General features: G+C 41.6%; 3 protein-coding genes across 22 annotated transcripts in view; 1 reads left to right on the top strand and 2 right to left on the bottom strand.

Annotated features, from left to right (window-relative positions):
* The window catches only part of LOC137620650 (toll-interacting protein-like), a 92,510-nt gene extending 69,637 nt beyond the window's left edge, over positions 1–22,873 (top strand). For all 6 annotated transcript variants that reach the window (XM_068350981.1, XM_068350985.1, XM_068350986.1 and 3 more), the window contains 5 exons: positions 1,022–1,170; positions 2,842–2,959; positions 5,903–5,989; positions 6,873–7,037; positions 20,315–22,873. In XM_068350981.1, coding sequence (XP_068207082.1) covers positions 1,022–1,170; positions 2,842–2,959; positions 5,903–5,989; positions 6,873–7,037; positions 20,315–20,428 — 633 coding nt within the window. In that variant the 3' untranslated portion in view covers positions 20,429–22,873. The remainder of the gene's footprint in view (positions 1–1,021; positions 1,171–2,841; positions 2,960–5,902; positions 5,990–6,872; positions 7,038–20,314) is intronic.
* A 12,909-nt stretch (positions 22,874–35,782) lies between these two features.
* On the bottom strand, positions 35,783–122,412 carry Set2 (SET domain containing 2). Of its 5 annotated transcripts, none has more exons than XM_068350975.1 (17): positions 122,113–122,412; positions 94,473–99,011; positions 92,938–93,066; positions 91,975–92,176; positions 90,111–90,208; positions 84,499–84,658; positions 83,025–83,267; positions 74,832–75,028; positions 74,040–74,483; positions 63,771–63,954; positions 63,152–63,326; positions 62,254–62,876; positions 61,906–62,058; positions 49,700–49,786; positions 40,170–40,418; positions 39,630–39,824; positions 35,783–37,884 (listed from the first exon to the last, which is right to left on the bottom strand). In XM_068350975.1, exons 2-17 carry the CDS (start codon positions 98,957–98,959, stop codon positions 37,720–37,722), a joined length of 7,791 nt encoding a protein of 2,596 aa, XP_068207076.1. In that variant the 5' UTR covers positions 98,960–99,011; positions 122,113–122,412; the 3' UTR covers positions 35,783–37,719. The 5 variants fall into 5 exon arrangements, with proteins under 5 accessions (XP_068207076.1, XP_068207078.1, XP_068207077.1 ...); XM_068350977.1 differs by having other exon boundaries at positions 63,771–63,936; XM_068350976.1 differs by having other exon boundaries at positions 39,630–39,809; positions 122,113–122,411.
* An 18,311-nt stretch (positions 122,413–140,723) lies between these two features.
* Positions 140,724–144,179, bottom strand: part of Chi (LIM domain-binding protein 2 Chi) — an 84,128-nt gene continuing 80,672 nt past the window's right edge. For 4 of the 11 annotated variants that reach the window (XM_068350962.1, XM_068350961.1, XM_068350966.1 and 1 more), the window contains 2 exons: positions 142,671–142,953; positions 140,724–142,369 (listed from right to left, as the gene is read on the bottom strand). In XM_068350962.1, the coding sequence (XP_068207063.1) occupies positions 142,344–142,369; positions 142,671–142,953 (309 nt within the window). In that variant the 3' untranslated portion in view covers positions 140,724–142,343. Of the gene's footprint in view, positions 142,954–144,179 lie in introns of all 11 variants that reach the window. The other 7 variants (XM_068350964.1, XM_068350965.1, XM_068350967.1 and 4 more) reach the window with 7 other exon arrangements.

The raw sequence follows: 144,179 nt of genomic DNA, 5'->3' as shown, positions 1-144,179 counted from the left end.
GGGCCAAATCCTGAAAGCGGGTTGATTCAGACAGTCCACATTCACGGAGCATTACCCGAAGGACTGTTCTAGGAAATCCTTGGGTAGGTTCGCCCTTGGCCCAGTCATTTTGGCCCTTCAAAAAATTTAAGGTCATAGCCCCAGGGAAACCGGGGGGCGGTAAGCCAAGAGACACACGTTCATCCTTTACCTTTCCCCTTATCATCCTTCCCCTGGCCCTTAATCCCCTGCGTGGGCGTGACTCAAGAGGCCCTGGCGGCCAGGGTACACGTCTTCAGCAAGAAATAAGTCTTCAGCAAGGAATACGTCTCAGAAGTGTTTGTACAGAGGTAAGCCACTAAGACACTAAGATAGTTTTTTGGGTAGTTTCCCCTATTTTCATCCAGTTTTCTAGTAGGGGTCGTCGGAACCTAGTCCCCTATCTAGGTTCCTTTTTGTCCCCCTCGTGCTTCCAACCTTCGGACCCTAGTCCCTGCAGGACACTCCCACCTCTTAAAGTTTAAGTCTCCTGAGAAAGTAGTTCTAGGTAAGTACTCTGTGTTGGAACAAATCACAAATTTTTAAGTAATTTGTATTTTTCCTAACATACTTACCTATAACTACTTTCGGGTTATGGCCCGCCCATCCTTCCCCGAGGGTCCTGCAGGATTGAGGAGAACCTTTTTCGACGAAACTTAGTGAGGAGCACGACCTGAGCTAGCACGCTCTCCGACCCCGGGTCGCCTCAGGGCGCGTATCACTCCGCCTGAGGTCACCCATAGAAAATGGGTATAGGGTAAACTACACAAAATTCTGGTCGGTTGGGAACAAGTTACCAGTAACTCCTAAGAAATTAGTTCTAGTGAAGTATGTTAGGAAAAATACAAATTACTTAATTTGTGATGTTTATTTGCAGATTTTATTGGTGGAATTATGTAATTCAGTTGGAATCTATTGCATATAAAACAAGATAATGTTTTTTCATACTGTATTTGTTTTAAGGTCAGGAGGAGGTAGTAAATTTTAATTTTGTTATTTGCAGGTCTCAATTGTGTCTGCAGTTCTGAACAAGAATTATGGAATGACTCGAATGGACCCATATGTTCGCATGAGGATAGGTCATAACATCTATGAAACTCAGACTGATGTTAACGGAGCCAAAAATCCTCGCTGGAATAAAACTTTTCAAGTGTAAGTGAAATGTGGAATTTTAGAAGTTTATAGTGTTCGTACTATACAGCTGGTTCTGTGTACTGTTGTATGGTAGGACCACATTTCATGACCAGTTGCTAATGGAGTATTGTAGATTTTGTTAGAAAAATAATATACTCTAGGTGAATGTAACCTACTGTACTTTTATAGTTGGCCCACCTCAAATTTTATTTTCCCATTCCTGAAATTTAATATGGTTCCATTTTATTTTTCATACATTACCAAACGAAACAAATTTGGATGTAATTTGTATTTTTTCCTAGCTATACAGACCTGAAGCTCTTCACTATCGAATATTTATTTCAGCTTCGCCGAAATAAATACACTCCATAATAAAGAGCGGAAGGTTTCTATGTTGTGCTTGAGCAAACAGACATTAGAGAGAATAGATTAGGAATATGTATACACTATATGAATTATAACATTCGATATTCACTAAAATTCATGTTCAATCCAGGCTAAAGTTATCATTTCCATGCCTCCTCCCTAATAGAATTCGATAAGGCTTTGTCACCATTGTTAATCATTTTGAACTGTTATGACACTGAGATGGGAGAAGAGTTATTGGGGTTTTTAGTACACCCAGAGTTAGGGAGGGACAGTATCTCTGTAATATGAAGACCGCTGAGCATGTTGTTATTGATTTTAATTTATTTGTAAAAATTTTTTTACATCAATTTTTGCCCCTCTAATTGGATTATTTCTGAGAGAAGAAAAGCTATGCATAAGTGGCACTATCTTGTCTGAGAATTATTTGATGACCATCTCTCATGACTCAGTTTCCATGGAATGAAATGTTCATGTTTTCAACCTGCATCTTTTTATAATATCAAGAATTACCACTGTGTAATGGAAATATATGCAAGCCCATTTGGTCACCTCTAACGTATATGAATATCTTAATTACAATTTTCAATGTTACTTTTAATATTTTTAGGATGCTAAAATGTCCAAGTGTGTGTTATTGCCATTGTAACAGAATATATAGAGGAATTGTGAACTGTTATGGTAGATGGGAAGATTCTAGATGAAATAAAGTATTTTTGTCACCATGAAGACATTTTGGGTTGTGAAGCTGGAGTAGAGAGAAGGAAAAAAAGTGGTGTCAGTATGGATGAAATGGAGAGATGTGGTCAGAATACATGTAGAATAAATGATGCGTTAGTTTGGAGAACAAAGATGAGGCATAAGGCAAAGCAAAACCATGGGGTCTGACAAAGAAAATAAAGAGAGATTTTAAGTAAGGTATGACCTGGGAATGTTAAAAGTAGTGATCATTTTGTGAATGAGGAGTTAGTAGTAGATGTGGTATCCAGAAGCTAAGAAAAAAAAAAAAATGGGTTGAGGACTCCAAGATTGTGTTCGAGAAACAGTCAATTAGTGTATACTACTGTAGGAAGGGCTAGTGAATCGAGGGAAAAGACCTCACCATGATGAGAGTTAAGGGAGAAATTGTTCTGAATAGAAAAGTTTGAGAACGTGTCTAAACCCATAAAAGGAAGAGCTGACTAAAAAATCGAATGATATATCCATTGCAGGTATGGTTAATAATTACAAGAAAGTTGACTTGCATTCATGTTTCAAAGGAAATCACCATCAAAACTTTCAACAACAGGTTTGTTTTCCATTTATGATAATTGATATTTCCAGGTATCAGATGCCAAAAGGGGCCAACACTGTACGAATTGAAATATATGATGAACGGACACTGACTGATGATGAATTGATTGCATGGACTACACTGCAGATTCCAGAAGTTATATATCAGGTACAGTAGATTTTATATATACAGAAGTGTTCAGTATTTTGTTTTTTCTTTGGAGTAAATTTTTCTGATAGGTAATTCATTTAGTCAGGAACAATAAAATTTTATAATGAATATGATGTGATTTTCTTTGGTATTCTTTTATTTATTGATTATTTTGGTGTTAGGATTAATTTTATAGTAATGTAGTAAATCAGCTAATCTTGGAAATTACATTATCTTAACAAAAAAATGCACTATTTTTACCTGGCTAGACCACTTTAAAATGTCTTTGATAGGGGTAGTATTTGTTAAGTTAGTCTGCCTCAAGACTTTTATCTTAGTTCCTCATCTTGGTTTATCTCCACTTTTCTGTCATCATGGAAAGAATGATACTGATTTTGAAAATATTTATGGCTGCTAATAAGCTTGAATAAATATTATTTACATATTGCTGCTACTACTGTACAGTATGATATACAGTACTCTTCTCATATGTCAATTTTACTAAATTAGTAGGTAGATTGGTAATGCAGCCTTTTCATAACTATTTCTTGATGGCGCATAGTTTCAATCAGCTCAGTAATGAAAAAAAATAATGAATTATATGTAGGTACATATGGATATGGCTTATAGTTGGAGGCACTAATCTAAATTGCTTAAAGGAAGGCTAGTGCCAGCTTATGTTCTTTCAAATTAAAAAATAAAGGTATTCATATCACCTTCTTACCCATTCATACCATTGTACAGTATTTCTTGTCAAAGTCCGAGTTCCTCGAGTGAGTGAATGACAATCTTGATATTTCTTGGGTCAGGTTTACCATTTTCATAAGTTGAATAGTGATGATGTACAGTAGGTAGTAGATAAGTCAAAGCACCAGTCTCTTATTAAGAATATAAATCCTCTAAGACAGGCCAGACTGTCGGGTGTTGAAGCCCCCTTACTAGATATAGCACCTTATAGATATTCTCTATAAATTCTATGCCTCCTGTTTTGCTGTGTATTTTTTTTACCTAATCCCAGAATGTCAAGTACGAAACAACCCTTACAATTAAACATATTGTAAGTAGATATCCACTCCACAACCAACAGTTAAAATCAACTACAGTATTGGAAAAAAATCCTTGAAAAAATTTTTGTCTATCATCTGAATTAAGTCTGCCATTTCCTTGCTAGAAGGACCAATTTAGTGTAAAATTGGTAGAGGGTAAGATAGTCCTTGGAGAGGTAAAACTGCAAAACTCCAGGAGCTACAGGAATTAATCATTGCCACTTATTAGAATACTATATATAAAAGTTTTGTAAGGAATAGAGTAAGATGAGTAAAAAAATATAAAATTGATGTGCATGGGAAAGAGGATGCACACAGTGTATGCTTAAATTATTGAGAAATAACTTTGATCCAATTTGATATGAAAACTTTAGATAAGGTGCTTGAAGAAATTACCTGAAAATTTGTAAAAATGTAATTATGTCACTGACATTGTGATTGAGAAATAGGCAACACAACTACAGTATCAAGTTCCATACAGATGATATGAGGTATTGCTCCTGCTTCATGATTTTAGGATAAGACATCATTTGATAGAGTATCAGGATATGCAATTAGATGGCTGTTGAAAAAGTAGAAGGAACTTGAAATCCTCATTGATCTAGTAATGTCACTGTACTATAACACAGGAGTTGTGCATCAAGGGTCAACCATGAATCCCAACCTGTATATCCTAGTAATGGAGGAGGAGGAGGTGACTATAGAATGTTGCAGAAGAGGGGAGCATGGGAGCTGCTATATGTTGCAAACCAAGTTTTAATAGTAGGATCAGAGAAAGAGGTCTAAATGATTAGAATAGGGAAAAGAGGACATATTAAAGGATCGTCGTCGTCGTCGGTGCTCACTCGTGTCCGAGTATTGGGTTCTGTCGCTAGCCATCCGCCTCCTATCAGAAGAAGGGTGGAGGAAACGATAGAATGCCAGTAGCTGGGTATATTGTTTTGGGTGGTCGTGGCTTTGCAACAGCCACGCACACACACTTGGCCCACACCGTTTTCACCGCGGCTCAAGACATATGAGACAGGCGGCTTCTCCGATGTTGGTTGCATCGGGCTGGCGGGTTCTTGTTATGTCAAGGCCCGCCTTGTTGCCTGCCCGACAGGCATTGCCCTCTTCCGCCGGCGCGGGAAGCTCCGCCGTTGGGGTCTTGTTTGGTTTGATTTTGGAGTTTTCCTTCTCCTAGCCTTTGCCTATCTTAAAGGATATAGAGACAGGAAATGAAGAAAGGCAAGGTTAGTCAGGAAAATCCCTTATGTTTGCTAAATGAAAGGTGGAGGGGGGGGGGGTATTAGTATTAAACAAAATAATTAGGAATCCAGAACATAAATGGAGTAATATTTTCATTATTTGAATAAGCATATTAGGAACAGTGAGAGGAGTATATTGTTGCAGGGAAAAGGCAAACAGAAGAAGTAGAAAGTGTCTGTTATGTTAGGATTCACTGGATTATGAAGCAGAAATTGGGACTTCTGGCAAATGAAATGGTCTCCTTATTAAATAATCTGTGTGCAACAGAGACAGGGTTTTTGGCAAAGAAAGTAAAATAAAGTGTACATACTTACAACATTCAGTGAAGTTGTTGGTGTTGAGTTTCCATTACATTTATTATTTATGTACAATATCTTTATTGGGGAAATACTGTATGTTATGTAACGGCACTTGTCCTTTGTGTTGTATAGTTTACAGAATTTGTTAAAAGAAATATACATATATGTATTTACTCTGGATACATGTACTGTACTGTAGGATATATGAGAGCCAGATGACTATTATTGATTATGTCAAATTTATATTTATGAATGTATATTAGCCAGGAGGTTGATAATTAAAGTGAACCATAAATGTATTTGTATGTTAAAGATTTATAAGTTTGGCTTATGGACCGTCAAGGTTAATTACTGCACTGTTGTTTCAGGGTGAAGTTGTTGATGAGTGGTTTAGTCTTAGTGGCAAGCTTGGTGAAGGACAGGAGGGAACAATCAACATTGTTTTATCATACTCGGTAAGTTTTTATTTCTTTTTTGATAATGGTTTTTGTTGGTTCAGTAATCTCTTGGCTATCAGAGTTTTCATATTCCAAGCGTGCTATATTTTTTCATTATTTCTATAATTTTTCATATTTATTTCTTTATAAATTCAGGTTTGTATAAGCCCATGTGAATGCTCAAAATTTTAGTCGCTTGCAAAAGACAGATATTAGAAAAAAGGAATTGTAGAAATTTTTGCGGTGCCAACATTTTTCATTCCATCCAGTTCAAAGTTCTGTCAGTACACTTGATGCTGTGTACTGTAGGCATTACTTTGGGTCTTTGCAGAATTCCATTGGTCCCAAGCTTCACTAGCTTTATATCCATCCACTCTACATCAGTTCCCACTTCCTTTCCTCCCCTCTTGCCTGTCAACTTCTAACTTTTCCATCATAGTGCAATCTGCAGGATTTTCCCCCGTCTGCTCTTGGGTGCTGAATAGCCTCTTAAGCTCCAACACTGGCTATATAGCCCAAATTCATAATCCAATAAATTCACTCAGTTCTAAAGTTTTATTAAGCTGTAATTTGTTAGGCAAGATGTGACTCGATAAAAGAATTTTATTATCTTTCATAAAATCAACTATTTGAGCTGTATGACAAGAATTTTAACTTCCTTGTCTCATTAAACTTGGTTTTATAACCAACTAAAAACATGCAATATCATAGTTTTGATTGATAAGTTTTTTTAATATAATCATAAGCAAATTGTTGTATAAATAACTCAACTGCTCATGATGATATTTATAACTTCAAGAAATGTGAACTTGTGTTTAGCTTCAAGGTACATTTTGAAACCCAAAGTAAAGTACTGTATTTATTTCCTATCCCAATTAATTGACTTAATCTTTTTCTTCAGACTGCTCCAGCTCCTGTAGCTCCTGTTGTAATGATGCATAACATGTACCCATGCTCAGGATTTTCTTCAGTGCCTGTATATACCATGCCACCAGCATCTCAGCCACCACCCAATACCTCACCTCAGCCTCAGCCTCAGCCTATATCAGAGGAGGATTTGAAACAAGTAAGATTTACAGTCTATTTATGAAATAATAGTTTAACGTTGCATTATTTTATGCCTATACAGTGAACCCTCATTTATCGCGGTAGATAGGTTCCAGACCCGGCCACGATAGGTGAAAATCCGCGAAGTAGTGACACCATATTTACCTATTTATTTAACATGTATATTCAGACTTTTAAAACCTTCCCTTGTACGTAGTACTGTTAACAAACTACCCTTTAATATACAGAACACTTAATGCATGTACTACAGTACCCTAAACTAAAACAGGCACAAATATTAAAGGCGATTTTATATCATGCGTTTCCTAAACACGCCAAAAAGCAAGATAAAAAATGGCAACCAATGTTTTGTTTACTTTTCTCTGATCATAATGAAGAAACAAACGCATTTACTGTACACATCTGTGTATAGGTTAGTTTTTGCATCGATTATATTGATTATTCAGTACAGTATGTTGATTTTGTTATTACCAATATGTATATATATATGGGTTATGAAAAAAATCCGCGAAGTGGTGAATCCGCGATGGTCGAACCGCGAAGTAGCGAGGGTTCACTGTACATCAAAACAAAATAGATTTTGATCTGGGAGCTAGGTTTAACAAGCATTTGGTGTAAAAGTTTTTTTCATTTGATCGACCATAGCTTGTATAGAAATTCCTCCAGGATTTTCTCTATTACTGCCAAGGGAGCTACAAATATGATTCTAACACAGGTAAAGCAGTAGCCTAGGCTAAACTAGGTAATGCTTTCCCAAAGCTGTAGCCTAACAATATCCAACAAAGTTAAACCAACTCGTAGAATCCAAAGAAATAAAAGTTAAAGTAATATAAATAAATTTTGCATTTAAAACAGAACACCTGGAAGCTACAGTAGGGTCCCGAATTATGCGAGAATTTGGTCGATGAAAGGCCTCGTGTAATTGGAAATTCGTATATTTCGAAACACATCATGGCGGCAAACAGCAACCTACCCGTCAATTTTTTTTTCACTCCATTTCTAGCTTTCTAGCTATATATATACTGTATATACACTGTGTGTGTGTATGTATGTGTATGTATGTATGTATATAAATATATATATATATATATATATATATATATATATATATATATATATATATATATATATATATATATATATATATATATATATATATATATACTGTAGCTTTTATCTTAACAATACTGTAAGAAATCCTTCTTATAGATTTTTTTTATAAAATACCGTACAAAATTTCTTTTATGGATAAATAAAACAATAAAAAGTTGTTAAAGTTTTGATAATTTTCTATGACTGTAGTATTTACTACTGTACTATGCATAACTTACTGTTTTCAGTATTTTCCGAATGATGTAGAATTATTTCCTATAGATACAAAAAACAAAAAAGGGTTTTCAAGGTTTGATACTGTACGTATCTAGCAATAGTTAAAAATTACAGTATAGTACTGTATATCCATGATGACACTCCCACACGTAAACACGGCCACTAGGCACAAGTGTGCAATAGGCTGCTGTACGATAATCACGGTTTTTTTGCCCTGAGCGGTCATTTCACTAATGATAATTTTTCAAAGTTAATATCATTTCTTTATGCTTATAATTCGTAATTATAGTTAAAAGTAGGGATATTAATTAAATGGTTGAGTAAAAAAAACAATTAATACTACTATTATTTCATTTCAAATGGCTACATAATACTGAATATTCTAATGGGTTCTTTTTATCTTCAATCGTAAATCTTACGCCTGGATAAGCAACAAAAGGAAAGGGATAGGTCTCTCTCTCTCTCTCTCTCTCTCTCTCTCTCTCTCTCTCTCTCTCTCTCTCTCTCTCTCTCTCTCTCTTCATATCGTTTCCTGTATAGTTTTCAAATATGTTCGTCATACATTTGTACATTATTTATCCACTTTATTCTCTCTCTCTCTCTCTCTCTCTCTCTCTCTCTCTCTCTCTCTCTCTCTCTCTCTCTCTCTCTCGGCGTTTCCTTTCCCTTTATAGTTTTGTGAAATTTCGTTGTCCAGTCATTCGGTAATGAGAAGTCATTTTCGCTTTCGACATCGAAAGGAAACTTTGTTTCTTCAATATACTCATCACTGGAGGATTCAGAACTAGTGCTCTCATTATCAAACAGGTTATCATTATCAAATTCCACAACAAGAATATCATTTATTTCATCTAAAGAAATAACCTTCCTCTTTAGACCTTTCATTACAAAAGGAACAACAAATAACCACTTATGCATGAACGCCCGATCGCACTGATAGGAAACCAGTTCAAACCAGAGTTTTGTAACATCAAGCAGCTACCTTCAGAAAAATAGTTGCCAGACATCATATAAGTTTCTATTCACAGTCCCCATATGCTGAGAGTGTTGCCAAGTGGTGATCCTATACTTACTATACGAGTAAAGTAACATCACGAGACTGACGGCTTGAAAAAGGCAATTAAAGTCATGAACGGAATATACAGTTGAAGGCGGTACCGAGTAGATCGTGGTGAACGGTTTATCACAGGTTAAAAAAACATTTTATATAGTTCGGTATTTTCTCTATCCATCCTCTCCCAGAAAACCTTCAAATGTGAATTATCGGAATGTGTGCAGATCTTGGCAGTGCGATAACTAGTTAGCGACTGAGAATAAAAAAAATAAAAAGCCCGATTGACGAATGACGATGCTGATGAAGAGGATATCGAATACCGATTTTTCCCTAATTGATTTTTTCTACGTTCTGTCTAATCCAATGTACAGTACATTCTTATGTAAAGGGCGAACCCCAACATTTCTTGATGCTGCTACACTTTAATTATAGATATTTTACCACCTATTTATAATTTTTATTTATAATAACATCTTTAGTAAAAGCTCTTCAATATCACTTTCAGGAGTAAATGCGTTTATGATCGACGATGAAACGTAAAAAAAAAAAAACGTTTTCCTATTAAGAAGGCGTTTTTTTAGGAAACAAAAAACAACACGAAACAAAATTGCTCATATTTCATATATTTTGATTTTCTAAGGATAAATAAAACATTACTTATAACATTATTATTACATAGTAGGCCTACCTGGTAAGATATCTTTTGCCGCAAAAGTTAACCTATAGACAGTTGTTAAAATTGGTTAGCGAGTTCGTTATGATCGGCGATGGAACGTACTAAACAAAGTAATGGGTTTGGTTGTGGTGACATGTTTGGCAGTAGCATGATATAAAATAGTCTTTATTTTGATGGTTTATAATTTAAAGTTTAATGAATAAGGATTTTTCACCATAATCACAACGTAAGTATAAACATTAATTAGTACAAATATGGAATATTATACATATAGGTGTTGGACAGTTAGGCTAGGCCTAGCGACAAGTTCACACAACAGATGGGCAAACCTTAACATTTTTCATCCAAAACTAGTCTTAAAATGTTTGAACAGAAATCTTTCTCTCACATTCCCCCCCCCCCCCTTCTCAGACATCGGGGAACCATCACCCCCCCCCCCCAATACAATTAAGAAAACAATAGATTTCCTATGCTTCGCGGTGCTTGACTCGCGGATTTAGAATGCTCCTCGCAAATACAGGAAATTTAATTTTTAAAAACTATCGATCGCGTAATTGAGGAATCGCGTAATTAGAACACGTGTAATTCGGGACCCTACTGTATTTGCTATCAAGTACTATAACTCTTTTCTGACTTTTTAGTGATCGATACTAGTATATGATGTGTATGAATTTGTGTCTGCAAGTATAAAGTGGATATTGTTTAAAGGTAATGACCAAAACTTGACAAAATTCTGTACCAAAGTGCTGTGTAAGTGTTATTTAGCAGTAAACTGCAATGGATGTTGAATTTAATAATGTTCTTATTATCCACGATCTCTCTTTCTCTCTCTCTCTCTCTCTCTCTCTCTCTCTCTCTCTCTCTCTCTCTCTCTCTCATGAAATTTCAGTTCCTTGCAAAATTTTTTAATCAATTATAGTAGATTCATTAATAGAACATATAGAGAAAAACATCTGATAGACAGCCAACACGGTTTAGAGAAGAGGTCATGTGTGACAAATATTTTGCAATTTTTCCATAACATATTTGGCATTTATGACAAAAGCAGGGCAATAGACATCATACACCTAGACTTTCAAAAGGCCTTTGATAAAGTTCCTCATAAGAAATTAATGGTCAAAATTAAAGCACTAGGCATCATTGATGAGCCAGCTGAATGGATCGAAGATTGGCTAACAAACGGAAAACAGAGTGGGACATGCAAAAAGACTGTTGAATAAAGCAACCAGCTATGCAAAGGCCTTAAAATCAAAGGTAAATTTACCACAGGAGACATCAACCCCACCTAGCACTGCCAGTAATCCTAAGAAAAGAAATACAACCTCTGATATTAAAGTACTGCATGACAAGGTAATCATATTGCCTTCTGAGGCTCTGCCACAGTGTATTAAAAATGGGTCATTGCCCATTTCTGTACAGCTTTCGTCCCCCATTACCAACAATAGTACTAACCTCTCTCAGGCCATGTCCTTGCCTGATTTGATGGAGATGCCGCCTGACACCAAGTTACCAGGTGCACCTGTATTGGGGAAGGTGCAAAAACCTGGTAGCTCACCACCTACTAATCGGAAAAGAGAGAGACCTCCATTTCTCTCGCCCCCTTCCATAAGAAATATCAAAATTACGACTCAAATAAATATGATGATTTGTCTGATATTTCTGATCTGGAAGTCAATTTAGATAAATCGTAAATTCAAGTGGAGGTCCACCAACCTCCTCAACAATCAGATAAAAAAGACAAAAAGAAAATCATAAATGCTAAACCCAATCTATCAAGACCCTCTTTAATAAAACCACCTAAAAATAGTGTTAGATCAAAACCTGCTAATGGGAAGACTCCATCCAAGGGGTCTACCAAATTATAAACCATAGTTTTTTCCTCCATTTTGCTATGGAATTGTCACGGTTTAAGGGCTAAATATGAAGAACTTAAGCTCCTTATTCATGAGCATTCCCCCATAATTATTTGTCTACAGGAGAGCAAACTTGATCATAATATCCCTTGTCCTCGCGAATATATTGGTTATAGGACACCATATGATCACCAAGTGGGGACCCATGGCTAAAGTCTCATATACGTTCGTCGAGATGTTCCCCAAGTTTCTCTGTCTATTCGTACACCTCTGCAGGCAGTGGTTGTACAGATTGACATAAGGCGAAAATATACAATTTTTTCTCTGTACTTACCTCCAAATGATAACATTTTGTATGATAACTTAGTGGAGGTGATTCAACAACTCCCTCAACCTTTTCTTTTACTTGGAGGTTTGAATTGTAGACATCCTTTGTGGGGTGATGTTTTAGCAAACACGAGGGGAAATATCATATCATTAATTGTGGAAAATGAAGATGTGGGACTCCTTGATACAGGAGAGCCCACACACTTTCATGTCCAGACAAGCACCTTGTCATGTATTGACCTATCAATCGTAAGCTCTAATTGCCTTCGCGACTTCGATTGGAGAACATTAGATGATTGGCATACTAGTGATCATGCACCAATCGTTATAAACACCAACAATGGTTCACCTTTACAGAGATCGCCATGATGGAATCTTGACAAGGTGGACTGGGATAGATTTTGTGAGCTAAGCGAAATTGAGGGGGATGCAGGACAAGTTGAAAATATCGATGATGCCATAGACTTACTGAATGGAACTCTCCATACAGCAGGAGTCAATTCAATTCCCAAAACAACAGGGTTATTCAAACGATGACCAGTCCCGTGGTGGTCTTCAGAACTAACTGCCCTCCTCAGAGCCACAAGAAGATCTCTTACCACGATTGCGTAGACGCAGAACTGATGAGAATTTAATTATGTACAAGAAATGTAGAGCACAGTTCCGTCGTGCCATGAAAGAAGCAAGGCGCCAGTCTAGGATGTCTTTTGTTTCCTCCATTAACAGTAGAACACCACCATCTGCTGTGTGGAGGAAAGTAAAAAAGATAGCTGGCAAATTCACCCCCATCCCACCACCAGTGTTGAAGGTGAATGGTCAGTATGTAACTGAAGCAAATGATGTTAGCAATGCCCTGGCTAATCATTTTTCAAATGTATCCAGCAAGTGTGAAGGAGCCCCTGGTCACTAGTATAGGAGCATTGAAGAAAAGAAAATTTTAAATTTTGCAACAAGAAGGGAAGAGTCTTATAATTCTCCTTTCACTGAAAGAGAATTTGATTCTGCACTTGCTCATTGCAATGATACAGCCCCTGGACCCAATGTATTTCCATATGCAATAATTAAACATGTACATTTTAATACAAAGCTATTCATTTTAAGCATTATTAATAGAATATGGCATGATCATAGTTACCCAAGTGTTTGGGAACTAGCCATTATTTTAGCCTTTTTAAAACCCGGTAAAGACAAGTTTTTAGCAGCAAACTATCGTCGTATTGCATTGACATCTTGTTTATGTAAAATCATGGAGAAGATGGTCAATGCAAGGCTGATATGGTACCTTGAAAAGAAAGGTATTTTATCATCGATTCAATGTGTATTCCGAAAAATGCACTGGACTGATGTGTTGATACGACTTGAGTCTTCTATTTGTGAAGCCTTTGCTTCCAAACAGCACCATGTTACAGTATTTTTTGACCTTGAAAAGGCATATGATACCACATGGAGATATGGTATACTTAAAACCATTCATGAATTGGGATTGAGAGGAGAGCTGCCACTATTTATTCAGGCATTTCTTTCACATAGAGTTTTTCAAGTGAGAGTTGGGGAAGCTCTATCAGAGAGTAAGTGCCAGGAAGAAGGAGTTCCTCAAGGGAGTGTGCTGAGTGTAACCCTTTTTGCACTAGCAATTAATGGGATATCCTCAGCCATTCCCCAGGATTTTCTCTCAACATTATTTGTGGATGATCTCTCCATATCATTTTCCGGAGCCAGAATGGCAATGGTTGAGAGAACACTACAGCTCTCAATTGACAAAATTATCCAGTGGGCCGATATGAATGGATTTAAGTTCTCGACAAGTAAAACTACTATTGTACATTTCTGTCATATCTGGGGAGCACATCCAGACCCGGATATATACATCAAAGGTCAACGGATCCCATGTGTATGGGAAGCCAAATTTTTAGGTTTGATATTTGATTGTAGACATACGTGGATTTCTCACCTAAAAGCGTTGAAAGCTAAATGTGTTGAAGCTCTGAATATTTTAAAAGTATTGTCCCATACATCATGGGGGGGGGACCATAATACTATTTTAAAATTATACAGGGCATGATTTTTACCAAAATTAGTTATGGATGCGAAATATACTCCTCAGCCACCCCTAGCCAGTTAAAAATATTAGATTCTATTCATCATGCAGGTATTAGATTGTCCACAGGAGCCTTTAGAATATCACCTATCACAAGTCTCCTTGTTAATGCTGGGGAGTTGCTTCTGGACATTTATCGAATATCCTCTATTATTCGGTATTGGTTTAGATTGCAAAGACTCCCTAATTCTTTAGCCTTTCAGACTGCAAGCCTTGTAAGGCACTCAACATACTTTGAGTTGCACCCAAAATCTCCTCAACCTTTTGGGTTTCGGGTGAAAAAATGATTAAACAATCTGGATATAATTAGAATTAAGGTGCTTCCATTCAAGGTATCATCAACGCCTCCATGGAAATTACCTGACGTATCTTTTTGTAAATACTTTATTGGAGTTAAGAAGAATATGACTGACTTAGAATCCAGGTCTCTTTTTATGGAACATGTTGCAGAACATAGGGGATGGCTCCAAATCTGATGCTGGCGTTGGATTTGGAGTACATAGTAATGATTTTAATTGTAGAGGTGCACTTCCTATAACAGCTTCCATATTTACTGCCGAACTGTATGGCACCAATGGGAGGAACCCCACCTCCAGGAAGAGAAACTTCTTGCGTGGAAGGTACCTTCCAGACCTCTTTGCTAGAGTCCTGTATCCCGCCCAGGAGGGAACCCAAGGACTCAAAGACGATTCCTAAGTCGTCTTCACGGATCCGTCCAGAGCCAACCAGACCCCGGGAGAACGTCCACGTGTCTCCCCAAGAAGAGCCTTTGGGGACGGGAGACTTAGCAGGTCTTGAATCTGATGAGGCAACTCAACAGGTTCAAGGACCCGGAGATCGCCCCTTGCGAAGGCAAGGATACGGTCCTAGACCAAGTCTATGGTACCCAGAAACCCCCAAGGGCCAGTGCAGCTTTGCCTTGGTCCCAGGGGGTGAAGAGTGCCAGAGACAAGGTCGAAGCTCAGCTCTCGGAACTCGCCTCCTCCAGCCGTTCTTCTGCCGGGAACAAACTCCTCCCACCTCCTCATTTACAGCAGAGGAGGTATTTTGAGATCATGGGGGAGTCCAGTATAGCTCTTCCCCTCCACCACTCGATGGAAGAGCTCACAAGGGGAACTCCTCTTTGAGAAGCTCTCCTCCCGGCAGGTGACATTCTCGGCATCGGAGATCCTTAGCCAGGAGAAGGTCGCGAAGTGTGCCATGCAGGCCACTTCGTGGCTGGACGTCTGGCTGGGTTCTCTGGGCATCCTATTGTGCTCCGACAACTTGTCTAAGGAGAGCAATAGGAAGGCCTTGGAGACCTTCCTCCTCTCGGGTACTCGCTCCATTGAGTTCTTGGCCCACCAGGTTACCAACCTGTGGACCAACTCGATCTTAAAGCGACGTGATGCGGTGACCGAGAAGTTTCATCCGAAGGTCCCCACCGTGGATGTCTGCAGGCTCAGACACTCCTCATCCTTGGAGGAAGCTTGTTTGAGCCCAAGGATGTAGAACGCACAGCTGAGAGGTGGAGGAAGTCGAATTATGATTCGCTCCTCCGAAGGGCCCTCACATCTCGGCCCTACAAGCCTCCAGCTGCACAACAGCATCAACAGCAGCCTTGCAGGACACCGAAGCATGCTCCGGCAGCTAAGACGAAGGTGTCTAAGCCACATCCCTTTCCTGTCAAGGACAAGAGGGGTGGAAAGTCCTCCAGGGGAGGCAGGAATCCTAGAGGGAGCGTCCGTGGCCGTAAACGCTAGGATTGGCAGTCCCCCTGCGTGTCCACCTGTGGGGGGATGCCTACAAAGTTGCGTGCACAGGTGGCAGCAACATGGGGCCGATTCCTGGACGGTCTCTGTGACCGGCCAAGGATATCGCGTCCCATTCACAACATCTCAACCTCCCCTGACAGTGAATCCAGTGTCGTTGAGTTCCTATGCCATGGGATCGGCAAAGGGGCTAGCCCTTCAGGCAGAAGTCGAGACCATGCTCAAGAAGGATGCTCTCCAAGAGGTCGTCGACGGCTCCCCAGGCTTCTTCAGTCGACTCTTTCTTGTAAAGAAGGCGTCTGGAGGCTGGAGACCCGTCATCGATCTCTCAGCTCTGAACAAGTTTGTCAAACAAACTCCGTTCAGCATGGAGTCAGCGGACACAGTTAGACTTGCAGTGAGACCACAAGACTTCATGTGCACAATGGATCTAAAGGACGCGTACTTCCAGATCCCAATCCATCCGTCTTCCAGGAAGTACTTGAGATTCAGCCTAGACAGCAAGACCTACCAGTTCAAGGTACTGTGCTTCGGTCTCTCCACAGCACCTCAGGTGTTCACCAGAGTGTTCACACTGATTTCGTCGTGGGCGCACAGGAACGGCATCCGTCTCCTCCGATATCTGAACGACTGGCTGATCCTGGCAGACTCGAAGTCGACCCTTCTTCGACACCGAGACAGGCTTCTGGGACTTTGCCAAGTTCTGGGGATCATGGTAAATCTCGAGAAGTCCTCTCTGCAGCTGACCCAACGACTGGTATATCTAGGCATGGTATTAGACACCAATCTCCACAAAGCCTTTCCATCAGACGACAGGATAGCAAGGCTGAGGAGTGTGGCAGAGCCCTTCCTCAGGTGGGAAGAGCTTCCAGCCTTATCATGGTTACGTCTTTTAGGTCACCTAGCCTCCCTGGCCCGTCTGGTCCCAAACGGCCGTCTCAGGATGAGATCCCTGCAATGGCGGCTCAAGTCCCTGTGGAATCAGGGCACCGATTCCCCGGACTCTCTAGTCCCTATGGGACCCACGGAACAGGCGGACCTGCGGTGGTGGGTGGCGGACGAGAATCTACGAAAGGGAGTGGATCTTCTCATCCTTCCCTCGGATTTGACACTGTTCTCGGACGCGTCAAAAGAAGGGTGGGGGCCCCACGTTCTGAACCAGTGGGTCTCAGGCCTTTGGTCAGAATCAGAAAAGTACCTACACATCAACCTGCTAGAGAATAAGGCTGTGTATCTGGCTCTTCAACAGTTCCAACGGACCCTGGCGGGCCACTCCGTGGTGGTGATGAGCGACAACACCACGGTAGTGGCTTATATCAACAAGCAGGGAGGTAGCTTTTCACAACAACTATCCTATCTTGCAGTAGAGATTCTGAGGTGGTTTGAAGTCCACTCGATAACACTTATCAGCTCGCTTCATTCCTGGCAAGAGGAATGTGCTCGCCGACAGTCTGAGCAGAGCTTCGCAGATAGTGAGTACCGAGTGGTCTTTGGATCCTCAGATAGCCAACTAAGTCCTGACTTTGTGGGGTTCCCCGACAGTGGATCTGTTCGCGACAGCCTTGAATTTCAAGCTGTGTCTGTACTGCTCCCCAGTCCTGGACCCCAAGGCTCTCTGGCAAGATGCCTTCCAACAACGGTGGGACAACAACGACGTGTACGCCTTCCCACCGTTTTGTCTGATGAGAAGGCCATCTGTCTCTTCCCAGTAGATGTAAAGTATACATAGGCAGTAGGAAGTAGGTTTCTTTGTTTTATATATTGGTTGCCAAGTTGATACTTCCACTTAATAGCTTGTTCTATTCTGAGTTATGGAAATAATACTTTTTAGTTTAAGATTCATATGTTTGTTTTGTTCTTGTTGAACATTGGAATGAAGGATGAGGCATAGCATCATATGAGAGTCTGGACTTACACAGTAGGGACTCATTTACTCCTTATTAAAACATTTAGAAGGAAGTGCTCCCTTTTATAGAAATAAGGCAACATATGGTTAATGGGTTTGTGATGAAATTTATTTTTATAAAATTTGTTTTTTCAGTAAAATGGTTTTTCTATACTCACCCTATGTTCATATGGCTTCACTCTGGAAGCTTGGAGTTATTGACATTTATTCCTAAAATATGAAATAATTCCCATTTTCTTTCCTTCCAATAGGCTCATGCCTCTAGTGAAGTTGTGAAATAATCTAGCAGTTAAAGGCAGGATGCAAATGTAAAAGATGGCAAGTGACAAAATCATCTTACATTCCCAAATCCAACCTTAGAAGATAGTGCTTGTAGTTCACTTAAGCGTCTAGCAGAGGCCGACTCCAAAAGGAAAAGTTTTAGGAGTGAGATGTTTAAAAAAAAAAAAAAAGGTTTCCTAAATGTCTAATTTTTTAACCTTTCAAGTACTGTAAAACAACATTCAAGAGATAGATATGACTATAGGAGAGTTTTTGATACTAAAAGCCCTAAATACATCTGATATAATATCTGAAATGGATAGATCTAATCCCAGTTGTTTGAGTACAGAGTTAAGCATGGATCTTTTTCCATGCATTATTAATACAGAAAGTTTCTTTGCATAAAAAAGAAAGTGTAAAATTTTGACAATGTATTCGAAACTTGTTCTGGTCATTGATACCTTGCTAGATTTGCACATTCCATTACCTTTGATACAGAATTTTCATAGGCTGGGAAAACCCTTTGCTTCTGAGAATACGATGAATAGTCTCCCTGTGGTAAGGTGTAGGATGGATGATTATGGGTAAATCATCTTTGAAATTTGTTGTTTAAGCAGATTGAGTTTGCACAGTAACCTTCTCGGAAACTCGACAACAGATGCTGGAGAACTGAGAATCACTCTATTTGGGACCAGAACAGGAAAACTAGAGCCATCTTGCAGTGTCGAGTTATCCTTATTATCTTGTCGAATTGTGGAAAATGGTGGAAATACATAAATATCCAGATGCGACCAATCTTGTAACAGTAACAGAGCATCTACCTATCAGGCTAAGGAATCCGGAACAATTGAACCAAATACCTCTATCTTTTTGTTCAGGGATATCATAAGCATGTCTACGTTCAGTCGACCCCACCATTTCCCAATTTCTTGACATGCTGGTGGATGTAAGGAAGAACCTGGTTTTTCTGCTTATTTGATAAGCCAAGATGTTCAATTTCCCCGGAATGAATTGCAGAAGGTTTATCCTTCTCAACTTCGTCCAAGTTAACAGCACCTCCACTATCTGTTATAGGAATTAAGCACTTATCTCTAGTTTGATCTGGATGTATGTAGATATGGAGAATCGACTTTTGTGATGTCTTATTTCCTGACAGATGTAATTGATTTAAAGTTGCTCCCCATCCTTCATTTGAAGCATCTGCGAACAGAAAAAGGTCTGGAATCTACATTTTAAAAGAGACTCCTTTTGATAACTGTTGTAGTTGGTTTTCCATCAATGGAATTGAACTCCTGTCTAGATCATCTTGTTCTATTTCAATGTAGATTTAGGCGAGATTGGAAAATCCTCATCATTAGACATTCCATCAGATTGGATTTCTATAAAGAAGTCATGGTCCCTAGCAGCCTCATCCTGAACTTTTGAAACAAAAGAAAAAAGGACTGAATCCTTTTCTTCAGCGGAGAAACCCCGAAAGTGATCATGATTGCCCAGAAACAATCCATGCTGTGGTTGCTAACAGATCCAGAGGAACCCATATTTAAAGTATTGAAATTTAAATGATTAAGAGCAGACTGAAAAAACGAGAGAGACTGGTGCCCCACTGATTCTCTTCTTACCTTCAACCACTTGATTGTCTCATTACTTTACTAGAGGCATGAGTCTGTTGGAAGGGAAGAAAACTGGATTTTTTAAATTTTATTTTAAGAGTGAATGTCAATAATTTCAAGTTAAAGAAAAGGAATGTGAACATCTGAGGAGAGTCATAGAAACATTTTTTTTTTTTTTTTGTAAAAGTATTTTTTGTTTGGATGCAAATTAAGAAGCAACTTATACAGTGCATCAAATTGATATTTTTTGTTTATAAAAAGTTACTAGTGCTAACAATTGTACCAAGGGTCCTGAATGTTACATGGGTACATGTACTCGAGTCAGGAAAGTTTTTTGCTCTCAACATTCTGTATAGAACCTTAAATCATTTCAATATGACTTACCCTTCTTTATATTTTAATATTTTCAGCTTGGCGAAATGTTCCCAGCTGTGGAGGCAGATGTTGTAAAATCAGTATTGGAAGCTTCATTTGGAAACAAAGAAGTTGCCATAAATAATCTCCTTCAAATGCAAGACACATGAATGTAATTGACTAAAAGGGTTTGATGGTGATATATTACATATATTGTGTTTAGGTAAGCTTAATATTCAAACTTTTAATTTATTATGTTACTGTTGTCTGTTTTTAATTGTTTTCACAATAGTATTGCAACTTGCAGTGGCATTGAAATTTTTTTTTGATCTCTCACTCTAGAATAATGATGATAATAAGCAGTTTATTGACACTTAAAACTTTAGAAAGTACATGTTGGCATTAATATTATCAAAGGGCAAGGTTGACGAAAATATTTTGATATTGGGGACCAGGTAATGACTTAGGCCTTCTCTGAACTACCTTTATAACAACCCATGGCCTTCTCTGAGCTACCACTATAACAACCCTTAGACCTAGAACTAAAGTAGCAGCCTCTACATGAATAGGTGTTTCAAGTGAGAGAAAGCAGTGGCAGTAAAGAATACAAGATAGATAAAAGGCTGTACAGTATGCAGTTAACGTTCCATCATCACAGCTGATTTTATAAAAACTCAGACTTATATGTGCATACCCAAGTGAGTAAATTATCATTATAAGGTTTGCATTGACTTATAAACAATTATCTCAGTAAATTTTGTTTTGCCTAAAGCACTATTGTTTTTCTCTTTAATGTGTGATGTGTATTAAAATGTCACCTTTCCTAATTTTCATTTTATACAGGAAAAATTATAAGTGTAGCCTTTATAATTTTTAGCTATTTTAGTTTTTTTTCCGATTTGTTAGGTTATATATTGTCTTGGTTGTGAAAATGTGTATTGTGCATTTAAATTTTTGGTTTTGTGGGCAACTATATTTTAAGTCTTGTGGTTCATTATCAAACATTCATATATGCTTTTAAATTTGATGTTACACTGCATAATCCTAAGTAACAGTAGATTTGAATATGTTAACTATTTAAAAAATATTTCAAGTATTTGTTATTTTTACTGACAAAGCTCCCCTTTTTTAAATTATAAGTCTATCCTATAGTAAACTGTTGAATTTTTACTTTGATTCAAAAGCATCATAGTCAATTCTTGTAAAATGTCTCAAAATGTGGATTAATTTTCCTTAGTTGTAGTCTTTATGCACATACGTAATTCATATTACTTGCAAAGTTTAACATCCTCCATAACAATATTTAGTATTCTTGTTTAGTATCACTAATATTGGACTGCTATAAAAAGTCATAAACAGAAGTAACTTGAATAAAAAGAAGATTATTTTAGCCTGAAAATATTCATGTGGTTCACTTCCATTTAACTAAAAGTACCCACCACAGTTTCATGAATCAAATTGTTGATACTGATGCTGTGCTTGGTGTTTGCCTTTGATTGGCATCTAGCACTGTAAAAAGTTTTCATACTTTTATTCTGTGTACTGTAAGTGGTAATTTGAGGCAATATCTAAAAAAAAAAGTTTGCTTTATTGTCAGATATACAGAGTATACATCATTTAGTAACTAGTTTTATTTAGACTTGATCATCGTATTTTTTAGTAAAGATCTTAATGTAAAAAAGGATGATATTTTTGCATCACCCATTTTGTAACTGAATTTTGACCTTCAGCATTTCTTGTGCATACAAAAATTGAAACGTTAATTTTTTATCTATTTAATGGTATCATTATGCTATTTCTCTTTCTAGTCAGTACTTGAAACATAATTTTGAATTTAGAAAAAACTTGAGTGATGTATTATTGAAGTTTACTAATCAGTGATATAAAGTTGCCATTTCAGTACAGTACAGTACAGTAGTATGGAATTTTAGCGCATTCCACATAAAATGTCTTAACAGGACTTGAGTTCTGGGAATTTTTAAAAGGTAAACCTGATTTTTCTACAGCTCTGAAAGTATTAGTGATATATATATATATATATATATATATATATATATATATATATATATATATATATATATATATATATATATATATATATATATATATATATATATTATATAATATGTAACATTACAAAGTTGTTTCACCCAAATTATGTAGCAGGAAATGATAAAATGTGCATATATATATATATAGTAGACTAAAAATTTTGTGCATATGCGATACAACACTTAATAGCTTTACGTTGTTTTGTTTAGTCTTTCAGAAGCTGAATTTGTATGAAAGGTATGTACAACAATAAATATTTTGCATTGCAAATGGTACCTTGTTTATACATAATTTGATAGCAATTGAAGTATCAGAGAACATTCATACTAAAAATGGAATAAGCGTGGCATGCTGCTAGGAAATTCTAAGCAAGAGTGTGTTTTGGAAACAAATATTCATAATACTCATAACATAAATGTCCTAAGTTTCCATTGTATTCTAGGTTTGCATGACAAAGAAGATTGCTTTTCATATCTGTGTTATTACTGAAAGGGGTGTACTGTATTGAGGTTGCTTTTTAATTACCATCTTGGTATGTCACTTCATTAAATCAGTAAAGAATTTGTGTCCAACTCTTCCTTCCAAGGCACAGTTCTTTGGTGGCAAGAGGTGTGCACTTGTGAAATGAAGAGCTGGAGTATTGCTTATGATTAGGGGCATAATTATAATTTGTTCCAACACGGAATACTTACCTCGAACTACTTTCTTAGGAGTATCTGGGATCTCCTCTCAACCGACCAGAGTTTTGTGTAGTTTACCCTACTCCCGTTTTCTATGAAGGGTAACCTCAGGTGGTGTGATACGCGCCCTGAGGCTAACCCCGGATCAGAGAGCATGCTTGGTCAGGTATCGATCTCCAGTAAGTTCTCTGGTCGCATCGCGATAACATCTCGACGCTCTCTCCTTACCCAGTGCGACACTTTGTGTCCCCGACCCCGTTTGTGTCTTACGCGGTCCCCACGTGGACCATTGTGTTCATTCTATACCCTTTCCTACCCTTCTCCTCTGTGTTCGTCGTGTAGGGGCAGCTTATGTTCTCCTACAGCCACGTGTCCGGAGTGCGAGTCCTGGAACGAGGTGCAGTGGGTGCGCTTCGGCACCAAGAAGAAGAAGACGTCCAAGATGTCACAAAGGAAGCCGAGCCTCTCCTCGTAGCTTACTTCTCCCGATGCCTCGTCGGATGGAGCTTCTCAGCCACCTTCCCTTATCCAGAGTAGGGGACCAGGTAAGTCAGTTGTGGGGAAGAGGCCCATTGCTCTTCCCCAGGAGTCTGAGTGGGTGCGGTATAGCACCAAGAAGAAGTGGGCGGAGGCAGCCGCTGGCTCGACCCGGCAGCATGGCATCCATACCTGGTACCACGACAGCTCCATTCAGGCTTCGTGGTCAACCACTGGTATACCAGGGTACTCACACCCCACGGATTCCCCTGGAGGGGGTAGACCCATGACGGATACCTCTGTCTCTGTGGCTCCATCCGTGATGGAGATAGCTGCTCCATCGAACCCGGCCAGCCCCATCCAAGCATTGGAGGTGGCCGCTGACACACCCATCATGGCTACCTCCGTCCCGGCAGCTCCATCCGTGATGGAGCGAGCCGTGCCATTGTCCCGGCCAGCCCCATCCAAGCATCGGAGGCGGCCGCTGACACACCCGTGACGTCTACCTCCGTCCCGACGGCTCCATCTGTGATGGAGCCAGCCATGCCATCGTCCCGGCCAGCCCCATCCAAGCATCGGAGGCGGCCACTGACATGGCAGGGTGTTTAAACCCCACGGATTTCCCCGGGAGGGGGTAGACCCATGACGGCTACCCCCGTTCCTGATGGCTCCATCCGTGACGAAGGCAAAGTGGTTTTCTCCCCTAGCGGATCAAACGAGGCTATTGCCTCTCCAGTGCCTGCCTCAGTGGCCGCTGGAGAGAGGCCCCCGCACCTTTGCCTAGTGCCTCTTCGGCTCCGTCCGCCCGTCGGATGTAGAAGTTGGCACACATAATCTTTCCCTTGCCTTGCCCCCCCTAGGGGAGCTTTTACTTGACAGTTAGCTTTCAGACCCTCCTACTCGGGCTCCAGGAGACGGCGTTCAGGCCGCGGCTCTTGAAGGAGTTAGGAGGGGAGACCCCCTACTCCTGCCGATGCCTCAGGTGGGGGGATGCCTCAAAAGATCTTGGCAAGCATAGCGGGACCACGGATCGGATCTGTGGACCGTAGCAGTACTAAAGGAGGGGTACAGGCTGCCCTTCCTAGCGGACCCCACCTTGGATCCCAGATCAACAGGTGGAGTGGTTGGCACCCAAGGACCCCTTGAGAGTAACAGTATTGCAGGAAGAAGGCTCGGCAATGCTGGCGAAAGGGGCAGTAGAACTAGTCAAGAAACTTAGTTCAGGGTTCTACAACAGGCTCTTCCTGGTGGAGAAGGCGACAGGGGTCTGGAGACTGGTCATAGACCTTTCAGCCCTCAACAAATTCGTGTGCTGTAACACCGACTCCAAGATGGACACTCCGAAGTTGGTTCTAGCAGCCTTGAAGGAGGAGGACTTCAATGAGGTCCATAGGCCTCAAAGAAGTCTACTTCCAGGTCCCTGTCCATCCCTCCAGCAGGAGGTTCCTAAGGGTAAAATGGAGTACCCCGACACAGCAGTTCAAAACCCTATGCTTCGGACTGTCGACAGCCCTCAGGGCTTCACGAGGGTCTTCGCAACAGTTTCAGACTGGGCGTCCGCCAGATTCGGTACCTAGATGACTGGTTGTTGCTTTCAGCCTCAGGGGAAGTACTGAGGGAGCAAGGCACGAAGTTCCTGCAGTTCTGCAACGTCTTGAGTATCATCATCAACCTGGAGAAGTCCCAGCTGATTCACTCCACCAGGATGACCTACCTAGGGTTGGTCCTAGACTCCCGGATGGAGAGGGCCTTCCCCTCCGTGGAGAGACTGGACAACCTGAAACAGATACTCAGGTCCTTCCTGTCGGGCCAGCGCAGGAGAGTCAAGGACTGGCAAAGACTGATAGGACTCCCTGCACAAGATAGTCCTGGTGTCCCCGGAGACGAAGGAAGTCCTAGAGTGGGGGCACGTCAGAACGAACACCCTCAAGGGATTGCCCTTTGCAACCGACCCTCCGGAGATGCTCCTGTTCACGGACGCATCCAAGGAGGGCTGGGGTGCCCGTCTTCTCGACAAAACGGCAAAAGGTAAATGGGAAGTCGAGGAGACGAACCTGCACATAAACGTGCTGGAGATGAGGACCGTACAAAGGGCGTGCCTAGAGTTCGTCCATCTACCCCGGGTGAAGCACCGTGGCTCCGGTGTACGGCAACGCCACGGTGGTGGTCTACATGAAAGAGCAAGGAGGACTGAAGTCGAAGGAACGGTGCAGTCTAACGGTGGAGTTCCTAGAATGGGCCGAAGTGGAACAAATCAATTTTTCAGCCAGGTTCTCTCCGGGGAAGAGGAACGTCCTGGCCGACGGCCTCAGCAGGATGGGTCAAGTGGTAGGGCCCAAGCGGTCAGCAGGATGGGTCAAGTGGTAGGGCCCAAGCGGTCCCTACCCAGAAGTGGTCAAAACCCTCTTCCTGAAGTGGGGCTCGCCGGGGATAGACCTCTTCGCCACGAGACTAAACGCACAGCTCCCTGTGTTTTGTTTTCCTGTGCCAGATCCAGCAGCAGCGTTCGAGGACGCCTTCCAACGAGATGGACGGCCAACCTGTAGGTGACTTTGGTAGCGCCCTGGTGGCCAGAGAGAGAGTGGTTCGCGGATCTAAAGGAACTGGCACGCCTTCCACCTAGGCCACTTCCAGACAGACCAGACCTTCTCCGGTAGCCTCATTTCAAGAGGTTCCACGAAAACCCTTGGTCCCTCCGCCTTCATGCGTGGAGGTTATCGAGCGTCTCCTGAGAAAGGAAGGATTTCAGTCATGGACGGCATCAAGGATGTCAGGGTACCTGAGGCGTTCATCAGTCAAGGTGTACCAGGCGTAGTGGGCTACCTTTTCTAAGGGATGCTCTTCGAAGAACATCAGGCCATTAGGGGCCTCCATTCACGAGATAGCAGACTTCCTGGTCTATCTCAGGGACGAAGTGGGCACGTCCATCCCAAGTCTTCCTCCTGAAGGACATAGACCTAGGTGCCTCCAGATATATCTCGACGCTCATCAAGAGCTTCGAGCAGTCTTGTTTCCCCCAAGCTGCTAGAGTGCCCCAGGGGTATGTGGCTAGGGTACTGAAAATGCTTTCGGAACCTCCCTTCGAGCCTCTAAAAGACATTCTAGACAAGGAGCTCACCCTCAAGGCAGTGTTTCATTTAGCTCTGGCATCAGCAAAGAGTAGGCGAGATTCATGGCCTGTCGTACGAGATCTCACACTCGAAGGGCTGGCGAAAAGCTACCTTCAGATTCTTACCCTCCTTCGTAGCCAAGACTCAGAATCCAGTTGTTTGGGACCCCAAAGTTGAAGGGTTCTCAGTGCCAGCTGTCCCTCGCTCGGACAATCCGAGGGACTTGCTTCTGTGCGCTGTCAGGGCAGTATGGCAGTATTTAGAGAGGACAGCTAGGCTTTGTCCCGAGATCAAGAGTCTGTTCATTTTCCTCGGGACTGTGAAGAAGCCAGTCTCCAAGAACACTATCTCCTTCTGGCTAAGGCAAGTGATCGTCAGGCCCTACAGTAGTGCAGGGGTCCCCTTTCCAGGAAAACCCAGACCCCACGACATTAGGGGGCTAAATACTTCATTGGCGTTTGAGAAAACATGGCAGTGGGCCAAATCCTGAGGGCAGGTACTTGGTCTAGCCAGTCGACCTTTACGGCTCACTACTTGAAGGACTACTCGAGAAAGTCCCTGGACGGGTTCTCACTCGGTCCCGTCATTTCCGCGCAGCCTCGTCTCGTCCTCCAAAGTAGCGCCTCAGCGACGGGAGAAGGAGAGACGGCTTCGTCCGTCGGGCAAGCCCACGGAAGCCTGGTCCTCCACGACGAAGGACAGACCTAGGACGGAGGCCCTCGCTGCCATGGCAATGCTTGTCCTGCGTCTGGAACCTTACACGGAGGACCCCGTCGGTGGAGTTCCGTCTAGAGAGGCAAGCCGCCAGACGGAGGACGCGGACGACAACGTAGATGGCGCAGCAGCGGAGGACTCGGCATACAGGAGGGTGATAGGGCTCATTAGGAGACACCACAGAATAGAAGAGCCCGAACCCTCCGCCGAAGATGCCTGGCGCTCTAGCTCAATAGACTAATGTAGGCCCCCGTCCAGCAAAGACCTTCGTTAGCTCTTCCAGTGGCCAGGGACGTGAGGCTCGGTAGAGGTCACGCCAACAAGATCGTGGCTAACAATGCAGAGGCCCCCAAATCCCAGAGTTCCTCAAAGTTGCTCCTGGGCCTGAGGTCCCAGAGCAAATTTTACCTACCAGAGGGACAGCGGCCAGGGGCCTGCAAGATGGAAGCCTCCCTCAAAGTATTAGGCCAAGGAGCACCAGAAGACAGAGCCTCAACAGCCCCAGTCAGAGGCGACGATGATGGAGGAGATGGCTAAGGACCTAGCTAACGGCGCCTCCTGGCTGGACTGGTGGGAGTCCGCCCTCGTAGGAATCCAGTCCTCCTACGACCTCTCAGTTCCGGGGAACCAGGCTCTACTGAAGGAGCTGATTATCTCAGGAGGTAGAGCTCTAAAGTTCCTATCCTACCAGTCCCTAGCTCAATCAGCCGACTGGGTTCTTCGAAGGAGGGACAGTGTCCTGAATAAGCTGACCAGACAGATTCCGGACAGGGAAGCGAGGGCCCTGAGGAACCTGCCCCTATGGGACGATGCTCTCTTCCCCTAGAAGGCAGCAGAGGAAATTATGGAAAAGGTCCAAAAACGTAAGGACGTGGGTGAACCCAGACCCCAGTCACTGCGGAGACCCATCCACAGAAGACTTTCGTCCGATGTTCCTCCTCCTCCTTGGGCCTCGCCTTGCCAGCCCAGGACAGACGCCCCAACAGCCTCTTGGTCACAGCCTTACCGTAGGGGAGCAGCTTCAGCCCCGACCTCCTGTAGGACTTCTTACGTGGCCGCCAGGAGAGGACGTACAGGTCGATCCTCCAGAAGGAAATAGGGAAAGAGGCCCCCTACTTCTGGCCAAGCCTCAGGGGGGGGATGCCTCAGACGTTTTTGGCAAGCATGGAAGAACCACGGGGTAAACCCGTGGACAGTAAGTGTTAAAGGAAGGGTACAGGTTACCATTCCTAGCAGAACCCCCGCCCCTAATTCCAGATCTTCGGGCGGAGTGGTTAGCTCCCAAGGACAGCCTTGCAAGAGGAAGTCTCAGCGATGCTGGCGAAGGGAGCGAAGGGAGCGATGGAAACGGTAGAGGAACCAAGCCCGGGCTTCTACAGTTGGCTCTTCCTAGTGGAGAAGGCAACGGGAGGCTGGAGGCCGGTCAAAGACCTCTCAGCCCTTAACAAGTTTGTGTGCAAGACCGACTTCAAGATGGACACCCCGAAGTCGGTCCTGGAGTCCTTGAGGGAAGGGGACTTCATGATGTCCATAGACCTCAAGGATGCATATTTCCAGATTCCAATTCACCCCTCCAGCAGAAAGTACCTTCGGGTGAAATGGGGTGCCCAGAAATTGCAGTTCAAGTCCCTCTGCTTCGGACTGTCCACAGCATCTCAGGTCTTCACGAGGGTCTTCGCAACAGTCTCAGTTTGGGCGCACGAACGGGGCATCCGCCTGATTCGTTATCTAGAAGACTGGTTGCTGCTTTCATCCTCAGAGGAAGTACTGAGGGAACAAGGCGCGGAGCTACTGCAATTCTGCAAGATTCTGGGCATCACCATCAACCTAGAGAAGTCTCATCTGTCGCCCTCCACCAGGATGACCTACCTCTTGATGGTCCTAGATTCCCGTTTGGTGAGAGCCTTTCCCTCAGGGGAGAGGCTGGACAACTTAGACCAGATCCTCCGCCCCTTCATATCGGGACAGCCCAGGAGGGCAAAGGACTGGCAAAGGTTAATAGGCCACCTCGTATCTTTGGAGGCTCAAACTCAGAAATATCCAGTGGAATCTGAAGGAACTCTGGAATCAGAAAGAATCCCCTCACAAGGTGGTTCCCGATCTCCCGGAAACGAAGGAAGCCCTGGAATGGTGGAAAGACCGAACGAACACCCTCAAGGGGATGCCCTTCGCAGCCGAGCCCCCCGAAATGCTCCTGTTCACAGACGTGTCCAAGGAGGGGTGGGGTGCCCATCTCCTCGGTAGATCAGCAAGAGGCAGTTGGACGGACGTAGAAAAGGCCCAACGCACAAACGTCCTAGAGATGAGGGCAGTTCGAAGGGCGTGCCTGCAGTTCGTCAATCTGCTCCGGGGAAACACCGTGGCACTGATGTGCGAAAGTGCCACAACGCCACGGTGGTGACATACATAAAGAAGCAGGGAGGACTGAAATCGAGGGAGTTGTGTGATCTCACGTTGGAACTTCTGGATTGGGCCGAGTCAGAGCAGATCACAATCACAGTAAGGTCCATTCCAGGAAAGAGGAACGTCCTGGCCGACGGCCTCAGCATGATGGGACAAGTGGTAGGAACAGAGTGGTCCCTGCACCCAGAGGTAGCCAAGCTCATCATCCAGAAATGGGGCTCGCCAGTGATGGATCTCTTCACAAGAAGACTGAATGCACAACTCCACGTATTCTGTTCTCCTGTCCCAGACCCAAAATCGGCGTTAGAGGACGCCTTCCAACATCCCTGGGACAATCTAGACGTATACGCCTTCCCCCCTTTCGCGATGCTCAGACAAGTGCTCAACAGGGTAAGGAGGGCCCACAACCTGAGGATGACTTTGGTAGCGCCCTGGTGGCCGGAGAGAGTGGTTCGCGGACCTAAAAGAACTAGCGTGCCTTCCGCCGTGACCTCTCCCGGACAGACCAGACCTTCTCCGGTAGCCCCACTTCCAAAGGTTCCACGAGAACCCTCGGTCCCTCCGCCTTCACGCGTGGAGGTTATCGAGCGTCTCCTGAGGAAGGAAGGCTATTTAGCAGGAACGGCAGAAAGGATGTCTGGATATCTGAGGTGTTCATCGGCAGCGGTATACCAAGCTAAGTGGGCCACTTTCATGAAGTGGTGCTCCTCTAGGAACATCAAGCCTCTGAGGGCTTCCATTCTGGAGATTGCGGACTTCCTGGTATACCTCAGGGACGTGGTCGGTATGTCTGTTCCAGCCATCAAGGGAGTCCGTGCGGCCTTAGGCCAAGTCTTCCTCCTGAAAGACATCGACCTGGGGTCCTCGAGGCATATCTTGATGCTCATCAAGTTTCGAGCAAGCGTGCCCCCCTCAAGCTGTGAGAGTGCCGCAGTGGGATGTGGCGAGGGTCCTGAAGATGTTAAGTGACCCCTCGTAAGACATCGTGGACAGAGATCTCACCCTCAAGACTGTTTTTCTGCTGGCGTTGGATTCAGCAAAAAGGGTGGGCGAGATTCACGGATTGTCTTAAGAGGTCTCACACTCGAAGGGCTGGCGTGAGGTTCCCTTCAAGTTCGTCCTGACTTTTGTAGCTAATACCCAGAATTCAGCAGTTTGGGATCCCAGGTTTGAGGGCTTCTTTATACTAGCAATTCCTCGTTTAGACAACCCGAAGGACTTAAAGTTGTGGCCTGTCAGAGTCGTAAGGAAATACCTGGAGAGGACTGCTAGACTCCGCCCTGGTATCAAGAGCCTTTTCGTCTCCACAGGTCCAGTGAAAAAGCCGGTCTCGAAGAACACTATCTCCTTCTGGCTGAGACAGGTGATTATCAGGGCCTATAGTAGTGCGGGCGTTCCTCTGCCGGGTAAACCCAGGCCCCACGACATTAGGGGTCTAAGTACCTCCTTAGCTTTTGAAAAGAACATGGCAGTGGGTCAGATCCTAAAAGCTGGCCCCTGGGCTAACCAGTCTACCTTCACGGCTCACTTATCTGAAGGAATGCTCTAGGAAGTCCCTAGATGGGTTTTCAATAGGAACAGTCATCTCCGCGCTCCAAGCGATTTAACGGCATAGCCCCAGGTACAATCCCGGGTAGCAAGACCAAGAGAGACGGGTTCGTTTCCCCAAACCCCCTTGCTCTTCCACTCGAAGATAGATTCAGGTAGCCCCTGAGCCAGCTCTCAAGACACGTGATCATCGAAAGGACATGTATCCGAGGAATTTTTGCACAGGCGAGTTACTTAGACACTAACATGAGTTCTTTGTGTAGTTTCTCCTGTTTCGTTTTCTGATCAGCTCTGAACCTAGCCCCCTATCTAGGTTCCACTCATCCTGCTTAGCTAGGTCTATGGGTCGAGAAGGACACTCCCATCTCCTAAAGTGTAAGTCTCCTAAAAGTAGTTAGAGGTAAGTACTTAATGTTGGAACAAATCACAAATTTTAAGTAATTTGTATTTTTCCTAACAGTACTTACCTCGAACTACTTTTGGGTAATGGCTCGTCCTTCCTTCCCCGAGTGCCTTACTGACCCTTTAGGTAACTAAGCTACCAAGAACTTACTGAGGGTCGAGACCCAAGCTAGCACGCTCCCTGGCCCGGGCTTAACCTCAGGGCACGTATCAATCCGCCTGAGGTTAGCCCTCACAGAAAACGGAAGTACTGTAGGGTAAACTACACAAAACTCTGGTCGGATGGGAGGAGATCCCAGGTACTCCTAAGAAAGTAGTTTGAGGTAAGTACTGTTAGGAAAAATACAAATTACTTAAAATTTGTGATTTTTCTTAACTATACAAACTTTAGCTATTTAATCAAACTTGCCCGCCAGTCCTATCCCCCTTGAAGTCCTACCTCCAAGCAAAGCGAGCTCAAGCGGTGTGGGTAGTAAACCCTCGTTAAATTTTAATGGCTCGTCATTTCAGCTACGCCGAAAATAATACCCCTATTAAATAGCTAAGGTTTGTATAGTTAGGGAAAATACAAATTATCTACGAATTTGTCATGTTTTGGTGAATCGCAAGTCTATTCACTACATGATAATGTTCACTCTTTTGTAGGGTATGTTTTAGGAAACCATTTTGTCTTTTATAATGATAGGAACCAAGACCCAATTTCATTGCCATAAAAGAAATAAAAAATCAGTATGTGGTCATCAAGATATTCAGATATCTGTGAAGATCTTAGAGAAAACTCTTACACTCTTTGGAGTGGATGATCTCCAGTTGTGAAGCTCAAACGAATTCTCAAACAAGTGGAACTTATAAGTATGGCCTTGAAATCTGAGAATTCACATACACAGTTTTAACACTGAAGGAGTACTTAACCAATGCTCCAGGGCTGAAATCTGGTAAGAGAATAGCACATGAGTTCCTCAAACTCTATACACTTTGACCCCTGAGGAACAAAGGCCCTTCCAGAGTTGCTTTGTTCACAACATGGCTTAAACCTGCTTCAGAATGGAGTGGGGGATTAATAAGTTTCATATGAGAACTTATAATTGGGCTACAGGATGGAACCCAGAGCGTAAATCTTAACAGAGAATGATAAAGGTTATGAATGCTTGAGCACTCCTAAGGATAATTTTCGGCTGGGCCCTTGGCCTCTAATGTACAGAGAAAGTACAAGGTACAGTGTGGATGCACTCATTAGGATAATTTTCCTTTGGGCTCTTTGCCTCTAAAGCTGCAGAAATACAGAGTTTCGCTGACAAACATGACCTGCGCAGCTTCTATGCAGCAACAAAGGAAATATTCGGTCCCACATGATCATCAGTGGGCAGCCTGAAGGACGCGGATGGGGCCACAACCATCACCGACAGCGAGGGCATCCTGGCCAGGTGGAGTTCTCACTTTAAGAACATCCTCAATGACCAAGCAGACACCCCAGACGATCTCCTGCGAATGACCCCGCAGCATCCCGTCCGTCACTGGATGGCACTACCACCCTCCATCCATGACTTCAACAAGGTCCTGCAGCGCATGAAGCCCGGCAAAGCCCCAGGGCCAGAAAACATCCCGTTGGAGCTCCTCACTCACGGTGGCCCCGGTTTGAGGAACTGTTTGATGCTCCTTATACTGAAAATATGGGAGACCAAGACCCTCCCCAGTGACTTCCGCGATGCAAACATCATTACCATCTTCAAGAAGGGAGACGGGGAGAACTGTAACAACTACCGGGGAATATCACTACTAAGCATCGCGAGTAAGATTTTTGCTTGGATTCTCCTTGACTGCCTCCTTATTCTCGCAGAAGATGTCCTGCCAAAGTCCCAGTGCGGCTTTCGACCTTCCCACGGGACCATAGACATGATCTTCTGTGCACGACAACTACAAGAGAAGAGCCTCGAACAACAACAGCCCATAATATTCATCTTCTGGGATTTGAAAAAGGCCTTCGACAAAGCACCTCGACCTGCCATGTGGGCTGTCCTCAAAAGATATTTCTGCCCACCCGATTTTGTCAAGCTGGTGCGTGCCCTCCATGACGGAATGGTTGGGAGAGTCTGCCACCAGAACTCTCTTTCAGACCCATTCCCCATCAACGGCAGCCTGAAGCAAGCTGTGTTCTGGCCCAACGTGTTTCTCGCTATACACCGCAGCAATGCTCAACGAGATTCCCCCAGACACACCCTCAGTCGACCTACGTTTTCGCATGGATGGAGGCGTTTTCAACCTCGCTAGACTCCACGCCAGAACCAAGACCACCTTGTGTGCAGTGCTAGAACTGCAGTATGCTGACGACAATGCTACCGCAGGTCAGACGGCAGAGGACCTGCAGTCGTTAGCTGATGCATACAACTCTGCCTACGAATGTTTTGGGACGCAAGTCAACACAGACAAAACCAAGACCCTCGTCCAACATCCACCAGGACTGATGCTCCCAAACTTCAATACCACAGTGAATGACCAACCATTAGAACAGTTGGACCAGTTTTCCTATCTAGGGAGCATCCTAACATCAGCTCCCATAAGCAAAAAGGACGTGGAGAACAGGATCAGGGCAGCCCACTCCGCCTTTGGCCGACTCAACTGCCGCGTATTTAACAACCACGCACTGACAATGACCACCAAAATAATGGTGTTCAGGGCAGTAGTCCTCTCCACGCTCCTGTATGCATGTGAAACAGGCATCGCTATATAGAAACGATATAGAACGCTTCCAACAAATGAAACTGAGGCAGATCTTGAAAATCCCCTGGGAGAGCCGCACCACCAACATTGAAGTCTTAGAACGTGCCTTGCTGACCAGCGTGGAGGCAACCATCATCCACCACCGCCCTCCGCTGGATAGGACATGTGCATAGGATGGATCCATCTAGGCTCCCAAAGAAAATATTCTACGGAGAACTGACCCAGGGCACCAGACCACGAGGAGCCCCGAAAATGCGCTATAAAGATCAACTAAAGCGCACCATGGCTCTAACTGACATCAATCCTTCCTCATGGGAAGAAACAGCCAGGGACAGGAAAACCTGGAGGAGTATAGTAAACCATGGCACCGTGGACTTTGAGGAGACAAAATGAGGAGGCTAGGAGGAGAAGGAGAGAGCGATTAGAACAGCCCCACCCACCACCTACCCTCCCTTGTGAACACTGTCCGCGACTCTTCAACCACAGACTAGGACTTAACAGCCACATCAAACATGAGCACCCACCCCATTGATAGGAGGCTGATGGCTAACGACAGAACCCAATACTCGGACACGAGTGGGCGACGACGACGACGAGAGGAAGTACAAGGTAGTCTTTAAAACGAGAGTAAGCAAAACTGATGTTTCGCCCTAGATTCAATACACTCTCTGGAGAGGGGAAATGTGGATTAATATCTGGACACAGGGGAAGGTGGTTTAGGGTTCTTTCTATGAGAGCCAGTGTTAGTCTAGAATCCTTTAAGCCCATATGTGGATTAGGCAGGCCGATTCTACGGCTTCTGTCGTTTTTGGAGTGAATGGCAAATACTCTGACCTCAAACAATATTCAAGGCTGGAAAGGGGTATTGCATCCCATTAAGTCTGCAGTTCTTTGGCTGTAGTAGTAGCACCACCCCACCCACATAGAGGAATCCTTCTCTCAAGCATAGTGGGACTTTTGGGTAGACAACAGCAGCCAACGCCTCAAATAATTCAACGTAATCTATTAAGTGTGTCGCCTATTCCTTCCGTCGCTCAAACCTGCTATGTTAAGATTTTCTTGTGTTGTTAAATTTGAAGCTACGACAATCTACCGTTAGAAACCATTACTGTACTTCACTACGGGGAAAGTGTCACCTAAGGGCACTATCGCTGCTTCCCTAACACAAGAATGTAATGCCTCTGCAGGTGGTCACCAGTCATAGCCCAAGGGTTAGACTGGAATAAAAGTACATTTTCATTTCATCCAGAGGATTAAGGGTTTTCAAGTTTCTGAATAAATATATTTGTAAAGTATTACTCTGTAAAGGCTGTATTAAAGCAAATTTGGTATTAGGGTTCAACATTTTTGTTAGAATCACATGGTAGTACATAAACACTGTACGAAAGTAACGTATACTATGAGAATGAAAAATAAAGGGTGAAAGATATACTTTTAATTGCTTGTGGCGAGACATTTCTTTAATATATCAAGTATACTTCCTCAACTGTCAATGTTAAAGCTCTGTTTCATTTATGCATCTATTTCACCCATGCTAACATTCCATCAATTGCAACAAAATACCAACTGGTATTTATAAATATATACTTTCATCAGCAGCAAGAACCAGTGGTGGTCGCAGTTAGTTGTACTGATTTTTGTAATTCCTTTTTTTTTATGGTGCATTTTATCATTCTCCTGTTGTATTTCAATTATCTGAATGGAAGATACACTTACTAGGGTAGCAGGACATTTATATTAAGGCTTTGATAGCTTTCTGCCTTGCCATGGATAACATTCCTGCTGCACTGGCTAAAACTAACACTTCCAATACTGTACAATAGATTTAAAAAAACATTAAACATTTCTCTCCAATATTTTTCAACTTTTAAGATTATTTGAAATTTCCAGCAGTTCTGTAATTTCCACAAGCACTGAGTAAACTTAATAACAACAACTTAGGGAAAAAAAAGGACAAAGATCTTATCATATTTAAACTTCACTATGGGGATCTTTGTACATTTAGTCCTATGGTTAACCTAAAAGCTAATATCATCACAGGGCATGTGTATTCCAGGAATCCAGGAATACAATAAAAAACACAATTAACTGATTATTAGCTAGAAACATAACAATAACCTGTGTGGTAAGATCTACATACAAAACTTGAATTTTAACATCTATAAAATGCAATAAAAAACTAAAACACTTAATGCCTTCAAAATACAACTGTCTGCATTATTGAAATAGCCTGTACAACTGCATATGTACATGAGGTATCAATTAGATATAATTTAATATGCTGATGGAAAATATACATGTCGATAAAACACCTCTTTAGATAAGTCTTGTATTTGTCTGGAACCTAAAAGTATTACAATAAAGGAAAGACTGAAATGGCTGAGCCTACATATATGATGTATAATAAAATTACCAAATAATAATTTTCAGAATAATGAATGAATGTCTAGCACTACAAAACTATTACACTTATTCAAGAACTATATGTTCAGCGTTAACATTACACGTGCATCTTTGGCAGTGTCCCATAATTTATTTACTGTCCTATACTAAATTACTGTATCTATGTCTCGATAAATCCCAAGTCCCCTCAGAGATCAAACAGCTGGCACAGTTCAAAGATAAATAAATCAGTCCAATTACTGCTCTTATATATAATGTGCCAAGAAATATTGAGTCAAATGTTATATAACATACCAAATTTTAATAACCTAAAAATGGAAAAAGCAAATTTCCACGATATGTAACAATAACTTTTTCCATAACTTAAAACCCCTTCTCAAGTAACAAATATACACAGTTTCAAAACTGGTTTAACAATACAATATGAAATGGTTGTACTTTTCAGAGCTACAAATTTGGGGTATATTAAAAAATTCCCTCTAATTTTACACATATATTACCCTTACAATCAAGAGTTAGTCTACAAAGCAAAATCTGTTGCCAATATCTATTCAATACTGTATTGCATTTAAATAGACACGATATATATTTTTGATGAAAAGCATAACACACTTATCAACTGCAAACTGCTAGATGGGTGCAAATGAAACTTTTTCCCCATAACTTCACTATACACATATAATATATTTACAAAAACCTTTCCATACTTCTGTCTTCCTACTTGCAAACAATTGCCATCTCAATGCCCAAGTTCAATTCAAAACTTCGGCAATTCCCATTCATTTCTAATAATTTCTATTTAACTGAGCATTTTAAAAAATATGAAATTTTTAGCCTTTTGTATAAAGTACCTAAATATCGAAAATCCTAAATCAATACCAAACACACCAGTTTCAGGTAACTTGGCAGAAGCATTTTGACACTTCATGGCATTCCCATTCACATCAATACAAATTAATACTCCTTTGTATCAGTTGGATCTCTCTTGAATTCATGGCCATACTTGCTCATGTATTTTCGGACAAAATCTTTGGTCTTGTACTTGACACTGTCATTGCATTCAAGATCTTCAACACTATGTAACTGCTTCAGCTCTTTGATCATAACAAAGTGTGTTAGCTGTAAAAAGAAAATAATTAATGCTATGAATTTCATTCTAATAACTACACATATATCCTGATTATGGTATTATGAATAAAAAAAAACCTTAAAAATATCATGGTTATAATGTCATCTTATCTGAAATATGAACACAACAGAAAAGGACTTGCGCAACTTAGTTCTAGACTCAATTACATGATTAGGATGATCATCCCACAGTTTGGTCATACCAGCAATAAATTAAGTTACCGTGAAATTTAATTTCATATCTGGAAATTCATCAGAATGACTGCATATTTAGTGTTATATGTTGGGCAGTACACTGTGCTAAGTCCTGCATGTAAAGAATTATTACAATTATTAACTATCTAATAATTATTTGAATTATACTACCACAGATTAACAGAGTAGCTTTCACTGATCCAGCACAAAATGGAAAGTCATGTAGTTAGGTCCAATTGCTACTTTGATAATTTAAGATAAGATACAAAAATACTATAACATAGGATGACTTCAAATTATTTTAATGATACAAACCTAGTGTGCAAGGATATTAAAACCTACTTTTATAGCAAAATAAAAAGAACTTGCACCTTTACTTTAAAAGAAAAGAAAAACAAAATCATGGAGATGTTGCTCAGCTATTATCAGTCCATTATATTATCCACACTGCAGTACATCACCTTTACCTTCATAAATAGTTTGTTTAAAGATTCTTTCCTATTCTTCTAGCCTTATCAATTCCTTTATTAGGTTTAACTGCAAGGATAATTGTATATCCCAGTTTTTATTACATCGCAGGTCTTCTATTTTTCATCTTCAAGGCCCTTTACTTCTCCTGCTATTTATCATTAACAAGGAAGGGACCAACCATACATTTTATAGTGTAACCTAGTTCGTCTTTCCATATCAGTTAGAAATACTTCTTAAAGAATAAAATATCATAAAGGTAGCCACTTTAGTTTACCATCGATAGCATCATTATTAACAACATTCCAATGACTAATGTGCTTTGAACCACTGGTCAACATGATTTTATGGAAAGCACCTTGTTCCAAAAATTGTGGAGCATTCTTCATATATGATTTTGGGTATAGGGGATTTCACATACAATCTAGGAAGGGATATAAGAATATAGGCCCTTGCAATCTCAAAATTTAAGGGACTAAAACTAAATTTAAAAAAAACAATGTATTTTTCCTAGCTACACACACAAATCTGAGTCATTTAAATGGGTTACTCCTAGTCTCATTTTCTATGAACAGATAATGAAAAAAAAAAAGGCTTTGATTGTATCATAACATGTTGCTGGGCAACTCCACTGCATGGCGGTGCTATGCACTGCTGGATGGCTTATGTCATTATCCTCTGGTCAAAGACTTGTGGGGTTCCTGAGGTGGGACCTTTGCTTAAAGGATTCATTTTTGTTTTGCTAGGAAAAGTACTGTTTTAAAAATTTGTAGCTTATTCCTGCACACAAATTTCTCTCAGGTGACACTTTTATGTTTCCTTATTTTTGTTACTGAGCTATTTTCCCTATTGGAGCCCTTGGGCTTGTAGCATCATACTTTTCCAACTAGGGTGTAGCTTGGCTAGTAATAATGATGATAGGTTTTCCTGTATGTCCTTTTTTAATGACTGCTTACCTTACAACTGAGTTTGTCGTATTACTTGCATTTCAATAATTTTTCAGCGAATGGGCATTGTTTACATATAAAATATCAAAACCAAAATGCATGTACAAAATCAGTATGATCACTTACCTTTCGCGCCAAATACTTGAAATCTTCATTGCACGTAATTCTTCCAATTTTGCAGTCGTCTCTCCTATAAGGATTTAACACAGACACTATATACGTAGCCATCTTTGCCCGGAAGTTTTCTTTACATTTCCGAGCTGAATCGCTGTTATCTGCAATTGCTGTTGCAGCCCGCTCCTTGCTCTGCAAGCACAAATACTGTAGGTCATTATTTACAGATAAACAACGAATGCAAGAACAATATACTGTAGTGCTTAAATAATTTTCCCATCTGCACTTTAGCTTTTCAAACTATTGTAGAATGTTAATGTAATACTTCCACTCAATGACTAAATGAAAATCTACATTTCCTATCTCATTAAGGTGAACTAGCACCCAAACATTTTTAATAACGGGCCAGTGAAATATAGAGTATTTCAGTGCCATGTACATCTTCCATTAAAGATGTATTGCATTGCAGTATACATGGACAGGTCACAATAGATTTCTAATTCCACCTGGTTGAAAATAAAGGGGGCAGGTAGGGAGATAAATAAAACATACCTTGGTTTTTTCACGTATCTTGACCTTCTCACGATACTCGTGTCTATCCTTTTCCATAGCAGCTTCTGATCTTTCCAATCTTTGTATTTTCTCACTTAAAGGTTCTATTTCCTCATTTGGATCTAGAACGTCAACGCCAGAGTCAAGAAGTCTATCATCTTGGCGTTCTTGACGAACTTCTTTCTGTGCTCTTTCCTTTGCTTCCCGTCGCTCGCGTCTTGCTGCTTCCTTATCCATCTCCAAAACCGGCTGCATATTCAATATTAAAAATAGAAAGTATATTTTTTTTAAAAACTACCTAATTCAGAGACAAATAAAATATATTGTTATAAAATATTTCTTTGTTTAAACACGTCAAACAGTCCATGGAATAGAATGTAGATTCTTTTGGTAAAATAGTATACTGTACAATTATACACATTATGGAGGTTTCAGTTTAGTGGTGAGCAACTAGGATCACTTGCTGTAAAGCTTTTACCCATGGGATACATATCTAATCAACAATTGTATTTACAAATCATAAGGAGCTAATCTAATAGTCAAGGACAAATACAGGCTACTTAGCCTTTTGCTTCAAGTTATCAATAAATTTACTATGGACAACTACAGGCTACTTAGCCTTTTGCTTCAAGTTCTCAATAAATTTACTATGGACAACTACAGGCTACTTAGCCTTTTGCTTCAAGTTCTCAATAAATTTACTATGGACAACTACAGGCTACTTAGCCTTTTGCTTCAAGTTCTCTATAAATTTACAAGAGTAAATTGTTAACCTGGAAAACTGTGATTATCTTGAGGGTATTGTAGAGTGTATTTACCAACTAATTACTCTCTAGTAATTAAGATTTTAAAATTAACTAATGTTTACTGAAATACTACACAGGCTGTTCCTGGGGTAGAAAGATTGAAATGTACATGAACTAACATCAAACTGAAAAAAAAGGGATATGAGAAAATTATATTGTTGAAAGTAACCAATTGATTAATAGCTTTCATGAGATTCAAAGCCTACTCCAAAGACATTACGTTGCAAGATCCTACTCCAAAGACATTACTTTGCAAAATCCTACTAGAAACAAAATAAAGGTAAAGAATAGCTGTGACGACAATAACATTATAAGAATTGCTAAGCTACTCAGTAAATGGGGAACTTTGTGGCATAAGGGGTGGTTGCTACGCTGGCTGTCGGGGAAGCAAGCTACTCTCCTGAAGCAAAACACAAACATGGTTGATACCATCGAGGAAAAAGTCTAAAGCAGTTAAAAAGATGGCTAAGATTGCATAAGACACTGACACCAATGAAATGCTCTCCCGAAGACAAGTGCCAAGTAATTTAAACATCTCACAAGTTGATAGATAAAAGTGGTTCAAATTTTTTTCAAGTAGATACAGCATAAGAACAGGCAGAAATTACTGCAAGATCACCTTGGTAGCACTGAATCAGATCTTTTTAACATATATGAAGGTTTATTTCTATTAAACTCCCCTAATGTTCACATTGCAAACTTTGACAATCTGATATAGGTGGATTCGTGAAGGAAAGATAGGAAAGTACCTGTCTACATTGATAAATTTTATAAACAACCTGAGACTTATTTCAAAGGTAACCTCATAATCACTCGAATTTGCAGTTTGGATTCTAAACATTCTCACAATCAAACTTTTAAATATAAATACTTTTATAACTAAAAAGTAGAACTTTCTCACTGGAAAAAATAAACGTATAGCTCAAATTAATTTGAAATAAATAAAGGAAGTTCATTTAGATTGGATTCTAATCATTCTCACAATCAAATTTTAAACCTCAATATTTTTATAATTATAAACCTGTACTTTCTCACTGAAAAAAATAAAGGTAAAGTTCAAACTAATTTTAAGTAAATAAATTGAGTACATTCTTATTCACACCATATCCTCCCCAGTTACCACAGCACTCAATAACCAGTACATATAAAATAAAATCATGTTTCTTTTAGATAAATCATTGCAAAACTAGGAATGCCACTGGACTGAGGTGAAAAATCCTTTCCATAATTAAAATGTTAACAGAAATAGATTCCGTACATTACATTAACTCTTATGATTTCAACCTTTAAACTTTTCCTATGATTCAAATCTAATTCACTGAATGACTCCATTACTAAACCCTTCACTAGAAAGAGCACAGCATTTTACAAAGTAGTTCTCTGAAAACCTTAATTCAGAAACCGATAAGGAACTTTTACTCTAATATTTCTGTCTTTAAATAAAACCTTATAGCTCTTACTAGATAAAGAAACCCTTTCCCTGACATATCACTGCCTTTCATTTTTCAATAATAATACATACATACATATATATACCAAGGTATTTCCCACAATTTTTGGGGGGAAGCCGACATCAAACAAATGAAACAAAAAAGGAGACCTCTACTCTCTACGTTCCTCCCAGCCTCACAAGGGACTCAACCGAGTTAGGCTGATACTGCTAGGGTGCCACAGCCCACCCTCCCCCATTTTCCACCACAGATGAAGCTTCATAACGCTAAATCCCCTACTGCTGCTACCTCCGCGATCAACCAAGGCACAGGAGGAAGCAACAGGGTATACCGGAACTGCGTCACTATCGCTCGCCATTCATTCCTACTTCTAGCACGCTCTCTTGCCTCTCTCACATCTATCCTCCGATCACCCAGAGCTTCCTTCACTCCATCCATCCACCCAAACCTTGGCCTTCCTCTTGTACTTCTCCCATCCACTCTTGCATTCATCACCTTCTTTAGCAGACAGCCATTTTCCATTCTCTCAACATGGCCAAACCACCTCAACACATTCACATCCACTTTAGCTGGTATCTCATTTCTTACACCCGTTCTCACCCTCACTACTTCGTTCCTAACCCTATCTACTCGAGATACACCAGCCATACTCCTTAGACACTTCATCTCAAACACATTCAATTTCTGTTTCTCCGTCACTTTCATTTCCCACAACTACGATCCATACATCATACAGTTGGAACAATCACTTTCTCATATAGAACTCTCTTTACATTCATGCCCAACCCTCTACTGTTTACTACTCCCTTGACTGACCCCAACACTTTGCATCCTTCATTCACTCTCTGATGTATATCTGCTCCCACTCCACCATTTGCTGCAACAACAGACCCCAAGTACTTAAACTGATCCACCTTCTCAAGTAACTCTCCATTCAACATGACATTCAACCTTGCACCACCTTCCCTTCTCGTAGATCTCATAACCTTACTCTTACCCACATTAACTCTCAACTTCCTTCTCTCACACATCCTTCCAAATTCTATCACTATTCGGCCAAGCTTCTCCAGCATCAGCAACCAGCACAGTATCATCCGCAAACAACAACTGATTTACCTCCCATTCTTGGTCATTCTCGTCTACCAGTTTCAATCCTCGTCTCAGCACTCGCGCATTCACCTCTCTCACCATTCCATCAACATACAAGTTAAACAACCACGGCGACATCACACATCCCTGTCTCAGCCCCACTCTCACCAGAAACCAATTGCTCACTTCATTTCCTATACTAACACATGCTTTCCTACCTTTGTAGAAACTTTTCACTGCTTGCAACAACCTTGCGCCAACTCCATATAACCTCATCACATTCCACATTGCTTCCCTATCAACTCTATCATACGCTTTCTCCAGATCCATAAACGCAACATATATCTCCTTACCTTTTGCTAAATATTTCTCGCATATCTGCCTGACTGTAAAAATCTGATTCATACAACCCCTACCTCTTCTAAAACCACCCTGTACTTCTAAGATTGCATTCTCTGTTTTATCCTTAATCCTATTAATCAGTACTCTACCATACACTTTTCCAACTACACTCAACAAACTAATACCCCTTGAATTACAACACTCATGCACATCTACCTTACCCTCATATAGTGGTACAATACACACACAAAACCAATATACTGGTACCATTAACAACACAAAACACATATTAAACAATCTCACCAACTATTCAAGTACAGTCACACCCCCTTCCTTCAACATCTCTGTGACATCCATACCAGAATAATAATAATATTAATAATAATAAAAAAAAAAAGTTATTGGAAAACAGAGATCAAGATCTACTGAAGTCTAAAAATAATTAGTTTTGAAAGCAGATAAAGAGAAAACTTCGTCTTCCCACCACTTACATTATGGGAGGGAAAAAAAAAAAAAACTGCTTAATGTGTTGATCTGATACTAATGCTATAAGAAAATTGCCTAACATTAAAATGACAACGATTTTACCTGTAACTTCCAAACGTTTAAACAGAGAACCTTCAACTAAGGTAACATTACTTATTAGATTACTGTACACTAATAGATTCTAACTGTTAAGACATACTGGATAATATTTAAAGAGGATAAGTTTATGCTTAGATACTTCATTACAGTATTATAGCCTTCACTGACAATTTCCTACCCTAAAAAGAAATGACATTTCAACAAACTATCCATACAAATTCTAATCGAAAAATGATTTGATTAGCACCATCCTAATAAAGTCTTCGATACCAATATTATTGGACTACAAAAACTTGCAAAAAGTGTCACTTTAAAAACACTGTGGATAGAATCAATCCAGATAAAGAAGTGAGTAAAATGACCCCAAGCTGGTTGTCATAAAAAGAAAAACTACAAATCTTGAAAATAATTTGTATTTTTTCCTAGCTATACAAAACTAGGTCTTCTATTTGGGTAAGATCTGGCACACCTTTTGTTATGACTAGATTGAAGAATTCTTGCGGGTCTGGCAGCACTATATGGTTGCGCCATGGACCCTCCAGCGCTTCGATGAGATGATACTAGCGAATGCGCTGCCATACTGTGTTTTGGTCAGTTGTTGTGAGGTAATATATGTAAAGGATTCAGGTTTGTATAGCTAGGAGAAATACAAATTATTCTAAAAATTTGTACTGTAGTTTGTTCCTACATGGATAAAAACCATCATTTATTTGGGGTGTCTTCCTTAGGCCAGAGGAAATCCCCAGGCGATAAAATAGGTCATCTACCTCAGCCTTAATGCCAAAAAAGTCATGCCAAGCTATGATAAGAGGCAAGGGCATGCCTATAATGCCACACGAGTGCCCGACAAAAAATATATAATTGAAGAATAAATTTCATAACCCTCAAAACTTGTGAACTTTTATATAAAAAAAGTATATTTCCCCTTTATTTTCCTATATTCAAAAAATTTCTTTCGTTAACACCACTATTACCTCTAAATATAATGCAAACAAAATCTTGCATATGACAGTAAACCCTGTATAAATTTCAATACTGTACTGGTAGTCTTTTAAACATCATAAAACTAGAAAAGCAGACCTCCACCACGGCAGTCTATTTCTCAAAACCAGCTTGCCTTTCCCAGAATCAATTTAAACCGTAAGCGTATTTGAAGTGTGTAACAACCATGTGTGAACTTTTGGATAAGGTTAGGGTTAATTCGGTCAACCTTTTCTTCAACCTTGACCTCTGACCTAGGACTTTCAAAATTGAATCGGTTCCACATCGTCTCAACATAATAATTAATCCCTGAAAGTTTCATTATTCTATAAGTAAAATTGTGGACAAACAAACGGACAAACGGGTGAGCCTCCCAACTTCATTGACAGAGATAAAAAATTAACTAAACAGAATACAAAATAGTATACAGTGTCATATTTGTACTGAAAAAGCCCAACATTCCCTCCTCCTGATTTCTAAACTTATCCTTAATCTGTACATAAGAGTAGATTTTCCTTATCTATAATTAATAACTATACAATAACAATAAAGCCTTATATAACAGTATCAATAATGGAAATAATAAAAATCTTGTCCAGTCAAACACACTAGAGCAATGTAAACTAAATTCTCCTGTAATTGAGAGCTATTCAATTTTTGTCATTGGACCAACTTTAAGTAGGCAGTTTTTACCGTTGTAATTTTAAGAAAACTTTTTCTATGAAGCCTTCCACACCATGTCTGTAACAGTCTGGACATTAGCCAATTACCTCTTAAACATTGGAACACAAAGACAAAAATTGTTTCAAGTGAGAAGACGGCATTCTCCCTTCTTAGTGAACAAAGATGGATGGCTGGTTATCTAAATCATTTACAAGAGTAAACATGACAAAATGAATATTTGGTTCCAAAAGGATAGTGTTTCCTCCACTGCAATTTATCTCTAGAAACAAAGTAGTAATTAGAAAATCATCATATTGTAGTTATATTTCAAATATCTCCCAACAATGATACTGTCTCCTTTTCCTTGGAAGTCTCCTTCATCCTACCAGATGTGCACCGTCTTCCATTCACAACACGAGAAGTTTCATGAATTGCAACAAAGGAAGGAGAAATCAATGACTGTGAAGCAAACAATCAAGGTGGTATACAGTATGCTCCCAAGCTTCTACAAATGCCTATCCATAATCTTGAATGCAACAGGTTTGAGATTGGTCCCTGATCTGAGCCTCCTTACTAAGCTTCCACACCTAACTTCTTTCAAGATTAAGACTTTAGAGTCAAGAAAGGTCTCTCAGAAAGGTGAGCTTCATAGCCTTCTTAAGACACACTGAACGAGGAGTTCCACAAACCAATTCTCCCTGTCTTGATATAGAATTTTTAATTTGTCTGAAAAACATGGTGTACTTGCTTTGCTTTTAGGTTTTGGCAACCATATTTAAATTTTTTACTTGGACAATTGCCAAAGTAACAGTTTGGGTTTAGAGTTTTTGGATCCAACTGCAAGAGTACTTTCTATCCCATCTCTACCAAGTGTCACTCTTTGAGTCTTCAAATAGATTGCAAGAACTTAGACTTGACACCCAGCATACTGCCAATTAAGCTCAGCACGGTCTTCAAAGCACAGAAGGACTTTGTAAAACACAATAGGACAACGTAACTTGATTGTAATTTGCCATTTTCTTGGTATCCTGTCCATAAATGAAGACCTGTCAGTTCTTGATTGATCATTAGATGTCACTACAGAAATTGCAGCCTCACAGTCGTAACTTACCAGATAATATTTGGTTACAGATGTTTTGAAGGTGGCAATGGTGACAGAACTGAAAACATCAAAGAGTAGGTTTGTTTCTATGAAAATCAACAACAACAAAATCCCAAACCTTGTGGCAATTTTCTCTGCGATACAGGCATTCACATGATCCTCAGGGAAAGAATATAGGTCCAGTGTGAGTAGATACCATAATAATAGTGAGACCTTTAGTCCAAAGCCCTATATTGTTTGGTAGAAAACAATATTTAGTTGAGCACAGTGTTGGGATTGGTATACAACTATTTCAAGGGTTTTTAGAGCCAACTCATTAAGCATGATATTAAAGATCCTTTCTTCAGCGCGTTGTCAAACACAGACATCTGACAAGCAATTTCACAAGTCCAGGGATTGCCCTTAATCAGCCTGTTTACCTATAACTTAAAAAGGTAAATTTCAAGTCAAGCTAAATTCCAAATGCCAAGGATCGATACACAACTTCAGCCACTAGCAACATAAGTGTTTTCATCTCTCATCTTCAGATTTATCATACAGGTCTTAGTACAGCTTTGATAAAAATGGGAAATATGAAAGTGGCAAGAACTGTTTTTTTTTTTTCTAAGATAACCTGTTTACCAGTTGAACAAACCGCTAAACTGCATGTATATGTGAATAGGAAACGCCCTGCCTGGTAATCTGCTCATGCACGATAGTTTCTTGTAGTGTCTGCACCTCAACACCTTTGTGAGCTAAGGGTGGGGGGTTTGCAGGAGTCTATAGGTCTACCTGCAGTCATCACCAGCCATTGGCATGCCCTCCCTCGCCCTAGTTTGGGTGGAGAAGGGTCTAGGGCTCTGATCATAAACATATACAGTCAGTCTCCAGGACACTATCAATGTCCCTTGCCTCTGCCATTCATGAGAGAACTTGAATTTTTTTTTTTCTTTTAAATCTGGATGACTTGTAGGCAATAGTCTAGGTTAGCATGCAGTCCCAGAAATCTAAAGCCAGTACTGTACCATAGATCTGTGCCAAACTACTCATGAAAGGGAGACTGTCAAATACAAACAAAAATAAAAAAAATGGATATACAGGTAGTTTTGGGGGTTTCAAGCATGAATAAAATTGGAGAGAATCTTATGAAAATATTTTGAAAAGAGGCCTGACAGTTGGGAAAAAAAAACGGCTTTAAATCAGAAAATTAATAGAATACTTGGGAAAAGGTTAATGGTGAGGAAAAGTTTCCTAGATGTTTTAATACAAAGTACAAGGATGAACAAGTTGATTGATGCAATGATGATAAGTGGAGTGGGTTGAGGTACATCTAATCATTAATAGACTGAAACAAGAGCTAAGGTGAACATGAGTTGGAGAATAAAGCAAGTGTTATTAAGGAAAGGTTGTTCAATAAGAAGTTAAGGAAGGCCAAGAAGCATATTACCAATGAAAGGGATAAAATGTGTGATAAGGTTAAAGAAACAAGGATGGCATAGTAAATAGGATGGAGGTTTTTCAAAATACTATGATGAGGTCCACACAGTTAACATGGTGTTTGTGAGTACAAGTGGGTAAGACCTGAAAAAGAAAAATATTGTGGTGGGATGATGAGATGAATGGTTGAACGAAGAAAACCATCTGCAATACAATTGCATCGTAAAAGAAAAGAGTAGATGCAGGTCAACTAGATGATAAACAGGGTAGTCAAAAATAAAGTTGGGAGAAAAACACAAACACCAATAATCAAAATAGCAGGGGGTAAAAAGAATTTTGGGATGATTAGAAAATGGTTTTACAGTAAAGTATATCCGAATAGAAAGATTAAAAAAAAATGTGTTTCAAAATAGAATATGGGAGTACAGAGATGCTAACAGATGTGACTGTCGTCCTGGGTCAAAGTGAATACTTGGAAGATTTGTTGAATGTGGATGATAGCAGAAAGACTGAGCGATGTAAGACTTAACAGGGATAGTGTAAACCTCCAAATTCTTGTTAAAATGACTGCTAATGATGTTGAAAAGGCATCAGAGATTAATGAAGTTTAATATGGATTTAATGGGATTACAAGCAAGATGCTGTACTATGGAGGTGATGGTGTAACCGAGTGACTAACCAGGGTTTGTAAGGCATGCCTGGATAAGGGAAAGATACCAGAGGAATAACTGTTCCACTGTATAAAGGTAAAGGTGACTGTAAGAATAAAAGATGAAAAACATTACTTATGACAACAGGTAAAGTGTATGGTAGCAGTTTGATTGAGGAAGGCAGGCAGGTCTCAGGATTGAAAAGGGAACAGCAGTGGGTTGAAACAAGGAAAATGTATTCTATGAAACAGTAATGGTGGGAGTTTGAAAGTATGGAAATAAAGGTGGATGCAACATGCATGAATCTAAGAGAAAAAAAAAACTATGATAGAATTGCTAGCTATGCAATGTGGATGTTAACAATGTATGGGATACAAAATATGTTGATGAGAGCAATTAATTTTTTTCTTTTAAGGTGGGTCAGATAGTATGGGCAGGAGAGTACCTGGTTTGATGTGAAAGAGGGTCTCTGACAAGGTCTGTTGTCTCCATGGTAGTTGAACATCTTCAAGGATGGAGTGATGCGAGGGGTCTGAGAAAGGGCAATGAATGTAAGTACAAAGTTATGGTATGGGATACGAAATGGATGATTTTTTGCAGCCGATACTTGTCTGATTGGTGATACGTGAAGAGAAATTGCTGAAGCAGGTACAAAATTTTGAAACTAAGCTTATAAGACATTTAAATTCTGACCACGAGTAAGGTAATAAGGGTACTGCATACGGCAAGCAAGAGGATGAGAGCAATGAATTTTAATACAGTATGGAGGGTGGATTGATTAATTGATTTAAAGTTTTCAGGCATCCTGACAAACATGGAGGGTAGAAGAATGAAGTTGATGATTCATATTATCTGGGAGCAAACATAAAAGGATAATTTTGTTACAGGATTAGGCAAAACAAAAATAGATAGTCAGCGCATGCAAACGTTTAACAAAATATAAAATGTCTGTGGAAACTTGGTATGAATGTATAAAGGGATTGTTGAACCAACTAAAGGAAATCAAGTATGGACATTACAAGAACGATATGCATAATAGATGTGTAATAATTATTTAATTTTCTCTCAATTAGCTAAAATCATTTATTAATATGATATTTTCATAATAAAATAAATTTTTGAATATACTTACCCGCTGGTTATATAATGGCCAAAGTCCCTGGACGCCTCAGCAGGAAATTCAAAATCTCTTGCGCAGCTTAGCGCAGATATGCCAGGTGTACCTCAGCGCCCTCACGGTACCACAGGTAGAACTATACTCAACCAATTCCGATTTTCCATGCCCCATGGTCTTTAGAGGGGAGGAGGGTTGGTCTAAAACTTATATAATCAGCGGGTAAGTATATTCAAAAATTTATTTTATTATGAAAATATCATTTTTAAATATAAAAATTACCCGCTGGTTATATAATGGTGATTGACACCCATTGGTGGTGGGTCAGAGACAGCTGCATAATTGGAAATTCACTTAAGAGTTACATAAATAACTTAAGCGGTTCTAACCTGATAAGGAAGCTGACAGCAATGCTCTGCCTCATTTTGTCTGTTATCCTTAGGAGATCCAGTGATCCACTCGGGGCTGATGATCTCTAGGAGCTGTCAAACGGTACAACCACCTATAACATGACAGGACCTCAACTAATACTCTTGTTCCGGGTGCTCTCTAGGAACAAAATGACCACCTGACTAGGTCAAAGATGCAATCTTCACGTACAATCGTAAAAATATATATAACAGTTCCAAGAGAAGAACAGGGGTACTAGGAATTTAGGGAAATGTAGTGGAGAATGTTTCACCTACTACTGCACTCGTCGTTGCAAGTGATCCCAAAACGTAGACGTCTTCATAAAGAGACTGGACATGGTAAAAGTAATGCAAGGCGAATACAGGATTACCGCTTCACAAGGCTGTATATGCGATGCTTTGCAGAGAACAGTTTAGTTTAAGAGTTACAGAAGTTCATACAGCTCTAACTTCGTGAGTCTTTACTCTTACAACATCTTACGATCTGTCACCCAACCATGTGGAAGAACCTTTGTAATCAAAGTCTTTACGAGATGATAGAATGTTTTAGACATGGATAGCGCAGGCTTCTTGACCGTGCACCCAAGAGTTATGAATAGACTCTTAACTTCTTTGTTCTTGTCCCAATAAAACTTTGTTTTAATCGGGCAAAAAACTCTTCTCAGCCCATCAGAAACCAAATTTGAGAGAATAGTGATCCCGAAAGATTTAGGCTATGGATGAGAAAAATGTTTGTTAATGACCAAGAATCCAGGTTGCAAGGTACCTATGGCTTAACCAATGTGAAGTCCGCGTTCTTGCTAAAAGAGTGAACTTCACTGACTCTCAACTATGGTAGACTTACTCAGAAAGCCTCCCAAGTTAGGCCTTAAAAAGAAACCAAGTGTAAAGGGTCGGATCTGTCACTACCGCGAAACTCCAGAAACGAACCCCAAATTTCAGGCTGGCGCATCTTGCTGATGCCTCAAAGTCCTCTCAAATTATCTGAGAAGTCCTATAAGATCTCTATTTGATAGAACCAATCTTCTGCGTCTGAAGACAGATGCCTGCATACTCCTGTACCCTTTGATGGTCGAGGAGGAAAGAAAATGTGTTTTCTTCTAAGGTCTAAGAAAAAATATGCCAGTTGTGTTAGAGTTACCTAACGAAGAGCCGGCTCTAGGTCTACACCACTCCATAAAACACTCTAATTGGGTTGGAAAACCTTGAGGCAAATGTCCTTTGTACAAGTGAAAGCCTTAGCTGTCTCCTTCAAACAACCCTCTAGATCTTAGGGGTTTTCCGAAATACTGGAGGTAGCTAGGCCTAAAGCTTGAAGGTTTAACATAAAACGTTCGTGATCTGGACACGGGGAAAAGAACTAAAGACGTGCTTCCAGCATGGTCCCAGCATGAGTCCAGTATGGTTCCAGCATGCTGCGTACACTCAACATGTCGTGAGAGAGAATCGGGATCTAGAACCGCCTCCCAAAACTCGTCCATATCGGTCGCAAGAAACAGATATTAAAGCTAGGCTTGTTGAAAAGAAGCATCAACAACGTGAACCTCATGCTGTGAAGTTAAGACCTGATCGTGTGTAATCAGCGAGTGTTCAACAAACTTAAAGCCAAAGCTTGACACGAGGAAGCGTTAGCTGCGAAGCCAGAGAGACGCCAAGGCGAGACAATAGTCTGTTTATACAGTACTGCTGTGAGAAGAAGGACTTGACTGTATGCGTCTAACATGCGACCATTATGTCGCATGTGCTTGCATTGCTGTAAGGTGTCAGCGTGATGTATGTGTTCACCTTGTCGTGTGGATACAGCGGTGTGTGTGTGTGTGTGTGTGCCCCGTTTGTTGTAAATCTACAGAGGGCTGCATGGAGGCGACAGCATCTCGTCCGGTCATTGGCGGAAAGACGGAACTGATTGCCGAGAGTTGTCCGCTTGTAGGATGCGTCCGCATGAATGAGAGTCACGCGTCCCGCACACCGCGAAAATGGGACAACTTGTTGAAAGGATCAACTTTGACTGTCAGCGTCCAACATACGACCAGACTGGCGTCTGCGTCTGCGTCTGTGACTGCAAGAGGGAGAGACCAGAACTTGCGTCTGTGTCTGCGTGACGTCTGCCGTAAGAGAGAGAGACCAGACTTCTACAAGCACCCGCTCTAACGCTTCTTGTAACACAAGCATATCTCTGCTACGAAGCGTTACTAAGCATAGGAGAACTATGCCTTCTGACACTGATCGGAAAACTATTTCTTTAATCTCTGGTAGTCCTTAGACTCTTTAGGAGAAAATTTTCTTCCCCCCGGGAATCGTAAACGCTAAACACAGATGAAATAGACATCTTTTAGCTCAGACCAAATCTACACTCGCGGGATAGCGAGTGCGCCAACCCAAGCATGGGCGAAGGCCGGGAGAGAACATCAACCGCAGTCCTGTGAGCGACCTGGGAGAGTCCCTATGACATTTCAAGCGCACAATGCGCGAACTGAAAGTATCCAATGCTGTGAGATACCGTTAACAGTAGTCGCTAGACCTCAGAAAAAGTAATAGGCCTTTCCCCAAACTGGGGGAGGGGAAGAAGTGTGAACAAGCAAACTGAGCACCTTTTCCCCCGAAGAACTATGTGTCTTACACGATTCTGGTGCTGACACGTCACGTCGCCTTCTTCCGAAAAGAAAAAATTCCCGGAGAAGGTTAGATACTGCAGGATAAGTTAATAGAAAACATACGACTCCTGAAAGGACTAGGACAAATTGATTGGTGACTACCAAGTCTAGGTTTTGCGTCCTTCGATGAGGGCAAAGTCTTTCCTCCCTGAAAGTGAGTCAGAATCCAGAGGAAGAGCTAGGATTCTATGTGACTTGTCTGACTTCCGCTTCTCTCGCAGAACAAAAAACACACTCGATTGCTTCCTGTTTAAGCATCAAAACAAGTTTGCTGCGAAGGTAAATTCTGTTCGCGTGCATACATGACAAGTAACTTCCTAGTCTGGAAGACAGGGAAAACGTAGAATGTCATTCTCGTCAGGGAACTGCATTCTAATATGCAGAAAACAGTTACAAGATCCATGATACCATAGCGATGACGAACTGGTCGCTTCAAGACATTCCAACTTCACTCTTTTCAAGATACTATGTCACATGGTTGTGATGTCATAGCTCGCCAATCATAGGCGAAGAAAAGACCAATACTTCATCATTCCAAAGTGGAGAAAGAACGTCTTGGACTGCATAAACAATATCGCTCGGCGGAACAGACGTTTAATGCACAAGGTCTGCGAAGAATCCCAGCCTACCGACCTTCCTTCTCCCAAGGGTTGGAGCGTAAGGAAGAGATATAGGACTAGGGGCAAGAACACGAACAAACACTTCCTCTAGAGCACTGCGCCATGTTTACGAGTCACTAACGAGCGGTTTAAAAACAAAATACCTTGAATCATAAAAGATCTGCCCGTGGTGGGAGATATACTTTTACGTTCTATTCTCATAAAGGCCTTAATGCCCTTTCTGTTGTTGCAGCTGCAAGCACTGTATCAATCTACAGAAAGGTTCGTTATTTTCCTGAGAATGATTTAATGTTATTTTATTAATCTATTTTACCATTAATTTACTAGGCCATCGTTCCCTAAAGGAGCCCTTTGGGTTAAAGCATCTTGCTTTCCCAACTAGGGTTGTAGCTGGCTTGTAATAAAAAAAAAAATAGACACCATCAACTCAACTAGTGAAAACTCTGAAGTCGGAACGAGGAGCAACAGGTAAAAAAATATGAGGAAAACTCTTTAGAAAAATTCTCATGAGTTTCTGAAAGTTATTCCCTTCCTTTTACAATCTCTATTCTAACAAGAGAAGTTTTGATTGTTAGGAATCCACTCCTCATGATTCTAAATTCAGACCTCAATACTTAAGAGGTTTTAATTCTAGTTCTCACAACCAAGAATTAGCCCAGCAGGCCTTGGTCCGAGAATATAATATCTTTCTAGTTAAGACTTATTTCTTAACACTAGACGTTCATGGTCGGGTAGACATCAAAGTCTATTGTCATAGGTAGCGAAGCGTCCACACAGATGCTGAAGAGCCCACACTGGCGCTGAAGCGTCCACACAGATGCTGAAGAGCCCACACTGGCGCTGAAGCGTCCACACTGGCGCTGAAGCGTCCAAACTGGCGCTGAAGCGTCCAAACTGACGCTGAAGCGTCCAAACTGACGCTGAAGCGTCCAAACTGACGCTGAAGCGTCCAAACTGACGCTGAAGTGTCCACACTGACACTGAAAGCGTCCACGCTGACGCTGAAGCGTCCACACTGACGCCGAAGCGTCCACACTGACGTGGCGCTTCGCTCCATCCCGTCGACGTTCCGTTTCCGTTGCCGCACCGTCCCGATGACGCTTCGCCGGCTCTGCTGCCTGGCGAACGTCGGCGCGTCTGTATAGACTGATACTAGGTGCTATGAGCAGTCGGTTTGCGTTGAGCAGGTAATCGAAGTAAAGCATCCACTTTCCCCCACCATTGAACATTGCGGTTGCTAGGCCGCCTGTGCGACAACGAGCCCTCACCGTTAAAGACACAACGCCTGTGCGACCGTGTCAAAGACCGGAATCGAGACACCCAACCGCACTGTTAACGGCAGGCTGAAAAGACTGCATAAATGAAGATAGATGCTGTTTCATGCCTAACTACAAAGATCAAGGATCAACCTTAGGCAAAACGTATTAAGCATTAACTTCGTCGATCCATAGCGCTTGCCACTGTCGAGGGACGACACCCATCATGTGGAGGTGGTGGCACTGCGTCTGCGCCGCATGAAACGTAACACACGCAGAATGAATCTAATTTTGTTTTCAGCTTAGCGCCTTTGAAAACACTAATACCTCGCTATATCTATAGCGAGGGTGAGCGTTCTGGTGATCGACAAAAAACGCTCGAGAGGACTTCAGTTCGGGTCTTAAAAGACTGTAACGCCTGGTTACCCTCTCGATTCCTTTCGCCGTTTGACATAACCTCTCCCCTGGGTCCGGGAGCTCGACAGAGGTCTAAGGCTACGATAACAACAGGTCCGAATAGAAGCCCTCTCCACTAAATATAATTCACAGCACAATTTACCACTAAAAAATTTGCACTTTACTCTTTGGCACAAAGATAGTTTCATAATTACCTGAAAACCAAAGTATACACTCTCTCAAAGGAAACGAACTCCGTAGGGAGATACTAATAATTCTGTCACTGGACAATTGTTTGAATGGGAATACAAAAGTACCGAATCCCATATAAATGTAACGAAATATTAAATATCAAATATTACCTTAGTAGGAATAATATAAAATAAAATAAAATAAACCCTTAAATTAAAGAATTCCAATAAGAAATGAATCATCACTCGTATTTATTGGAACATTTACACTTAATATAAAAACAATCTTAGTATTCCACTACGGAAACAACGATACTTAGAATCGTGCGTTACATCGATTCGTATAAACATTTAGTGAAATTTAACTTCCTTTAATTTCTGACTAAGGAAAAATACTAACAGGAACAATTAATTTCAAAATAAAATGTTCCTTTTATATAGTACAACTAAAAAACCTTGAGAAGTAAGAAGAATGTACTACTGTATTCATAAAAATCTCTATGAAATATTGTAATATTGTAACAATACTGATAACTGCGTAACAACTGAACGCTAGTTAATCTTAGCAAACAGATTGAAGATTACCTCAAGAAAACTATTAAAAGGATAAAATTTTCTTAGATTAATAATCCTTCAATTAAATTTATAACAATATTTCAAAAGAAAGGATTCACTTATAATTCTTTGTAAAAGCAAGTCGGACTTATAGCCTACGACATTTCGGCTGTGACTTCATCAATGGACGAGATGTTTACCTTTCGTCCTATGCTTTCGTGAGGTTTAAAAAAGGTCGATAAACTTTTTAATCTTACCTTTTAAGTTATAAATAAGTGATCGCATTTCACATAAAAGAAAAAAGCGAAAGCCTAAACTTAAAAAACGTTAATACATCACCAAATAACGTCCAAACAGAGTAAAAAGCGAGAGAGAATTTCCAAAAGAACCGACGGCCATGCCGGCATGGAAAAATCTGAATTGGTTGAGTACAGTTCTACCTGTAGTACCGCGAGGGCGCTGGGGTACACCTGGCATATCTGCGCTAGGCTGTGTAAGAGATTTTGAATTTCCTGCCGAGGCGTCCAGGGACTTTAGCCATTATATGACCAGCGGGTAAGTTTAATATATAAAAATTACATGCATATGAAAGAGCAATTTAGATGATTTAAAATAGCTTCTATTCAGACATGTTACATTCAGTTAATCCTCACAATCCTGTGTAGTGCCTTCAAGTGCATTTTTGTTAAAATAAGCAAAAATAATAGATGTATGCAATCAACTCTTGACAATGACCCAATGAATTAAAAATAAACCATAAAAAATTAAGATATGAGAAAAGGCTTATCACAATTACATAAATTCAATAAAAAAAATGTAATGCAGTCATCAAAAAGAGTATCCTCCTTATCACTATTAAAAGTTATGTAAGAGCAGAAAAGAATAAGCCTTAAGAAAATACCTTTCTAACCACAAAGTAAAATGGAATGATAAAACGGAAATATCACATAAAGAAGGGTCTCCACGAAAACCCGCTATAGGGGAACTACTCCTAAAATAAATAAAAGCTTGTAAACAAGAGGAAGGCAGTCATAGCCTGCATTTGTGGTCACTGTTGCAACTAACCTGAGAAGGAAATGCTAAAAACTAAAATAAAAAAGCTGAATGTGACAGAACATGAACAATGAATGCAAAATGATAGTGAATGGCATAAATAAATAAAAAGCATACTAAGCTAAATTCCAGAACGACAAGTGACGTTACTAATAACAAGTTATATGGAAGTCTGAGTTCCAAGGTGATGTTTAAGTGGAAATGATAATATCATGATGTGCTCTCTTCTTTTATCTAAACGTGGGTGCAACTGGGATTTCTTGAAACAAAGTTAAGCATTTTATGATTAATGACTTTGTATTTACAAATAATAAAAAAAAATCTTCATACAAGGTTCTAACATCAATTAGGTTCATAATGGTTATGCTAAGGAGATAAACTAACACATCAATGTCAACAACACAAAACTCATTTTCTTAACCATCATCATGTGAATGTAACTGAATTTGATGCCCCTGCCAGATGAGGAACAAAGCATCTCACTTTATGAAGATTTCATACACTTTTTTAACCTAAATCAATACCTAAGTTTAATAAAGAATATTAAGAGGTAAAATACTGTTAACCAGCAAAATCACCGACCCAACACCAATCCTTGCTCGCTACATCATGCTAAAGCCTTTACATTAAGAACCCACATCACAAACAACACTATTACCCATATGTACATGCGACTGTACTGCTGCTAACTGGGCAACAGAAATTCCAGTAAAAGAAATGGAATCAGGAAATTTTTGTACAGATCTAAAAAAAAACATTTTCTTTTTGATAAATTTTCAACCAAAACACACTTGACTTAAAACCTTCATATGATAGCACAAGCTTTACTCGACCCAATCATACTGAACTTCTTAAAACCAGGATGTTGCAACCTTGCAAGTTATAACATTGATGCTTCATTTTCCAAGACAAGTAGCAAAGGTCAAGGGTATTGGCAGGTGAAGAAGTGCATTAATGCTATGACAATGAAAGGAAGAGGTGGAGGAGGTAAGTGGAGGTAACGCATACTTTATAAAGATAAATCATAACCAAATTCTCACTTGATTCTTTATGCTCACCTTACACAAAACCAAACCAGCTCAGTAGATAATATAGTATGAATATTCCTATCGTCCAAACTGGATATTAGTAAAGATTCCCATATATACTGCATTCAAGATCGGTTTCATCTTCAACCCCTAAATTATAATTTTCTTAGACAATCTATCATGTTCCTTTCTCTAAATCAAGATATTTTATGCCCTAAAGCATAACAACATCTAAGAAAATTTTAGCCAATTTATTAAAAAAATGAGATACAGTACTGAAGAACATTTATGTCAAATACCAAAAAATGGGATACTATAAGTATTCACCTAATGATACTTCAAGATGATCTTTCCAATTATTCTCTGCCTTTTCATGCTGTGGATTGTCGGCCATGCACCTATAGTGGCTGTTAAAGGTGATGGAGAATCAGGGTTTAATAAACCCTTTACACACACAACCACAACACATCATGGACAACCATCTTTCAAAAAAACAAAATATTTTGCAACACAAGCAAGCATTTGTCCACATTAACAAAAACAATTCCTTCCCGCAGAACAGGAAGGATAAATCTACCTTTGAAATCCCTCCACATACCATCAACAAAAGGTGTAAAATACAACTGAAATTTATCATTATTCTAATTATTACTTTTTCAATATCATATCAACTGAATACTTACTGCCACATTCATTCTTTAACTGCTAAATCATGGATGACCTACCATTGCAGTAAACACTTCCACATCAAAGGCTTCATATATCTACACAAAAGGTTCAACAGCAGCCTGTCAAGCCCATACACACATTACGCCCTTCATCAATAACCCCCGAACGCTTGTACTGCCCTGATATTAGAGCAAGCCCCCCCCCCTTTTTTTTTTTTCTATTAACACTCTCATGGCATCTATCAAACCCTCTCTGGCCTTTTATTTCCAAACTACAAACACTGAATTACACACTTCTTCACTAACCTTATGTTGTCCATTCAAAATACCTAGTGTAACCTATTCACCACTGAAGATCTCATCTCCTACCCAATCAGTTCTTACACAAGTGTTACAAAAAGATCATCTTGACAGATTTCACTTTTCTACCATCTCCATTTAGCATCCACACTTTCCCCTCATTAAAGAATATTAATTCATCAGTACCCTCATACATTTCCATCTTGGCTATCAATTAGGATGCAAATGTGATTAATATAAGAAGGATTATAGAATGCACTCATGGATAAATTGGAATTCTGAATAATACTTTTTTTCGGCCAACACCAACAGATCTCGCTTGCTGGAACATTTCACTCTCAAGCAACACAGCTGTCATGAGATAATTATTGTTAATAGCCAAGCTACAACCCTAGCTGGAAAAGAAAAATGCTAGAAGCCCAAAGGGTCCAACAGGGAAAGTAGTCCAATGAGGAAGGTAAGATAACAAACAAAACTATGCATACTGTAAGTAATGGATAAAAAAATTTAAAATATTTCAAGATCAATAACAAGCTTAAAATAGATTTAACATATATAATCTATAAAAATACTCATGTCATCCTATTGTGTAGTGTTGAGCCTTATAATGGAAAAGGCAAGAAAGTTAGAATTAACTGCATACCTAGTACTACGTACAAGGTGGTTACAGTCTGGGCAGATCCAAACGGAAAGGAAGGTCAGAATTATGAAAAAAAATCTTATGCATGCTGTATAAAGAACTACAGGAATACGGCAGATTAATATTTGTTTTGTTACTATGAAAATTCTTCAGTCCTGAAATATGGTAGTCTCCTCTCATGATATCACTGAAGATTCCTCCAGTTTTAATAGCAATTCAAGCAATAAACAATAAATAAATGGCATTGTGAAATGTTTTTGTAATAAACATAATTCCAAACAGATTTTTCATACAGGAAGTTCCCCCTCAAAATCCAAAGTTTAAAGGTTTAAAGGCCACTCATGAATGGCAGAGTTAAGGGAGAATGACACTGCCTTAACAAGTAGGACAATGCCCTGACCATATTACATATGATCAGCGTCCAAGCCCCCTCTCCACCCATGCTAGGACCAGGCAATGGCTGCTGATGACTCAGCAGTAGACCTACAGGCTCTACTAAATCCCCCATCCTTAGCTCACATGAATGGTGAGGTTGCAGCGACCAAAGAAACTAACGAGTTTGAACGTGACTCGAACCCCAGCCTGGCGATTACTAGGCAAAGACGTTACCAACAGGCCACCACAATCCATACATTTCCCTCCTGTATTAAAATGAGGATGGAGATTAGGCAGTAGCCTACCAATGGTAGGACAGAGCATGCAAGGAAAGTTTTCTGGACGTTGAATAACGTAATTTAAAGTAGACTAGAATTTCCTCATATAATTATAAGGCAATGTACAATCATTGGATATGAATGAAAAAACCTTTGTTTTCTGTGACAACTTAAATTCACCTTGGAATTACTGTATTACATAAGTAAAGGTTCTCCTGAGCAATGAATGAAAACTTGAATTTACACAGATTCTTTAAACATATTCTAGGAGGAGGAGCCAACATAGCTTCTTCAAGTTTAAGGTAATTATTCTTCAGTTCATGTTACGATTATACTGTATATAACTCATTAGAACTACAATTTCTGGAACAGCAAAATATCTAAAATTCATAACCATTAATCATCACCAAAGTAAGTTACCTGAAGATACTATACTTTCAGACATTATGAAGCTAGAATATTACATTGAAATTTACAGAAAGTAATATAAAAATATCTTTCTTGAATTTCAGTATATACTGTGGACCATAAACCCTTTTAATGAATGACTAATTAAAAATAATATAGAAAATTATCAAACTTATTCTCTAAAATTAAATTAATATAATTAAAGAAAGAACCATACTGGTGACCTAATTGTTGAATTTCTTATTACTCAAAAAATTCAGGACAAGTCATAATTATAATCGAATAAAGCTCTTTGAAATCTTCGATACACAAAATGAAAATTTAAGGGCCTATATTGACACCTGAAATGCAATGTGGACTCCCTGTAAAGCAGGCATTAACATTAATTCTCTAAGAATAAAATGTAATTACATGCTTTACTTTTGGAACTACTAACAGTTTTGCCACAAGCTAAAAGGGAAGAATAGGAGAAATAGAGGAATGGGGTCAACCATGGGCTACCAGAAAATGACTTGGGAGACAGTAGGGAGTTATAATAAGATCATCAATAGCTGTCCAAAACACGAGTGATTTTATAACAACCAAGAACATCGTGAGAAAAGGTCTCCTACTCAGTGGGGGTTTAAGTTCCCATGGTTGTATTGTCATAGTGAGTGAGTGAGTCTCCTCAGCAGGGGGAAAGGGAATCAACATTTCTGTACTTACACTTATCACGCGTTCCTGAACGAGCGCTTCTGATCGTGGTTTCTTTGCCCGATGCCGACGGATCATCTTCTCATCGCATAACTCACCAATCTCCACCGTAGTAACCTTGACCACCTCCTCCTCCTCCTCCTCATCACTAGAGAAGTCTTCGCTCTGAGCAGGTGACACAGGAGCCTCAAATTACATGACAGAACTTGCTAAGGAAACTCTTCCACAATATGACATTAATTCATGCAAAACAGCATAACACTTAAAATCTGGTAAACAATGCCTACATAAGCAATAATAAAAATAATAAACATCCCTTTCTTCTCCATATGCATAGCATAAGATTCTGGGAATACTCACATCAGTAGTACTGGTTGAATCTGAATCTGAAGAGGAAGAATCATTTGAGTCGGACTCGGACCCCATCTCTGCCTCCAACTTCTGGTGCTGTTCAAGAGTAGGTGGTTCCCACTGACTGGTTCGACTCTTCACATGATAAAAGTAAACATGACCTTCAGAGTCTCTAGCCATCTTCCACCGTGGTGGTAACTGTATGGTAATTGGTCCTGGAGGCGGTGGTGGCGGTTCTTCCCCTACCACAAAGGGTACAGCAAGAGCACTGGGACCTATGTTGACGGGCATTGTGGCTGCTGGAGTCATTGCAACACCTGCAGTTTCTGCAGGCACTGGGAAGGTAAGCACCCGAGCACCCTGAGGAGGCGTGCCTTCAACAGGTACTGCTTGACAAGGAAGAGGCTGGGTTGGAGAGGTCTGTCTTACTTCCCCAGGCAGAGGAATGGTGGCTGGATCTATTCTTGGATCATCATAATTTGGTGTAGCTGCTTCACTATCAGGAGCAAGGTGACCAGCCACTGTTTGAGACGCAATGACGTGACCAGGAGGCATCCCAACAATCATAGGAGATCCATCTCCGCTCTCACTTGGTCGGTAGCCGTAAGCTGCTGGCACTGGTATGTTTGGCTCTAGAACAAAATAAAAATCAGTAAAAAACTACAACTCATGAATAACATAAAATAGCATGGTTCTGGTGTAAAAGAATAAATAATACTAGTGAAATGCAAGAGCCAAATTATTAAAGAAAAAAATACTAACACTCCTAAAAAATAAATTACAGTAACTAGCAAAACTTACAAATTTTAAGTAATTTGTATTTTCCCTAACAGTACTTATTTCGAACTACTTTCTTAGGAATTATTTATCAAATTTACTAAAAAAGTACATCGCATCACATATTCACCTGTTCCATTATAAGGTTGCCAAGATGCAGTGTTGGGATCCCAATAGAACTGACAAGTTGGATCAAAAATAGGTGTAAGGTAAGGATCTTGCCCTAAAAGACGACATCTATCTACATGCATTGCCCACATTTCTTCCTGCATTTTACGCTGTTTGGCCTCCTCTTCTTGCTGTACCTGAGAATGGAATAGAAATAATTTCTTTTAATTAAGCATTATGGTTATTTTTTTTTAGAGTTTTTTTTTCTTCATACATATAAGTAGAGTGACATTTACCTTAAATTTCATGTTCACTGGCGAGTTTTACAATTCGGTTAAAAAAAAAATGCTGTCAATTATCATGATTCATCAAACACTTTCAATCTTGATTATTTATACATAATCTAATAAACTCAACTCACTGTTTTACAGGAAATCACATACTATAAAACTGTTAGTGTTAATCAAATATGTATCAAAGTCCACTCGAATCATAAAATACCTAAATGAGGTCAAACAATAGCCATAATTTTGTTTAGAAAATTTATATATAATACTATTTGGTACAAAGTCATGGCCTTCATTTCTGTATTATATTGTGATTGAAGAAAATATACAGTATAAAGCGAAAGAAATATTTACCTGAATTTCAAAAAGTTGCCTTCTCTGCTCTTTGGACATCTTTGGAGAATCAGATGATCGATCCTCTCTGGAATCTCTATCCCCTCTACTCGATCTCCTACTATATCGGTCCTTCTCCTTTTCTCTATCTGGCGATCGACGTCTTCTGTCGAAGTCTCGCCTATACCTGGAAGGGGAAGAAAAGCTATACACCCCACAAATGAGGTAAACATAAATTAGTATGACTATAAGCTAGCATTTAGTAGATCAGCCTTAACACAAGACCAGAAATTATTAGGCATAGCAATTCATGCAAAAGGCAAATAATGTCAAAAACTAAAAACAAGGGAAATAAGAATAAGGCACCCTATTATCACAAAATATCCCAAATTTCAAGTAATTTGTATTTTTCCTAACAGTACTTACCTCGAACTACTTTCTTAGGAGTATCTGGGATCTCCTCCCATCCGACCAGAGTTTTGTGTAGTTTACCCTAAACCCATTTTCTACGAGGGGTACCCTCAGGCAGAGTGATATGCGCCCTGAGGCTAACCCCGGGTCAGAGTGCATGCTTGCTCAGGTCTCGACCTACAGTAAGTTTTTGGTTGCTAAGGTCTCTAAGAATACCAGGGGACACTCAGGGAAGGCAGGGTGGGCCATTACTCGAAAGTAGTTAGTTCGAGGTAAGTACTGTTAGGAAAAATACAAATTACTTAAAATTTGTGATTTGTTCCAACATGAAGTACTTAACTCAAACTACTTTCTTAGGAGACTTATACTTTAGGAGGTGGGCGTGGCCCTAAAAATTTCTTAAGACCGTGCTGAGGAATATCCAGAGACCTAGAAAGTGGCTAGGTCGTGTTGACCCCATAGAAAATGATTGAGAGGAAATTACACAAAAACCCAACTTAGTTTCTAAGAAACTCACCTGTGCAAGAAATCCTAGGGAACATGTCTTCCTCTTGATGAGGGACTCGTCTCTGGCTCAGGGCCTTCATAGAGCCCACTTCAAGCGGAAAAAGGGGAAAGGAAGTACAAGGGGGTTTAAGGAACGAACCTGTGTCTCTTGTGCTTGTTACCCGCGGTTATCGCCTTTGAACCGTTTGGAGCGCTGAAATGACGGTACAGTACCTATCGAGAACCCGTCCAGGGATCTTCTTGAATAGTCCTTCAAATAGTGAGCCGTGAAGGTGGACTGGTTGGTCCAGGTGCCTGCCCTTAGGATCTGGCCCACCGCCACATTTTTCTCGAAAGCCAACGTAGTACTCAGGCCCCTAATGTCATGGGGCTTGGGTTTCCCCGGCAGGGGGATTCCCGCCTTACTGTAGGCCCTGATGATGACCTGCTGCAACCAGAAGGAGATGGTATTCTTCGAGACTGGTTTCTTCACGAGGCCAGTGGAAACAAAAAGACTCTTGATCCCGTGCCGGAGTCTTGCTGTTCTTTCCAAGTATTTTCTCACTGTCCTGACGGGGCATAGACGCAAATCCTTCACGTTGTCTGACTGGGGGATTGCCGGAATAGAGAAACCCTCAAACCTGGGGTCTCATACGGCAGGGTTCTGGGTCTTAGCTACGAAGGAAGGAACTAACTTGAATGTGACTTCTCGCCAACTTTTCGAGTGAGCAACTTCGTACGACAGACCATGAATCTCACTTACCCGTTTAACTGAAGCTAACGCCAGCAAGAAAACTGTCTTGAGAGTGAGATCCTTGTCCACGATGTCTTTCAAGGGCTCGAACGGAGGCTCGGATAACATTTTCAGGACCCTTGCCACGTCCCATTGTGGCACCTTCAAAGCTTGCGGGGGGCATGATTGCTCAAAGCTCTTAATGAGCATTGAGATGTGTCTGAAGTTACCCAGGTCTATGGCCTTCAGGAGAAAAACTTGGCCCAAGGCCGCGCAGACTCCCTTGATGGCTGGAATGGACATGTTGACCACGTCCCTTAGGTAAACTAGGAAGTCCGCTACCTGCGGAATGGAGAGCTCCAGGGGCTTCATGTTCCTAGTGGAGCACCATTTGGTAAAGGTGGCCCACTTAGCCTGGTATACAGCTGTCGATGACCGTCTGAGGTAGCCCGACATCCTCGTTGCTGTACTCGACGAATAGCCTTCCCTCCTCAGGAGACGGTCGATAACCTCCACGCGTGAAGGCGGAGGGATCGTGGATTTTCGTGGAACCTTTGGAAGTATGGTTGTCGGAGAAGATCTGGCCTGTCCGGAAGGGGCCAGGGCGGCTGTTGTGTTAGTTCCCTTAGGTCCACGAACCACTCTCTCTCTCCGGCCACCAGGGCGCTACAAAAGTCATCTGCAGGATGCTCGTCTTTCTCACCCTGTTGAGGGCCTGCCTGAGCATCCCGAAGGGGGGAAAACCGTACACGTCGAGATTGTCCCAAGGATGTTGGAAGGCGTCTTCAAATGCCGCTTTTGGGTCTGGAACAAAAGAACAGAACACGGGGAGCTGCGTGTTGAGCCTTGTTGCGAAGAGGACCATCACCGGCGAACCCCATTTCTGGATGACGGACCTGGCTACTTCAGGGTGTAGAGACCATACCGATCCTACCACTTGTCCCATCCTGCTGAGGCCGTCGGCGAGGACGTTCCTTTTCTCTGGGATGAACCTCGCTGATATTCTTATCTGTTCCACTTCGGCCCATTCCAGAAGTTGTAAGGTGAGGACGCACAGCTCCTTCGTCCTTAGGCCTCCCTGTTTCTTTATGTAAGCTACTACCGTGGCGTCGTCGAACATCAATGCCACGGTGTTTCCCTGCAGTAGGTGTACAAACTCCAGGTACGCTCTTTGTACTGTCCTCAACTCTAGAACGTTTATGTGCTGGGTCTTTTCTAGGGCTGTCTAGTTTCCTCTTGCTGAATTCCCTAAGAGATGAGCACCTCACCCCTCCTTGGACGCGTCCGTGAACAGGAGCATCTCCGGAGGGTCGGCTGCAAAGGGCATCCCTTTAAGGGTGTTCGTCCTGCAGCTCCACCATTCTAGGACCCGTTTCGTGTTCAGAAACACAGGGACCACTCTGTGGGGGGAATCCGTTTGGATCCAGTTCTCCATCAGGTTACATTGGACCTCCCTGAGCTTTAGCCTGCCCTGAGGGACCAGTTTCTCCAGAGACACAAGGAGACCTATTAGTCTTTGCCAGTCTTTTGCCCTCCTGGGCTGGTCTGTCAGGAGGGGGCGGAGGACCTGGTCTAAGTTGTCCAGCCTGTCCGCGGAGGTAAAGGCTTTCACTAACCGGGAGTCTAGAACCATCCCGAGGTAGGTCGTCCTGGTGGAGGGTACCAGTTGAGACTTCTTAAGGTTGATGGTGATCCCCAGAACGTTGCAAAAACTGCAGTAACCTCGCGCCTTGCTCCTTCAGTACTTACTCTGAGGCTGAAAGTAGCAACCAATCATCCAGGTAACAAATCAGGCGGATGCCCTGTTCGTGTGCCCAGATTGAGACCGTTGTGAAGACCCTTGTGAAGACTTGGGGAGCAGTGGACAACCCGAAGCAGAGGGTTTTGAACTGCAACGTCTGGTTCTCCCATTTCACCTGTAGGTACTTCCTGCTGGAAGGATGAACCGGGATCTGGAAGTAGGCATCCTTGAGATCTACTGACATCATGCAAGTCCCCTTCTCTCAAGGACGCCAAAACTGATTTTGGAGTGTCCATTTTGAAGTCCGTCTGGCAGATGAACTTGTTGAGGGCTGAGAGGTCTATGACCGGTCTCTACCCTCCTGTTGCTTTCTCCACCAGGAACAGCCTGCTGTAGAACCCCGGACCTGCAGAGCTATTTGTTTCAAGGGATCTTTGGGGGCTAGCCACTTCACCTGCTGATCTGGTATCAGAGGAGGAGGGTCCACTAGGAAGGGCAACCTGTACCCTTCTTTCAGAACTGTCACTGTCTACGGGTCTGCTCCGTGTTTTTCCCATGCTTGCCAAAAAAGTTTGAGGAATCCCCCCACCTGAGGCTCCGGCAGGAGTAGGGGGCCTCCCTCCCTATCTCCTCCTCAATGAGCGGCCTGAACGACCTCTTCTGGATGCGGAGAAGGATGGTCTATAGGATGTTTGGTTCGGGGCTGAATCCCTACGGGAGGGCTGAGACGACTGGGACCATGTTGTCGCTGAGTTGTCTCTCCTAGGGTGGTTAGGAGCGGGCCGAGGAGGGCGAGGCGTGTCAACGGAGGATTTTCTAAACATCGGCCTCCTAACCGGATGGGGCCTGGCCTCGAACGGCTCCTTCATTCTCCAAATTCTCTCCATCGCTCCCTCCGCTGCCTTCGGGGGAAAGATTGAGTCGTCCCACAGGGTCAGGTTCCTCAGAGATCTGGCCTATCTGTCCGGCAGCCTTCTAGATATCTTACTCAGAACAGTGTCCCTCCTTCGTAGGACCCGGTTGGCGGACATGGCTAACGACTGGCAAGTCAAGAATTTCAGGGCCTTGCCCCCTGAGCTGATGAGTTCCTTGAGCAAGGTCTGGGTCTCCGGAACTGACAGGTCGTAGGACGACTGAACGCCCACCAGTCTAACCAGGAGGAGACGTTGACAAGGTCCTTCGACATCTCCTCCCTAATTACCGCCTCCGAAGGAGGGAAGCAGATCGGAGCAGTGGACGCCCTTTCTTCTGAGGCTCCTTGCCCTAGTACGGTGAGTGCTGGCTCCAGCGCACATGCGCCCGCTCGCTGTCCCTCTGGGAGGTAGAACCTGCTCTGGGACTTTGGGCCCTGGAGCAGTTTGGAGGAGCTCTGGTTTTTGGGCACCTCGGCGTGGTTGGCACTATCCTGTCTACGTGAGCCTTTCCAAAATACACATCCCTCGCCAAAGGGAGGGCCAAGGAGGGGCGCTGCTGGACTGGGGCGTCCAATATTCTATTTAGGCTGGAACGCCAAGCATCTTCGGAGTAGGGTTCCGGAGCGTCCAGCCTGTGGTGACTTCTGATAAGGCCTATCACCCTCTGATATGCCAATACCTCCGCTGCTGAACCCGCTCCATGGTCGTCGAGCTCCTCCGACGGGGGTGCTGGTGCAAGTGACTAGGGTACCCCGACGGAGGACCTCGCACGTGGGGGAGTCCTAGACCGACGCTCCCGTGGGGACTCCCGACAAAGGACGGGCAGCTCCGTCGGAATGGGGGCCTCCATCCTGGGCCTATCATCTCTCCTGGAGGACCTCGAATCTACGGGCCTGCTCGTTGAGGAAGGCCGAGGGCTGCGCTCGTGCCGAGCTAGGTGGCCCTTGGAGGTCAGGACTCGGCTGCCAGACCGAAGGGGGGACACTCTCCGCTGGGCGGATGGAGTCGGAACTTTCGCGGACTTATGCCTGTCAACTGGAACCTGCCATGAGGAATCCCTCCGTCGGGTGCCGCTGCTGCCAGAGGAGTATCTATCCAGGGAGTCCGTAACAGTGAACCATCACCCATTCCTTGTTGTTGGGAGATCTTGGGTGCCGACTCTCGTGGCACGACCTCGAGGGGGAGCGAGAGCGCGACAACTTCCTGCGGGCCTTCCCTTTTCGCCTCCTGAGCTTCCTCAGCGCCTCATCCTCCGAAGAGCAGGAAGGATCCTCCACCGATGAGACCGACGACTTATAGGCCCTCCTCGAAGGCCTTGCCTCCTGCGGTGATGTAGGAGGATTCCTGCGATGCTCCGTGGACGACGACGCCTGCAGAAAAACCTCTGGGAAGACGGCCGATGGGGCTGTAGGGGAGCGAGGAGGCTGTCCTGTGGGAGCCCAGGTCCCGAAGTCATCCTCCATCCTCATCGGGGACCTAAAGGGCGTCTTAGGGGAAATCCAAGCAGTGGGGTCCGACGGCGGGGAAAGCTCGTTCTCGACATCGCCCTCGGCTGCTGAACCACCTGAAATGCACGCCCAAGAGGCTGGGGAGAAATTAGTAGCATTATTACCCCACATGGGGTCATCAGAGGAGACGTGACCAGCAGGCACTAGGTCACCCTCTTCCGAAAACACTCCCGCCCCTCACTCGCCTGAAAAGACGCCACAACCCCACTGTCATGAAGATCAGACTCCTGGGGAAGGGCCGCGGGCCTCTTCCCCGCAACGGACTTACCTCGTCCCCTACTCTGGGTAGGGGAGGTTGGGAAAGAAGCTCGGACCTCCAAGGCGCTCGTCGAAGCAAGGGAGGAAGGGACGTTGGTCTTCTTAGGTGACTTCTTCGCCGCCGCCTTCTTTTTGGTGCTACAGTATACCGCACCCACTGCACCTCGTTCCACGACTCGCACGCCGGACACGTGTCGGAAGGGAAACACACGCTGCCCCGACACGATGAACACAAGGAGTGCGGGTCAACTTCTGGTTTTGAAAGGAACGCTCCACACGATTTACCGGCCAAAGGCCCAGGACAACGGCGAGGATGCTCCATGATGAAGGAGAAGCCATACGAGACACAAGCGTGCACAGAGAAAGCACAAAGGGACCACGTGGGAAGTGTGTGGGACACAAAGGGTCGGGGAGATACAAGTCACACTGGGATAAGGAGAGCGGCGAGATATCGCGACGCGACCACAGAACTTACTGGAGGTCGAGACCTGAGCAAGCATGCTCTTTGACCAGGGGTTAGCCTCAGGGCGCGTATCACTCCGCCTGAGGTTACCTCTCATAGAAAACGGGTTTAGGGTAAACTACACAAAACTCTGGTCGGATGGGAGGAGATCCCAGATACTCCTAAGATTGGTTCGAGGTAAGTACTTCGTGTTGGAACAAATAATATTTCTTGTCAATAGTACATTTACATTTGCAAATTTCACTCAAATTACAAATTATAGGAATCAAAATTTGGTGTCACAACAATGCCAATTATTAGGAGAAAATAGCTTTCTTCTTTAGTTTTCTCATAATTTATAACATCTATTAGTTCTATAATTAAGATAATTAAGCAAATCAGAAATGACTTAAGATGGAAAGGTGCCTTTCCTTACCAGAAAGCTCATGCATTTACAGACATGACCAAACCACTCTCACTCTCTCTGCTCCACTAGAATTACAGTAGCATACCATTACTTGACATATAAAGGAAAGGAAAAAAAATTCATTTAGACAGAAGAGGGAGAAAAAGAGAGCAAAATAGAAATTATTACCATAAAAGGGAAAAGCAGTTACCTCCCATACATGGACAGAAAAAGCTTGAGACATAAGTCAATAAAAGTTACTTACAAGAACAGTTTTTGAGAATAATAGAAGCACAGATGTAAAGTGGCTGGTTTAGTGTTAAAAGGCATGGTTGAATCATGCCTCAGTGGATTAATATATGTATGAGGAGAGTGAATGATAAAAAAACATAACACATGTAGTTAGAAAATGGGTCATGAATGAAGTGCAGGATAGTTAATGTATGCAAATGTCCAGTGCTGATAGGGGACAGTGAGGAGAAAACTCCAAAAGTAAACAGAAGAAAACTCAGAAAGTAAACACAAGCATAACTAAAATTACAGGGAAAATCATAACCAAGTAGACAGCAATGAATGTTGATATAGGTACATGAGAAAAAGATATGATATTTTCATAATAAAATAAATTTTTTAATATACGTACCCGCTGGTTATATAAGAATGGCTAAAGTCTCTTGACGCCCGGCAGAAAATTCAAAATCTTGCGGCTATCGCAAATATGCCAGGTGTACACTAGCGCCCTCACGGTACTACAGGTAGAACTATACCAAACCCTTCAGATCTTCCATGCCCCATGGTCTCTAGAGGGGAGGAGGGTGGCTTTTTATCTTATATAACCAGTGGGTAAGTATATTCAAAAATTTATTTTATTATGAAAATATCATTTTTAAATATAAAACTTACCCACTGGTTATATAAGAATGGCTGATTGACACCCTTGGTGGCGAGTCAGAGACAGCTACATAATTGGAAATTCACTTAAAAATTCACTTAAGAGTTACATAAACAACTTAAAGAGGTTCTCACCTGATAAGGAAGCTGACAGCAATGATACTCTGCCTCATTTTGTCTGCTATCCTTAGGAGATCCAGCGATCCACCCAGGGGTCTGACGATCTCTAGGAGCTGTCAAACGGTTCAATAACCTATAACATGACAGGACCTTAACTAATACCCTTGTTCCGGGTGCTCTCTAGGAACATAATGACCATCCGACTAAATCAAAGATTGCGGAAGATTGCCGACCAATCTTCACGTACAATCATAAAAACATATATAAAAGTTCCAAGAGAAGAACAGGGGTACTAGGAATTTAGGGAAATATAGTGGTGGATATTTCACCTACTACTGCACTCGCTGTTACGAATGATCCCAAAACGTAACCGTCCTCATAAAGAGACTGGAAACAGTATAAGTAATGCAAGGCGAATACAGGATTACCCCTTCAACAAGCTGTATGCAAAAGTCACTGAATCCCATATAAATGCAACAAAATATTAAATATTACCTTAAGAGATATAATATTTATAAATTAAAATAAACCCTCAATTCAGGAGTTCCAATAAAAGGCGAATTATCACCCTTACCCATTGGAACATCTACAATTAATATACAAACAATTTTAGTATTCCAAAAACCACCAAGTAAACAACGATACACAGATTCATGCGCGAAAAGAATGCTGCGTCGTATAAACATTAACTGAACTGTAACTTCCTTTAATCTCTGACTAAAGAAAAATACTGAAAGGACCAATTAATTGCAAAATAAAATGTTCCTTTTATTTAGTATAACTTAAAAACTTGAGTTGTAAGAAGAATGTACTATTCATAAAAATCGCTAAAAAGAGATACAGTATTGTAATATCGTAAAGATACTGGCAACTGCATAACTAAAATAAACTGAACGCTAGTTAATCTTTGAAAACAGATCGAAGATTATCTAAAGAAAACCTATTAAATGGATAAAATTTTCTCAAAATAACAATCCTTTTATTTAATTTATAACTTAATACTTCAAAAGAAAGTATTCACTTATCATTCTTTGTAAAAAAGCTAGTCAGACTTTTAGCCTACGTCATAAGGCTGTTGACGTCATCAATGGACGAGATGTTTACATCCTGCCCTTAGGCTTTCGTGAGGTTTAAAATAGGTTGAAAAACCTTCTAATTCTACCTTTTAAGTTATAAATACGTGATCAAAGATCAAATAAAACAAATAAGCGAAAGCCCAAACTCAAAAAACGTAGTACATCACCAAATAACGTTCAAATAAAGTAAGAAAACTAGAGAGAATTTCCAATAGTACAGCCAGCAATGGCAGCAGGAGAAGATATGAAGGGTTTGGTATAGTTCTACCCGTAGCACCGCGAAGGCGCTAGTGTACACCTGGCATATCTGCGATAGCAGCGAGATTTTGAATTTTCTACCGGGCGTCAAGAGACTTTAGCCATTCTTATATAACCCGCGGGTAAGTTTTATATTTAAAAGTGAATATTTTAAGGTATTTGGGAGTAAATATACTGAAGGATGTTTAGATAAGAGAAGAGGTGAGTGAAACAACTCCTAGGAGGAGACCGATAGCATTTGCCCAAACCAAGCTCTCAGCTACCTCAATCTTAGCAGATTGAGCAAAGGAATTGAAAATCTGTCCAATCATCAATTTTCATCTCATATTCATTAAGACTACTTATATATCCTAATTTACAACTACAGTTTTCCTTGTGTGAACTTTTTCATCTATCAAAAATTTTTCAATTATTTCTCGTTTTTGTCTTTAATCCTTCTACCTCTGCACCAATGCCTGAAAACATACCAATTCACTCGCGGGCACAATCCATGAATTTAAATGCATTCGCTACAATACTGTACCTACATCGTGACCTTTTTCTATTACTCATCACACTCATCAACTTGCTTGTCCATCTACTCTATACTAACAATATCCACTCATCAACTTGCTTCTCCATCTACTCTATACTAACAATATCCATCAAATATTTTCCCCTTATTCATGGTATACTTTATTCTTCTCGTCTTCTTGGGAAACCTTATTTTCCAGAACTGTGGTCTTCTGTCCACTGCACAACAAAATCTAGCAGACATTTCTTCCTAACATTTTACCTTCCCTTAGTATAATTCCCTTTTCTTCATTAGGGGTATATAGAATCAAACTAGCGTCCATAAGAAAATAGTTTCCAACAACTCTCAACTTCCACATGCTCTAAGACATACCAACTATTCCTTTTCTTCTTGCCTGTTTTTTAATTAAAATTACCTAATATAGCCATCTTTATCATTCCATCTAAATTCTAGTACATGTAATGTGTAAAGGGAACTCATAACCAGGCAAAATAGTAAAACATATTTGCCGTAATCCGCATGCAAAACTTACTTGTCTTTCTCTTTCCGATCCTTGTCTAGCCCCCTGATTTCTTCCTCCACTTCCCTCTCGTGCTCTTTCATCAACTCAATTCTCTCCTTTTTGGGTATGCGGAAGTATTCCTTCAAATCCTTCCATTGTTCTAGAAGTTTAATTGCCAATTCCACCATACTTCCATGAAGAATGAGCAGTTCTCTAGAGACAGCTTCATCCTGTGGGGTAGCTGCAGCAGCAGTATCTCCTTCCCCTGGTTCCACGGCACTTTTTTTCTCATCACTGAGGTTTGAGTCACTACTATCATCTTCTGCTAAGCATCCTTCCAAACTGGGTTTGCCCTTCAAAGCTTCTTGTTCAACATCAGCAGAGTCCATGCTAATGTCATCAACACTTGAAGAATCAATGCCAGCCGAAACAGGTTTTGAATCCATCTCACCGTCAGAGTCTTCACTTGTGTCACTTTGAAGAAAATAACAATAGCTATTATATCACACTAAGACAAAGTATCAATTTAAAATCCATTTGATGTATGTATTGATCCAACGCAAATTTTAATACATGAAAATAAATCCTAGAAAATCAAAACATCCAAACACTAAATTTTCAACAAAATCATGAAATTCCTATAAATTTCCCTGCTTTCTTAAGCTCATTGACTGGTTTTATGGAATTTGGGCCATTTTATTCTTTATAGTTCAATACCGTAAAAATTTTTCAATATACTGTATTATGAAATTTCAAATTGCACCCTTGCCTTATTAAGCACTCATTAAGAGCATACTGGTATTTACCTAAAAATAAGCTTACCTTGACTTCTTTCCAGAATCAGAATCAACATTCCCTAGCCCACATCCTACAGCTCTGGGTGGTGGAGGCGGTGGAGGAGAACCGGAGACCGGTATCTCAACTGACTGGGTGCTCCAACGTTCTACAACTCCCAGCACACGACTGTCAGTTAACTGCGTCTTATTTGTGATGGGCAAACACTCCAGCGTCTTTAATATCTAGCATAAAGAAATACAATAGATGTTAATCATGTAGTTCTAAACTAATTATGATGGTGAAATATATGTGGCCATTAGTCTATACACTACACTAACACAGCCTACCAATTAATTTTGTGTATATAGCATCTCACTAATATACTAGTTAGTCTTCATGATTATAATCTACAAATACTGCTAAATATTCCCTAACAAACAAATATTTCAAATCCCTTACATGCATACCATAATATGACAAATTCGTAGATAATTTGTATTTTTCCTAACCATACAAACCTTAGCTATTTAAATAGGGTATTACTTTCGGCGTAGCTGAAATGACGAGCCATTAGAATTTTAACGAGGGTTTACTACCCCCTCGCTAGTTAGCGAGGGGGTAAGGGAAGGGTAGCTAGTTACCCCTCCCCCCCTCACACCCCGGTGAACTAGTTCACTTTGCTTAGAGGTAGGACTTATCCCGGGGGACAGGGCTGGTGGGCAAGTTTGATTAAATAGCTAAGGTTTGTATGGTTAGGAAAAATACAAATTATCTACGAATTTGTCATTTGTTCCGTAACCGAAATACAAACCACGCTATTTAAATAGGGTGACTTAACCCTTAGGAAGGGTGGTAAGTCCCAGCCATACTGGCTTTGGCTTTTTGCCCGGGAACTCAGTATCTGAGTATGTAAAACTCAAGATATGGAGTCCCTGCACCTCGCAAGTACCTTGCTCTGTAAGGATCGCGGCCTACGTAAGCTTGTGTGTGAAGGAATGAAGTGTGACTCGTCCTAAGAAGTTGACCTGGAGTTCTTCAGATGGAATTCTAGGTTAGGACTTTCCCAATACCACCTCTTCAGGGTATGGGGGACGTGACAGTATTATCTTAATACTAGGAACACAAGGAAGCATGGTTTACCACCAGTGGTTTGAGGTCAGCTGTGCGGAGAACCCAGGATGCTGCTTTCCCCAAGAGAGGGGAGGATGAAGAAAAGAATAAGGGCCAGGCATACCTTTTCATTCATGCACTCTAAAACTGGGTAACAATGCCCTCAACCTTCTGCTACTTGTCCATTAAGGAGCCTGAGGTTTAGACCAGCTGTTGTGCAGCCACCACAGGGCCGATAGAGAATGTATCAAGCCTCCTGTAGGTCACGTCTTGCAGGTAGTGGGCTGTGAAGGTCGTTTGACACTTCCAAACCCCTGCTTGTAGAACCTGCGTCACTGAGTAGTTTCTCTTGAATGCCAGGGAGGTAGCGATGCCCGACATCATGTGCTCTAGGGCGACGTGACGGAGGAAGGTCTGGATTCAGGGAATGGTGGATGACCCTGCGAATCCATGTTGATAGTATTTTTAGTAACCCTCCTCTTCGTCCTTCCTGTGCTCACAAATAATGCTTGCACTCGAGGACAAACTGCAGCTGTTCTTTTAAGATACAACCTGACTCCTTACTGGGCACAGTAGGAGATGGTCTGGGTCATCTGTTACAGAACGGAGACTAGAAATCCAGGAGGAGTCAAACCGGGGGTCCGGCACTCCTGGATTTTGAGTCTTAGCAATAAACTCAGGGATGAACCTGAACGTTACCTCCCCCCATCCCCTTAAATGGGCGATGTCATACGAGAGACCATGAAGTTCGATGACTCGCTTGGCCGAGGCCAAAGCAAGTAGGAACACCGTCTTCCAAGTTAGGTGGCGATCAGAAGACTGGCGTAATGGTTCGAACAGGGGTCTCTTAAGAGCCCTGAGGACTTAACCACGTTCCATGGAGGAGGTCTCACTTCCGACTAAGGGCAGGTAAGTTCATAACTTAGTATGAGTAGAGAAAGTTCCAGCGAGGAGGAAATGTCCATTCCTTTTAGCCTGAAGGCAAGACTTAAGACTGAGCAATAGCCTTTCACTGCCAAGACTGAAAGGTGCATTTCTTCCGCTATTGCTGGAATAATGGCATCGAGTGGAGAGAGACCCCTTCCACGACACCAACCACAGAAGACTCTCCACTTCGCCTACGGATGACTTTCGCAGGTGTCGAGACATCTTTTCCGCAACTTGTTGCGAAAGCCTCTCTCTGTGAGGAGATGCTGGATAGTCTCCAGGCCTGAAGCCGCAGCGATGCTACGGCTTTGTGGAAGATGTTGGGGTGTGGTTGCTTGAGTAGCTCGTGTCGAGGAGGGAGTTCTCTCGGGAGTTCCGTCAGGAGCTGCAGAAGGTCCAGGAACCACTCTGTGTGATGCCATAGCGGAGCTATTAAGGTCATTGACAGGTTGACCGATATTCTGGTCTTGTTGAGCACCCTTCTCATCAGACAGAATGGGGGAAAGGCATAAACGTCGATGTTGTCCCACCGTTGTTGGAAGGCATCTTGCCAGAGTGCCTTGGGGTCTGGGACTGGAGAGCAGTACAACGGAAGCTTGAAATTCAAGGCTGTCGCGAACAGACCCACCGTCGGGGAACCCCACAAAGTCAGGACTTCGTTGGCTACTAGAGGATCCAAAGACCACTCGGTACGCACTATCTGGGATGCTCTGCTCAGACTGTCGGCGAGCACATTCCTTTTGCCCGGAATGAAGCGAGCCGATAGTGGAATCGAGTGGACTTCGGTCCATCTCAGTATCTCTACTGCAAGATGGGATAACTGCTCTGAAAAGGTACCTCCCTGCTTGTTGATGTAAGCCACTACCGTGGTGTTGTCGCTCATCACCACCACACAGTGACCCGCCAGGTACTGTCGGAACTGTTGAAGTGCCAGATAGACGGCCTTCATCTCTAGCAGGTTTATATGGAGGCACTTTTCTGATTCTGACCATAGGCCTGAGGTCCTGTGGTTCAGAACGTGGGCCCCCACCCTTCTTTTGAGGCGTCCGAGAACAGCATCAAATCTGGGGGGAGGACGAGAAGAGCCACTCCCTTTCGGAGGTTTTCGTCTGTCACCCACCATTGAAGGTCCGTCCGTTCCGCAGGACCCATAGGGACCAAAATGTCCAGGAAATCGTGACCTTGATTCCACCGCGACTTGAGCTGCCATTGCAGGGATCTCATCCTGAGGTGGCCGTTGGGAACTTAGACGGGCCAGAGAGGAAAGGTGACCGAGGAGACGTAACCACGATTGGGCTGGGAATTCTTCTCATCTGAGGAAAGGATCTGCGACCCTCCTCAGCCTTGCTATCCTGTCGTCTGATGGAAATGCTTTGTGGAGATTGATGTCCAAGATTATGCTTAGATATACCAGTCGTTGAGTTGGAAGCAGAGACGACTTCTCGAGATTTACCATGATCCCTAGATCTTGGCAAAGTCCCAGAAGCTTGTCCCAGTGTCGAAGAAGGGTTGACTCCGAGTCTGCCAGGACCAGCCAGTCGTCCAGATAACGGAGTAGACGAATGCCAATCCTGTGTGCCCACGAAGATCTCAGGGTGAACACTCTGGTGAAAACCTGAGGTGCTGTGGAGAGACCGAAACACAGCACCTTGAACTGGTAGATCTTGTTGTCTAGGCTGAATCTTAAGTACTTCCTTGAAGACGGATGGATTGGGATCTGGAAGTATGCGTACTTCAGATCCAATGTACACATGAAGTCTTGTGGTCTCACTGCAAGTCTGACCGTGTCTGCTGTCTCCATGCTGAACGGAGTTTATTTGACAAACCTGTTCAGAGCTGAGAGGTTGATGACTGGTCTCCAGCCTCCAGATGCCTTCTTTACAAGAAAGAGTCGACTAAAGAAGCCTGGGGACCCGTCGACGACCTCTTGGAGAGCATCCTTCTTTAGCATAGTCTCAACTTCTGCCCGTACGGCTAGCCCCTTTGCCGATCCCATGGCATAGTAGCTCAACGATACTGGATTTGCTGTCAGGGGAGGTAGAGATGATGTTATGAACGGGACGCGATATCCTTGACCGATTACAGAAACCGTCCAGGAATCAGCCCCGAGTTACTGCCACCCGATTGCGCAAGTTTGCAGGCATCCCCCCACTGGTGGACATGCAGGGGGATTGCCAATCCTAGCGTTTGCGGCCTCGGCCGCTCCCCCTAGGATTCTTGCCCCTCTTGTCTTTGACAGGAAAGGGCTGCTGTTTGGACACTATTGTCTTTGCTGCCGGTGCCAGTTTCGTCGTCTTGAACTGGCGAGGTTGTTGTTGAGGTGCTGGAGGTTTGTAGGGCTTCGATGTGAGAGCCCTTTGGAGGAGAGAATCCTGATTGGATTTCCTCCACCTCTCAGCTGCCTGTTCCACATCCTTGGGCTCAAACAGGCTCTTTCCAATAAGGAAAGTGTGTCTAAGCTTGCTGACTTCGACGGTTGAGACCTTCGAATGGAACCTCTCTACCACCGCATCACGTCGTTTCAAGATCGAATTGGCCAACAACTTTGAGACTTGGTGGGCCAGAAACTCAATGGTGCAGGTGCCCGAGAGAAGGAAGGTCTCCAGGGCCTTCCTAGTGCTTTCCTTGGACAGATCCTCAGATCGCAAAAGGATGCCCCATCCAGCCACGAAGTAGCCTGCATGGCACACTTCGCGACCTTCTCCTGGTTTAGGATCTCTGTCGCCGATTAAGTCATTTGCCGGCTAGAGAGTCTATCAAGAGGAACTCCCTTGGTAAGCTCTACTACAGAGTGGTGCAATGGAAAAGCTAAACAAGACTCCTCCATGATCTCAAAATACCTCCTCTGGTGGACACGAAGAGGCGGGAGGAGCTTGTTGCCAGCAGTGGAACAGCTGGAGGAGGCGAGCTCGGAGAACTGGCCCTCAACCTTGTCCCTGGCACTCTTCCCCCATTGGGACCAGGGCAGAGCCGCACTGGCCTTAGTGGATTTCTGAGTGCCAAAGACTCTGTCCAGGACCGTGTCCTTGCCCTCACGAAGAGGAATCTCAGGGTCCGGAAACTTGTTGAGATTCCTTATCAGAGTCAAGACCTGCCAGAAGGCATGTTCTGACTCTTGCTGCTCTCCCCCTGGAGAACTGGCAGCGAAGTCTTCCGTCCCCAAAGGCTCTTCTTGGAGGGGACACGTGGACATTCTCCGCGGGTCTCGTTGGCTCTGGTCGAATCCTGGAAGATTTCGGGATGGTCTTCGAGTCCTTCGGTTCCCTCCTAGGAGGGATACAGGACTCCAATAACGAAGTCTGAGGGCTCTTCTCCGCCCCAACACGGGGCGATTCTCCTGCTTGAGGTGGGGTTGCTCCCATTGGTGTCGTGGGAGAAGGTCTCAACTCGGAAGACTCCCCTGAGGACGGAAAATCCTCGTCCACAGGGGATGGAGAAAACGTCTGCAGAAGGAAGGAGCCTTCCTGACGGACTTCTTAGGAGCCGGCTTGACCCGAGGAGAAGTCACCACGACTTCTACTCCTCTCTTCCTCTTCAGTGGGGTTGGAGCTGCCCTTGGTTTGAGGCCCAAATCAGAGAAGGCAGGCTTAACAGCCTGGACGACAGCTCTGATAAGGGACTCAAACCATGCTGGATACTGACAGACGCAGTGTCAGAGACTCCCTCTGGAGGGAAGGGAATCGGGCGATCCTTTGGAGTAGAGACTACAACATGGCCTGCCTGGAAAGAAAGGGAAGAAGATGGGTACCTGGACCTATCTGAAGATCTACCCTCCTCCTGCAGGCGCGCTGGTCTGCGCTTGGGGGGGAGGGGGGGAAGATGACCTAACTGCTCGTTGCGAAACCCGGTGGGAATTGCGCTTAGGCTCGCGCGAGGGAATAATCCCAGGTACACACGCAGGCGAACGTTCGCGCACGTGTGCGTGCGCGCAGAGATGAAGGCACCGGTGCGCGCGGGCGAGTGCTGGTGAGCAGGAGAACGATGGTGCGCAGGCAAGCGATGGTGCGCAGGCGAGCGATAGCGCGCAGGAGACGGAGCGTGCGGGCGTGTAGGTGATCTACGGCGAGCAGGCTCGTGGGCGAGTGATGGGGAGTGATGGCGCGCGGAGATGGTGCGCGCGTGCATGCAGGAGATCGATGGCGGGCAGGTGCGTGGTCTGGTGAAGACAGAGGGCGCACAGAAGGACCAGCAAGCGTGGAAGTGCGAGAAGGAGACTGCTTGTGGGCACGCAGGATCTCGGAAGCCTCTGGAAGGGCGCACAGTAGGGGTTGGAACCTGTGCACGCAAAGGTGACTGCGCGCGATGGTGCGCAAGCGAAGGGCTGACGGGTGGGCGAGTCCCGAGGGCACGCAGGAGATCGCTGGCGAGAAGGCAAGGGACGACTCCTCTTTCCTGTGCCCAGATCCAGAGATCGAGGGCGCGCAGGTGCGCGTGGCAAGCTGGAGCAGGAGATCGTGGATGCGTGTAGAGCATAACAGGATCAAGGCGCGCAGCTGTGCGCTGGCGAGTAGGAGATCGCTGGTGCTCAGGTGAGCACTGACGAGCAGATCGGTGGCGACCAGGAGAGCGCTGGCTTGTCGACTCTGCAGCAGGAGCTCGCTGGCAAGTTCTCCCTGGCATAGGATGTCTCTGGGTCGTTGTCTCAGGAACATCAGGAAAAGGCGAGCGCTTGCGCGCAGGAGAGCGTGGGCGCGCAAGGGATACCTGGCACTTAGGGGACTTGCTCACATTGTGAGCAAACCCCTTTTGAACCGAAGGGACCGGTGTCCGTTGGAAAACGAGGTGCGTGGGCGACAACAGCGTGTCAGCTGCCAGGAACGGAGAAGGGACGTCAGCAGATCTGGCAGCCGAAGGAGGTCGCGAACGATCTGCAGAGAGGTCCAGTGATGCAGCTGCAACAGTCAAACCACGGTAAGGAGGATCCTCTGCGGGGGACCCTTGTGGGGAGAAGAAAGGCCTCTACGGCGAAGAGGAAGACGAGCCTTGCGTCGGATACGTCCTCTGGGGGCATAAGGAACACCATCGTCAGTCCTCCAAAGAGGAGTCTCTGTTAGTGAACTCCACCGAGGGGGAGAATCAACTGCAGGAGAGACCGTTGGACTTGGCCCCTTCCTCGGAGGATGTTCGGAGGGGGAACCAAGCCTTCAGCAACATTAGCACCCAAGGCAGAGGTTTGATCCAACTCACTGAAAGCCTCTGCCACAACAACGTCGACAATAGACAGAGGGTCAACCTCCACTACCACCGGCGACTGTTTGACAGCTGCTCCCAACTAGATAAGTTCAAACAGGGCTTCTCTGGGAGGCAAACCCTTAAGCCCCAAGGAAGCCCAAAGATGCAATAAATCATCATTAGCTACATTCATAGATAAATTCCTCCCCCGGAGGAGGAAGAGGAGCTGCCTCGCTATGGGAGGAAAATCGCTCTCCCGAACCCCGAGGTCGGTCACCAAAGGTACGGCCTACGCTACCGCTCGACGGCCTCTCGGGAGAGACCGATCGAGTGGGAGCTTCGGGCAACAAAAGAAGTGTCCTTGGAGATTTCCTTCTTCAAGGAGATCCTTGAAGGAGAAAGATCCCGCTTGGACTTCTTGTTTCTGCGCCGGGAAAACCTCTCCCACTGGGAGGTAGACCACTCCCTGCACTCACTACAAACTTTATCCTTATCACACCATTGGCCCCTGCAGAACGGACACAAGGTGTGAGGGTCCGTCTCGACCGCCGACATATATGTCCCACAAGGGCGGTCTGGTAACCCGAGGCACTTCCGCATGATAAAGAGAGGGGCCAACTTTCAAACACACAACTAAAAGAAAAAGCAAAAAAGATTAAGGCTGTCAATACACGAAGGTGAGAGCAGACACGTCTGTTCATCACCCGAGCCAAAAGCAAAGTCAACTAGTTCACCGGTGTGTGAGGGGGGAGGGGTAGCTAGCTACCCTTCCCCTACCCCCGAGGGGGTAGTAAGCCCTCGTTAAAATTCTAATGGCTCGTCATTTCAGCTACGCCGAAAGTAATACCCTACTTAAATAGCGTGGTTTGTATTTCGGTTACAAAACAACTTTAAATTATCCTGAAAAAACCTTAATCATCTTACACAAGAATTGGATTTCCTAAATTGTAGATATTAAAATCTATAATGCTTTAGAATAAAAAGAATACTAATAACACTGTTCTTTTGAGGAAGAAGGAATTCACTTACTTCAATCTTGATGGAAGCATGCTCATAAGCATAGCCTAAATCTGCCATCCAAGACCACAGAAGAGAAAGTCCATGATAATCCATAAACAACCTTTTGCAAGCTGATGTGCTACTCTGGACAAGACGAAGGAGCATGACTCTTGAATTTGAATTGTCTGCTCTGACCATAAGTCGACACAAATTAAGAATATCCTGTCGTGTTCTCAATTTCTTTGCGTTAAGTTTTTCAATCTCATCTTCAAGCTGCAATAAATAATCATCATTAACAGTTATAGGAGGAATATTGCATAAAAGAATGTTACGTCACAAAGGTATTGAATCAAAAGTTTTGGACAAAATTCATGCAACAAAGTTGAATGCACATACAAAGAACCTCTCATTATTAAGAACACTTAGTTACTTTTTTTCCTGTGCATTGTATCCCTTTCTAAAATTTGAAATTTAGGTGCTTGTATAGCTTTGCATCCTAACCTGCTTTTAAGAGTATAATACAGTATGCAACTACTATAACAGTAGCTTGTTCGAGGGTTGATATAAATTATAGGTAATTATGATAATTTGATAGGAAATCTGCGTGGATGGCATGCACAGCACATTGATGTACTGCTTGCCAGAACAAAGGAGCAATGAAATAATATTAAACAGCAAGCATCATCAGAGCATAGACTATTTGAGGAATGTGATATATATATGTAATTATGATACTTTAATACAGCAGCGACCCACAGGAATTGCTTAAGCAACACATACATGTACCGCTTAGCAGAACAGAGGAGCAATGAGATACTTTTTAATTGCGAGTCACAGCAGAGGAGACCATTCCAAGGAGGTTTGGCATTATTAAAAGGAGGAGATTAACCAGCCTAATGAGTAAAACCTGACTCTTCCAGAGCTGGCAATTTAAAGGTGACAACTTATAAGCAATTATGATACAGTGTACTTTAATTTCCACTAGTAATTGATTTAATCCATTCAAACTTCCGCCAAATAGTAAGTGATTTAAACTTTGCTCAACCCTACGAGTTAGCATTCTGCGAGTAGGCTAAAAGCTACAATAGCTTGTTAACTTGGAAGTAACACATATAACATACAGTAAGATATGCATTGACTCTACGGAGTAATTTAGATATGCATTGACTCTACTGAGTAATTTTTTCTCTATCATTTTAATCCATATAAAATACTATCAATAAATGATTGAATGTGATTTTTTTTTTTCAATATAGAAACAAGCAAATTAATCATTCCTAAACAATCAAAGCTATGACAGCCCTCTTCTATGAAAAACCTTCAACACAATTCAAAATTTTGATTTTATTACCATTTTGTGAAAACACACTACAGGCAACTCCAACAATATCATTTATCCATAGTTTCACAGCAAAAAGGCCATGCTTACTTCACAAATCACAAGAAGATATGGCTTGAATAGTAATTAAGTTAAAGTAACAAGTATACAACTGCAAAAACTTACATCAACATCTTCAACATATGACCGTTTCTCCTCTCGTTTCCTTCTGTCTCTTTCCTGTCTTCTCTCCTCCTCTTTTTCTTCTTTTGTTTTTTCATCAGGTGATTCTCCCAGCCAACCTCGGCATGTTGCAGTCCCACAATAACACTTTTGGGGTTCACGGCTGAAATCAAAATTACAGAAATTATATCAATAGTAAATCAATTGAAAAAAAAAATGATTGGAATAATTTTTTCATTAATAATCAAGAATTAACCATTGCAAAAACAATAAAAAAATGCATCAACTAAATTTACCAACACTATTAAACAAACTTCTCAACATGAACCTAAAATCTGTGCCATGTTTCAACATTCAAAAGAGAAATACATACATACATATACCATGGCACTTCCCCCAATTATGGGGGGTAGCCGACATCAACAAAGAAACAAAAACAAAAAGGGGACCTCTACTCTCTACGTTCCTCCCAGCCTAACAAGGGACTCAACCGAGTTCAGCTGGTACTGCTAGGGTATCACAGCCCACCCTCCCACATTATCCACCACAGATGAAGCTTCATAATGCTGAATCCCCTACTGCTGCTACCTCCGCGGTCATCTAAGGCACCGGAGGAAGCAGCAGGGCCTACCGGAACTGCGTCACAATCGCTCGCCATTCATTCCTATTTCTAGCACGCTCTCTTGCCTGGCTCACATCTATCTTCCTATCACCCAGAGCTTCCTTCACTCCATCCATCCACCCAAACCTTGGCCTTCCTCTAGTACTTCTCCCATCAACTCTTGCATTCATCACTTTCTTTAGCAGACATCCATTTTCCATTCTCTCAACATGGCCAAACCACCTCACACATTCATATCCACTCTAGCTGCTAACTCATTCCTTACACCCGTTCTCACTCTCACCACTTCGTTCCTAACCCTATCTACTCGAGATACACCAGCCATACTCCTTAGACACTTCATCTCAAACACATTCAATTTCTGTCTCTCCATCACTTTCATTCCCCACAACTCCGATCCATACATCACAGTTGGTACAATCAATTTCTCATATAGAACTCTCTTTACATTCATGCCCAACCCTCTATTTTTTACTACTCCCTTAACTGCCCCCAACACTTTGCAACCTTCATTCACTATCTGACGTACATCTGCTTCCACTCCACCATTTGCTGCAACAACAGACCCTAAGTACTTAAACTGATCCACCTCCTCAAGTAACTCTCCATTCAACATGACATTCAACCTTGCACCACCTTCCCTTCTCGTACATCTCATAACCTTACTCTTACCCACATTAACTCTCAACTTTCTTCTCTCACACACTTCCAAATTCTGTCACTAATCGTCAAAGCTTCTCTTCTGTGTCTGCAAGCAGTACAGCATCATCCGCAAACAACAACTGATTTACCTCCCATTCATGGTCATTCTCGTCTACCAGTTTTAATCCTCATCCAAGCACCCGAGCATTCACCTCTCTCACCACTCCATCAACATACAAGTTAAACAACCACGGCAACATCACACATCCCTGTCTCAGCCCCACTCTCACCGGAAACCAATCACTCACTTCATTTCCTATCCTAACACATGCTTTACTACCTTTGTAGAAACTTTTCACTGCTTGCAACAACCTTCCACCAACTCCATATAACCTCATCACATTCCACATTGCTTCCCTATCAACTCTATCATACGCTTTCTCCAGATCCATAAACGCAACATACACCTCCTAACCTTTTGCTAAATATTTCTCGCATATCTGCCTAACTGTAAAAATCTGATTCATCCAACCCCTACCACTTCTAAAACCACCCTGTACTTCCAAGATTGCATTCTCTGTTTTATCCTTAATCCTATTAATCATTACTCTACCATACACTTTTCCAACTACACTCAACAAACTAATACCTCTTGAATTACAACACTCATGCACATCTCCCTTGGTGTCTCCCTTACCCTTATATATTTTCTTTGTATCTTTTTTATATATTTGTTGAGGGGGATGGGACTTGAATTTCTGATTAATTTAAATTGTCTTCTGGTTGATCGGCAACATCAACAGACAAAACATCATAATTATTTGATGTCATAATTCTAGTATTTCTTATGGAAGGAGGTGAGAAAGACGGAGGTCTCTCTCTTTTACGATTAATAGGTTGCGAGTTACCAGGTTTTAGTACCTTCCCAACTATAGGTACACCTGATAACTTGGTGTCAAGTGGAATCTCCATTAAATCAGGCAAGGATATGGCCTGGGAGAGGTTAGTACTATCCTTTGTAATGGGGGACAAAGGTTTGATAGTGGTGGGCAATGTCTTTTTGTTGATACTCAATGATAAATCTTTACGAGGAGATGTTCTTGTCTTATGCAGCATTTTATCAATAGATGGTGAATTCCTTTTTCGAGAACTACCTACAGTAGTAGGTGGGTGAGATGATTCCCGAGGAACTTTTTCTCCTATTTTTAATGTCTTTGCATAAGTATTAGATTTATTTAATAATCTCTAGGCATGCCCCACGCTTACATGTTCAATAATTTATTTATTGAGGGCAGCCTCTTCTAACTTATAAAACTGGCAACTCCTATCATTAGATTTATGATTAGAGTTGCAGTTTAAGCACCTTACCTCAAGTGTACATTCCCCATGGTAAATATTGGAGCAAGTATTACAATTTTTTTCATTATTGCAAACTTTGGAAGGATTTCCAAATTTGAAGCAATTATAACATTGCAGTGGCTTCTGCTTAAAAGGTTGAACTCTGATCCTTTCGTTTTCTATGTCTATGTGGAAAGGTACATCAGCATCCTGGAAAGTAAGAACAATCATTGATGTTCCAGGTACTTTATGTACTTTCCACACTGATAGAGGACACATAGCCAATATCTCCTCTTCGGTAAAATCATATAGATCCCTATTGAAAACCACTCCCCTTCCATAGCTAAAGTTTAGATGGGGTTTGATGTCCAATTTTATATCATTTACTGTCTTCAAATTGGACAGTATAACAGACTGTGTGTATGACTTGGCCTTTATCAAGTAACTTTTCTTCCCGAAGCGAGGTATATCTACAGGTGCGATCGTACCTACCTTCCTCTGATGAAATTTGCAGATCTTGAAATAATTTTCCATACCTCCTACAGATTGAGCAAGAAGCCACATTGGTGGTTTTGGCTTTCTTTGGGATGGCATATCTGCCTCTATATCTTTATCAGCCCAGTCTACTGGTCTGTAGACATCCAGATCTTTAGGTGCCCCATCACACAGAGCACCCTTAACACTCATATTACCTACTTCAATATCAACAATATTACGGCTTGCATTAAATGCTTCCTCATAACAATTAAATGATAACCAAGATTCCCAATTATCATCTTGAAGTTTCATTCTAATTTCTTTTATTAATCCATAACACTCAAATATTTTATGTAGCACATCATAATTAGCTTCTAATGGGATTTGGGTAACATGCAGGACATTGTTTTCCTGTGTTGCCCAAATTACCCTTTTTCCGAATGTTTAAAGAAATAGTCCTTTTTAGTTCCTACACCGTCAATGGAGTTTTCTATAAATGAATTGCCAGAGGTCGTCAACAATGCCGGGGGCGAGTCAGCATATCCAGGGGAGGTGGGGTCATTCTCACAAGAATCCATCAGAATAAAGAAAAGAGAAGAGTGATTTTTTGAATAGTTTGATTTACCTGCTTGAGAACATTAAGGCATCACATGTTGGGAGGGAAATTTGCACTCTCCACTACCAGCACAGTGAGTGTATACTTCCCAGATGGTCCACTCCATACCCTACCCGAAGGATAGCATCAAAACAGATATAGAGGCACAGGTGTAAGCTGAACCCGCCTGTTAAGACTGAGACCGAGAAACTATGGAATCATCCTCCCTATATCTGCAATGACGGGCTTCCGGCCAAAAGCGTGCGCGCGCGCGCACACACACACACACACACACACAGAGAGAGAGAGAGAGAGAGAGAGAGAGAGAGAGAGAGAGAGATTAAACAAAAATGTGTTGTGTACATATGATTTTTAACAGCGTTAACGAGTTGAAAGACAGTTAAATGTAATTAAAAAAACAATATCAGCGAATCTGAATTCCTTTATTAACTAAAACAAATATTGATACAAACACACACACACACACACGGAGACACGATCGGCGAGGAGGTAGAGATGGTGACTGCGATAACATACCGTAACTTACACTACGGATATTTTAATCTAACTTAGCTTATTTATTTTTTTTTATTTTTATATTTCATATTTTTTAAATTTTTTTTCTTTTGATTTTTTATTTTCATCACTTTCAGTGACGAGTTACGGTATGTTATCGCAGTCACCATCTCTACCTCCTCCCCTACAGTCTCTCTTACTGCATAACAATTTTTGCACCTGTGTGTGTGTTTGTGCATACGCACACGAGTGTGTTTGTATCAATATTTATTTGTTTTAGTTAACAAAGGAATTCAGATTAGCTGTTATTACTTTCTTAGTTACATTTAATTGTTTTTCAACTCATTGACGCTGTTAAAAATCATATGTACTCTAAACACATTTTTGTTTACTCTCTCTCGGAAAAAAATAATAGACGTATCTAACACTATAACAGCACGCGCGCGTGCGCGCGCACACACACACACAGAGAGAGAGAGAGAGAGAGAGAGAGAGAGAGAGAGAGAGAGAGAGAGAGATTCAAACTGGGGGAGCAATTTCCCCAAGTTCGAGAGACCTCTTGCCCGTCACCAAGTTTCAGCACGGGAATAGAATGCCGTGCTGAAGCTCAATGACTTCATAAAGGCATTCTCTCATTAAGAGGGGTGAGGGTAGCTAACTACCCTCCCTAACCCCCGCTAACTAGCGGTGGGGTAGTAAATCCTCGTTAAAATTTTAATGGCTCGTCCTTTCAGCTACGCCGAAAGTAATTACCCAATTTAAATAGCGTGGTTTGTATTCCAGTTACGGAACAAATAAATATTTCCTATATAAACTAAATACTTTAACAAAACAAGAAGAGAAATTAGATAAAATAGTGTGGCTGAGTATCCCCTCAAGCAAGAGAACTCTAACCCAAGACAGTGGAAGACCATGGTACAGAGGCTATAGCACTACCCAAGACTACAGAACAATGGTTTGATTTTGGAGTGTCCTTCACCTAGAAGAGCTGCTTACCATAGCTAGAGTCTCTTCTACCCTTACCAAGAGTTAAGTAGGCAATGAACAATTACAGTACAGAAGTTAACACATTGAGTGGAGAAGAATTGTTTGGTAATCTCAAGTGTTGTCAGGTGTATGAGGACAGAGGAGAATCTGTAAAGAATAGGCCAGACTATTCGGTGAATGTGTAGGCAAAGGGAAAGAACTGTAACCAGAGAGAAGGATCCAATGTAGTTCTGTCTGGCCAGTCAAAGGACCCCATACCTCTCTAGTGTTAGTATCTCAACGGGCAGCTGGTGGCCTGGCCTGATCAAATACCTACAATTACTCCAAGACAATACTAGATAGGCCAAAAAGTGTATATCAAATGTCTTCCCATGTTATGTATACAATATAAAGTAAAGTATTCAACTAAAAGTAAAGTATTCAACTAAAAATACTTACCCATAACGTTCCAATCGGTAATCAAAATTTATTTCCTCACCAGCTTCAATCATCTTTTGAGCAAAGAAACCAACTCTGAGTTCGCCATTGACAGTCCACTGTAATAACAGCCAAAAGTTATATGTTATAAAATGATAAACAATCTAAATAAAACTTTTAAATAAACTACACAGCTCTGTATAAGCAAACTCTTACTCCCATAAATAATTACTGTATATACTCGCGTAACATGCAAGTTTTGAAGACTAATTTTAAAGCTAAATTTAAACTGGGCATCATACACGAGATATCAAATTAGCATATGCACTCTTGGGACTAGGCTACGTCGTCGATCAAATTGTATATCCATTTACTGGGCTAAAGAAAATATAGCTCTATTTGAAATAACCCAGATTTTTATTTAACTGATGTTATGCGTAACTCCATCCAATAATAAGGCCTGTAATATTTATATTTAAGTAACATTTCTATTAATAAAACCATGAAAATTATAACCCCTTCCATTGTTTACATTTGAAAGTCAATCGACACTCCTGTATGCTTTCCAAATCAGCTGATTCAGACAGACTGCCGAAGGATATTTCATATATATTACAAGAAACTATCATTACCTGATCTATTATTTTCCAAATAACATACTAATTTCAATAGTTTCCTTTGAAATACTTCTCTCATATTCTATTTACAGTTGAGTTAAATCACATAAAGAAGTTAACCAGTTTCATTCATGTTGCCGATGTACAATAGTTTATAGTTTTTTTCAGCGCTGAGGTACTTGATTACAAAGCTTAACCAATCATTTATATTGTGATACAACTAATATATATTCGCTGTTATCAGACACTTTGTAACTTTATCTCAGAAATTAAGCATTTACATTCAATTACACGATTTGCTAATTCATAGCTTCCCAATAAATTTCCATTTTGTTTCCTCCAGTTTCAGACACAGCTTTCCCCGATTCCAAACAGAATTGTGGCTATGAATATTGTTTGTTTTCTTGCCTTTTATTTATAGCTTTTTAGTTTGTATTTTACAGTACATTTTCTTAATCTTTTCTCCATAGTGAATAGTATAACGTAATAACGTTAGTCTTATCTACTTTTACTATCATACAATATCGATACACAAACAAAACAGCTGCTATTTGATTCGAGTGTTCATAACAAAACAACTGTTTTTTTTTTTGTTCGGTTGTTATTGTGGCTGTATACGTTTACGCAATGATTATAATGTTACTAACGATAATATTAACCTTGTCTTTAAATTTTTAACCCATTGAAGTAGATGATGGAATAAAGAAATGAAATAAAAAATGTTAGTCTGTGTAACTTAGTTTCTTAAAAAGTAACTCGCATGATACGCGAGATATACGATAAAATCATATTTTATGGGTGAAAATTTGGGGGTTAGCACAATAGGCGAGATCGGCTGTTACACAAGTATATACGGTACAAAGAAATTCACTTCTAATTGAGAAACAAAAAATGAGGTTCAACTCCTTGTTACTAAAGCTACGGCTCAACTACAGAAAGACTTTGTAAAAGAAAACTATAGTAAGAATTATCTATAGCAACCATACAAAAACAAATGTCATCCAGATATAAAAAATTTCACCGGTTTTCTAGATGATGGCTATAACCATTGTAAACTATGAAAATTGTAGCTGGCTTTAGATAAAAACCATTTCTCTCAATTGATTTTACTTTTCAGAATGAAGTTACAAAGATCAATAGTGTAGAGGTATAAGAAAAACACTCATCCAAATTGAACAATATTGAAACAGTACATATCAATACCTGTACACAACACAAATGTATCTGCCGACATTTATAACTAGGATTTCAACAACAAAAAATCTTACCTTTTGAGTCTGGGCATTAGGATCACAGGAATGATTAATGAATCTTGATATATTTCCCTTCCTGGTTGCATCAATAAAGAGGTCACCCTTCAGGGCCATGAAATAAAAATGTGCACTGTGATTACGAGAATACTCTTTTCTTCTTCTTTTGAATTCACGGGCATCAAAGACTTCGCCTACGTACTCCATGATAAAAGTTCCTCTGAAAAGAAAATTTAAATTTCAAGACATCTGAAAACCCTCAAACAAGTGATACTTTAATACATAATGGTTTCTGTTTAATGTAAAATATTGACCCTAAACAAGATATGTTAATGGTCTGGGTAACATTATACTAATACTGTACAGTACAGTATATGAAAATTTTAAATACAAAATGCAATATCAGATATGCACTTCCTTACCAACCAACAGCAAAACATACAAAAAACTAGCAAGACAGCTACCTTTAACAGTAAGCTTATTAATTGCTCACAATATGAGATAATAAAATAAATTAATCTCTTAGGAAAATTGTACTGAATATCAAAGGAGGCAGAGTGAAAAGTGACAACGAAATGTGTCGATTTAAACCTTTAAAACATAGCTTGGGAAGTATCCATAGCAAGTGCACAAAGGTGCACATACTCTCATGTAAACATCAACTCCCACCTCTTACAACTACAAGACTTCAATCTGGGAACAATTATACTTGATGGATTTGCAATGAAAAAAAATTATGTAATTACTTTTGGAGGCACATGTCAGTCCTATGCCACTGCTTATCCATTCAGTATTTCAATGAAGATCCTAGTAAAATGAATGATGAAAATGGTTTCATCAATTAACATTCTGAGAAAATTAAGACATTATGCATCTCATTTTGGATGAGTTTTGACATAAACTTAGCACTGACTACGATTGCAAATCAAAACCTAAAAGCCAACCAATTGTTTAACTTTAAAAACATCAAAGCATACTTACGCAGGTATTGTTTTGCGGGCTCTAATACCACATCCCTTATCTCCTGCATTGAAGACTTCAACATCCGCATACACAAAATTTTGGAATCTTTTATTTGTACAACACTCTTTAAGGGGACACCGTGAACCGCTGGAAGATTAAAAGTAAAACAGTCAATAAAATGACCATACTGAACATTGCAGTGAACAATTTTCATTGATTATTTCTCACATTTTCCTAAAAGTGAGCCGTTTCAAAACAGAAAGAAAATCTTTGTCCACTTACAAATGTACAAATATTCAAATTGACTTCACATATACCCTACTCTGACTTTCCTTTCTGCTTTACACATCCTCATGCTCCCTGGATATCACTTTATGGAATAGATGTCTTTACTTTTCTATCAACTCATTTTTCAATAAATTATACTGGCACTTTTTAAACCACCCTTCCAAATTCATTCAAATAACTTAATACTTTTAAATTCTTTATAACAACATCCCATGTTTCCCTAAATATGATTAACAAACTTCATATACAAACTGTTAAATCTACCAGGGTTTAAATATTTTCAAACTATTTTAATCTTTCCTACCCATATATACTACTGTATAAATACAATCCACTTCAAATATTTACACAACTTTATACTAGTCCTCATTTAATCATCACACCACACAAACACACATTCATGCAAACCCAGAAATTAATGAGACAAAGACCCTACTCATCCACAAATTCATGAAAGTACTATAATACTTACAAACCTAAACCTAACCAGATAATTTTCAAATCTCACCATATGGGTAAACAATAACCATATCATACAACAGTTACATAAAAATGAAAGTGAATTAGATGACAACTACATAATAGCTGGTAATATTATAATCAAGAAAACAAGGAACAGACTAATTGTCAACCATACAACAGATCCATCAGGGAAAAGATGAAGCAACACTATAAGCAACTCACAGATATATAATGGATAGAACAAATACATAGGTGAAGACAAAATGAAGAGATGTAAGTGAGATTAAGTCACTGAGAAAAAAACTTATTTCACAGAATATATTCCCACTGAATCTATGACCATTACACTATATCCAATTGAACGTCTTATGACTGGGTTTATCTAGCAGCCAAACGGTACAAGACTAGATGAAAGGTAAATTTAAGCAGGTCATCAACCTTACCTTTTGGGAAAAGGAAAAATACAATAAATATCAAATTCAGTGTCAATTGTAATTCAGAAAATTAGATTTATTTAGGGAAGTAGAACCTACAAATGAAAGCATTAATTCATAAGTGGATAATATATGAAATTCCTTGAACATTGAAATAATTATTTCAAAGCTTTCCTAAAAGGAAACTAACAATAACTAATGAGATTTAAGTGTTCTGACTATTGTAATTATAGTGTAGTTTTAAATATAAACAAAGCATCCTACAGTAAGCTACTGTACATTATCTCTCTTGTAACAAAATCCCAACCATAATCTGCAGTGGTTTATCATAAGAAAAATCAAAGCATTAAGTCCAAGAGGTTAACTCACCATTCTATCATAAGTAGTCTGTTGAGACAATCTTCACCACATCCAACTTCACCGCGAGCAATTTCCTCTTTCGTAAGAGAGCAGTCACACACCATTCTTCTTACTTCCTTACTCCTCTTTGACTTCTTTCTATCACTAAGATACAAATTTTCTTTTATATGATTAAATAATTTCATTCGTTGATCGACAACGATTCTGTTTCTTTCCTCTTTCACTTCTATGTCCCTCTGAATTTTTCTCTGATACTCGTGTTTTTCCACTTCTGAAAAATCCCTCTCTTCCAATTTTGGTTCTAGATTTTCTTTATCCTCATGAATAGCTTCTATTCTGCTATTTCTAACTTCAAATTGTTCGTCCTCATCATCTTCATCTTTAACAGATTCTAATGCTTTAAAATGCTCATTCTTAACATCATACCTTCCTCCACAGGGTCTATCATGTCTATTAGGAGGATTTCTCCAAGAACTTTCAAGTGAACTAGTTCTATTTCCTTCTTGGGGACTTGCACCTCTTACAGCACTCATGATTTGTTGATTATTCTCAGGACATTTGGAAGAATATTCTGACTCAATAAATGCACTGACACCAGTTCTCTCCTTTCTTCCAGTTGGAAGATCAGAATCACCCGGTAAAGGAATGCTTATAACATCATGTTTACCAGGGTAACGGAGCACATCTTGTGAGGGGACGGAATCAGGTTTATTCTGTAATGACATAAGTTCTTGCATCTGAGGTGTTAATTTAACTTCCATGTTCATTAGTGATGACATTAGCTCTCGACTCTTAGGAGACAAAACTATTTCACTACTCCTTGGAGACCAAACTCTCTCCCGAGGTGGAGAACTCAATTCCTTTTCACTTGGTAATGTGAACATTTCTCGATTAGGTGACAATGACCTCTCCCTCTCCTTCTTTGAAGACCAAGTCGAGTCACGGTTTTGAGACGGTGCTTGTATTTCCCTGTGAAACGTGTGTGGTTGACTATTACTGGGTACTACATCCTCTCCTGATTGATCTAACTCGTCAGCATAAGACTCAATGAACTCTGAAATTCCTTCCCTATTCCCAAAATCAAGATTTTCATCATCTGAGGTACTATCTTTACTTTCCTTATCAGAATCCCTAAATTTATCTTCTGAGCATTCAGACTCATACATCTTGTTTGAAGATTCAAACTCTCCTTGCCGCTCTTGATTATGGCCCCAACTTTTCCAAGATGGCCTCTCTTCGTTCCAAGTACCGTAAGGTTTGTTGGCTATAGTCTTATCTGATACACGAGCTCCATCATCACTTTCACTTCTGACCGCTATTGCTGGCTTACGCTCAGAAGGTAAATTCTCCCACTTACTGAATGAGGGAGCTCCAACAATTGGTTTTTCATTCCAATTAGTATTTCTACTACTACTACTTTGTGAAGGTAAACCTGAGCTACTCTGGTAGCTTTGTACATTATCCCAATGACTTCCAGATGCTTCTGTAGTGTCCTCTCTGGCAGACCACCTGGATACTCTTCTCTCTCGAGTTTTGGGCACACTTTTACTTTGAGGAGGATTACTTTCCTGGTTACCATATGAATTGTAACTTTCATCTCTAGGGAATGACGACTTTCTTGAAGATTCAACAAAGCTGAATATCTTACTCTCATTACTCACTGAATTAGTTTTGTCTTCTGCCTTACTCTGTAAATCATCCTGCTTAGGTTGTACATTGGACTGACCGCCACGTTTCAAAAAACTTAGAATGTTTCCTATTGAACTATGTCTTCTTTCCTCAACAATTTTCTTCTCATCATCAGTTTCTTTAATCTGTGATTCCAATGTTTTGGGAAAAGAATCTGTTTCCACAGTGCTCTTAGTTACCTTTCTTTTTTTGTTTGAAAAGGTACTAGGCATGAAAGGAGCCATTTCTTTCATACTATCCCATGTCATATTTCTATCCAAACCATCACCTTCCTTTTCGGATATATCTGCAAATTTACTAGTGGAACCTTCACTAGCGTTTCTTTGGTCACCATCATGACCACTAGCGTGGCGCTCTCTACTACTAATGTCATCATCCATTTTGGCTTCAAATTTCTCTACTGCAGCTTTCCAGATTCTTTCATCTTGATTTTTAGCATCTAAAGAGGCAGACTCATGATCATCTCTTCTCCACTTTCTGTCATCCTGTCTCTTACTTTCAGAAAACTTTAAATCGGTCTTATAACTCTTCCCACTACTACTAGTACTTTCGATTTTCTTACTATCTGGACGTTTCAATAGACTTAAAATACTACCAACAGAGCTCTGTCTTCTTTCTTGAACATCAGGCATGGGTTGAACATTTACTGGCTCATTCTGACCTATTTTGAGACTTCCTTCAGAGCCTGATTTACTTTCCCCAGATTTATTCTCATCCTTCATGACTTTTGATGCAACCGGTGTACTAGAACTTTCTCCTTTCATCATCATATCTGGTTTAGCGACGCCTTCAAATTCTTTTTGCGCTACTGTATCGCGACAGTCCCAAATTGTTCGATTTTCTGATCCATGATTATCATCAGAGGGTATATCACATGAATTATCATCGTTGCTTTTCTTTCTTTTTTTTGTTATTTGATCTTCACTTGGTTCATCTTGACGCTTTCGCTTCAAGTCCTCTTCCTGGCTAGAGTCTAATGCACATTCAGGTAGATCTTTCTTCCTTTTTTCCTTTGGTACCTTCTCTAAACTCCCAATATCTTCAGTTTCACTGTTTCGTTCACTTCTATTTCTTTTTCCTTTTGAAACAAAACCTTCCTTGGGTTCTTTTTTTGAATCACCCTCTACCTCTTCACTGATTCCTACTTTCATCTCTATTTCAACTGACCCCTCACAGGTGTTTTTGATTTCCTGGAAGTTTTGAGGAAGAGGATTCATATCAGAGACCATTTTCTCTGTTTTCAGCTTGTCAGGTGAATCTTGTATTGAGGGTGTAAGTGAAGAGCCCGATATATTTTTTGTCTTAGTTCTGGTGTTTTCTGGAATATTTAATACTTCAACTGATAAAAGCTCTTCATGTACAGTTTTTCCACTTCCCTTTGAGGGCAGTTTGGCACTCCTACCTCTTCGCTTCACAGGAGAGGTAGTTTTATTATCCACCATGCCTGCAGACACCTCCATTTCATCATCTGGGCGGGACTTGCTTCCTGAAGCTTCATTCTCAGAGGACACCGATCTAGTGCTACGACGCTGAGGAGTGCAAACATTCTTACCAGTCGAGTCACGTCGCCCACGAGAAGGTGTAGATGTTTCAGCTTCAGAGAAATCAACTTTCCCTTGACTTGGATTTACTTCCGAAGACTCTTCGTGAATTGCCCGGTCTCTTGAACTAAGGTGGTCTACTTTTGTTTCATGTACTGAAGGGGAAACTAAAAATTCCTTTTGTGGTGAACCTTCTTTATCTCTTATATTTATGAGCGCGCCTCCATATCCCTCCTCCTTTTCTCCGGAGGATACCAATAAATGCTGCATACCTCCCTCATCTGATTTTATATTCTCATGAGCTACATCATCCTTCACTCCAGTGGTTGATTGTTTCCCAATGCTCTCGCTATGCCCAATTCTTGGTTCCACTGCTTCATCATAAGCTTTAAATCTAGATGGTGACAACTTAGGTTCCCCATGACTCTCTTTATCCATAAATTCCTCATCATATTTACTCTCTGACACTCTGCTTTTCAGTGCAAATTTCGTTCCCTTGTCCTGTACCTCATATTCTTTTTCTGCATCAGCTACAAGATCCAATTTTTTAACATGTTTTCCTTTCTGTCTATCTTTGCTTGGAGATTGCAAAGACAGATCATCTTCAACACTTCCTTGACTTTCATTTGAGCTTTCTAATCTTGGTGGATCCTTAAGACTGCTGGTCTCCCCAAATTCAGCAGCTTTAGATGATTCAGCACATGCTCCATCTTTATCTACCGGTATTTCTGAAACAGATTCGCTTTTGGTTTCCTCTAATTCCAAGCACTCTTTAACTTCTTTCTCCTCACCACCTTTAATTTTTCCTTTGGCAGCCTTTCGACTTCTTTTCTTTTCTTCTTTAGGCAAAATTTCCAAAGTATCCTTCCTTGCGTTGCTACGTGTCCTTCTTTCCTGGGGCTTTTCGGGGGAGGATTTTAACCTACCCATAATGTCAGAATGAGTTTCTTTTTCATTCCCAACACCATTTATTGAATCATCAGTTTTATTTTGGGTCTGAGGTAAAGTGCTTACAATGTTACCAGGTTCTTTAGATGACTGTGGGCTTTCTTCCAAATCCTCACATTCACTCTCACGTTTTTTACCAGGCTTCCTCTGTCGTGAAGGTGTACCACTCCCAGAACCAGCAACCTCTGAGGCTGAAACACCAACGACGATTTTTTTAATGCAACCGTCTAATTCATCCTCGGCAAAGCGCGAATTGGGTTTTCGAGCACGGGACGAGCGCCGGACAGGAGTGCTGCAATCTCCCGACTCGCCATTCATTATGACTGCAACACCAAGGTCTTGGAGTGTGAGGCTGCTTTTTAACACATTCCTGAAACAGAGATTCATATTTTGAATAATTCTTAATGTTAACTAATCCCACCTCCCATAATTGTAATCATCAACAACAATAATGCTATACAGTATATAGGACATTTCTGCATAAGAATTAAAAAAAAAAAAAAGTTTCCTTTTTACAGTTTTCATTTACAAAGAGAGAAAAACAACAGACCAAAATTAATCAAGTTTATTTCATTTAATAAAACAAACTGGATTTTCATTTCTTTTTAGGATTTGAAATACCTTCATTGCTAACATTATTTTTGCATCTGTGCAAATTCAATAATACCTTAAAATATTTAAGCAAAGTTTTAAAATGACAAATTCGGAGATAATTTGTGTTTTTCCTAACCATACAAACCTTAGCTATTTACATAGGATATTACTTTCGGCGTAGCTGAAATGACAAGCCATTAGAATTTTAGCGAAGGTTAACTACCCCTGCGCTAGTTAGCAGGGGTAGGGGAGGGGTAGCTAGCTAACCCCCCCCCCCCCTCACACACTGGTGAGTTGTCTCACTTCACTTAGAGGTAGGACTTGTCTTGGGGGACAGGGCTGGCAGGCAAATATGTGTAAATAGCTAAGGTTTGTATGGTTACGAAAAATACAAATTATCTCCGAATTTGTCATTTGTTCCGTAACCAAAATACAAACCACGCTATTTACATAGGGTGACTCACCCTTAGGAAGGGTGGAAAGTCCCCAGCCTTACTGGCTTTGGCTTTACCTGGGGACTCAGAATCTGAGTGATTAGCACTTCGAGAAAAGGAGTCCCTGCACCTCACAAGTTCTCTTGCTCTGCAAAAAACAAGTGGCCTATATAAGCTTGTGTACGAAGGAAAAAGTGTGACTTGTCCTAGAAGTTGACCTGGAGATCTTTAGATGGAAATCTAGATTAGGGCGTTCCCAATACCACCTTGTCAGGGTATGGGGGACGCGACAGTATTAACTTAATACTAGGAACACAAGGGAGCATGGTTTACCTGCAGAGGTTGAGGTCAGCTATGCAGAGACCAGGATGCTGCTTTCCCCAAGAGAGGGGAGGATGAAGAAAGAAGTAAGGGCCACACATACTCTTTCATTCATGCAGAATGAGACCGAGTAATAATGCCCTCAACCTTCTGCTATCTGTCCAATAAGGAGCCTGAGGTTAGACCAGCTGTTGTGCTGCCACCACAGGGCCGATAGAGAACATATCGAGGCTCCTGTGGGTCACATCCTGCAGGTAGTGGGCAATGAAGGTCGTCTGACGCTTCCAGACCCCAGCTTGAAGTACCTGCGTCACAGAAAAATTTCTCTTAAAGACCAGGGACGTAGCAATGCCCCTGACGTCATGTGCTCTGGGGCGACGTGACGGAGGAGGGTCTGGATTCAAGGCGTGATGAATAACTCGCCGAATCCAAGCCGAGATGGTGTTTTTGGTGACCCTCCTCTTAGTCCTTCCCATGGGCGTGCTGGCGAGGGGGCACATTGACGAGCAGGCGCACGCGGAGGAGATCGATGATGCTTCGGCGAGCAATGGCGAGTAGGCGATTTCTCTCGCGTGGGAGATTGCTGGCGATCAGACGATTGCTGGTGCGATGGGGAGGGTTTGCACACCGGATCAGGATGGCGCGTTGGCGATCGATAATTCGCGGCGCGAGAAGGAGACCGATAGCGCTCAGGTGAATTTGCCTTAGCGCGTTTCGGAGACCTATAACGATCTAGAAGCTGAGAGCGTTGACGATCAGGAGATCACTTGCACGCAGGCAACAGATCGCGCAGGCGCTTAGGAGATCGCTGACGAGCCTGAGGGCGCTGGTGCGCAGCCCTCTGAGGAGCAGAATCTGATGGATCTGTGCGCAGAGGAGAGCGCTCGCGAACAAGTTCCACAGGAAGCTCAAGTGCGCGCGAGCGAGCAGGAGCTCTGGAAGAATGCACTGGAGTGCGCGCGCGCTGTTGCGCAGATGGAGATAGGCCCACATGTGCGCGGGGGCGAGGCAAAGTTGTCCCATCCTTGCCTGCCTCTAGATCTGAAGATCCAGATACCGGAGGTCGTTGGCACGCAGAGCACTTGTCTGAAACCAAAAGCGCAAGTGTGCGCTGACGAGCAGGAGACCTAACTCATTCGAGAGACTGTTGGCGCACCCGGCGCACAGCAGAAACCGAAGGAGAACTTGAGCGCTCGGAAGACTGCTTGCGCACACGGCGTGAAGCAGGCTCCGAAGGGCGCTGACGATCAGCAGGCAAGCGCGTACGCTTAGGCAAGCGCGTACGCTTAGGAGAGCGTCGACAATCAGGAGAGCGCTTGCGATCGGGAAAGCACTGGCGATCAGGAGATCGCTGACGCAGAGGAGAGCACTGATGACTGGGAGAGCGCTGGCAAACAGGAGAGCGCTGAAGAGAAGAGTCCGAAGAATGCTTCTTAGGCGAGCGCATGTGTGCAAACGCATAGGAGAGCGCACAGGGGACCCCTGACGCGCAAAGGAATTTCCTTCTTCAAGGCTACCCTTGAAGGAGAACGGTCTCTCTTGGACTTCTTCTTACGCCGACGGCCGAACTTCTCCCACTGGGAGGCAGACCACTCCCTACACTCACTGCAAGTATGAGGAGGGAATCCCTGCTCCTCGCTGGGGGTTGTGAAACTGCTGCGGCCTACGTAAGGTGTGTGCGAAGGTGAAAAGTGATTTGTCCCAGGCAGTTGCCCTGGAGTCCCTCAGAAGGAAATCCAGGCTAGGACTCTCCCAATACCACCTCGTCAGGGTATGGGGACATGACAGTATTACACCTAATACTAGGAACACAAGGAAGCATGGTCTACCTGCAGTGGTTTGGGGTCAGCTGTGCAGAGAACCCAGGATGCTGCTTTCTCTGTGGGAGAGGATGAAGAAAAGAATAAGGGCCAGACAGATCTTTTCATTCATGCAGACTAACACCAGGTAACAATGCCCTCAACCTTCTGCTACTTGTCCATCAAGGAGCCTGAGGTTTAGACCAGCTGTTGTGAAGACACCACAGGGCCGATACAAACGTATCGAGCCTCCTGTGGGTCATGTCTTGCAGGTATGGGGCTGAGAAGAAGGTCTGAGGCTTCAACATCCCCGCTTGCAGGACCTGCGTCACTGAAAGATGCTCCATGAAGGGCAGGGACGTATCTAAGCCCCTGACATCATGGGCTCTAGGGCGATGCGACGGAGAAGGGTCAAGATTCAAGGCAGGGTGTAGCGCCCTGCGAATCCAGGCTGAGATGGTACTCCTGGAGACCCTTCTCGTTACCCAGGATCCACGAACGAGACTTGGACCTGAAGACGAACTGCAGCTGTTCTCTGAAGACACCAGCTCGGACTCCCTACCGGCAAGGTAGGAGATGGTCTGAGTCATCTGATACAGGACGGAGACTCGAGCCCTGGAAGGAGTCGAAGCGGGTCCGGCACTCCCGGATTCTGAGTCTCGGCAACAAACCTCAAGGACAAACCTGAAGTTGTCTCCCCCTAACCCCCTGAATGGGCTAAGTCGTAAGAGAGACCATGTGACTCGCTTGGCTGAAGATAGGCTAGCAGGAACACTGTCTACCCAGAAAGGTGGTGGTCTGGGGACTACGTAGTGGTTCGTCAGGGGGTCTCTTTCGAGACTTGAGGATTGATTGATTGATTCAAAGTTTTCAGGCATCCTGACATCTGAGGTCATTGACGCCGGTAACATTTAATTTATGTATACAAAAATAAAAGATAAAATAAAATAAAAAATAAAAGAGTATTCAATTAAAATCATAAAAGTTGAATGTAATAAAAGTTAAATATTTTTCAGAAGACCTGCTTCTGAAATAAATCTAAAAATGCCACTTGCATGGTAGGACACCACATTTCCAAGAATCTTGGCAAGGATGAACCTGCCACCCTCACCTCGAGCCTCAAACAAATATCTATTCCGCAAGTTGTTATAATTGGGGCATTCGGTCAACAAATGCCTTACTGTTAGAGGTACTACACAGTCGTCACAATATGGTTGGTGTTGGCCCTTCAGCAAAAACTCGTGTGTAAACCGAGTGTGACCAATACGGAGACGACAAAGAGACGTCTCCCATTTTCGGGGCATCATATTATACCTCCAAGGAGATATGTCATTTGTTATCTCTCGCATTTTATTGCCATCTTGACTATCCCATTGCTGTTGCCATTTATTGCAAACCAATTTCTTGATGTCAGGTAAGAAATCATCACAGGGAATGGGATACCTTCTTGGCAGCAACTCTGATGCAGCCTCCTTAGCCAGTGAATCTGCCTTCTCATTCCCAGACACACCTACATGTGCTGGAACCCAACAAAATTGAACTGTTATACCTCTCCGTCCAATTATGAAAAGCCATTCTAAAATCTTTAAAACTAAAGGGTTATTAGAATTAAAAACTTCCATAGCTTGAAGGACACTCCTTGCATCACTAAAAATTGTAAAATTACCCTCCTTCTCCAATGCTATTTTCTCAATAGCGGTTAATATGCCATACAGTTCGGCAGTAAATATGGAAGCGGTCAGAGGAAGTGCACCTCTACAATTAAAACCATTACTATGTACTCCAAATCCAACGCCAGCATCACATTTGGAGCCATCAGTATAGATAAAAGTTGATCCTCTATGTTCTCTAACATGTTCATTAAAAAGAGACCTGGCTTCTAGGTCTGACATATTCTTCTTATCTCCAATAAAATATTTACAAAAAGATATCTCTGGTAACTTCCATGGAGGCGTTGGTGATACCTTGAATGGAAGTACCTTATTTCTAATTAAATCCAGACTATTTAATAATCGTTTCACCCGAAAGCCATAAGGTTGAGGAGATTTTGGGTGCAACTCAAAGTATGATGCGTGTCTTACAAGGCTTGCAGTCTGAAAGGCGAGAGAGTTAGGGAGTCTTTGCAATCTAAACCAATACCGAAGAATGGAAGACATTCGGTATAGGTCTAGAGGTAACTCTCCAGCATCAACAAGGAGACTTGGGATAGGCGAGGTTTTAAAAGCTCCAGTAGACAATCTAATACCTGCATGATGTATCGAGTCTAATATTTTTAACCGGCTTGGGGTGGCTGAAGAATATACCTCACAACCATAACTAATTTTGGAAAAAATCAAGGCCTTGTATAATTTTAAAATAGTATTGCGGTCTGCCCCCCACGATGTATGGGACAATACTTTTAAGATATTCAGAGCTTCAACACATTTAGCTTTTAATGCTTTTAAGTGAGAAACCCATGTCAGCCTACAATCAAATATCAAACCTAAAAATTTAGCTTCTCTTGCACATGGTATCCGTTGACCTTTAATGTATATATCCGGGTCTGGATGTACTCCCCGGATACGACAAAAATGGACAACGGTAGTTTTACTTGTCGAGAACTTAAATCCATTCATGTCAGCCCACTGGATAATTTTATCAATAGAGTGTTGGATTTTTCTCTCAACCATTGCCATTCTAGTGCCAGCAAATGATATTGAGAGATCATCCACAAATAATGTTGAGAGAACATCCTGGGGAATGGCTTTGGATATCCCATTAATTGCTAGTGCAAAAAGGGTTACACTCAGCACACTACCCTGAGGAACTCCTTCTTCCTGACACTTACTCTCAGATAGTGTTTCCCCAACTCTCACTTGAAAAACTCTACGTGAAAGAAATGCCTGAATAAATAGTGGCAGCTCTCCTCTCAATCCCAATTCATGAATGGTTTTAAGTATACCATATCTCCATGTGGTATCATATGCCTTTTCAAGGTCAAAAAATACTGTAACATGGTGCTGTTTGGAAGCAAAGGCTTCACAAATAGAAGACTCTAGTCGTATCAACACATCAGTCGTTGAGTGCATTTTTCGGAATCCACATTGAATCGGTGATAAAATACCTTTCTTTTCAAGGTACCATATCAGCCTTGCATTGACCATCTTCTCCATGATTTTACATAAACAAGATGTCAATGCAATAGGACGATAGTTTGCTGCTAAAAACTTGTCTTTACCGGGTTTTAAAAAGGCTAAAATAATGGCTAGTTCCCAAACACTTGGGTAACTATGATCATGCCATATTCTATTAATAATACTTAAAATAAATAGCTTTGTATTAAAATGTACATGTTTAATCATTGCATATGGAATTCCATCGGGTCCAGGGGCTGTATCGTTGCAATGAGCAAGTGCGGAATCAAATTCTCTTTCAGTGAAAGGAGAATTATACGACTCTTCCCTTCTTGTTGCAAAATTTAAAATTTTCTTTTCTTCAGCGCTCCTATACTGGTGACCAGGGGCTCCTTCACACTTGCTGGATACATTTGAAAAATGATTAGCCAGAGCATTGCTAACTTCCTTTGCTTCAGTTACATACTGGCCATTCACCTTCAACACTGGTGGTGGGTTGGGGGTGAATTTGCCAGCTATCTTTTTTACTTTCCTCCACACAGAAGATGGTGGTGTTCTACTGTTAATGGAGGAAACAAAAGACATCCATGACTGGCGCCTTGCTTCTTTCATGGCACGACGGAACTGTGCTCTACATTTCTTGTACATAATTAAATTCTCATCAGTTCTGCGTCTACGCAATCGTGTTAAAGATCTTCTTGTGGCTCTGTGCAGGGCAGTTAGTTCTGAAGACCACCACGGGACTGGTCGTCGTTTGAATAACCCTGTTGTTTTGGGAATTGAATTGACTCCTGCTGTATGGAGAGTTCCATTCAGTAAGTCTATGGCATCATCGATATTTTCAACTTGTCCTACATCCCCCTCAATTTCGCTTAGCTCACGAAATTTACCCCAGTCCGCCTTGTCAAGATTCCATCGTGGCGATCCCTGTAAAGGTGGACCATTGTTGGTGTTTATAATGATTGGTGCGTGATCACTAGTATGCCAATCATCTAATGTTCTCCAATCAAAGTCGAGAAGGCAATTAGAGCTTACGATTGCTAGGTCAATACATGACAAGGTACCTGTCTGGACATGAAAGTGTGTGGGCTCTCCTGTATTAAGGAGTCCCACATCTTCATTTTCCACAATTGATGATATGATATTTCCCCTCGTGTTTGCTAAAACATCACCCCACAAAGGATGTCTACTATTCAAATCTCCAAGTAAAAGAAAAGGTTGAGGGAGTTGTTGAATCACCTCCACTAAGTTGTCATACAAAATGTTATCATTTGGAGGCAAGTACAGAGAACAAATTGTATATTTTCGCCCTATGTCGATCTGTACAACCACTGCCTGCAGAGGTGTACGAATAGACAGAGAAACTTGGGGAACATCTCGACGAACGTATATGAGACTTCCGCCATGGCTCCCCACTTGGTGATCATATGGTGTCCTATAACTAATGTATTCGCGAGGACATGGGGTATTATGATCAAGTTTGCTCTCCTGTAGACAAATAATTATGGGGGAATGCTCATGAATAAGGAGCTTAAGTTCTTCATATTTGGCCCTTAAACCCTGACAATTCCATTGCAAAATGGAGGAAAAAACTATGGTTTATAATTTGGTAGACCCCTTGGATGGAGTCTTCCCATTAGCAGTTTTTGATCTAACACTATTTTTAGGTGGTTTTATTAAAGAAGGTCTTGATAGATTGGGTTTAGAATTTATGATTTTCTTTTTGTCTTTTTGATCTGATTGTTGAGGAGGTTGGTGGACCTCCACTTGAATTTCCGATTTATTTAAATTTACTTCCAGATCAGAAATATCAACAGACAAATCATCATATTTATTTGACGTCGTAATTTTGATATTTCTTATGGAAGGGGGTGAGAGAGATGGAGGTCTCTCTCTTTTCCGATTAGTAGGTTTTGAGCTACCAGGTTTTTGCACCTTCCCCAATACAGGTGCACCTGGTAACTTAGTGTCAGGTGGCATCTCCATCAAATCAGGCAAGGACATGGCCTGGGAGAGGTTAGTACTAATGTTAGTAATGGGGGACGAAGGCTGTACAGAAATGGGCAATGACCCATTTTTAATACGCTGTGGCAAAGCCTCAGAAGGCAATACGATTACTTTGTCATGCAGTACTTTATCATCAGAGGTTGTATTTCTTTTCTTAGAATTACTGGCAGTGCTAGGTGGGGTTGCTGTCTCCTGTGGTAAATTTACCTTTGATTTTAAGGCCTTTGCATAGCTGGTTGATTTATTCAACATTCTTTTTGCATGTCCCACACTTATGTGTTCTAAACTTGATTTGTTTAGGGCAGCTTCCTCCAACTTATACAGTTCGCATATCCTATCAGTTGATTTATGATTCAAATTGCAATTTGAACACCTGGCCTCAAGTGTACATTCTCCATGATAAGTTTTGGAGCAAATACCACACATTTTTCCATTTTTGCAAACTTTGGATGGGTGTCCAAATTTAAAACAATTAAAACATTGCAGGGGCTTTTGTTTGAAAGGTCGAACTTTAATCCTTTCATTTTCAATAAAAATATGGAAAGGTACATCAGCATCCTGGAAAGTAAGTATAATCATTGAAGTTCCAGGAACCTTATGCACTTTCCATACATTTAATGGACACATAGAAAGTATCTCCTCCTCTGTAAATTCGTATAGGTCCTTATTAAAGACCACTCCCCTTCCATAACTAAAATTTAGATGAGGTTTCATTTCCAATGTAATTTCATCACTGCCTGTCTGTAAGTTAGACAGTATTGCAGACTGAGTCGAAGATTTGGCATGGATGAGATAACTGTTCTTCCCAAAACGAGATATATCTCCAGGTGCTATGGTTCCTACTTTTTTTTAGATAAACTTACATATCTTAAAATAATTCCCTATTATCCCTTTAGGTTTAGCTAAGAGCCACATAGGTGGTTTGGGTTTTCTCTGTGAAGGCATGGGTACATTTCTATCTTTTTCAAACCAATCAGCAGGTTTGTACACATCCAATTCCTTTGGGACCTTATCACAAAGAGCTCCCATGATGTTCAATTCGTTAATTTTGATACTACTAATATTACTTATGGCATTAAACGCTTCATCATGACTTTCAAAAGATATCCAAGAGTCCCATTTTTCATCTCCAAGTCGCATCCGTATTTCCTTTATCAATCCATAGCACTCAAATGCTCTATATATATCATCATAATTTGTTCGAGACTTGAGGACTCGAACCACATTCCAAGGAGGAGGTCTCACCTTCAACTGAGGGTAGGGGAGGACAAGGCCTCGCATGCGAAGATAGAGTTCCAGCGGGGGGAGAAATGTTTGTCCCTAGGGCCAGGAGCAAGACTTACGGCTGAGGGATAGCCTTTCACACTCAAAACTGAAAAGGCACATTTATCCCGCAATCCCACTATGGGCTCCGCCATTGCTGGAAGCAGCATCGTGTGGAGGGATGCCCTCTCCCCGACACTGGCCACAGAAACTCGCCCTATCGCCTGGGAGACTACTGCGGAAGACTTGCGCAGGTGTCCAGGCCTCCTTTTCGCAACTTGTTGCGAAAGTCCTCTCTCTTTGAGGAGATGCTGGATAGACACCCGGCGGGAAGAGGAGCAAGCTACAGGGGCAACACATCGATGGTGTCCCACCGTTGCTGGAAGGCCTCCTACCAGAGGGCCTTGGGATCCGTGACCGGGGAGCAGTACAGCGGGAGCTTGCAGCTCAGTGCTGTAGCGAACCGGTCCACCGAGGGAGCCAGACCGAGACAGGACTTGTAGACTACTTGAGAATCCAAAGACCACTCGGAATGTGGTGTCCGTGACACACTGCTCAGACTGTCGGCGAGCCCATTCCTTTGCCTGGAATCAAGCGAGCTGCCAAGGAGACCGAGGGGGACTCGGACCATCCCAGTATCTCTACCGCAGGATGGGATGGTTGTACTGAAAAGTACCTCCTTGTCAGGACCAGAAAACCCTCACTGTGGTGTTGTTGATCCTCATAACCACAGAGTAGTCCGCCAGGCTAGGTGGAGCTACTGAAGAGCCAGAAACACGGTTTCCGTCTCTAGTAGGACTAGAGAATGTTCTTCCTGATTCTGACCCCGGTCTGAGGACTCGTGGATCAGAACGTGGGGCCCCCCTTTCTTTGACGCGTCAGAAAACAGCATCAAGTTAGGGGGAAGGACGAGAAGGACCACTCCCTCTTGTAGGCCCTCGTCAGCTTCCCATCCCTATGGGTTCGTCTGTACCGGTTGTCCCATAGGGGTCTCGGCGTCTGGGGAGACGTGCCCCCGACTCCCCTGCGCCCCGAGTCGCCACTGGAGAGAACTCAACCTGGGGCGACTGTGGAAACCAGATGGGTCAAGGAGGAGAGACTTAACAACCTTAGGTTGGAGGGTCTTCTCGTGTGAGGAAAGGTCTCACGACCTTCCTCTGCCTTGGTACCCTGACGTCTGAAGGGAAGGCTACGGGAGATAGGAGCCTAAGACCAGGCTCGGTATACCAGACTCTGAAAGGGCTGTGGGGAGGACCCCTCGAGGACCACCATGATCTTTAGAACTTGGTAAAGTCCGAGGAACTTGTCCCGATGACGAAGAAGGGAAACCTTCGAGTCTGCCAGGATCGGCCAGCCACCCAGGAAACGGAGTGGCCGGATGTCGATGCTGGGAGCCCGTGAAGAGATCCGAGAGGATGTATCGGAGAACTGTTGAGGTGCCATGGAGAAGCCGAAGCACAGCCCTTGAACTGGTATACCAGGACCGGGAGTACGAGTCCTACCGGACCAGTGTACCCATGAAGTCTTGTGGTCTTACCGCAAAGCTGACAGCCTCTGCTGTCGCTATGCTGAACGGAGACTGTTTGACAACCCTGTACGGAGTCGAGAAGGGAAGGAGACGATTACGGAGGCCTCGAAACACGTTGGCCGCCTCTTGGAGGGGGCGCCTCTCTGACATGGATTGGACTTCCGCCCGGAGGGCTCGTCCCCTCACCAATCCCTACCCAGGGAGGAGAGAAGGGCTCGATACCGACCAGGACTGTTGAAGGAGACAAGCTCAGAGAGCTGGCCATCGACCTAGTCTCTGGCACTCTCCATTCCCTGAGACCAGGGCAAGAGCACTGGCGTAAGGAAGTCCTTGGGTGAGTAGAACTCGGTCCAGGACCGAATCCTTCCCTTACCGAAGAGGAATTTCTGAATCTGGGATCCCCTTGAGGTTTCTCATGAGGGCCAGAACCTGCCAGAACGCAAGTTCCGACCCCTGGAGCTACTCCTCCTGATGGACTCGCAGCAAGGTCTCCCATCCCCAGAGGCTCTTCCTGGGGAGAATCGTAGACATGCCCCAAGGGTCCAACTGGATCCTGTCAGATCCTTGTGGAAGACAGGGCCTTAGGATCCCTCCTAGGAGGGAAACAGGACCCCAGCGATGAGGGATGTAAGGCTTCGCCCCCTCCGCACGATAGGACCCTCAGGAAGAGGCGGGGATTCACCCTATGGAGTGAAGGGGGAGAGGACCGTGTCTTCCAACCCTCCTGGGGATAGGCAAAGCTCATCCGCAGGGGAGGGGAGATGGAGTCTGAGGAGGGCTCATCCCCTGCGTAAGGACTCTCGAAGGGACAGGATAGTCCTTGGGGAAGATACTATGCCAGGGATTCCTCTCAACCCCTTCAGGGGGAGAGGAAGCTGCTATTGATTAGTGACCCCAGTCAGAAGGCACAGGCTCATCGCCTGCTTGAGTGCTCTGACGACGACATCCCACCAGGGATGCCGACCAATCCTCGCGCTGACAGGGAGGCCCTCTGGAGGGAAGAGGATCGTTCGATCCTCTGGGGGAGATGACACACGAGGGTTCGCCCGTAGAGAGTCTGCAGTGAAGGGAGAAGCGACCTTTGACCTGTCTGGAAACCTCCCCCCCTCCGGAGAGGGCGCTGCTCTGCGCTGCGGGGGAGGGAAACGCGGAGGTGGCCTGACCGTCATAAGCCCTGATATAAACAGGGCGCGGTCGTGTCGGAGAACGGTGCGCCGATCACGCTGACGATCGTGCGAAAAGCACATATCTGGGTAGCACCTGAATAAAGCATGCGTAGCAGAATAACCGCGCCCGCATGCCAGTGTGGGCGTATCGGCGACCGCGTGAACGATCCTAGCGTCTTCGCGCGTATGAAGATTGCTGGCACTTGCGCGTGAAAGATCGTGGGCGAGGGAAACCATCCCACGCACGAACGATCTCGGCAAAAAAAGATCGCCGGTGCTAGGGATTGCATGTGGGAAACCATCCCACGCGCGGAAGAATAACGCTGACGATCTTTGGTGCTTACGCAAGTAAGACGATCGTCGGCGATTCGCGCGAGCCCGGACGATCTTCGGCACTCACGCGTAACCGAAGATTGTCGGCGTTCGCGCGTTTGAGAAAATAGTCGGCGATTACAAGCGGGAACCTCGGTGCCCGCGCGCGAACGATCTACGACGATCGATCCGTGCGATGACTGTGTGAGCCTCAATGGTCGCGTGCAGGAAACAATCCCGCGAACGGAACGATCTTCGGTGCTCACGCGTACTGTGAAAATCGTCGGCGCTCGCGCACCTAGCGCCGAATCCGAAGATCAGCGACAAACGGCCGTCGACAATCGCATGCGGAGAACTGCATGGCCTCGTTGCCGTGCGCGGGAAACCATCCCGCACATAGAACGATCATCGGAGCTTAAGCGTACTAAGAAGATCGTCGGCGCTTCCGCTTAGCGGCGGATCCGAAGATTCGCTGGCTAACGGCCGTCGAAGGACTCGTTGTCGCGCGCGGAAGGCCCCGTTGTCGCGCGCGGGAAACCATCCCGCGCACAGACCGATCCTCGGCGCTTACGCACACTAACAAGATCGTCAGCGCTGGATCCGAAGATCCCCGGCTAACGACCGTTGCCGGGTTGACGATCGCGAGAGGAAGGGCCTTTAAGGTCGGGCGTGGGTGATCATCAACGCTTACGCGATAGTGCGAACAGAAGATCGTCGGCTAACGACCCTCGACGATCGCGAGCGTGAAACCATCCCGCACGCGGGCGATCATCAACGCTTACGCATTAGCGGGAACAGAAGATCGTCGGGAAGTAATCCCGCACGCGGGCGGTCTTCAGCGCTTATGCGCGAGTGAAGAACGTAAGCCCATGTGTAACAGAAAATCGTCGGAGATGGTTGAAGGATCGGCTAACTCGTATATCAGGAACTGGGATGTGTCCCTAAAAGGAAGGGCATCCCCTGAAGAGGACCAGGAGGTCTACTTCAGTGCCGATGATCAACTGAGGGACTGCTAAATACTCCGAGTAGTGGTCTCTGTGAGGTACCTTTCCCTCGAACGGGAGAGGTGTGCTTCGTAGAAGAGACTTAGAGACACCGTAGGCTGAAACGCTGGTGAGCGCAAGTGCCCTATCTCAGGAACTCCAACGATGTGCGCAAAATGTGCAGGGAACGTTGGTAGCAGCCTAACTGAATACTGGAACAGGGTGTCTCTGAAGGCAGACTCAGGAACAGCAGTCGAGCGCAAGCGCATAAGGGAACGTTGGCGCGCAGGTGATACTTGGCACTTAAGGGACTTACTCAAGGTATGAGAAAGTCTCTCCTGCCCCGAAGGAAGGAGCCCGTTAGATAGCGGGGGCGTGGGCGCCCAAGCGCGTCTGCAGTCAGGAACGGATACAGCAGGCAACAGGTACACTGGGGATTAGTTGCAAGACCCCGAAGGGTCAATGCAACGAGAAACCGAAGTTTCTCCGTCACTAATCACCGAAGAGTAGAAGTGACTAAAGTTACAAGAGCCTGAGGGAACTGCGTAACTAAAGCTCCGAGACCCCGAAGGGTCAGGGAAAAAAGAGAAACCGAAGTTTCCCTCTCACTAAACTCTGAAGTGCTAGTGACTGAACAGCAAGCTGTTGTCAACAGGAACAATCCTCCAAAGAGGAGTCTCTATGAGTGGCCTCTCTCGCGAACGAGAGAGGTGAGCACTTCGTAGAAGAGACTGGTGATGGAGCCCTGAAAGGCCCTTAGATCAGCAGACGTAACAGGAACAATCCTCCGAAGAGGAGTCTCTGTGAGTGTCCTCTCACACGAACGGGAGGGGACACTTCGTAGAAGAGACAAAAGGAGCAATCCTTTCGAGGAGGAGCACTTAGTGCGGCCTCCCTCGTGAACGAGAGAGGGCCAGGCTGATCCTGCAGCTGCTCAGCCCCTTGAGCGTAGCTACAGAAGCGACCGCTCAGCCCCGAGAGCATAGTCGCTAGTACCATGGTCTAGCCTTGCAATCGCTCAGCCCCTAGAGCAAGTCACAAGGGCAGCCGCTCAGCCCCCAGAGTATAACCGCCCAAGACCAAGGAAAGTAAAAAGGGAAGTTAACTAACTACCCTAGAGGCGAACCTCCTTATCGTTCTAGGATGCAATGAAGAGCTGGCAGTAGTCACAGGGAACTTCTAAGAGAAGGAAACGCCCCTGACGAACGCCTTGCGAGACGGCGGCGAAGCCGACTCCCCAGGATAAACAGGACAGCTCTGCTTCGAAGGCACACAACAGGCACGAAGAAACAGCATCGCAAACTGGAAAATAAAACAGAATAATTATTTAACAGAAATTCCCCCGGGTGAAACTCTGAAGAGAAACCCCAAGGGAAAAAACATAAGAACGAAAGAAGGTATGTGCCCCCCCCTCCCCCACCCAGCATGCCCAGGTGAGGGGAGGGGGACATTCAAGGATCACCAACCCCCAAAGGGACGTGAGCCCTGAGCAGAAAAGTTAAAACAATTATATTCATAAAAATAATCGACACAAATAAAACGAAATAGCGACTCGGTCCTGAGAGGCTATCGTAGGCGTAGTACGGAGTAAGAGGTGAACGACCACAAGAGAAGGGCCGGTCTCCACGAAGGCAACCATGGTGGCCTAGGAGTGAAAAGCCGTGATCAAAAATAGATCGTAGTGGCCTGCAAAGCCGGCGAAACTCTCGTAGAACATACACAACACACACCGCACAACACCGAAAGCAAAGGAAACTTACTATTTTCTATACACAAAAATATACATAAACATCAATAATGTTTAAACATATTAAGTATAAGAAAAGGCAAGTTAAAAGACAAAACAATATGGCCGTCAAGTGAGGATAGGAGCGGAGACTTCCGATCACTATCCAATCCAAAAGTAGAGTGGAGTATTCTCCGGTGTGTGTGAGGGGGAGGGGTAACTAGCTACCCCTCCCTAACCCCCCCCCCCCCCCCCCGCTAACTAGCAGTGGGGTAGGAAACGATCGTTAAAACTTTATGGCTCATCATCAGCTGCGTCGAAGTAATCACCCCATGTAAATTGCGTGGTTTGTATTTCAGTTACGGAACAAATCCTTTTTACTTAGAATACTGTACTAGCATCCCAGACGGAATATTTGACCTTATGAAGTGGTCCAAATAAACCCTTTTCAAAAAACAATTTCTGTAATAAAATAAAGTTTGCAAATACAACTTTAATCTTTCATTCAATTTAAACGAACACCACATACTGTACCTTCAACATTCCTCTTCCTCTTTTTCTGTATACAAATATTCTTACCCACATCACTCTCAAACCAGCTACATATATGACCTCAAAGAAAGCATCTTGTATCACATCATAACATGCAAAAAAAAATATAAACCTAATCTCAAAAATGACAAATTTTAAAGAAAACTTATTTTTCCTAACTACAAACCTTTACTTTAGGAGGATATAAAACAATGAAAACTGGAACATAGCAGTTAAAAACTTGATCAAGGTGTAAACAAACCAGCAGGTAGTTCACTGGCCAGGCTCTAGGTGGCAGACACCTCACTCATCTGCCCGCCAGTGCTACCCAGCAATTTGACTCCTGCTAGGAGTTATTTTGGGGTGGTGATGGTGAACAAGTTTGAGAAAAGGACTAAGCTTTGTATAGTTAGGAAATATATGAATTAATGTATTTAACAAATGTTTAATCTATTCCAATACAATAATACAACCCAATTGTCCTTTACTATAAGAGATTCGTTCTTAGGAGGGAAACGACCCCTTCCAACAGGCTGGAACTTTACCTGGGAACCAAAGATTCTTGCCATATGGGAAAAGAGTCTGAGCTCCTTACACCTCGTGAACCACACTTTGAAAAGGATAAAACACAGCCTGTGCTTCAAAGTACAGAGTTGAGCTTCAACCTCTGTGGTGTAACCTGGCTAACATGATGAAAAGGCTATATTATGTTCAAGTGGGTTTGCTTGGATACAACACACTCCTTGAAAGGAGTGAGGGGAAAAGACCCCCTCATGACACTCCTAAGATACCTGAGTCTAGTGATCTTACTTCCACTTCAGGTCGAGTCCAGCTGGTGAGGCTCACAAGGCTGTACCACAAGAGGGGGGAAGATTAAAAGAAAAATGAAAAGACAAGTCAATCATCACTTTCAGCCCAGACTTACTCTTGACCACCCATGACCCAAAGTTACTCGTCCCATAAAGGAGCTGAGATAGCTAAGCCACTTGCTGAGCAGCTACTTCCCTTCACCAAAAGGAGATGGTGTTTTTGATGACCTTCCTTTAGTTTCTTCCAGTACTGATAAAAAGATGCAACAGATGAGGTCTAACAGATATGCTGCATTTGAGGTAAGCTTTCAATCCCTTTACATGACAGAGTAATAGATGATCAGGATTATCAGATGCATCTCAGAGAATTGAAACTACAAAAATTATGGAATGAATTTTGGGTTTTGGCGACAAACTCAGGGATGAAGCTAAGGGATTTCTGTCTACCCCCTAAAAATGGTTGACATTAAAAGAGAGCCCGCAAAGTTTGCTACTAGGTTAAGCCAAGGTCAAAGCAAGCTGAAACACTGTCTTCATGGTCAGATCCCTATCTGATAACATTTCAAAGGCTTGAAAAGTGCCATCTTCAGGGGACTTAAGATGTTGATCACATTCCAAGGTGTGTGCGCTCACTTCCACTGGAAGGCAAGACTGCTCCAAGCTCCATATGAGCATGGAAAAATCTTTCAAAGAAATATCCCTTTACTGCAGAAATGGGCTACTGTACAGTGGTGTCTCCTTACAGAGGTAAAGCAAAAAATCAGCAACTATTGATGCAGAAGCTCCGAAAAGATGGATACCCCTCCCATGACACCAATCACAGAAGATGCCCACTAGTCCTGATAAACTGCAGACAAGGATTTGTAGAGATAGCCAGACATACATTGTGCAGTATCTCGAACAACCCCTTTCTGCAAGAGATGCCGAATAACCTCCACCGCCTTGTGGTAAATTCATAATAGGGACGTTGTTCCCTTGGCACCTCTGCTAAAATAAGAACTGTGTACCATTCCATGCGAGGACACATTGCAACAAAAAGTTTCATAACCACGTTCTGAGACATAAGGACATTGTAATAGTGCCCTTCTTGGAAGCAAATACGGAGGAAAAGCGTATGCGTCAAGACTGTCCAATGGATGCTGGAACAAGTCTTTGACTCCTTGTTCTGAGAGCAGTGAGCACTAAACAAAGAGCATTTTGTTGAGGGCTTTTGCAAAGAGTCGATGATAGGGCAACCCCACAAAGTCAAAATCTCCATTGACATATGAAGACAAAAGTTCATTCTGAGCCAACTATCTTTGTCTTCCAGCTCAGGTTGTCTGTCACCTAGATTTTCTCCTCGGGAGGAATCAGGCTGTCAGAACAATCAAGTGCTCTTCCGCCTACTCGAGGATCCTGACTGCTAGGCGACACAATTGATGGGATATCGTTCCTCCGTTTGCAAATGTAAGACATCACAGCGGTATGGTCGTTCATCAACACCACTAAGTAACCTTCAAGAAGAGGGCATAAATGCTCTAGATCATTGATGTGGTTTTGATGGCTCTGGTCTGACTGCATTCCTGATACCACTTAATGGTCTAGCTGGGTTCCCCAGCCCTCCTTCAAAGCACCTGTGAACAAATGAAACTCCGGAGACAATTTAAGATTCCTTTCCTTAAGTTCATCTCTTCCATGGCCTCCGATCCTAGGGTCACCATCGTCGAGGTGTTGTAACTAGGACGACTTCTGTCGTCCGTAAAGACAATGTAACCATAAGTCATCCTCCAGGAACCTACCAATCTGCCAAATATGGGCTGGCAGATTTAAGAAGCTGAAAACAGGGCACCGTTTGTCAAAGTTGTGAGATCTTGTATTTTAATGGGAAGACTCCTCAATATGGTGTCCATCTTCCTCATTAAATACAATAGAAGTGTCTCAGGGAGGGAATGAAGACTGACTTCTCTCAATTTATCAGAAGCCTGTTCTGAAGGGTAAGTCTCTCTGGAATTTGCGAAGCAACGTAACTCCGTTGGCGTGAGTCCAGGACGATACAAGGCCAAACACCCTTGTAAAATTCTGTGGAGCTTTTGACAGACCTAGCAGAGGACCTTAAACTGGTAAAACTTCTCGTCGAATAATACCCTCCAGCACTTCCAGGATGCTGAACGCACAGGAATCTGAAGTATACGTTCCCTGGTCTTATAGTCTGAACAACTATGGACAGTCTCTCCATTTTGAACGGCATCTGTTAAACAAACTAGTTCAAAGTAAAGAGATCGATGAGTGGTTTCCAGCCTCCAGATGCCTTGATCATGTCTTTGACTTCTTTCTGTAGGGCGAGATGCTACACTGTTCCCAGGTATTAAGATGATATGGACTCTAGGAGGTAGGAATCAGAGGGGGAAGGCTGATGAACAGAAGGAGGTATCCCAAGCAGAGGACCCTCACAATCCAGTCCTTCACCTCGTGAAACCACCACCTTCCCCAATTCCTTTGTAGACATCACCCCCACCAGGGGTGAGATAGGGGAATGCCCATCTTAGCCCCGGTGTCTACCACTTCCTGATCTTTCCCTTGATTACGTCCTTGTGACTGGCAGGGGGAAGGGGGAGAGGTTAAGGACAGAGGTTTTCTGAGGATTCACTGGAGCTTAGGTAGCATGGGTTGATTTTCTGACTGCGATTGTCCAGATGTTGATGGCTGTGGAGCACAAAACGATACTGACCTTGGGCGCCTTCCCTCCATTCCTATGTGGAGGAAATCCTGAATGGGTTGTAAGAGAGGCATTCCTCAGGTCCAACTTCTCTCCCCTACCAATGCACTTGTGCATCCAGGAGGTCAAGGCTTCCTGGCACTTGAGCACCCGGTTAGCCCACTGGTTGGCTAACTGGTGCATTATGTGCTACTCGATCACCATAGCACCTGTCAACACGATGTTCTTTAGTGTCTGCTGCTTCAAGTCTAAGGTGGCCAGCAAGATAACCAACAGGACCAGACCAGTAGTCTTCCCAGGACATGGGCTGGAGGGTGTTTACAGCTGTGACTTCCATTGCTGTTGCTTCTGCTTGCCAGGATTGATTGATTGATTGATTTAAAGTTTTCAGGCATCCTGACATCTAAGGTGCAAGACTGGTAATGAGGAAAGTCTCTCTAACAAACATCCCAGGGTAATGACCACAACCTTCAGGTCCAGTGGAGGAGATGAAATGGCCCGTAAGGTCCTATCATATTATTACTGCTTGAACAGAAGAACAGAGGAACAAGGATGAACCGAGCTGACTTTAGCTTGCATGGAGTCCTTCTCTCCCACAACCTCAACCTGTTACTGAACTTTACCTAACACGTCCTTGGCTAAGGTGGACCATTACCATCTCCAAGGTTGTTGACTGCGGATACAGTATTACGAAACACCTTAGACGCAGGGTTTGAGGGAGCCTTCCCTTTAACGGCCCAAGCCTGAGAGAAACTCGTTAACTTTCTGAATAACTTCCTTCTTTCCTCCTAGCCAGAAAGAAACTCCTCGACCTCCTGAATAGTTTCCTTCTTTCCTCCTTCATCGGAGAACAATCTACTAAGGAACGTGAACGGAGATGATTTCTCAAGAGAAGAGGAACGATAGTGAGAAGTATACCTGGAGCATCAAGCAGAATGTGATAGAGCCCCCTTCCTGGATCGTGAAGGTGAATCCTTGGGCTTATTCGACTGAACCGGGGATGAATGCCTAGAACACGAGTGGCGAGGCAGGACTAGAAAATAAAGGAGCTGGACAATTTGATCATGGAGTGCAGTGTACTTGCAACGCGAGGGTGAGGCATAAGATCGTGAAGACAAGCCTCGGTGGGGAGCACAATGGCGAAGCATGATGAGAACGTGAGCGTGAGACACAGGCGCGGATGTTTTGCAATGATGTTGCGATGGCTAGGTGAAGAGCTTGAAAGCAATGATCTGAGTCTTCTTCCTAGGCCTGAAGTGAGACATTGATGAGAATGAGAAGGAACTCTTATCTGGAGCTCGCAAGGAGCGACAAGGAGAGCATTCCCTACACCTGCAACTAGAGGGCAACGCTTCCTGCGATGATGACCTCTACGAAGGACTATAGAATCTGGATAAGAAACATGAGGACAACGACGACGAGGATGAGATCACTTAGTGCGTTTCTGCTCTTCCTTCAAAAAGTACGAGGAGCGAGGGGGTTGCCTCTCAACACAGGGAGCCCGAAGAGCTGGAAGGCGCACAAGCAACAGAAGAGCAACGAGATGTCTTCTGTGCAGGGGAAACTGAAGGACAAGGACGAGACCAGTTTTCCTACCTAATGTCTGCGGGAACCACCGACACCTGCTCTTCTAATGGTTGCTTTGATATAAGAAAGCGATTAAAGTTGTCCTCCGACAACAAGCCTTCGATGGCCAACGACAGCCACAAAATAAGCAGTGTTCAGTTTCTACAAAAAGGGACTTGCCCTGAGGAGCTGTCGTCTCTCTAGAGGAAACGACAACATCCCTGGTCTTGTCGAGTTAAAGGTCCCCCCCCCCTGCTTAAATGGCCTCTCAAAGAAGCCACAAAAGAAGAGTCAGAATGGAGTCCTGGGTGAAGTAGGCCTAGGATTTTTTCAACTTCAAGGATAACACCAAAGGGGAAGAATCCCACTTAGGCTTCTTCTTCCTCCTGCCAAACTTCACCCACTGGGAGGGCAGCCACTCGCTACATTCATCATAAGGAGAGGGCTCAACTAACACATGACCTCTACAATCTCGGCATACCGAATGAGGATCGACCACAAGGCTACTAGCGAAAGAAATACAGGACTTTAGAACATGTCCGCACAATCAGCATGATCATAAACACACTGGAAAGAGAGAAAGCAAAAGATTTAGTAATTCTACTAGTTTGAGAGTAGGAAGAGGATGACCACACTCTCTGATGGCTATAATTAAAGTGTGAGTAACACTAGCAGGCCGACGAGTGATGAGCTGCCTCCTAGCATTCGGCCAGCGAACTACCAGCTGTTTTGTTTACACCCTAATATAGTTTTTCTGTCTTCTCCCACAGTAAAGGACAATGGTTTGTATTATCGCGTAAGAACAATTAAGTGTTATAAAAATTACACAATAATTCACTTGATTTAATTGAAATAACAGTATATTGGTACTGTACATGTAGTTTGTACAGGGAGGTGTAAGAGGAAGGTCTCCAAGAATATCTTCAACGGGCTTCAAAGTAAGAATACTCAACAATTTATTCCGAGTTATAATTTAAATATGCTCAGAAGGGTAAAACTATACTGCATAAACCTAGGGGAAGACTACGGTTGACTTGATAAATACAGTTGTTGAACCTTCATATAAACAATTACCAACAACTTTAAACTCCTTCAGACCAAGTCTTTATCATTGCCAGCAAAGATCACACACGACAACTAAAGCCCATAATTAGGAACACAGAAACATTTTTATGATAGCTACTTTGCTATTACATTATTCCGAAATGTTATTTGAAGGATACTGGGAGTAATTTGAAGGTTTTCCTGAAATTAGTCGAAAATGTACACGTTCAATACCCATGATTCCGGAAGCCCTAGTATGTCCCACCATCCGGATGAATGTCGTTCGTTGGGACTAGTATAAACTTTATTACTGTACTTGTAAACTGATTTCCTTTACAAAATATGTGTTACCTGACTATGAGTGAAGCAGGTTGCAAAGTGAACACATGGTAAGCTGAGAATTCGGCAGTCTAAGGGGGAGGGTGCAGAAGGCGTTAGGCACATAGGCCTAGGTAAGGACACAGAACATATGTTAGGTTAGGTAGGGGAGTTTGGGTTAGGTGGTCTTCTTGTGAAGAGGTTTTACATAATGACGGACAAGAGTTTCATAAATGAGGGACACTGGTTTTGCGGTACGATGGCTATGGCTTACGAACGCCTAGAAAACGGGAAAGAATTTTTTTCTACACAAGCCAGAGGCCAAGTCCACCATTATACAGTATTTACTAATAATAAAAGGAGTATGTATAAAATGGCGATGCCCCATAACTCCCTTATTTTTAACATTATTACCAAGAATACAGCAGTCTAAGGGGCACTAGCCGTTGGGTAAGTAGTTGAGAAAACTGCTTGTAGGTTCTGGGTTCTATGTGTGCAGGAGGTCCTGTCCATTGTTTTACAAAGGATCCTAATAAAGCTTACAGACTGTCGATGATAACTTTCCTGACCCGTAATATGACACCACTTTTAGACGCAAAAGAAAAACGACCGTTTAACATCGGCTTGGGATTTTCTTCAGTAAGTCCAAACTTTGAAGCTCTACAGATAGATTATCCCTAAATTATCTTAAATTTTGTTTTGAATCACACCTAAGACAAACCACCTTTTGTTTAATTAACTTGGGTAAAAAAAAAAAAAAAATGGAGAAAGCTAGTCTAATACAGTACTGTACAGTATATCCAAACTGGACAAGATTCACGTTAACTAAATATTTAATATATAGGCCTGCACGAATTTAACATAACCTACATAGCCTTAGGCTTATAAACAATTAATAATGGCCTTACCATAGCAAATCAGACCTTCCGTCCTCTTATGGGGTACAAAGTCGGTCTCTGGCGTGGATAAACATCCAGACTGGATTAATGGCGTACCTTATGGAAAAACCTTATCCTAAACTTCCACGGGGCGTAAATTAATGCACGATTAGCTAAAAACCCAGGCAATGAGAGTTAACAATCACAAAATGGGTGAACGCATTCTTTTCCTCCGACAGGGACCCATGGCAGTTGTCACTTCTTCCGTATTAGTAAAGGCAATTCTCTATTTCAAACATAGGAAAATATCCAAGGCGTGGCATAAACAGCCTGAACGCCCTAAGAGTGTGGTGAATAACATTTAAGAACATCAATTATGTATACCTCAAGCTATAACTGCTATCCAATGGCTGTCGTCCTCCATCGGCTCTGTAGAAGTTCCCGTTCCCTCCGTACCTATCTCGATGACCACGGGGGCAAAAACGACACTCGTTGATATTTTCATAGAGTCACAAACTTAAATTACTAGTTCTAGTTGGTAACTAGATCGAATGACGCTCTATTACACCATGTCTAGAATAAAAACTTAAATTAAAACAGATGAGTGACTATTTTGTTGTGTCTCTCTCCCCGCAGTACAACACACAACCATGATGGCTGGTCGGAACGGGAGTCACGTGACTAAACCTTTTGTGTGGGGCGCCCGTTTCGAAATGAAGAAGTTAATTTGCGAATATTTTTCCTAATTGATTGCTATGCATTGCTCTTTAAATATTTAAAATTATACAATTATGTTAATATATAATTTATTTTCTTCGCTGTGTTTTTTTTAATACTCCAGATGAAATACAGTCTACAATGATAGAACATAATCTTTATAGTTCTGATTAAACATTTTGTTGCTGGTTATAATTCTGATATAAGCTATTGAAAATCATATTCATGAGTATAATTATCAACTGATGATTTGTCAATTTTTATCATTATATCTTGGCATTATATTGTAATTGTTATTCTCTACTGTATCCGTGTGAATTACTCAGAATTATAATTGCTTCGAGATAACCAGCTTTTGATAACGAATAAAAATTATTTTTTCATCGAAGAATTTGCTCCTGATAATGAATTATGAAAAATAATTAGCATAATATCCACATAAAATGTTTATTTGTGTAATCGTGTGTTTTGATCATATAAAAATTCATTGCCAATGTGATTGAAAATGTTGCTCATATGTCGAAAAAAATCCCCATGAGTATCATAACTATGGAATCATACCCTTTTTATTTCTGAAAAAAAAATTGGCAATTAAAAAATCAAATAGATTTCATTACCCTTAATAAAGAGAGAAGGAGGACTCTGGGAAATGTAAGAAACTATAGAGGTGAAGATATTGGCAGCTCCTCATTGCCACAATGAAATTAAAACTGAAAGCATCCAACAGGAAAGTAGATCGAATAACTAGGTTTGATACAACTAAGCTTCTAGTGGAAGAGCACAGAGAAACATTGACAATTAAATGTAGGAATCGATTTGCAGTTTTAGAGACTTTACGAGACGAAGAGCAGACAATTAATGAAGAATAGTGATATGTTAAGAACATATATCAGTCAGTTGGTAGTGAAGCCTTGGAACACTAAGTAAAAGTGTTTACAGCCATGGATATCAAATGACAAGTGGGATACCATAAAAAGGAGACAAATACGGAAATTGATTGTTGAAAATATTCGAGGAAGTAATGAAAATTACTTGGTAGAGCATGCTAAGTATTTCAGTATTGATAGTGAAGTCTGAAGAAAAGCCAGGAATGACTGGAGAGAATATCTAGACAGTAAAGCAGATGGGGCTGACAAAGCTATGAATTCAGGGAGTGGCTATTGTGTAAGAACCGATCATAGAATTATTAATGAAATCCCTACTGGGACAAAGAAGATGAAACATATACCCATCAAAAGATGAAGAAAGACAATGTTGGATGGAACACTATGGTGAAGTTATGAATAGGAAATACGAAGGGAATAATTTGATTGATATACCTGTAGCTAATGAAGATCTTGATGTGCCCATGAATGAATTCAACGTGTTTAAAGTCGAAGCTATCATTAAAAAACTCAGGAGATGGAATGCCCCTGGATACGATGGAATAACTGCCTAGATGATACTGGCTGAAAATGGATTGACCCCAGAATATATAAAAGATTATTTTGTAGAATGTGGCATGAAGAGGCTAAACCTGATGAATGGGAGTCAGGAGTATTGGTGAAAATGTCAAAAAAAAAAAAAAAAAAAAAAAAAAAGGTGACATGACTGATTGCAATAATTACAGAGGCATAACACCTACGTTAGTTGTTATGAAAATATATAGTATGCTTTTTCTAAAGAGACTCGAGAGAAAGATTGGTGAAAAGCTGAGAGATGAACAAGCATGATTTTGAAAAGGGAGAAGTTGCGCTAACCAAATTTTCACTTTGAGACATGCAAAGCAATGTGTAGAATATAGAAATCCACTTTTGATGGCATTTGTGGACTATGACAAAACATTTGATATTGTGTACCGGCCAATTTTGTGGAGAGTCGTGCGTTATTATGGAATTATTCTTAATATATAAAATTGATTAAGTCTGTTCATGAACATAGCAAGTGCAAAGTCAATATCAATGGAGTCCTATCAAATGAATTTTCAGTGAACAGCAGAGTACTCCAAGGTAATGTGTTGCCGCCTATGTTGTTTATCCTCCCCGTTGATTTTGTAAAGCGTAGCTGGTGGAGAAGGATTGGACTGGATCTGTGATAGGAAATTGGCAGATCTAGAATATGCTGATGATGCTGCCCTTATTATCAGAACACCACATGATTTGCAATGCTTGCTTACCAGAATGCATGAAATATCACATGGGGTTGGGCTCGATATCAATAGAAGAAAGACATGATGAGAACGGAATATGCAATGATAGATGAAATATCATTGGAAGGAGATAGAATTGTTTAAATATTTAGGAATTATATGATCTCCAATACATTGTCTTTAGAATTAGAGTTTAGTGGAGGATTAAAAAAAAACAAATCAGACAATGGCTAGGTTAAGTGAAATTTGGAAATCAAATCGCTTGAAATGACATAAAAATCAGACTATATATACATCAGTTTGGTGAGATCGGTGTTATTATACGGACATGAGTCATGGTATGACAATGAAACAATCTCCTATAGATTTAGTAGAGTTGAGAACAAAGTCCTCAGAAGGATGTTGGAAGATAAAGGGTAGGACAGGATTAGAAATGAAACTGTGAGAGAGATTAGTGCCATATGTGGATGAGATCGTGATGGGGGGGGGGGGTAGATGGAGATGATTTGTGCATGCTCTTCGCGCTCCCCAAGAGAGATTAGTTCACTAAACGTTCAGCTGGGCTCCACAAAGCACTAGAAGAGTTGGAAGACCCAGGCCTACATGGTTAAGGACTATGAATTATGAAGTAGGAGATGATGAATGGAGAAGTATTGAATCAAAAGCTCAAGATAGAGACGACTGGCGAAATCTAACCGAGGCCCTTTGTGTTAATAGGCGTAGGAGGAGATGATGATGATGGATATTTATCGAAGTTGTTGTTGCTGGTTAGGCTATCATTCTTATGAGTATAACAACAAAGAAATAATATGCTCATACACAATTAGTGATAAGAGGAAACTGATCTCGGTTCAGAAAAATAGTGATCGCTCATCGCTGTTGGCTTGTAGAGTCCAGAGGTCTAAATCTGACTTCATGTTTTTCTCTCTCTTGAAAATAACGATATTGAAAATGATCATGTTCTTACGAAAACTTTCCTTAAAGACCATTGTACTGATAAACGACAAAAGCAGTAAATGCCGGTTATATTTCCCTTTAATTTTACAGGGATTTGAAGGCATCTACAATTTTTACAGTCTTTTCACTTTCACAAAAGTAATAAACACACACACACACTCATATATATATATATATATATATATATATATATATATATATATATATATATATATATATATATATATATATATATATATATATATATATATATTATATATATATATATATATATATATATATATATATATATATATATATATATATATATATATATATATATATATATATATATATATATAAATTCGTTCAATTGCATCTTTATTAATAAAAAAAAAGACTTTGTGATTACTATTATCTTATTCAAGAAAATCAGACATAACTGGGGACATGAGGTATAAGCTACGAAAACTTATCAACAATCAACGGAATTTTCTTTGTCCCTCTTCTTCTCTCACGTTTGTTCTAGAAACTTGTCACTTGGTAGTAGCCACGTAAATACCTCGCATTTCATGACCGCTAGGTTACGGGTGAACCTTGAAAAGTTCTGGAAGGATTACCTAATCAGAGATAAATTTGTTTTATCTATGGATGATTTAATATGCCTAGCTAAAGATGGGAATTTTCAAGCAATTTCATAATCTCTAGTTGAAAGTAAAGTTGTATTATTTTTCTTTATTTGAATTTATAGTGATTTCGTTAGTTTTGTTTTAGGAAATTTGAATGAAAATCATGATAAGATTATAACAAGTCCTTTCTATAAAAACTCTTTCGTCGTATCAAAGGTTAATTTCCTGTGTATAAAAACCCTTATGGAATGACTAAGCCTATTCGTTGAAACTCTTAGATTTATGATAAAGCTTTGGGTAGCAGAATATGAATAATTTGCTTGTGAGGAAACGTTAAATTTACGGTGACCTTCTGGTAGTCACCATAGGCTTTCGCTGTCTTTCTATAGTTATCCTATGTGGTTCGCACTCGTGGTGTTTTTATATAACTGAAAACATAGACATGATCGCGTATTTATTAGAAAGAAGGTATTCAAACTTATTTTCTTATTCGCGTAACATTCTATTGAAGTTTATGTAAAACCTATATTAGATTACGCCTACGCAAGGACCGTCCTGGCTATTATGTAGGCCTAGTTATAATTGTCGTAGACAAAGTATTGTGCCATTTTTGTTTTCGTCACAACATTTGTCGAGCCTGCGAGAAAGTGTTAAGAGTTATAAAATTTGCGTAGTTTTTATATTAAAAGGTCTTCGATGTTAATTTAACATATGTTGATAGATAAGGATATATCCTAAGGAAGCATATTTTGAAGCAAAACTAGTCTTTTATTGAGCCATTCTTCAATAAGATAATGTTTTTATATGGTAATAATATTAATAACAATAATAATGACGAAAAAACAACAACAACAGTAATATTGATAATGATAATGGAATTAAACAATTTCCAATTGAAAATTTAGCAAATTTCGTCACAAGATGATTCGCAGCAAACTTTAAGCCAATCAATATTTTTGTTTTATATAAACTGTTTAGCACCTAATCTCACTGTAATAAAAATGATATCCTACTGAATAAAAACTCTCATAAAACCTTTTAACAAGTAATATAATTTTTCCATTTTATTCAAACTTTCAAAATTTTATTTCAAATAAGGCATGAGGCAGTAAATTTATTGTTACGGATTTATATTTTGTTTTCCTTCCTTTACAGTTTGTTTGGTTTTTGTAAACTGTTTTAGACAATGTTGTATTGTTCTTGCCGGCACTGGATCATTCCTAACGAAAGCAACAGGACTTTCTGAAACCTAAAGGGCATATTACATCAGTTATATTCGATATTTATCATATCAATAATATCATATTACTACTCATATTTAATTTATCAAAATATTTCACTGCTTCTTAAAACAACATTTAAAGAGCAATCTGATTAATCCCAGTTCCACCCCATGTACAGTCAACATTTCTGATGGTACAGTAACGTTGCTGCAAAGGTCGCGATGGATGTGTTAGCCTTTGTAGTGAAGCTACTTAACGTAATATTATCGTAGAGTCAAGTTATGGTGTGAGTCACTACTGTAAAGCTTTTTATGTGGCTAGTACAAGCGCACCCCAGTAACAGTTTAGAATAGAAAAAGATAAAGAATATTAAAGGGGAAATGTTATACATAGGCCTAACTGAATTGTTATATTGGTGTTTCACATTTCTTTCCCAATAAACAATAAAAACGATGATGTCCTAATCATTACACTAAGCTAAGTATTTAAGATTCATACAGTGCATGGCTAATGTATTTGAATACACTGTATATATTTACAACGTATACTTGAATGTTCGTCTGGTTAATTTTTGTGGTATATACAGTACTGTCACCGAAACGTACAAAGTACTTAGCAGAGAAAGTAACTATACTACATATACATAAAGGTCCTCGCAAAATACTATATTTTTAATACATCAGTGAGTGAAGCATCTACATATCGGTAATGTTTCGAAAGTATGTAGGCCTACTTCTATTGTTGAGTAATATCGAGCCTATATACTATATTGTTGATTTTACTTTTTTATTTTAGTTGTTCATTTTCTCTGTTCATAAACATTTTTTTATGAAATACATATTTCAGAATTTTCTTTATATCGCAAGTATTTCATTAAGAAACTTAATTAACTATATTTTTTATCTTTTTCGGGGGGTAGGGGTTTATTGTCGTCGCGTATAGTTTAGTACAGTTCATACAATTATTCAGATATCGTATTTAAGGATTTACAACATAATCATATAAAAAAAGGGGCATTAAACGTGTGTATAGCCTATCCGTAAAATGACAATATGATTAGTTTTTATTGTTATCAATGAGAATACACCAAAACAGTCCAAGGGTAATACAGAAACATTGCTGACATTAAAGTTAAAAGAAAAACCATAAAATACTCATATCATTCTTATTACGCTAATACGTGAAGTATCTAAAATAGTTAAACTAAGATATGGCAAGGTTTTCATTCTAGCGGTATCTGGCATCTTTTTCGTAATTTGTTTCGAAGAGTACCAATAGATGGCGTTATTGAATACTCACATTTTATTATACAGTGAATATCAATATTTTTATCTTGCTTTAATCATCTTTGTTTTTGAGAAAGCATGTCATATGTAAGTATTGGGTAAGAGGAGCAACCCCTCCAAATCACCTTGCAGAGACGCCACCATTTCTTCTGTTGCTATCGCGTCATGACGTCAGAGTTGTTGCGCCGTGATCACTGATCTCAAATATTTCATGAATTTTTATTACTAGTCATTTTTGCATTGCCCTTGTTCATTGTGTCAGGAAAATGAGAACAATATGGTTTGTGCTCTCTATATTCTATCCATATTTCCTTTCCAACTTTTACAAATAAGTATAAAATTATTACGAAATGGGGTAGTCAACCCTTGCTTCATGGGTTAATACAACCACAACCATGAACATTTCAAGTTTTATTTAAGAGAAAACCTATTTTTCAGCAAACGTTTGTTTATTCATCAATTGCGCATCTAAAAATTATTTTGCATAATGTAGACAGTTTCGGGTTAGATTCGTCTATACACGCAATGGTTACTTGACTTATCGATGAAGGAAGTGATCTCGGTTTTCCCCCCTCACTACATGTCTCTCTCTCTCTCTCTCTCTCTCTCTCTCTCTCTCTCTCTCTCTCTCTCTCTCTCTCTCTCTCTCTCTCTCTCTCTCTCTCTCTCTCATGAACAGTAATTTAACATGATTTGTATTGGAATCGGCAGGAGATGGGTGAAGTTCCCAAACAATATCAAGGAAAAGTATAAAAAACTAATAAAGAAAAGATTAGAAATGAGGGCAAATCTAAGAGAGATAAAATAGAATTAGAAAAACTATCCAAGGCAATAAATTCAATAAAAATCCGACATTTCGTAAACACAATCGCACTGGGGATACACTAGAGAAAGGAAGAAACGTCAAATGGATGAAAAGAAAGCTCGGGACAGGGTGCCAAAAGAGATTTACTTAAAAGGATGAAAAGAGAAATGTTATTAATAAAAGAGACTTAGCGATAGAAATTACAGGAATGTCTATACAATGCTATAACAAAGTGATATTAAGAAATATTTTGTCAATAGAAATAATGAAACACGTAAGACTGTACCAAACGTAACAGTAAGAAAAAACGAAGAAAGCATTACGTCACGAAAACAAGCAAAGCAGCAAGAGAAGATGGCCTAACAATATATTCCATAATAGATGGAGGAGACTTCATGGTAATAAAATCGTTAAACTTTACACAAAATGTCTGCAAGAATGCTCTATGGATTGGATTCTTTTATGCTAATTCCCAGAAAGCGAGACCCAAGACCCACCCAGTAAGTTTACTCCCAGTAATATATAAAATATTTTCAAAGGTCATCTTACGCCCAATAGAAAGACAGCTAGACTTTAATCAACCAGCAGAACAGAGAGGCTTTAGAAGCGGGTATTCAACAACTGACCATTCCATGTCATTAACCAACTAATGGGGAAAAAAAATCGGAATATGGCAAACCACTATGCAAGGCATCTAAAAACTATAAGAAAGCTTTTGATTCTGTCAAAACTTCAGCAGTAATGAAAACCCTTAAAAGACAAGGAATAGATCATTCTTATGTTGGAAAAATTAAAGATATCTTTACGGTATGTAGCCTACATCAATTCTAAAACTACATAAAGATAGTGAGAAAATTTTAATTGCCTGGAAGTTTATAGAGAATTTACACTTGGAAAATGTAGTAATTAACATTAATGGGGAATGACCTAACAGCTTAAGATATGCAGATGACATAGTTCTATTTAGCGAATCATGGTAAGCTACTCAAGACACGAATTCCCCGTGTATATAAAGATGGGATTTGAAGTTACTCAATAATTTGGAAGGGTTTACCTCAGATATTCTATCTATTCTCCGTTCTTTCCATGCTTATCGGGCAAAGTGCCTTGCAATGTAGGAGCACAGATAACATTGTTTTCAAATGAAGTTGACTTTGCATAGGCCTACCTATGGAAAGATGAAGTATTTATGTTCTAGATATCACCCATAATCATATTTGTTTTATCGATTTTATCGATCTTTATTTTCTGACTGATTGGTCAGTAAAGGTAGGCCTATTCCTCTTTTTATTAACCACATAGTTAAAATATTCAACCTACACATTTCAGTTCTATCGTACCCTGAATGGGAAGAAGGAAATACTGAAAACAATTATTCTGGATATTCAAGAAAAAGAAGGAAGATGGTGGAAACAACCTGCAAAGTACTTAGAAGAATTAAGTATAGGCATAAGACAGATAAGAAGAATGAACAAGGCAGAAATAAAATCGGAAACCAGACAGTGGGATACTGAAAAGTGGAAAGAAGAAATAGAAAGTAAAGTGAGCTTAGAAATATATAGAACGTGGAAGAAAGAAATGGAATACAATACATTTGGTTCAGTGATATTTTTTAGAGCAAGAACTAATACGTTAAAACTAAATATTGTAAATATACACAATGGGGCGAATGTAAACTGTAATTTTTTTGAAAATGAGGAGGAAGATTTGATACATTTTTTGTTGTTTTGCCAGGAATATAGAAAAGAAAGGAATGAAGTAATTGAGATACAGCAACCATTCGAGGAAGACCTAAAGAAAATAGTAGGATATTTAGTGAAACAAATATAGAAAAGGAAAAAGAAGTATTTAAACCTGATGTGGAGGAAAAGACAAAACAGTATAAGAAGATAAACTTTGGAGGTACCGTTGCCAAAGCTATGCCCACCCCAGAACCTGAAACTGAAGAGAAATTGCATTATAAATTATTCAATGCACCGCACAAAATACACGTTTAATTATAACAGCCACGGGACTTCAGTTGTTCCTGATCGCATTATGCAAGATCAAAATGAGGCTGACCTGATTTCTGATTATTCAAGATGGAAGAAGAGTATCTCTTATTCCCTTAAATCTCTTTATTTATCTTGCGAGTTAACAATCAACCCCGTACTTCCCGTAGTCCTTAATGTCATGTGATCGCTAATTAGTGCCACACACTACCAGGATATTTTCGAAATATGTACGTTTTCTCAATCTTAAAAACTATAGTTCCATTTAGGCTAAAGTGTTTTAGCCATATTCAGAACACGAGAAAACCTACCATTCAACTGTTCTGCTCGAAAAATGCCGCGGAGAAGATTGGTTAATCTCGGAAAATTAGTCTAGGTAAGTTAGTGGTTTTGATCATGTTAACTAAAAATATAAATATTTTGTAAAAAATGAGTAATTTCAGGTGTTTACCACTTTACCTGCATTAATGTTGACTCGCTGCTATCTCTGGTGCAAATTTGCAATACGTTCTATCCTACTAAGCGTCCAGTGGTAACTGATTGTTCACTACATCACGTTGAGAAAACCTTTACGAGGTCCTTCAAGGGAAAGACTATGCCACTCTTTCAGGCAAGGGCGCTGACTCCAGACTCCCTTTTTACGTATCCTTACCCACGGCACCGTAACGGCATGAATTTAGAACATTAACATGACGGTCAAATTATAGTACAACATTTCTAATAGTAAAAACAGCAATTCTTACAGCAAACAGTGTGCTTGAAACGAATTTGACCTTTAACCCCACTGCAAATAAGCTGTTCTTCTGTTATGGACCCGCTTCCCAATGTACACATGTGGGAACCTAGGGCTTTGGTATGCGAAAACAGGACAAACCGTGATTATTTAACACTTTTGAGATTTGTGAAAGGCTGCAGAATTTAGCAAATCCACTTAACTTAACCTAGTAGTTCCCAGGTCACAGACCTATGTGGGGGCAACCTCCCCAGACCCCTCTTCCTAGGTTACAAACCTTCCCAGGTCACAGACCTAGCTGGGGGAAGACCTCCATCCCATGTCACAAACTAAAAGTAAATCACAAACAAAACCTTACATTTTGAAAGCTATGCACAGCGCACAAACAAGAGCAGATAACGTCTGGTTTGTGGAATTAATATTCCAGGGGAAGAGGATCCCCAGATCGGGTGTAATTTTTGTGGATTTATTATGCATCCCAGAGAATAATGTATAGAGAAGAAAAGGTTAGGTTTAACCATTATTTATTGATTTGCCAGTAAATTTTCCCCACCCAAAACCTCCTATTCCCACTGTATGGCCCCCATTACCGTAGGATATAGCGGGGTATATCTTGTTAACTATTTATTTACTGTGACAGAAGTAAAGGTAATTTTCAAAGAAAATAGAAGCTTTTCTATATATAAACCCATTACTTTATCAGTAAAACTTTTCCTGTGTTTTTCTATAATAATACCAAAATCACATTTGTTTATATGATAGTGAGTATTTTTTAACAAATAAGGCTAAGTATATGATACTTTAATTTCTTGTCAAGTACTTGAACTTTATATATTTCCTACTCCCTATCTTGTCTTTTTTTCATTTTTGCGGTTTTGGAGCCCATATAAACATTATTAGAAACCCGCTATTTGGATGGGGAAATCCCATAAACGGGAGATTTACAGCAATTATAATGGCCAGAAAGGCATAATTAATGCCAAATAAGGAGATGGAAAACTACATGGTTTGTGTAAGTGGTGTCAAAACTGCCATAATTTCAAGATTTATTTGAAAACAAATTACATTTTATAGGGGAAATAAACACAAGAACAGCACCTAACCTAACTTAGGAGCCCCATCCTTATCTATCAGGGGTTTTGCACCCCCTCCCCCCGCAACCCAAAATCCTTATCTGATCCCCCTTTCACTGCTGCAGCCTTAACCTGACCCTAAGACTAAGTTTTATAATAATGTATTTCAGACCAAGATAAACAGCATTATTAAACAATTGCACGGCTTATCTCTGTTCTGGCAAGTAGTACATCCTCATTGGTCACCATTAAAGTATCATAAGTAGACATATTTAATCCTTACCTTAAGATTGGGAGGTTGAAGGGCCTGCCTAGATGGTGGGAGCATTGGTACTGCCCCTTTCACTTATGGTTGATTGTATAATTTAAAAAAAAAAATCTAATGCCTCTCATTTAATTTGCACAGTCCTTAATTTGTGTCTTTTCTCTCAGTGGAGACTTTTCCCTTCCGCAGACTAGGTGCTTCTCTCTAGGGAGTTTTTTTGTTTTGTTTTATTTTTCCTCAGTTAGCATAGAAGAATCAGTACCGTTCTTTCCTGTAGAATCTGCTGTCACTGCGCGGTCACTTTCCTGTACTCCTGCGCCTGTGGCAGCTCCTGATCAGCACGCTAACCTTGAGGAACTAGCTCCGACTACGTTTTCTCAGGTAGCACTCGATGCAGAACTTCAACTTGAGCAAGGCTTGTTAATGGAAAGCAAAGAATGCTGCCCTGAGGTCCGCCTCCTGGGGTTGGACTACTTACCCTTCCGAGGGAGAATTATCCTCACCAGGTGTCGGGTTGCCCTCCTTTCCGAGGGAGAACTTCTTCATCTTCTACATCTCATGGCACCGATTGCTGTTGGTGTTTCTTCGCCAAAGACTACACCCCCCTCCCCCCGTCGATTCTTCCGTCAGGGGCAGAGAGCAAAGTCCGAGGCAGTTCTCTCCTGCGAATGATCACCTCTTGTTCGCAAAAGAGGCCACTCTTAGAGACTTATCTTCGAAGGCCTGTTGCTGCTGCTAATCAGCTTGCTGATCCTCCTGCCCTTTTGGGGGTTAGTCACCATGGTCGTTGATTCCACCTTATTCCTTCGCCGCTTCACCTTTGAGGTGCTCCTTCGCCGCTTCACCTTTGAGGTGCTCCTTCGCCGCTTCACCTTTGAGGTGCTCCTTTGCCTTTGGCGAAAAGACGCCTCTTCAGCTCTTCAGCCTCATCAATGCAGCTCTCATCTTCGGAGGAGCCTTCTCGTCCAGGTTCTACCGGTTCCTGACCTTTGCCTGTTTCTTCGGACGCGCCTGTTCGTTAACGAACACAGGTTTGTGACGCACTGTCAAGGTCTCGTTCACGAACCCCTCCTGGGAATATTCACCCTTCCAAAGGGCACCTTCCATCTCCAGATCAACTTACCCAGGTTCGTGGCGCACCGTCGAGGTCTTGTTTGCGAGCCTCCCCGGGGATGTTCTTCTTTCCCAACGGCACATTCCGTTTCTAGATCATCGTTCAGCTGTTCGCTGACAAGCTGCTCCAACCTATTGCAGCTAGTCTTTCTCCGATCATTGACCTTGTCTCACTAATCGCTGATCACCAGCTCGCCGATAGCAATCGTCAGCTTCTTGATTGTCAGCCGATCCCCAAACGTCAGCTCGCTGATCTCCTGCCGATCCCCAAACGTCAGCTCGCTGATCTCCTGCCGATCCCCAAACGTCATCTCGCTGATCTCCTGCCGATCCCCAAACGTCATCTCGCTGATTACTAGCTCTCCGATCGTAAGGGGTGATTGCGGGCTACCCAGCCACCTATATTTACTTACGGTTCAATGAACCACGTCACTTTTTGCTTTTAGTCAGTAGAGAGCGGACGTCTGCTCTCTCTCCTTTAAGGCTTAGCCATTTATCACTATTGCTTTACGCTCATTCTTTTCTTTACAGATGTGACGTGTTTTTACGCGATGCTCCATTCCAGAGTAATGTTGCGGTGTCAGATGTTGGTTTGTTCTGCGAGTTATGGGAAGGATTCCTCGGTTTTTTCTTCCCCCTCGGAAGGGAGGAATTTTTATATCTCTTTATTTTTTCCTCAGCGCTTCATGACAACATTGGGTTGCAAAGTCAGTGGCTGTAGCTACGGCTGACGTTTTAGCTGTCGACTAGGTTTACCTCCCGTTCACCCTTCCTTTGTCCTCTGCTGACAACAAGTCTTCTCGCCTTCTGCTGATCTCGTCGTCTCCCAACATTCTGCAATTTTTTCTCTTCCTACAGGTAATGTTTCAGCCTGCGTATGCAGCTCCGCCTGTTGAAGATTGTGAGATCAAGGACGATCGTCATCCCACGGCTTGCTCGACAATCGCTTGATCGACAGACTCTCCTTCTGTTTAATGATCGCAGCAAATTGGATCTTGGATGGGATAAGGGAAGCAGATTCTTTGAATCTGTTTTTCTCCCCCCCTCTAGCAGGAGAGACAACCTCGAGGTTACTGCCATTCTCTCCCTCTTAAAGAATGAAATTCAGTGCTGTCTAATCGACAGCCATAGCAGTTTACTTGCTATGATTCGGGTCAGCCCTAGATGGGTGGCTGACAGGAATAACAGAGGATATTGAAAATCTGTGTTCTCCCAGTCTCCGTTGGCTCTTATGCCCTCGGACCTTAGTGGAAACACATTCAACCTCCATCTGCTTCTGTTCTGGGGAAACATCTTTTATCTACACTTCACGAAACACGAGCTTATTCATGAAGTTGAACGATGACTTTCTGCCGTAACCGGAGCTCCTCCTTAGGCCTTAGTGGTTTAGAATGAATCTAATCCTTTCTCATTAGAGAACCCCTCCCATGAGCTCGATATATTCGGCTCATGTGTTTTTCGCTAAGGAAAGAGAGTCCAGACTTAGGTACAATGATACTATCTTGTATCTTCCATCTTCCTCTAGTCTCTTTTCTTCCTCATGATTGGAACATTCGATCTCATAGAAAGACATGGGACGCCGGAATATAGCCATGCTTCGTCGGTTAGAAGTCTCAACTTTTAGTCTCTCCTCGTGAGACAAGCTTAACCTTGAAACCTTGTTATGGGGGGTAAGGTATTGCGATCAACCAGTTAGCCTCTTATATAGGATCGGCGCTCGTCTGGAAGACCTCGGCCTACCGACTGATTTTAAAGTCTCGAGCTCCTGAGAGACATCTTCCATTTACCTCGATTTATAATTTGAGTAATCGAAGGAATGACACGAGGGTCATATCCTATACGGATATCCGTAGACTGTGTCATTACCCTGTAGAAACTTCCGCTGGTTCGACAAGACTGCATTAGTCCCCGCCGAGTGCGACCTCTGAAGGACTAGCCGAGTCACAGGTCCTTTGGCACTAGGGATCGTCCTTCTCTTGGTCCTGTACAAGACCTGAGCAAGTAACGGTCCTAGTTAAAAGACTGCCTGACGAGAATCTCTCCCAAGGAGTAAATCTCCTTGTTCTGGATTTGACACTTACTATAGAGGCATCAAAGGAAAGGGGGGTGAGGTGACATACAGAACCATATGTCCTTAGGACTATGATCAGAGCATGAATGATATAGTTTCTTAATCCCCTAGTAGGCACCTTTCTTCGGTGATTCGTCTGTTTCCCGTTTGCGGGGAAACACTTCCTGCTCCTACATGGTCTCCCCTTCGTGGTATCCTGTCCCCGGGGTTTGGATTTTATAGACTCCACCCCTTCTGCAGGAGTATTCCTCCTACAGCCTCTGTTTTAGGGGCCTTCCTTCGGGAAGAGGAATGAATATCAGTGATAAACAGTGATCTTTTTGCAGGAGAAGGACTGCTGTCTCTAGTTCAATTCCTTTTTGTGAGCAATTTTCTTCAAGAAAGGAGTAGATGGCTTCTCCCCACTTACATACAGACTTGTTTCATTAAAGGACTCGACTAGAGCTTTGGTCTATCCTCGTCGGCACAACAAGTCTTGCCGAAAAGACAGGTCACATACAGTGGCATGTCTACGACTCTGGAGAACCCATAACGGACATCCTTTACTAGATACTCCGTCGCTCGAGTCGAGTGAAGTCTGTTTTTTCCTCTTTTCAAGAGTGCTATTCTGGTCATGCACTAAATAAAAAAATTTGCGACGAAGGAAATCACACTCTCAGCCCTAGGCAATGGAAGGCCTTTGCTCGTCCATCAAGCATCTCCATAGAGTTTGAACTGATTATCCGTAGTGAGGTACTACAGCCTTCTACGGGATGGGTGGCTCCAAACTGCAGATCTTCCCCTGGTTCGGAAGACAGGTCTTTCCCAGTATGACACTCGACTAAAATAGATACGTACCCTTTGGGTCTTCTTCAACGTCTCTTGCTCACTGCGAGAAACCAAGTAACATCCTATTTTGTTCCAAGCAGGTTGAACCTTAGGTTCAAGCCCTCCAACTGGGAACCTGCCGCTTCGTAATGAAGGCTCTTAACACGGTTAATTACTTGAGGACATACCTCGAGGAGGGTGATTACATAGCCCCAAGGGTATAGCACACTGGGTCAGATACTCATTGTGTTTCTTTTTCACGCCAATGATTATATTGAGGCCATACCTCAGGAAAACAATGTAGGAGTTCTCTTCTTCGGTTCAGCATGCCTTGCTAACCCTAGGAAGGTCAAAGGAGGTTGTAAGGATCTCGTCCGTGACGGGGACACAGGTCCTATACCAGTCACAGAATCCCTCTCCTCCTTGTAGAGATGACCCAGAGCTCTTGATGTTTTAGGGCAGAATCCGTTTATAACGTTTTCAAGCAGCTCCTTTGTGACACAAACCGTGCTGTTGGTAAGGTGGAAATGAGTCTGATCTTCACCTGGCCCTACCTACAAGACGTGACCCACAGGAGACCCAATACATTTTCTCTATTGCTGCTGTGGTCCATAATGCTTTAGGGCAGCTCCTTTGTGACACAAACCATGCCTGCCATTGGTAGGGTGGATAAGTGTCTAATCTTAACCTCATCCTACCTACAAGACGTGACAGAAGACCCGATACGGTTTCTCTATCACTCCTGTGGTGGTGACACAATAAGTGATTTAATAATACCTCGGGCTCCTTGTTGGACAAGTAGCAGAAGGATGAAGGCATTGGCTACCCGCGGTAAGAGTGGGATGAATGAAAGTATGCCTGGCTCTTTTACTTTTGTCATCATCCCCTCCTTCAAGGAATAGCACCAAGTCCCTTTGCAAAGCTGGCTTCAACTTCTGCAGGTAATTAATGTTTCCCTTATGTAACCAAGTATGTTTTTCATATACAGTATTTGTACACGTCCCCAACGCTTCCTGCGAGGTAGGCCTTGGGAAACGTCTTTTTGTGTGTAGGGCTCCTATTTTAACTAGGAGCATCTTCTTACCTAGACTTTCTTATGACATCTCTCACAACCCACTTTAGTTGCTCAGGTCGGTATCATACTCACTTGTATTTATATGCAAGGTTTCCCTCAATTACAGTCTAATACTGTACTAGGGAAACTCTGGTCAATGACTCAGCCAGTAGTCAGACTTGCCACCCTCCTAAGAGTGAGTCCAATACAAATTGCGGAAGGTTTGTTAGTATGGGAACAAATGACAAATTTGGAGATAATTTGTACTTTTCCATAACTAATACTGTACAAACCTTTAGCTGTATATATAAAAGTGGCCCGCCATCCCCTGTTCCCCTCCAAGTCCTGCATGCAAGCAAAGTGACGTGGTTCATTGAACCGTGAGTAATCTAATGGCTACCTTCTAGCCCCACCTTAGTAATATTCAATATAAATACAGTGTTTGTATTAGTTGGGGGGAAAAATACAAATTATCTCCGAATGTCATATTTTTTACTTTCCTGTCATAATTTTTTTAGTCATATTTGGTAGTGAATAGTTTTCTTTTTTATTATTTCATAAAAAATTCTCATATAGGATCTGCACCATATATTTGATACTAAAGGATAATTTCTTTAATTATTGTTCAAGGTCTGAAGAGACAATGAAAGATGGAAATGGAAGGTTGTTGAAAGGAGGAGAGGCAAGGAAAAGGTGGGCTGAATATTATGTAATGTTGCTGGATGTTGAGGATAATACGGAGGCAGATATAATTGCTGTTGCAAGTGTTGAGGTGCAAGTGATGGGATATGAAAATGAGAGAAAGATTACAAGAGGTGGAGTTAGGAGAGCAGGAAAAACACCTTGTATGGATGGCAGGGGGGGGGGGGGGGGTTTGAGATGTTAAAGGAGGGGGGGTGGGGTGTGACTATACTTGAGTGGTTGGCAAGATTGTTTAATAAATATTTTAAAAATGGTACCAGTGGACTTGGTGTATGTGTATTGTCCTACTATGCAAAGGTAAGGGAGATGTGCATGAGTTTTGTAATTCAAATGGTTATTATTGTACTTTGTTGAGTGTGGATGAAAAAGTGTATGTTAAAAGTGATAAGTAATACGAGTAAGCCTGAAACAGACTATGGAACCTAATAAGTGCAGGGTGATTTTAGAAGAGGTAGGGCATTCATGGATCAAATTTTTAGTTTGGCAGATATGCAAGAAATATTTAACAAATGGCAAGGTGTAGTATGTTGCGTTTATGGATCTGGAGAAAGCTTATGATAGAGTTGATAGAGAAGCAATGTGTTATGTGATAAGTTTAAATGGAAGTGGAAGGTTGATGCAAGCAGTGAAGAATTCATACACAGGCAGTAAAGTGTGATAGGAAATGGAGTGAGTGGTTTCCAGCGGGTGGGGCTGAGGCAGGTATGTGTGATGTCACCACGACTGTTCAATTTGTACAGTATTTCTACTTATTTTTCCCTCTAGATTGCTTGTGATCAGACACAGAATTGATATGACTTTGCAGCCTGTGACTTATATAGTATCTCCTATTTAATATAATTATTTTGCAAATAACCTGTTATTTTGTTAGGTATAACATTTTTTTTTCTCTGCAACATATTTTACAATAGAGTGCTTTCTTTCGTTATTATACGTGCAGTGCTCCATTTATGAATGTATATTATATATATTGTATATATTTAGTAAATATTTAATTTTTCCGAGAAATAAAGTGGTTTGATAAGCAAAGCCTTTGGGCTAGATCAAGTCCTTCAACTCATAATTCAGCTTCTGCCAACAAGACTGTGTTGCTCATGAATTACTTCAGCTTTGTAAATATGACTGGTATAAACTTTGCATGGTGTTATGGCATTTTGTGCACTGAGAGTTGTTGTACTTTTAATCTGTGGCATTGACCTGATCTGCATGCTACAAAATTTAATTTTCTCTTTGTGCATGTAGAATTTTATAGCATTCCTTAGGGAAAGGTTGGACATACAGTATAACTATTCCAAGTTTGTTTAATGCATGCATTTCTTTCTTTTTAAACTTGACACTTTTTATGATAATTTGTCATAAGTGTAATTTTATAACCTCACTGCTTTCCAAGTAATATTGAAGTTCATCTTAGTCAATCTTGACATTTGCATCAATACCTTATTAATGGGGGTAATAAAAACACTTCTTAGATTAAAAATATTTATCATCACTCGCTCTAAAAGACATGAAATGTAGCTTCCATATGGAAAATCTCAGCAACCGACACATCCAAACAAAGATTTGTACACTTTACATGAGTTAAATACAGGATGGGTAAAATGTGGTTGATGGGACATAGAGAAAATGTAGTTCATAGGGGGAAGGGAAAAATATTTCCACTACAAAACTGTCTGTGCTCAAGTCAAAATAAGTTGTGGCTCCAATATGAGCCATACTAAGGTGGCTCGCACAGTCTTGGCAACCCCCAAATTATGATATGGACTGCGAGATTTTAAAACTGATGGTTGGATGGGATACATTCCATAAAAATTTATATAAAAAAATAAAAACCGTAATAAAAAGTCAGACACTTACTCTGATCAAGATTAAATTTTCAGATGAGAAAAAGTTCAAGTTAGGCTTAAATGATGGAATGTTACACAAAACACCTACTGGGTAATATGCAGGTGAGAAAATGACCATAATCTGTGGTCAAGTAAATAAAGCTAAGAAATATCTATACAGTAAATATATATATATACAAAGCACTGTATATGTAACAGTAAAATAATGATATTTTCTTGATATTTCTTATGAAAACGTCATGGAAATGAAATAAAAGAAAAAACAAATTTATAAAACCTCAGTTTGTCCTAATGGAGAATTCATAGCCAAATGTTTATTAACTGTACAGATATACAAATATATATATCATGAATAATGATGTATGAAAATAATTCACCCTACCATGTTAATCAAGAACATTAAATTTTTTTTCTATAGAAGTAACTATAAAAAGGTAGAATTACTCTTGAATTGCTATGAGCAAAAGTAGTAACTAAGTACTTTAATGCATGACATATTAAAAAGTTCCATTTGTTCATTATTGATACACAAATATTTTTGGTTATATTGACAAGTTTCCCGTACAAATTTCTCTATAATGATAATAAAATTGAGCACTTAGCTGTTCAAAATGAAAATAAGTAACAAGGAAATGTATGTATATATATACCAGTAAGTATATATAGATTTTTTTACACAATTTCCAAAGAATATTGCTAATGCAGGCCAAGAACCACAGTTTAAATTTATAACTTAGATTACCACTGATATACACATACAACAAAAGTTATGTTTTGAAACATTATCCCAGATTTGCTACAGGAATTTCCCTTCCATGCTTGAATATATAATCATAATCATCACATAGTATAAAGGAACAACTACCATATCTCAAAACGACCATACTGGCAAGGTACTGTTTAACATTTCATTAACAAAAAAGAAAAAAAATGCATTTGCCTTTCACCCTTGACAAGTCAAGGAGGCAGAAATCAAATTGCCAGATTACGTTACTTTTGAAAGTTTGACCATAATTTGGTCCCTACCTTCTTCCTTTTAGATACAAAAGTTACAAACTGCTGACTGGAGTAGATAACAATGCTAACAAAGGCAATAAAAGAAGGGGAATACGATTTTATTCTACTCTCATCTTATAAAATTATATCTTTCCTTCCTACATGGTAAGATTACGTGCCACAAGTCTCACCGAGTCTCGCCCGAATAATGCTTCTTGTAGGGAAGTATGTGAAGGGCTGCACTAAAAGTTCCATCCCAACTTTAAAGCTTTGGATAAAAGAAAGGAAATAGAACTTGTAAACCTGGCCTGCAATACCTTGTAAATGCCATACTAAAATGAATGCATTCTTCACATGAAAAGAACATAATATCTTATTACTTAATATTTAATCAATGTTTGTATGCAAGTATAATTTTCCTTTTAAAAAGAAATACTTGAACACTTTCTTCACTTTTTATATTTATTTTACATTTAAATTAACAATATGCTATTCAATCATTATAAAGCCAGCTACAAAAAATAGCTGTATTTAATACTTCATTGTTATGTTCTTTTTGTGTTACTGACTTATTGCAGGAGATTTTTTGTCTGCTTCCTGGGGCTGTCGTGCTGGGTCAGGCCAGGGTCCACCTGGTCCAGATGTCATAGGAGAGTTGTTGAATGGTGTAGGACCAGCAGGTCCGGGTCCAGGACCGCCAGGTCCAGCTCCTTGCGGTGCACCACCATTTCCAGCATCCTCAACAGAAGCTGTGTCGTACTGGGTGTTCTCTAGGCGTGTTATGAGACGTTCATCTTCATCGCCGAATTCGCCACCCATCAATGAAGGCTCTCCGACAACCATCACATCCTGCTAACACATACAAAAGGGTGTTTTCACATTAAAATAGATAGATAACAACTTTGACACTTAATTTTAATAACTACCTAATAGTATAACAGTAAACATTTAGTAGTGATTTTAAATGTGTAATGATATATATTGTACTGGAAATTTGTGCTGTGTACAAGTATAGCAGCTTGTGAGTAAATGATAGTTTGTTCAGGAGCACAATTTTTTTTTTCAATCAAACCCTACTATTCAGTACATCTTAAGAAATTTGGATAATTTGTGTGTTCAACAGTTTTGCTATTGAAGTAAAGGGACTACTGTACTGTAAATACATTATATATTTTTGTTCATTATACTTAGGGATTACAGCTGGTGGATGTAGGGTCATTGGAAATAATTATACCCAGTTAAATATTCCTAGCCTTATAATATCTTTACTAGAGTTGTGATTGGTTCTTGAGCAGTTAACATAAATCTCTGTTACTGTAATGCACCAACTAACTAATATGCTCTCATTCCCTTTAGTCCTCAGGTTAGCAGAATAATTACTCTTAACAAAAGGGGGAAAAAATATCCTCTTAAACCTCCATTTGAAACATGACAATTGACAAGGTTTAAAATTGGATTACACAGAGCCATTGGATATTATGATGGAGGATCATTCAGAAATCTACTTTTTATCAGGTATTTGCAATTGAGAGTTTTATTTACCAGTTCTAACCTTTGTACTCAAGTTTTCACATTTAGTTTATCTTTAATATTATGAAGGTCATTTTAACATTTACTTATTAACTCTTTTTGTTGATACTTGGAGTCATTTGGAAATTTATGCTTTATGTATGTAGTACAAACCATTATATATATACCAGGATTTCTAGAGTGGTTTTGAGATTACTCTGCACTCCTGATTTATATTGCTCACTTAAAAATCTGTGTAAGGACCAAATTTTCTGGAATAATCCACTTGGTCTCTTAAATACCTATACAATACAGTATAGTTTTTAAAATCAAGCCATACACACAAACTTGAGGACAATTAACTATAAAAATCCCAACTATTAAGCTCTATATTCTATTTCTGAAAATAGTAATACAATACAAACTGTCAAACATAAACATCATAGAATGGTATATAATGGGCAAAATATTCCATGTTTCCTCTTGGAAAATACTCTAGAGGGAGACTCATTTGATGAATCCATATTTGTTTGGATTTATTTATTCATTAATATGTTTCTTGATAAGAA

Source organism: Palaemon carinicauda, chromosome 27, assembly GCF_036898095.1.
Source record: "Palaemon carinicauda isolate YSFRI2023 chromosome 27, ASM3689809v2, whole genome shotgun sequence".
Taxonomy (NCBI): domain Eukaryota; kingdom Metazoa; phylum Arthropoda; class Malacostraca; order Decapoda; family Palaemonidae; genus Palaemon; species Palaemon carinicauda.
Note: the sequence above shows the minus strand (reverse complement) of the source record. Positions and strands in the feature narration are given on the sequence as shown.

Excerpts from the sequence above, each read along its gene's own strand:
- Set2 (XM_068350975.1), bottom strand. The coding sequence starts at position 98,959 with ATGAATGGCGAGTCGGGAGATTGCAGCACTCCTGTCCGGCGCTCGTCC. Across the intron at positions 84,659-90,110 it reads TACCGATTGGAACGTTATGG|CCGTGAACCCCAAAAGTGTT; the intron begins GTAAGTATTTTT and ends TTTTGATTTCAG. Across the intron at positions 63,955-74,039 it reads GATCGGAAAGAGAAAGACAA|CTTTTCTTCCCCTTCCAGGT; the intron begins GTAAGTTTTGCA and ends TGGGGTGTATAG.